Source organism: Capra hircus, chromosome 29 (genome assembly GCF_001704415.2).
Source record: "Capra hircus breed San Clemente chromosome 29, ASM170441v1, whole genome shotgun sequence".
NCBI lineage: Eukaryota > Metazoa > Chordata > Mammalia > Artiodactyla > Bovidae > Capra > Capra hircus.
In genome coordinates, this window is record NC_030836.1 from 40,170,411 (window position 1) to 40,291,221 (window position 120,811).

At 47.0% G+C, this 120,811-nt stretch overlaps 7 protein-coding genes and 1 pseudogene across 19 annotated transcripts; 5 read left to right on the forward strand and 3 right to left on the reverse strand.

Moving 5' to 3' along the window:
• DDB1 (damage specific DNA binding protein 1) lies at positions 2,108 to 28,620 on the reverse strand. The gene is made up of 27 exons (XM_005699742.3): positions 28,324 to 28,620; positions 26,973 to 27,121; positions 25,801 to 25,917; positions 25,235 to 25,456; positions 23,053 to 23,167; positions 22,045 to 22,142; positions 21,190 to 21,348; positions 20,505 to 20,588; positions 19,819 to 19,935; positions 19,116 to 19,218; positions 16,442 to 16,517; positions 16,245 to 16,353; positions 13,448 to 13,626; positions 13,188 to 13,351; positions 12,975 to 13,082; positions 12,611 to 12,818; positions 11,740 to 11,835; positions 11,523 to 11,634; positions 10,447 to 10,570; positions 9,976 to 10,140; positions 9,173 to 9,267; positions 5,934 to 6,104; positions 5,524 to 5,633; positions 5,098 to 5,267; positions 4,817 to 4,919; positions 3,509 to 3,632; positions 2,108 to 2,915 (listed from the first exon to the last, which is right to left on the reverse strand). The coding sequence occupies exons 1-27, from the start codon at positions 28,382 to 28,384 to the stop codon at positions 2,832 to 2,834; spliced, it is 3,423 nt and encodes a 1,140-aa protein (XP_005699799.2). The 5' UTR covers positions 28,385 to 28,620; the 3' UTR covers positions 2,108 to 2,831.
• On the forward strand, positions 28,638 to 40,253 carry TKFC (triokinase and FMN cyclase). Of its 2 annotated transcripts, none has more exons than XM_013975908.2 (18): positions 28,638 to 28,953; positions 30,109 to 30,224; positions 32,132 to 32,321; positions 33,277 to 33,387; positions 33,462 to 33,643; positions 34,805 to 34,883; positions 35,164 to 35,253; positions 35,867 to 35,901; positions 35,978 to 36,062; positions 36,149 to 36,238; positions 36,881 to 36,997; positions 37,315 to 37,434; positions 37,596 to 37,733; positions 38,672 to 38,778; positions 38,882 to 38,985; positions 39,102 to 39,135; positions 39,242 to 39,331; positions 39,698 to 40,253. In XM_013975908.2, exons 2-18 carry the CDS (start codon positions 30,222 to 30,224, stop codon positions 39,857 to 39,859), a joined length of 1,737 nt encoding a protein of 578 aa, XP_013831362.2. In that variant the 5' UTR covers positions 28,638 to 28,953; positions 30,109 to 30,221; the 3' UTR covers positions 39,860 to 40,253. The 2 variants fall into 2 exon arrangements, with proteins under 2 accessions (XP_013831362.2, XP_017898582.1); XM_018043093.1 differs by having other exon boundaries at positions 28,638 to 28,741.
• Positions 41,689 to 51,165, reverse strand: LOC102175005 (cytochrome b ascorbate-dependent protein 3). Of its 7 annotated transcripts, XM_018043339.1 has the most exons (8): positions 50,372 to 50,516; positions 49,517 to 49,647; positions 48,502 to 48,607; positions 47,294 to 47,492; positions 45,353 to 45,561; positions 44,582 to 44,736; positions 43,711 to 43,867; positions 41,689 to 42,650 (listed from the first exon to the last, which is right to left on the reverse strand). In XM_018043339.1, the coding sequence occupies exons 4-8, from the start codon at positions 47,475 to 47,477 to the stop codon at positions 42,558 to 42,560; spliced, it is 798 nt and encodes a 265-aa protein (XP_017898828.1). In that variant the 5' UTR covers positions 47,478 to 47,492; positions 48,502 to 48,607; positions 49,517 to 49,647; positions 50,372 to 50,516; the 3' UTR covers positions 41,689 to 42,557. The 7 variants fall into 7 exon arrangements, with proteins under 7 accessions (XP_017898828.1, XP_017898832.1, XP_017898830.1 ...); XM_018043343.1 differs by lacking the exons at positions 49,517 to 49,647; positions 50,372 to 50,516 and adding an exon at positions 51,077 to 51,165; XM_018043341.1 differs by lacking the exons at positions 49,517 to 49,647; positions 50,372 to 50,516 and adding an exon at positions 50,998 to 51,109.
• Positions 51,496 to 57,497, forward strand: TMEM138 (transmembrane protein 138). Of its 4 annotated transcripts, XM_005699749.2 has the most exons (5): positions 51,496 to 51,577; positions 53,321 to 53,574; positions 54,807 to 54,978; positions 56,543 to 56,618; positions 56,891 to 57,497. In XM_005699749.2, exons 2-5 carry the CDS (start codon positions 53,447 to 53,449, stop codon positions 57,001 to 57,003), a joined length of 489 nt encoding a protein of 162 aa, XP_005699806.1. In that variant the 5' UTR covers positions 51,496 to 51,577; positions 53,321 to 53,446; the 3' UTR covers positions 57,004 to 57,497. The 4 variants fall into 4 exon arrangements, with proteins under 4 accessions (XP_005699806.1, XP_005699801.1, XP_005699805.1 ...); XM_005699744.3 differs by having other exon boundaries at positions 56,543 to 57,497; XM_005699748.3 differs by lacking the exon at positions 51,496 to 51,577 and adding an exon at positions 51,582 to 51,614 and having other exon boundaries at positions 56,543 to 57,497.
• LOC102170031 lies at positions 69,214 to 69,558 on the forward strand (annotated as a pseudogene).
• On the forward strand, positions 71,712 to 76,057 carry TMEM216 (transmembrane protein 216). 2 transcript variants are annotated; one of them, XM_005699756.3, is made up of 5 exons: positions 71,712 to 71,782; positions 72,376 to 72,477; positions 73,037 to 73,129; positions 74,983 to 75,184; positions 75,472 to 76,055. In XM_005699756.3, exons 1-5 carry the CDS (start codon positions 71,746 to 71,748, stop codon positions 75,485 to 75,487), a joined length of 450 nt encoding a protein of 149 aa, XP_005699813.1. In that variant the 5' UTR covers positions 71,712 to 71,745; the 3' UTR covers positions 75,488 to 76,055. The 2 variants fall into 2 exon arrangements, with proteins under 2 accessions (XP_005699813.1, XP_005699814.1); XM_005699757.3 differs by having other exon boundaries at positions 71,724 to 71,796; positions 75,472 to 76,057.
• On the reverse strand, positions 79,108 to 102,394 carry CPSF7 (cleavage and polyadenylation specific factor 7). Of its 2 annotated transcripts, none has more exons than XM_018043152.1 (10): positions 102,312 to 102,394; positions 101,580 to 101,688; positions 94,652 to 94,870; positions 93,724 to 93,827; positions 93,206 to 93,351; positions 89,730 to 90,144; positions 89,109 to 89,227; positions 86,574 to 86,742; positions 85,763 to 85,930; positions 79,108 to 81,153 (listed from the first exon to the last, which is right to left on the reverse strand). In XM_018043152.1, the coding sequence occupies exons 2-9, from the start codon at positions 101,631 to 101,633 to the stop codon at positions 85,768 to 85,770; spliced, it is 1,389 nt and encodes a 462-aa protein (XP_017898641.1). In that variant the 5' UTR covers positions 101,634 to 101,688; positions 102,312 to 102,394; the 3' UTR covers positions 79,108 to 81,153; positions 85,763 to 85,767. The 2 variants fall into 2 exon arrangements, with proteins under 2 accessions (XP_017898641.1, XP_017898640.1); XM_018043151.1 differs by having other exon boundaries at positions 93,179 to 93,351.
• SDHAF2 (succinate dehydrogenase complex assembly factor 2) lies at positions 102,437 to 111,935 on the forward strand. The gene is made up of 4 exons (XM_005699761.3): positions 102,437 to 102,577; positions 107,563 to 107,786; positions 107,865 to 107,974; positions 111,190 to 111,935. Exons 1-4 carry the CDS (start codon positions 102,542 to 102,544, stop codon positions 111,318 to 111,320), a joined length of 501 nt encoding a protein of 166 aa, XP_005699818.1. The 5' UTR covers positions 102,437 to 102,541; the 3' UTR covers positions 111,321 to 111,935.

Consider the following 120,811-nt stretch of genomic DNA (forward strand, 5'->3'; position numbering starts at 1 on the left):
ACATTTGCACAGAACAGTTTTTTCTTTACACACCTGTCACCCTTCATGCCATCTTCTCCCATGCTCCAGCACACCTCAGCTACCTCCTTTCTGAACTTGACTACTTAATGGAGTTCCAGCCCCTCCGTCTCACCCTGTAAGTCTGGCAGACTTGGGTCAGTGGGCAGCCGCAATGACCGAGATATAACTTTGTGTAGAAAGAAAATCCTTACCTACCCTCGACAGGAGAAGCCCAGGATATTTAAATCTGTAAATTCCTACCGGTGAATTTTGAAAGAAACGACTTTCTAAATAGCCCCTGACATTTCTTTCATTTCCTGTTTCTGTGACCTTATGGCATTCACCTTGCTCGTCATACCAAGTTCACCTCTTCAGTTTGGTTTTCACTATTTTCTGTTTGTTTTGTGTTTTGGTTTGTGTGACCTCGAGGCTTCTCAAACTTTGGACCCGGAGAGCTGCTCACTTAAAATCATTCATCCTCAAGGACGAGTTTGGGCCCATATGGTTCCTCAATATTTCCTCCCCGGTTCTGTGGCTTGTGGCTGCTCAGTAACAAAAGGGACCCTCCACCGAGGGTGGAGGATTCAAGTTGTTGTTGGCTGTAGAAAGGAGGCCTCTGGCTTGTGACCCTTCCAAATGGTCATGTGATGAGTCAGTGTTTCTATTATTCTCCCAAAGGTCCGTTCGTGCAGAGGCCGGGAGTGAGGCGAGCTCATCAGCGCCTACATGGAGAGGAGCCATTCCAGCTGGCTGCAGCAAAGCTCCAAAGGCAACCTTTCACCCCGGGAGAGGTGATTAATGGTTTTAAGAGGGGATGTGGGAGTGTGGCAGCAGGATGTCAGTTTCTAAAGGATTGCTGGAATTCAATCCAGAGTGAATATACCCAAGATTGTAGGAAACAAAAAGCTGCATGCACTCTGGTTTCCAAAGTGAAGACTGAAGCCACCGGTAGTAACCTTCTCCTGAACATGGCAGGTCTCTGCAGCTGCAGGTCAAACCACTGAGAAGCACCAGAATAATAACCCTGCCACATTCTGTTTTTCTCCCATCTAGGATTAAATTTTTTAAATAATCACAATCTGGAGGCCTTTGCTTGCCTCCCTCATTAAAGCTGGTCTCTGGCATGGGAGCAGGCCTTTTCAATTCAAACCATGACTTGAAGAATTCAAATCACAGTGTTGAGTTTCAAGTTCAAACTGTGGTTTTTGAGAGATGATTATTTTTTCCCTTAAGACCCTTATCCTCCACCCTCAGAAACCCCAGGAGAGTAAGGGGAAAAGAACAGTAATGAAACTCAAGGAATGCCTCCAGGGAAGGAAACTTAATCCCAAAGACCCCCAAAGCAGAGATGCTTCCTTGCTCTTTTCCTTTTAAGCTAGAATCTCCCCCAAACCACAGTTTGAACTTGAAACCACAATTTTCCTGACACTGTATCAAAGGCTGGTCTTAAAGGAGCCAGCCAATATGCCTGGGATCAACCTCGCTCCACTGCTGGGACAGAGCAGCCTTTATTCCCACTGGATCACTGGTGGAAACGTGGGCCCGGACACTCTGACCCACTGAGCTGAAAGAAGACCGGCTCTGTTTGCTGAACAGAAGGGTGAACCCCAAATGTGCCCTACTCCTGTATTTTCAAACCTAAGGCACCAAAGGTTTACTCAATGAAACCAGAGGAAATAAAATCTGAATCCAAAGGGCATGTGGCAACAGGAAGCTGGGAGGAGTGTGAGGAGCAGTGCCTGGGGGGCTAGCTGGCTGAATGCTGCACAGACAGCTGGCTGTAAAATGACGTCAGGAGAGGCAGCCCAAGCAGCATTACTAACAGAGGCCACTGGGAATAGAAGGATGACTGGAGTCAAAGGCAACCCAAGACAGCTGAATTTCAGAAACCTGACTCCCTTCATCCCTGGGATCCCACCAACAGCGATCATATGACAAAGGAGAGGTACAGAGGACACTTCTCTACCTGAAAGGAATGTTCCAGCAGCCAGGACAAGGGGCCACTGCAATGGCTGTGAAGGACAGAATGGCGCTTGCAGTACCCTGAGCACAGAGCGTCTGGGATGCTGGAGAGCCAAGCAGGAAAAGAAGAGCAGAAACAAATGAATCTTTCTTCTTAGACTCTACTTTATTTGGTAAAACTCAGAAACTAACCACCAATTCACGGCCCCCCACCTCCTTTCCTCTGAAGAAGGCAGTTCCCCAGAGACAAAAAGGCTGTGGCTTGGAAATCATCCACCATCTGCAGGTCTTACCCTCAGGCAGCCCATGGCCTGGTGGTCAGCCCTCCAGACCCAAAGCCCTCAGAGGCAACAGAAGAAAGCGAAGGAAGCTCTCACCTCAAAGACAACGAACCCCTCCCACCCCACCTCCCCCCTACCCACAACCCTCCCCAACCCCAAACCTAAATAAAAAGATAGTGAGGACAATGCATGAGTGTGGGAGACACACACACACACACACACACACACACACACACACACACACATACACACACACACACAGAGCTTCCTTTCAGCCAAAGAGCTGCAAAACTGCTCCCTGGAAGGAGGAAAATTGGCTGCACCAATCCAGGCTTGGTGGCCCAAGGTGATGGCTGGAATCATATGAGACTGGTAAAAATCCAGGGAGAAAATATTTCACCATCAGCCCTTGCCCAGGTCTCCAGTGAACTGGTTTTCATTCTACGAAATCCCCATTTCCACTCAGGTAGGCTGTGGCTTCTGGGGCTTAGGGACAGGCTTCCCATGGCCGAGAGACAGTGGCAGGGAGGAGGAGAGCAGGAGGGCAAAGCCTTCAGAGAGGGTCTGGGAAGGGATCCCTGCCCTTGGCTAATGGATCCGAGTTAACTCCTCCACCACCTTGATCAGGTCATCCGCAGTGGCCTCTCGCTTCATCCCGCTGCCATCGTCATACTGCAACGAGGAAAGGGGAGGAGGGGAGGCCGTGAGGGCTGAGAGCGGGCTCTCCCTCCCTGGGGAAGGGGACGCCCACAACGGTACCCTGCGCCACACTGCCGTGGCAGGAGCGAGGACTCATCACCAGAAGCCCGTGCTTCTCCTTGGGGGTCCAGGTGAGCATGGTCTGCTGACAGCAAAGCTGCCCAGAGGCTGCCACTCAGTATATACATCTACCTCCATCCGGCTGTTTGCCAGAGGCACCACCTCCAGTGGGCAATACCCCAAACTCCAGCACCATGGAAACTCCTCTTCTCTGCAGGATCCTGTCCCTGCCCCTTTCCTAAGGATGTGCCAGGGATCCCAGACATGCCCGAAGGTGCCCGCATTGCTAAAGTTACAGTGCTTGGTGCCTGGTGGGGGAACCCACGAGCCTCAGCCTTATCTCCTTGCCCTTGAACACTACCTTTCCATGTGGGTAGAAGAAAACTTTAAAAAGAGCTCTTGGCACGTGGGAACCAAGGGAGGGGAGGCCTCCTGGTGTGCCTGGCCCTGCAACGGACTTGAGTCACTGGCCCCAGGGCTGCACCCTGCACAGTGGCACAGCTCACCTGTAGGTTTGCCACAACTTCCTGCATCTTGGGCCGGCTGATATCCAGGAAACTCTCAATCAAGTCACCATCGATGAAGCCAGTGGCTGGTTCTGTCTTTCGTTCAGTATGAAAGGATCTCCAAGTAGACAGGTGAGTTAAGGAATGTGCTGATCACTGGGAAATAATAAATACCCTCTCCGAAGTCATCCCTACCTCTGTGCACAAGACCACAGTCTGAAGCAATTATCAGGAGAACAGAAAACAACAGGTTCAACTAAATATCACAGCTGTTTGGACAGTTTTGCAATTTCAAAGACCTATAAACTGTTACCTAATCCAATGATCCTCTCAACTGGAATAATTGTCAAAATAACATTTTAAAAATTACAGGGATTTCCCCTGCAGCCCAGTGGTTAAGAGTCTGGGCTTTCAATGCCGAGGGCATGAGTTTGTTTAATCCCTGGTCAGGGAACTAAGATGCTGCGAGCCACACAGCAAAACCAAAAACAATTAAAAAATTAAAATTTTAAAAACAGAATACACATGATTCTTAGTTCAGAGCATGGACATGTAGAGATGTTTTTTTTTTTAACAAGTGCTCCACACGAACTGGATGCTTGCCTAAGGAAGAACCACTCTTTAAGCCTGGCCTTCACAGATTAATAAACTGAGGCTCAGTGAAACAAGAGATGTGCCTAAAGTCCTGCGGGTTAGCAAAACACCAACAAGTCAGCCTACCTCCTCCCTCCTTGGCGAGAGCTGGTTCATCCTGCCTTACAACAGACTTCTCAGCAGAATCCCCTCCAGAGCCCGAGGGCTCCTTGTCCCTCTCCCATAATAAACAAACTTCCAATAGTACTTGGATCCTCATTGTCCAGGGGGCTGACCCTTGGGCTTCTGGAATTTACAGCTTCTTTGCTTTTCCCCTCCTTTTCCATTTAACCTCTCTAGCGAGGGTCCTCAAACACCGCTGCCCCAAACAAGATCTCTGAAAGGATGTTCGAAGTTGTGATCTAAACTTAGGTCTGACATGCAATGCCAGAAGGTCAGAAGCAGACACAGTGCATGAACATCAACATACATTTTCAAGATGAACCAATAAAACTGGGAGATAAGTGCATGGGGGTTCATTATACTCATACGATTCTCTCCAATATCGTGTGCTTGAAATTTTCCATGAGAAGTTTTTACGTAGCCTGTTCCCCACTGGAATCTAGTCAAGACATTTTCTAGAGGGACAAAATTCCAGAGGCTGCTCATGGTAATCTGCACTCTGCCTGGGCCAGGCCATGTTTTTGAGTAAGGGGGCACCTCTGGGAAGGATATAAGGAGTGCTCAATCTTGCCCACACTTTTGATGACTTTATTGAGTCGATTCTGCATGTCCAACAAGAGGTTGTACCAGCTCTCTGACAATGAAGTCACCAGGCCTAAGGAAGCAAAGGGAATTGAAAGCTACATGGCGCTCCAGAGCCCACAGCGAGCACTGCCTGCCAAGGGGAGCCCAGGGAGGACAGATGAGCCGGCCACGGACTCTCGAAACCCTGCTCTCCCCTGGCCCTGGGAAGGAGGGCTGCATGGGAGCACCCCCCTCGGGGCCACCCTTACCAATCATGCCATTGACCGTGCCGAAGAGCACCGAGCCCTGCGTGGGCGTGGAAGTCTCGCCCAGGTTCTGCATAACCAGAGAGCCGTGGCAAAAGACGTTGACGAACTCGCCCAAGTGGAAGAGCCCAACCTCCTGGAGGTGTTGCCGCTCCTCGTCCGTGGTGGCAGCGCTGCAAGGGGTGCAAGACACTCACAACCCAGGCCTCCTGTCCCCCCAGACGGGGCCCCAAGGACCGCGTGCAGTGATGGACAGACTCCCTGGTGGGCCCACCCAGTCCACAGAGGAGCCGGCCTGAAGAGGCTCATCCATCTCTGCAGCCTGATTCTCTCACAGATACCGTCTACCCCTGTGAAGAGGCGCATGCGAGCCTGTGAGGGCCCTGTGTCCTCACCTACCACAGGCCACTCCCACAGCTGGCCACTCACCTATCCTTCTGACACACAAACAAGTTAAAGGCATTTTCAGCCCCCAGGAAATTGTCATCATCCAAGATTTCCACAGCACTCATCCAGTTGGGGTTAAAGTCTCGAGCAATCTTAAAAAAGACAAAATACAAGAGGGGAAATACAATCAGCAGTTTGCATGCAAGCCAGTGCTGGGACTTGGCCAAGTGCCTGCCCTGCCTGTGTTTAACAACCACTCCTCTAGAGAGAGTCTCCCCTTTGCCTGGCCAACACCTCCTGAAACAGGGCCTACTCAGAGTTCAAGTTGGGGGGTCTCTAAAAAGACTGAACAGATGCACAATTTGTGCTCCAGGGATGAGGTTTCCGCCCACACTGGGCTTCATCACCCCTGACCGCCAGCTTAAGCAAGCCGACTGCCCACACCCCCCTACCTCTTCAAAGTTGCCCTCCATGGGCTTGTAGGCCAGCAGAAGCACCGAGCGCATCAGGTCGCCCACCAGGATGAAGTCGCCCTTGGTCTTCAGGTAGAGCGCCATGATGTTGTTGTAGTGGTTGCACTCGGTGCGCAGCTCCTTCTCCGTCGTCCACTCATAAAGCCGCACCTGGGGGGGCGGGGTGTGAGGGTGGGCAGCGCGTTTCTCTCAGCCCCAGGGGCCTTCCATCTGCTGCACCACTTACCCAAGTGCAGTGTGGGGTGTGAAATGGTTTGCTGCGGAACTTGCATGAACGTTTGTAATTATCATATATTCATGAAAGATGAAAACAGAGTGAGCACATGAAACAATACTACAAAGTCTTCCTTTATATTAAAAAAAAGTCAGGATAAGGAAAAATACTAAGTAAATAGTAATGCAAGTAACACTATAGAAATGACAAGAGATGGTTTTGTGACTTAAGTCTGGTAACTGTCTACAGAAATATCTCTAGAAAGAGAAGATCCATTTCCAATTTCCTGATCAGAAAGAAGATCACCTTCCACCAAACTGCCCTTTCTGAACCCTTCTCAAAACACATACATCCCTGGCACCTTTTGATGTACATCCAATGAGCAAAGAAAACAGAACAGAAAAGTCCAACAGAAACTTACTCTAAAGAACTGGAGTCTCTGGCCACCCCTCTACCCAAAGGGGAAAAAATACCCCTTTTCTCTTCACTGCAGTGTTTCTTCAGTTATAACCACATCTCCAAAAGAAACAAGATGCTTTACGATCAACAGACAGATGAACAGATACTCAGCACGGCCCAGTCCCAGCAGATCCTTCAGGGTCTAGGCAGCCCCACCCAAACCTCTGCACATACAGACACTCCTGGGAAGAATATATTAAGCCATGATTTCTCAAGATGTGTCCAAAGAACCCTAGCTCCACAGGTGTGCACTCCAAGGCTCACTCGTAATAATCACAATGGCTACCACACCTCCTGTTCTGGGTCAAGTGAGCCCAGAACACCACAGATTAGGATAAGCCCAGTTGGACTGGGCTTCCAGACTTCCAAGAGTGGGGTGAAGCAGCGGCAAATGCAAGTAAACATTCTGAGTCTCATGAGCCCTTCCAGCAAATTATGAAACCTAATTGTGGGAACCCCTAACTTAGGAGCAAGTCAGACAGAAGTGTGAGGTACACTACTTGGGCTGGGATTTGCATAAAGACAGTCTTGTGGGACCGAGCCCTTGAACCTATGACAGCTGACTCCAACTCTGGGCAGCTAAAGTCAGAATTCAAGTAAATTACAGGACCCCTAGTTGGAAAACTGATTGTCGTAGGGATAAAAACTCCTCACACATGGTGTCAGAAGTGTTGTGAGCAAAGATACAGTTTTCCCTTACTCTCCAAACCTGCCCCACTCACAATCTTCCTCCATCAGTACAGAGCAACACCATCTCTGTTACTCAGGCCAAAACTCTTGACCCTTTATTCCCTTCTCACGACTCATCTTCAAGCCCTCAATACTAACATCTGTGGAATCTGACTACCCTTCAGCTCCTCAGTCAGCACATGCTCCCAGCACCATCCACTGCTCTCTGGGTCATCACCAGAGCCTCTGAGCTGACCTCACTGCTCCTACTCCTGGTCTTCTACCACCCTCTCCGAGATGTGCAGTGAGCTTTTCAAAATGTAACTGCAGGGACTTCGCTGGTGGTCCAGTGGTTAAGAACCCACTTTCCATATAGCAGAAACCAACACAATATTGTAAAGCAATTATCCTTCAATTAAAAATAAATAAATTTAAAAAGGAAAAGAATCCACCTTCCAATGCAGGGGACATGAGTTCGATCCCTGGTTGGGGAACTGAGATCCCACATGCCGTAGGGCAACGAAACCCCCCACACACAACTAGAAAGCCCGCGCCTACAACAAAAATCCTGTGTGCCACAACTAAGACTGGACACAGCCTAATAAGTAAACCAGCATCTTTTATATATATATATATAATACATACTTATATAAAAAAAATTACAGTCATGCCATGCATTTGCTCAAACCCTCTAGAGGTTCCCATCCCCTCGGAGTAAAACCCAAAGTCCTTACAAACCCAAAGCACACAGCCTATCTGGTTCCGCACGTGCTACCTCCCAGCTGCCTCTCCGACTTATCTCCCAGCACCCAGCACTGCCTTCCCACACTGGGTGCAGGCCGGCCATGGACTCCTGTCACTTGTCTTCTTCCAGATCAATTCATGGCTGGCTCCCTCCTTTCCCTTAGACATCTGCCCAAAAGCCACTGTGCAAACCCTCCTGAGCATATGACAAAACAGCGCCACCTCCCTGCTCGCGCTGGTACCCTGTCAGTTTCTTGTCCTGTTTTTATTTTTCACAAGGTACTTCTCATCATACATGCACGTATATATTCTATTTGCTCACAGGCCCCAGGAGGCTACCTCTTTGTCCAGTTCATCTACTGCTACATCCCAACTACCAAAACAGTGCTTAGTATACTTCAAGTGCTCAGTTAGTACTTCTTGAATGAACGTCAAGTTAAAGTATTTAAGGGGACGTCCCTGCTGGTCTAGTGGTTAAGGCTCTGTGCTTTCACTGCAGAGGGTGCAGGTTAGATACCTGGTCTAGGAATTAAGATCCCACGTGCCACAAAGCACAGCCAAAAAATAAATAAAGCTGCTCTTTCTTTGGGGAAAAAAAAAAGAAGTATTTAAGCAATGCTTTTCTACTCTTGATCTTCTCAGAATCTTTCATATGCTACAATGCACTGAGAAGCTTCTAAGCGGAAGACACAGGATACAGCAAGTCCCAAATTTGTTTGACCGTGTATAGTGTATAACTTTTGTGTTTTTTTGGCAAGGGAGGAGGTGAAGTCATGCCAGAAGAAAAGTGGAGAATTTCACAGGCCTAGTATTTCAGGGGTTTACTCAGGATGAATGCAGTTTGGCCCATTCTGTCCCACACAGATGAAATAGTCTCAGGCCATGACACATTCTGAGTGCAGGGACCACAGTTCTTACCCTCTTCTCAATTCCCACAGAACAATATGTACAGGGCTTCACAGAACCAAACCTGGTGTCTGGTCCATCCCCAGCTCCCCATATTCCCAGGGCCATCCTCCATGCTCGCTACTCTGCTACCCTTAAAATCAGGACACACACGCAGCTCAGAAAATGCACGGGACCCAAGCTCTGTGGACGGAGGCCTGAGGCTGAGGCCAGAGGGAGGGCTCACCGTGCTGTTGATGCTGGCTAACAGCTTCCCGTTAAACTCTACCATGGAGTACACGGCCCCCTTCACCTCCTTTTCAGCCACAGTCTGTAGTTTTCCTGGGGGAAAAAAGATACCCTTCAGTCTCCTTCATGAGCCCACACTTGAATCAGAAGAATCTTGTACTTCCCTTCCCCCCACCCCCGGCTCTAATTCCTGCCCCTCCAAACCCCTCATTTCAAAGCAGAGAATATAGAATCCATATATATTGGGGTTAACTACCTCTAGAAGTGTGGGCCCCCACATAACATGCAGCGATTCCAGACAGCGCTCAGGTTCTGCCTCCCACCTGGGACTCCAGATCTCCCCTCAAGATGGAGACCAGACTCTACCTCAGCCATCTAACCTGAGGTTTGGGGGCTGACAGCTAGTCTTCAGAGCCATCATGGGTAGGGAGATGAGAAGATGCAGAAACGAGTACCAAGTGCTGACGCTGGGAAGAGGGCCTAAGAGGCTGAGCAGCCGAGTGGAGTACACTCAGAGTCCTACCAGAAATCCTAACTCTCATTCTGGTCGCCCCTCCCTTTCTCTTCCTTTCAAAGAGTGAAAAAGGAAGAAAAAAAGGGCAGATTTTATTTGTGCCGCTGCTCACATACTCCAAAACTCATTCAGACCATCAAGAGCGTAAGAGAGAAACATCTTGAATCTTGTGTCACTGCAATTAACCCAAGTTCTTCTGCATAACTAAGGCTGAAACCTAAAACTGTCTGTCTGCTTCCTTTCCCAGTTTTTAAATTTCTCAAAAGCCAGAGACCATGTCCACTTACCATCTGAATACTGAAAGACCACAATACGACCCTGCTTGGGCTCTGCCTCTTCTGGGTACACCATGGCCGTGCCCACAATGAAGTACGTGTTGGGGTCTTTGCCCAACTTGCAGGAGACCAGGCTGAGGGCATACTCATTCTGCAGAAACTGGTGGGCATGAAGCACTAGAAGAAAAACAGTAGAGAGGTGACTGACTGACGACCCCACGCACGTGTGCTTCTGCACTCCTGTGAGATCCACAGCTCAGCTTGGAGCACAGTACAGAAGGCATCTGCCTCCTGCTAGTCCTATCTCCTCGCCAGCCTATTCTGACGTGAGGAGGCCCAGTACTCTGAACTCACAGCCAACTGAGGCCCCACCCTTTCTTCTCCTCCTAGGATAGTCTGCCAGTGTCTGGAACACAGCAGAGCCCAGAAGAGCCTAGCTTAGGGAGGACGTAGGTACACATGATAGAAAGAGCTCATTTGCACCTTCAAAGGTGTGCTGGTCAATGATAAGGAGGTTATGCACCTCCACCTCTTCTCCAAAGGAGGTCTCGTGAGGGGCTGTGCTGCTGGAGAACAGCTTGCTGGAGCTGACGCTGCTGGACAGGGCCTGGGAACAGAGAGAACACACATCACCCCTCTCAAAAGAACGGGTGCTGGGACAGCAGTGTGAGCATCAGACAGGATCAGAGAACAGAGGCAGAGTTTGAACAAGAAAAACTTGAGGCTGGCCGCCTGCACAGAGCCCAAGTGCAAAGGGCTTCAGAGAGGACACAGGGACTGAGGCTAAGGATCCAAACTCCATATGGAATTGACACAGCAGTCCAAAACACCGCCAGAATCTAAGGGCATTTAAGAGCACTAACACCGTGATGCTAAGTCAATCAAGAAAGCTAACAAGAAACCCAGGCAACCTAATAAAGTGACAGGCTTCCAACGGGAAGGGCAGGAAACCACTGCGAATAAAAATGAATACACAAAGACCTACTCTGGATTAAGGGAAGAAGTCAGACCACGGATGTCTGCAAGCAAGAAAGGCAAAGAATACATGGAATAAAACGACCAGCTAACATCTCCACCGGGTCTGTGATGTGAGGCTCTAGACGGTCCATTATCATTTTGCAGATGATAAAACTGAAGCTGCCCAAGGTGACACAGTGAGCCACAACCCTGCAGCCAGTTTTGTCAGACTCCAAGTCCCACGCTCTTACCTACGGCATGACGCTGCTACCCATACCCAACACAAAGTGCCCAAAATGATAATGAGAGGAGAGGAATTATTCATCAGGCAAGGGCACCAGGTAGGAACATCACTGAAGCCACACTTATTCAAAGCTCTTCTCAAGCCTCTACCGAGGCAGCCAAATCCAGCTCCCTGCCTACTTTTTTTAAGATTTTACTGGAGTCCAGCTACACCCACCTGTTGTCTACAGACACCTTTGTAAGGGCCGAGGCAAGTAGCTGTGACTGTGACCTGCAAAGTCTAAAGTATCTACTATCCGACCCTTTCCGAACAGTCCGCCACTGCTCTCACACCACTGTTCTTCATCCACTGCCCTCACCTGGGTGCTGGCGCTGGGCCTCAGAGCAGTTGTGCCCCCACTCGTGTCCTGGACTTCGATGCGGCTGGAAAGGACCCCGAAGCACTGGGACACCTCTTGATAGCAGATCTTCCTATAGAACAAGCATGGAACAACAGGGCCCCTCAGGAAAAGGCTGAAGCGCTGCACGCCCACCCCAGGGCCCCCTGCCCCGCAGCTCCCCTGCCCTGCCCCTCACCTGGGAGATTCATACAGGGGAACCGTCCGAATGTGCAACTTCTGGATCTCATCGATGGTGCCAATCGTGAGGGTGCTGTTGTTGGCCAGTGCCAGGCTGGAAAGAAGGTTCTGGGTTTAGACTGAGTACACCCAAGGAAGAAAAGGATTTTATGAGGCAACTCCATAAGAGGAAGAAAAACAAGGCAGAATTACACTAGTTTACTACAGGGCAGTGATTCTCAACTACAACGCTCTGTTAAAACACACCTGAAGATCAGCCCCACCTCTCAAGATTTTATTTAATTGGTCTGGTTGGGCCTAGGCTGAGATTTTTACAGCTATCTGTTTAACAGTAACGTGTAGCATTTGGATATAGAACAGTGACTCTCGAACTATCAAACCACGCTGGCATCAAAACGACCTGGGGGGCTTGTGAAGCTAAGACTGCTGGCCCTGCCCCTGGAGCTTGATTTGGTGGGTCCATGGGCGAGGCGTGAGAATGTACATTTCTAAAAGAGAGTTCCCATGTAGTGCCACGGCTGCAGTGAGAGAGCCACTTTGAGAATCCCTGCTCCAGGGGAACGCATAATGAATCTCTGCCACAGGGACTCTGAAACTTGGCCAGTCACTTGAATTGCCTAAGAGGTTTTCTAAAAATACAGATTCAGATCTGGGGCCCAACCCTAGATCTACCGAAGCAAACTCTAAGAAAGATTCAAAAACCATTCAGCACGTTTAAAAGGCTTACGAGGTATTTCTACTGCAGGTCTGCAAATCTCTGTTCTACACATCCCATCTCAGCCAGGCTTTGTCACTGGAGAAAGGCTGGAGGGGAAGGGTCATGATGCCTTCCGTCCTGGCTCTCACTGAAGAAAGAAAAAGAGGCTCACCTGTCAGGATAGCCATCTGAATTGAGGGGACACATGTAGTTCACTTCCTTGAGGTTGACATTGGAGAAGACCAATTTGTGGTTGCTGCTGTAGATGACAGTAGGGCGGTCGGAGCAAGCAAAGACGTTGGTGGTTGAAAGAGAACGGAAAGTTCTCAATACCGTGGGCTGGGTGCCCAGAGTCACCTTCTTACGGTCGCTCAACAGGCCTACAGAAAGAACAGCATCAGGAGAAAAACAGAAACAAAACAGGACAAACAGCCGGACTGTGAAGGTTCGAAAGCTGCACCCTGAAGCTAAGCACTCTGCCAACTCCAATACCCTGGATTCTCCAAAGCGCCCCTCACCTGACGCGCTAGTCTCACCTGTCTCGATGTTGAGCCCAAAGTAGAAGAGTGCTCCGTCTCCCAAGGCACAGAGGAGGTAGTGGCTGCTCTCAAAGGTGGTCATCAGGATGGAACGGGGAATGATCTCTGTGAGAAAGACGTACATTGAGCTCTTGTTCCAAATCCTGATTCTGATCCTAACTCAGGCCTTTAAAAGAAACACCCTCCTCCCCACCAAAAAAAGAAACACACCTCCACCCAGCATCTCTTTGTGCAGTAGCTCGAAAGAGGGCAGCTTCGCAATTCGGGCTGAGATGTCTGTCCAGAGGCCGATGGCACAAAGAGGGGACATTCCATTGCTGTCTCCTAGAGGGGTAATGTCCAAGCAGGCCACTTCGTGTTCCATCTCTGTGTGGCTAAACAGAAAAGAATATGGCAGAGAAAGGACTCCAGGGATCAAAGAAGTCCCAGAGAAGAGGGGAGGCAGAAAGAGCAGAGACAGAAACACACACCTGATCTGCCGGAGCTCCTGAGGATGGATCTGCAGGTAGTAGAGGGCCCTCCCCACAGCGACTACTACCTGGCTGCTGTTGCAGGAGGCCACGCTGATATTCTTGCCCTGAGGCTCCTTCCACTCACTGACGAGTGCTTTGGGCTCTTGAGAGACCAGCCTCACAGATGCTGAAGTGATCTAGAGAAAAAAGAGCCATGTCTCCAAGCCCCTGCAGGGATCTGCACAGAGGTGAGAAGGTGGTAAATGCTGCCCTCATGGAACCCTAAGAATAAGGTATGAAGTCCTCCTCTGCTATATAGATAGATTTTTCCAAGTTCCGCAATGACTGATTACATGAAGATGTCATTTTAAACTGAAGCCTTGAAGAAGACTGGCTTCAAGCAGCTTACAGCTCATATACCTACAGCCCGAAAAAGAGAAGGCATGTCCTGTTTCACTCTGATTAAGGCTTAGGTATCACAAATGGCACCCTATGGAAAGGTATCGATGGGGTAGGACCCTGTTTTTCTCAACCCCAAAATCAGATCTCTAAAATATCCAATTTCTGGGAATTCCCTGGTGGTCCAGTGGTTAGGAATCTGCATTTTCACTGCTGAGGGCACAGGTTCAATCCCTGGTCAAGGAACTAACATCCTGCAAGCTGTGTAGCACGGCCAAAAGAATTTAAAATATCCAAGTTCTTTACTAGGCATGAACCATTAAAATCACATAAAATTCTTCAGTAAATATCAATATATCTTATTTATCAAAACTGAGTTTCTACTTAAAGAAAGACCTTTAGAATTATAAACACTATGGGAGATGCAGAAAAATACCACAAGCTATTACTGATACTAATGAACTACAATGGGATTACATACTACTTCCTAGAGTTATTAGTCTTTCCATTTGGTAAAGAAGCCCATCATTAGTAATAAGTGAGCTGGCATAAAATAGGAAATCAGCTTTTGAAGGGTCTGGTCCAGCACAAATTACTAAACAGCGTAATTCTGCAGCAGCGTAATTTTGAAAATTAAAAAAAAAAAAAAGGAGGAATGTCCTTGAATAACAAGATATGTGAGCTGGGGCCAGAATTCAGGTCCCAGTTAGAAAACACTGACAAAGCACTGAGTCAGTATCTGGGCACTTCCCACACTTGTTCAACAAAGTGACAGACCTTCCCTCTGGTTTTTAACTAAACCCACCACTGCCTGTTAGCTAAAAGGAAGACCAAGAGAATAAAACGATGGAGACAGTTCAGTAATCCTTAGGCCCTCAAGTGCTACAGCCACGACAGGCAAATACTGCCTCTGCTCAGTGTGGAGAGCAGCTCCCGAGGTGAGGAGGGTGTGCAAAAACCAAGAGCGTCACGGTCACTCCCAACTTAAGCCTGCCAGGTCCTGAGAGGTGCACAGAAATCAGGCTCTCATGGCTAACAAGTACCAAGGGCTGTATGATCCTCATTATCACAGAAAAAGTTAAAATAAGTGTCTGAACAGAGTTAGAGCTCTAGCTATAAGTAGCACACTGGAAGTGCTATCAAGTCACATAGGGATGGTAGCATATGACTGATCTTTTTCTTCTTTGTGCTTCTCAGTATTTTCCAAATAAGTATATATTACTATTAAAATGAGTGGGAAAATGTGTCTCAGATGACAGGATATAATTAGTGCTAAAAAAATATCGCCCTGCCCCCCCCAGGTATATATATATTTATATATATACATATCTATACACAATGATCCCATCCATAATAGGAAATGTAAATAAATACAACATAAATGTAATATGTTATAAATGTAAATAAGTACAACATACAGCCATCCCTCAGTACCTGCAGGGGACTGGTTCCAGAATCTCCAGTCAATATCAAATGCATAGATGTTCAAGTCCCTCATATAAAATGGAATAGTATTTGCTTATAATCTACTCACATCCTTAAGTGCCCTTTAAATCATCTCCAGATTATCTGTAATACCTAATACAATGTAGTGTTAGTTGCTCAGTCGTGCCCGAGTCTTTGTGACCCCACAGACTGCAGCCCACCAGGCCCTTCTGTCCATGAGATTTTCCAGGCAAGGATACTGGAGTGGGTTGCCATTTCCTTCTCCAGGGGCTCTTCCCAACCCAGGGATCGAATCCAGGTCTCCTGCACTGCAGGCAGATTCTTTACTGACTGAGCTACAAGGGAAGCTACAATACAATATACAATGTAAATACTGTGTAAATAACTGTGAATACGATGTAAATGATATGTAAACAGTGGCTGGTGCAAAGCAAATTCAAGTTTTGCTTTTTGAACTTTCTGATGCTTTTTTCCCCCCAATTTTTTATTTTTTTGGCTGCACCGAGTGGCTTGCAGGATCTCAGTTCGCTGACCAGGAATTGAAGTCCAAGTATCGAGTCCTAGCCACTGGACCTCCAGGGAATTTCCACCCCAAATACTTCTCATCGTGGTTGGTTGAGTCCATGTATGCAAAACCCACAGATAAAAAGGGCCGACTGTACATACATTTGCAAAAGAAAATTAAAACTAAAAGGAGTAACTCCAAAGTTAAAAAAAAAAGTTACATTGCTGTCAGTAATGGGTGATTGCTGCTGCCACTGCCAAGTCACTTCAGTCATGACCCCATAGATGGCAGCCCACCAGGCTCCCCTGTCCTTGGGATTCTCTAGGTAATTTCAATTTTTTTCCTGGCCTTTTTATATTACTTTTAGAGCCATAAAAATTGACTTTTAAAATCCAATGGTGTTCTGTACTACACTCCAGGTCAAACTGATGCATAAATGGGGCCTGCTGTTTCCTCAGTTACTACCTGGATAAGTTGCTGATGAGCCACGTTGCCACAGAAGAAAGTCTGCTGATCGTCCACAAAACCCATCAGTTCGGTTTCTTCCACTTCCTCTCCGTTTAACATGAGAACTCTGCAGCAGAAGGGAAGGCTGGGGTTAGCCGGACCAGCTGCCCCACCTTGCAATCTTTACATGGATGCTTGGAGCTGACTCGTCTTACCTTGTCTGGCCCACAAAAGAGAGCACCAAAGTGTCATCAGTCTCCCGGTTGGGATCAGACCTCAGTGGCCACAGGCCTGGAACACAGATCAAAGATTAAGAGGCACAGCATGGACCAACACTCGGCTCCACATGGTCTAAGGAAGGAGCAGCCTAACCCCACAGGAAGAGCAAGAAACTCGGAGTCAGTCCTAAGATGAAATACCCACTCCGTTCCTCCCTGGCTTCAAGACACTGAAGAAATTTGGTATTTTTTAAACTGTTTGAGCTTAATATTTCAAAGCTTTTCATTTGGGGGCTAGGTTGGAAAGAGAGATATAGGGGTGAGACTATATTGATTTTGGATGGGATAATTCATTTCTACAACTCAAAGTCAAAATTTATTTTTTAAATATTTAATACGGAAGTCTCACTCCTATACTTCTACTAGCCCCCAAATAAGTAAACAATAATGATTTATCCCTCCAATTCTTTTCAGTAGATAAATGCTGTATTGCAAGTCAACACAGTAGCCTCTCACACAGTGTCTATACATTTTTTTTCATCTAATATATGTCTGAGTCCTTATCAGAACCAAACAGTTCCTTGTTTTTGATCTCTGCACAGTATTTAATTTTATGGATGTACTAGTTTACTAGCAAGTTCCCACTGATGGATGCTTTTTCAGTATTCTGCCATAATATACAATACCACAATGAATAATCTTGTATTTATGCCATCTTATACATATGAAAGTCTATGGGTCAGATGCCCAGAACTGGGCTTGAAGGGTAAATCAGCTGTAATTTCAATAGACACTGCCAATGAGCATGCCCATTCCTCACAGCCTCACCAACACAGACATTGTCACATTTGGATTTTGGCATCTGGTAAAGAAAAGTATCACTATTTTGTTTTGATTTGCACTTATTATAAGCTAGGCTTGGTATCTGTCCATTCATGTACTCTGTCAATTTGGGGACAGGAAGTTTGGTGGTCTTTCTAGAAATTTTTTATCAATTAGACAGATTAGGCCTTTGTGTATAAGATGAACTACAAACGTTTTCATCTAATTTACCATTTCTTTAACTTAGCTTATAGTGTTTTGTTTCTGCCAAGCAAGAGTATTTTATGTTTATGTTGTTGAATTTATCCGTCTCCTTTTGGCTTCTGTACTTTTGACTCAGAGTTTGAAAGACTTTCCCCACTGCAAAATTAGAAAGGAAATCACCAACTTTTTCTTCTAGCTTTTGCATGGCTTCATTTTTTCACATTAAGTCTTTGATCTATTTAGATTCTACACACTGTGCAGTGTGGACCCAAACTTATCTTTTCTCAAATGACTCTAGTTATCCCAATACTGTTCATTCAAAGGAATCATCTTTAGCTTACTAAGTTGAGATACCGCCCCTCCTACACTAAAGCCCCATATATAATTGTGTCTATTTCTGGACATTTGAGTTTGCTCATGGGACTCCTGCCTATTTGTGCACCAAAACCACACTTTTAATTTTTAAGGTTTAACAGTCCTTTTAATATCTGGTAGGACTAGACCCACCTCATTGTTCTTTTTTAAGTTTTTCCTACCTTTCCTTGTATCTTCTGCGTCACATTTGGACTTTGACTTGTCCAGGTCAAAGAAAAAAAAAAAACTGATATTTTTTAATTGAAATATATTTTAATATAAATATCAAAGAGAGAAAAAGCTTTATAATATTAATTTATAAGACCTTACCATGTCTTTTTCATTTGATCAATCTATCCTTTCAATCCTTTAAGAGTATTTCAAAGTTTTTCTTAAATAAGTTTTGCACAATTCTTGTTAAACTTATTCCGTGGTATTTTATCTTTTTATTACTATTGTAAATTGCCTCTTTCCCTCTACTACACCTTTTAACTGACTGTGTTTTTACATGAAAGCTATTGATTTCAGTACATTAATTTTATATCCCACCTTAATGAGTTCTTACTGTCTCTAGCTATTCAATTCTCTTGAGTTTTGCAGTTTTATGATCTCTTCCTAATTCATATATCTTTTTTTAATCTGTTCTCATCTTATTTTTTATATTCTAAATTATTTTTTTAAGTTGTGTTGTATATACTACTTTGAATTAATTTTTGCCTTATCAGCCAATCTGATCATCCACTTCTCATAATAGGTGATTTCAGCCTGTTTACATTTACTGATAGTAGATATCTATCAGTTACTCATACAGATGTTTGACATTGAGTTCTATCATATTATTTTAGGTTATGTCTACTGTTTGTATATTAAAAAACTCTTTCGCTATGTAGTCTGTCTTTGATCTTTTTGATCATTAGAGTTCTCCAGGAATTTAGAAAGATTTGTACTTCTGTTCTAGAAGTTACCTTTGATATGTACCTCGTTCTATGACATTCTCAGTCTCCTCTTTCTTTAGGGATTCTATCAGTTCCCTTATATAAACAACATTAAATTTTCCACTAAATTGCCCATTCCTCTACTCCATTATCCAATTTTGGTCAATATCTTTTTTTTTTAAGTTTACTTTGAAACCTTTAAATACATTTAACCTTCCACCGCTTATCTGGCATTAAAACTTTCTTTTTCTCTTCATCTGATTTGCATTCCTCTAGCTCCCAAGCGTCTTCATGACATGTAATGAGGCCAAAGTCACTCAAATAAGATCTGCATCCTATGTCCACCGAAAGGCTACCTTTGATGCCTGGCAAGTCAATGCTGGCATGCTCGTGGATTCCAATTCCGTTCCGGATGATTCGCAAGGAACCTTCCTTGAATGCCCCAGAGCAAGTGACCAGCTGCAAGCAGAGAAAAGGTTTCTAAATAACCCCCTCCAGAGATGGGGCAACTAGACTGATGCTCAGAAAGTAAACAAGGTGTACCTAAATCCAAGCACCCTCTGCTGGGGAGCTAGGTTTGAGGATGCAGAATTAGCAGAGGGTAACCTCCAAAGTGTCTCAAATTTATCAAGCAGATAGGGCGCCCTAGTCCAAGAAGCAAAAGGGTCCTACCACTGCTCCCAGCAAACTTGTTTCCTTCCTGGGATCCTAGTTTACTAGAAAGTACACAGGATCTGGGGGCAGACACACTTGCCCTTTAGTAGTTACATGACATTGGACAAGTTGTTTAATCCTTTACAGCCTTAAGTTTCCTCACTTCTGAAATAGCCAAGAATCCATATCTAAAAGGGTGCTGGGGTGATCAGAGATAATGTATGTAAAGTGCCTGGCAGACCAAGATAGGCACTCAATAAATGGCAGTAATTCTTGCATTTTTGGAATTAGTGAGCGAGGCTCTCAAAACTTATCTGCAGCGCACATTCCCCATTCAAGCTAAGCAGACCCAGGACACAGTTTGAGTGGCCATACCAACTATCCCTTTCCAGGATGACCCCTTACCTGTCCCTGCCCCTGCCTCTCCAGGTCCACAACACACATGTCCACAATGGGTCCTAAATTGGTAAAGGTTTCCATGGCCACTACGTAGGAGCCTTGTTCATTGCTGTCAACATTGAGCTAAAAAAGAAAGAACAACTTTAGTCTTAGAACACTCCAGATGCACCCTAGAGAGATAGTTATCATCCAAAAGAAACTCAGCCCTACTAGGTCTGCCTTTCCTGTGCCTTACTGGATGCTTCCAGAAGGGAAATGCTGACTAAGGGACATGGGTATCCTACGGGTGACCCAGTAACCAGCCAGGAATTTCTAATCTGGCATCCCATGGATGGATTTCAGAGGAATAGTTTGGAAATTAATGTAAAATGTTTGCATGCATTTTCTACAGAGAAGGCTCAAATTCTCATATTCTAGAGGGGATAAAGTATATTAGACTATGATCTATTTGAAGGCAGAAGCTGGGTCTGGTTCACCATTGTATCCACAAAACCTAACACACTGCTGAATGAACACTTAGGACAAAAAGCTCATCAAGGTAGGACGCTACATCAATCAAGCAAAATGGTGTATAATAGGGATATGGATGAACTGAAGAAACTCTGAGTGGCACCAAACACAGGGGGAAAACTTGATGAAAAAGCAGTGAAGACTACAAAATAGAAGCCAGAAAGAAGAAAATGTCTTCTCACCTTCACAAGCTGGGAATCACCAAGGCGAGAACCGACAAACACAACACCATTGTCAAGGTACGTCAAGCACTCGGCAATAGAGGTCTAAAAAAAATCAGTAGCATGAAAGACACCAGAAAGTACTTCACAAGGGATCCAGACACCATCCTATGCCATCTCTCAGACCTGTGCCTAGAGAAACAACAACTGCAGCCATGGTCCCCAAAATAAGTCTCCATTGCAAATCCCCAGGTAACACTCAATGAACGTTTCTAAATCCCTGAAGTGTGTGACTCTTCCTTTATTGCATCCCTATAGTCAGAAACATATGTAATTTGTCTTGCAGGTGCCTGATCTAAATGACCATTTTAATCCCAACAGCTCCAAATAGCTAGAGACCTCTAAAATTCACTGAGTTGCTCTTAACAGTGCGATTTTGGAATGTCCTCCCATAAATGAGTATCAGCCCTAGATTAACCTTTAATTCTATAGTGTATCTTTCTGTTTCTCTTTTTAATCCTTGAGCTAGCAGCCCACTGCTTGTGAGATTCTCTAGAATCTACTCATTCCAAAACTAACTCCCACAGCAGGACTGAGCATTTGTCATTCGGTGTCAACTCATGTAATTCCCAGCTGCAGTTTGGGACCACACATCTGGGGTCACCAGGCACCTAGCAGAACGTAAAAGAGTCGGGACAAGGCCCACCTCCCCAAGGAGTTCCACACGGAGATCCTTGAGGGTGACGGTGCCATCCATCTGTTCCTCCTTCTCCAAAAGCAGCATGAAGAGCCGTCCTTCCATGTCCCCCAGCAGATAGCGAGAGCCATTGGGGTCCACTCGATTGTGACACACAATTGTGCTTTGCTGCCAAGAGGGAAGACACAGTCATTAGATATAAAGCATCTTCCACACCAGACAATAAACTCTAGCAGACCATTCCATTTACCAAATCCAGTCACTTCATGAGCAAGGAATCCACTCAAGTCACACAGGTGACCAAAAACAGGGACGTTTGATTTTTGAGGACAATGTTCTAAGGAGCTCAATATACTTAACTGTTTACTCACATATTATTCTACTGGAAAACAAATATATAGAAGAGGAAACAGCTGTAAGTATTCCCTGGACTACGCTACCACAGATTTTGTTATTTAGCCTCAAAAGATAAAAAAGCATGTAAGGCTTCATTTTTATGATTCAATATTTTAAGGTGAATATTTTTACGACTAATGTTTTAAGTCTATATGTATTTTTCACTTTATTATTTTACATGCTTTGTGCTCTGAAGACTTTAACATTCAGTAAAATTACCCGAATTTCTCCTTTCTTCAGATTACACCAGTGAATAGAAAGGATAATCTGAACTTTATTCTCTCTCCCTTAGTTAGCAAGTAAGCTCTTTGTTAGCAAAACCAAGCCAATCTCTCTGTACTCCCAGTGACCGACACAGTCTCATATACACAGCGAATAACGTGACAGTTATGAATCCCCTTCTGACCAATGAGGGGGGAAGGAGGGAGAGACAAACAGAAGGAAAAAAAGGAAAGGAATGCTGCTCACCTTAATGATGGGAGGGGCAATTGCCAGGTATTTGTCACCATTGTGATACGTGATGGACTCCTGTCCAATGATGATGGCACCTCCGAAGGGCTCAGGGACTGCAGGAGAGAGGGCAGCATTAGAATGCTGAGCACCCAGAACCTGCCAAACCCTGAGGCAACTTAGGCACTGAGCCAGTTATCTCTGAGGCGAACTGGAAGATAATCATTATTTTAGACATCAAAGTCCAGGGAACACGATAACCTTTTCCTGAGATTCCTGTCTTAGAAATTGTAAGCTGCCCACTCTGTACTCCTGATAAATATTTTTACTGCCACTCTTTTGAAGTTCACATGGCCTGAAGGGTGGGGAGTCTTCCCAGTGTTCTTCCATATGCATTCTGCCCCTTTCTCTTCTAAACGTCTGATCCAAAAGTTTTTACTTTTCCCCTTGTTCCTTAGCTGAACTTGCCCCATTATCAGGGTTACCATACAGAAGAACCAATTTGCACTTAAGACTTTTAAAATTTCTCTACTGGGTAAAACACACAACAATGTTGAGGAAGGATATAGGATAAACAGCAAAGAGACCTGGACTTCAGCCCAGGCTTTGCCAGTGAGGTGCAGGCACACGCAAGTCCCTCGGCCCTGTTTCCTCATCTGGGAAATAAAGGAGCCAGATAAGATAAGCATTATTGCCTCTTCTGGATTTTAAAAATGTTTGCCAACAATAAAATGAGACTATTTTCCATGTGCCACTTGGCAAATCAATCTCATTGTTTTAGTTAAACCCACCGCTGCAAAGAAAGGAAAACTATACTCTGAGGGGAAAGAGTGAAAAACAAGACAATCTTGAAGATGGAAATGCAAAAAGCAAAGAGAAGCACATTTACAGAGAGGAGACATAAGGGAGGGGTGAACAATGCGTGTGCTCAACAGCACTGGAGCACGGAAACAAAGGGGCAGAGAAGGTGGGGAAGGAACAACAGAGAACTGGGGCAGGGCCTATTTCCTACGTCCCCCAACAAACCTGCAATCACCATGGAAGCTTCAGCTTCTACGTTTTCCTGTTTCCAAGGGCCCTTATTGAACTCCTTCTCTCGGAGAGACACCTCATAGGTTTTTACATGCCGCCCCTGAGGGTCCTAGGTGGGGAAAGGTAGAATCATTAGTCCCTAGGAAGGGTGAACCCTGGGCTGGACAAGGGTCCTGAAAGGGACAGCACTGGACGCTCCTGTCACACCGGCCTCCCCATCCTTATCCATGAGCATGCTGACAGCCACCAGCTGGGCTTGGGACAGTCTGGGGAGACTGCGACTGAGGCCAACTGTTTCTAACAACGAAACCAACAAAGAGATTTAAAATGTAGAAAAATGAACATGTCACACTGTACTAACCACTACAGAAACATAATGTGCATATATGTACATGTGTGTGTATTTGTGTGTGTGTATCTCCTCTATTCCTTACCTTCAAGGAACTTACAAAATAGCTAAAGAGGAAAAACAAACACATTGAGAAGTGAAATGCATTTACAAATTTTAAAACTTTGTTTGACACACTCTCAGACGCAGACTGACAGGGCAGCAGCAGAAAACAGAGCAAGCAGCCCCTCTAACGTTGATCACAGCTTCCGACCCTGCGTCACCAACACCACCGTCCCCTCCTTTTTCTGAGCCGTGACTCACTTCAGACCTGGAACCATCGAAGTCACCTTTCAGAGACTAAAGGAGTTGGCCTGGGGCCAGGGGAGAGCGGCCGCATCAAAGGCCGGCGCAGGCTCTGGGAAGTTATGGGAGGAATCCGACAGTATGTTTCAAGGCAGGGACCACGTCTCAATCACAGTTATAGCTCCTGACGCACTGTGCATGACTACCTTTCACATGGTATTTTCCTTTTTCTGTTATCTTTTTATTTTGGCTATGCCGCGGGGCTTGAAGGATCTCAGTTCCCAGACCAGGGACTGAACCCAGGCCACGACAGTCAAAGTGCTAAATCCTAACCACTGGACCACCAGGGAACTCCCTCACGCGGTAGTTTTCAAACTAACTTTTGAGCACAAAACAGGAGGAAAAAAATAATTTATAGCTGATGAGGATTTTCCCAGCAATGATTAGGAGTAAGACTCAACGTCACCATATGTTCAAGATGGGGTTTGGATTTGGGTCTCCATTTCCCACGTATGGAAATGAAGCTCATTCACAACTGGCAGCCCTGAACCTGCCCAGAGTCAGTCCTGAATAACCAACATCAATGTCTTAATGACTGGATATTTACAAAACTGAAGAAGGGAGAGAAATCCTAAGTTTTTATTTCAGCTCTGATATTTAATGTATTATAAACAAGATTAGACAAAATCTCCAAAGCTGGTTTCAACCTATTCAAATGAACTATATACCAACCAGGATCAAAGCTGTAGCGCTCAGGTGACATTAAGAAATATAAAAAAATACATCAGTATTTCCAATACTTAACACAGCTTTCAAAGTGTTTACATGCCCACACACAGTTCTTAAGACTGGGACTAAGCTTCCTTCCAACATTTATTCAAGCACATGCTACTGAAATAACCTCATGCTGTATGGCCCTTTGTTAAAAGGCTGAGATTTTACCAAGATACAAGCATGTTAGTCTGGTGTTCCGCCACCCTGCCCCCACCCCCACCCCCACCCCCTCAAGAGATCTGGCCCAGAGAACAGCTGCCCAGGATCAGCTCTACAAAAGTTTTAGGCACAGACTAAAATAGAAGTCAAGAGCCAGCAGTCACCAGAAAGTTGTATGCTGATCAAAGTGTACTTCTTCTTGGAAGACACATAAAGCATCCCCAAGACATTTTCTCACTGCGTGTAAAGGCAATTTCCAGATCATTTCTCTACAGCTAAATTTTAATAATCCCCTAGCATGCCAGTAAGTGACAAAGTATAAACTGGGTCACCCTACACAATCTCCGAGGCGCACAACCAGAGTGTAATCTCAGGATTAAAGCCTGCTACAAGCCCCTGACTGTTTCCTGCCTCCACAATAAGTACTACTGTTCTCAAGGTGCAACCAAAACCTAACACATACTAATTGCATCATTCAAAACATTTCAGGACAAATACATTAAACACTTCTGCCCATTCTACCATGAAATCCAGACATTCTGATGAACAAAAATGAACCCGCCACTGTGCCAAACCACACTGCTGCTCCCTCTCCTCCTGCTCCAGTACCTGGTAGACAAAGCAGATGGTAGGTGCTTGGCAACCATATAAGAACTTGACGTCGATAACATGCAACTCCTCCAGGCGGATGTTAAAGGCCTTGAGCTCTTTATTGTCCCGGTCTAGTGGAATAACCTTGAACAGGCCATCATAGAGTCGCAGGCCAATCATTCGGCACTCGGGGTCAATGATGCCAATAATGCCCGTCTCTGAGGGGCGGCCAATTCGGTCCTGAGAAATAAAACTGGGGTTAGGGAAGAACCTCAACACCTAGGGTAACGGAGAACACTCGGTACCACCTTCCCAGGACAACTTTAGCAGGATTGGTAGCAAAACGAGTGCCATCTTTTTGACATGCCAAGCAGCCCAAATGTCAGTGTGGGCTTTTTTGCAATACACTGAATCTCAATGAAGTATTATTACCTACCTTATCCCTTGGATTCTGAGTAATAAAAGTGTTTTCTCCTTGTTTCTCTAACCACACAGAGAGAGCTGCCCCAGCACTTCAATTTCCTTCACCAAATCATGACAACCCTACCTGGAAAACTCTCATCAGCCTGCAGCAGCCACCTCACCTGCACATTGCCATGAGCTCGAGTTATGATGTCAATGCTCTCGCCACTCTGCTTATACTCCAAGATGCAGGCATTGTACTTAGCTGTCAGGATAAACAGTAGGTCCTTGCTCTCCCCCTGGAAACCAACATCATACTATCAAAATAGATTTCTTTTGAAAACAGGAATACCTATCTAGACTTTCATCATTCCCTAAGCATATGAAATTCTTCAAGAGTTTTCTTTTCTCCCTGAAAAAACTCCACGGTAAGCATGTATGTTAATAAACAACATGAGTTACACACACCCTAAGGGTGTGTACAAAAGGTCAAAACTGAAGCTGGTAAACATTTAGTCCACTTTCAAGATTCTGTATCTCTGCTCTACAAACAATGTATTCATCTAGTTCCATGTCAGCTAATCTCAGTTATTCCATTCAAATTCTGAAAGATGACTGTAACGCCTCCTCTAATCCCTCCCAAGTACTTGGAAAAAAGAAAAAAACTGTGAACAAGGGACACTCAAATGCATCTACCAAGTCTTTCTTACTTATTAATACAGACCCCACAAAGTGAGTTTTTGTTCAAAGGGTTAGAATTTAAATTTTGAACCCACTGCTTTCTTATCAGATTCAATAAACACATAATGAAGCAACATGGTGGCTATTTTGAAGAAAGCAGCTGGGTTATAACAACGATAACAATTCGATAGTAACTGGCGACAGTGAATGCTCATTATGTGCTAGGTGCTATTCATCTTCACAATAACCCAGAAGACTGGATACTGTTATCCCCATCTTGCAGATGCAGAAATAAGGCTCTGACAGGTTAGGTGACACCCAAAGTTAGATTTAATAAGGAATAAAGTGTACTGCCCTAACTCCAGAGCCTACTCCCTGAATCACTATGATGGCCCACAGGATGGTGACCCACATTTCAAACTGCTTTCATATCCTCTCCTAAAGAAGTCAACTTGATAAAATAAATTTTTTCCCCAGTGAATTTCTCCTTCTATCTCTTGCAACTTATTAAATAAGAATATAAACTGAAATCTGCCATTCAAAAAGAGAAAAGTTTCTTTCCTAGGCCTTATTGCACCCATCCTAAAGGAGCAATGATATAAAACAACATAAACTCAACTACAACCAATAGTTCTCCCCTTGTTGCTGGGCCCAACCAACCCAGAGCACTTACCTTGGGCCTGAAAAGCTCCATGACAGCAATCTTCCCATACATGCCCACCTCTTTGACGGGCCGAAGCCCCTCAGCAGTGACCACATAGATCTCTAATCTCGTATTTTTGGCAATCAACAGGTTCAAGTCTTCCGCTGAAGTAAAGTGTCCTGCAAGAACAGATCCTCTAATTTTTGAAGCCAAAGCACTAAGTAATCCTATCACTTCTACCTAAAACCTCCTGAATTCTCATTTACTTCACATATTTCTCTGGCTCCCTCCATTCTCTCCCTTGTCGACAAATCCTCAAAGAGTCTCACTCCATACGTTCAAGAAAGCTACTTTCTTCATCAGACTAAAAAAAACTAGCCTGGGCCTAAGAGCAGCATGTCCTTCAACTGACAATGACTGTGAAAACCCTTCAGATGGCTCTGTGCCCTCGAATTTCACTTTTCCCATTGCAGTGGCCGACTCATCCTCTAATTAACAAGAGATGCTGGAGAAAGTGTTCCTCTCTTGTCAGTTCCTTAGTTGGATTTTCGCAAAACCTTTACCAAACAGACCAGATCAAACAAAGAGAATTCTCGGAGCTTCACCTTAAAATATTGCTTTGTTTGTCCCGCCTGCCCTCCCAGCAATCTACCAAAACCCCCTCCACACTCCTTCACCGCCTCCAACTCTCCAAACAGTAGTTTTCTTTTGGAATCATGACTAGAATTTATATAAAAATACAAGCTTGAGAGCTTCCTATTGTCGAAAATTTGGTTCGAGATGATTATTCCGGGGTTCTGGACATCTGTGTCCTTAACAATTCTTGCACAAACAAACAAGGCAAGCCCAGCACTGGGCTGGGCCATTCTAAACCCTCTTCCCCAGAAGCTTCTTCTTGTAAACAACAGCCTCAGGCAAAGCGGACTCCTCTCTTTCGCCTAAGTGCGGACACTCTTCACATCCCTGCACCTCCCAGGCTCTCCCACTTGAAAATTCGTGCCCCCAAATCGCCATCACCGCCGCCCTTTCGCGAGGCCAATCTCGCGGCTCAAGCAACACCGCACAATCAACTCATACCCCACTCTCTGTCCCACTGGGCCCGTCCCTGTCCTCGAGGCCAAGTGACCTCCGAGAACGAAAGTGAACCCTCAAAAGCAGCTTTGACTCCCCTAAAGGCGCTTACTCCCCTAAAAGGAGTGTGTTTAGACAGCTTCTTTGAAGTCGGGGACTGTGGGAGGTCCTTCCGCAGCCAGCGCCTTTCATTCCCCGGGCCCGGTCCTGGCTGCGGGCTTGGTGGCCACCCGGGGGCCGCGGGCTTCCCTAGGCCTCGGTTGCCCCCAGCTCCCTCCCTCGCAGGGGTCTCCTGCCCTGGCAGCCTCACCGGTCACGCAGCCGTTCACGGCGGTGGGCTTCTGTGCCGTTACCACGTAGTTGTACGACATGTCGAGGCCTGGGGCAGCCCACTGGGACTCAAGCGCAACGATAGAGGGATAGACACGAGCGAAAAGACTGGGATCCCCCACCCGCGCGGCGAACTCCACTGCCGCTGTCTCCGCCCCAGAGACACGTTGCAGGCCAGAGCGACCGGGGCGCGGGGCATCACGGGACGGCCTCACCTGGCCTCTTGGAGGACTCAAGGCGCCAGAGGCGGCCAACCAAGGGAGGCCCCGCCCCCTGAGGCCCCGCCCATTCTCTACCGCCGGAGCTTGGAGTACCCGGATGAGGGCGCCCCGTCGCGAGTCTTTCGGTACCGGTGGCGGTTACTGGAAAGGCTGACCGGACGAGAGCGGGTCGCAGAGGTTCGCCGACTCCTCCTTCTTCCCCGGAGCTGACCCGCAGACCTCATCCGTAGTCCGCTCCTCTCGCCCTTCCCCAGACCCGGTCCACATCCCCTTCTTAGCTCCAGAAGCCCTCGGGGCTGTTCCCTATTTTGGAACCAGAAGATACTGCAGAGGCCCAGAGAGGGGAGGAAGGTGACATCAATTTGTGCACCTCCCAGACTAGAACCGAGGTTCGTACCTCCCTCTCCCTAGCCTTCCCAGTATCTCTAAACCCAGCCCTGCCTGATCCTAGAATGACCAGTCACTCCATCTCACCTGGCGGGCGTCTGGGGGAGGCACTTAGACTGTCCCTTCTCTCCTTTGAACTTGTTTGTGTTTGAAACTTTGTGTTTCAAGGTCCCAGCAGACCACTTCTCCAGCAGAGTTAGTGCCCCCATGGTCTGTGCAAACTCAGACCTCAAACACGAAACCAGAATTTCCCCGGTGAGAACCTTAGTGACCCAGGAAAGCAGTCAGTTGGCCCTGCAGCTTGCAAGCCACTCCACATCAGACAGGCTCTGCAAGGAGTAGGAGGAGAACCACGTGGCTTGGAGCACCTGCCAGAAGGCTGTAGAGGAAGCTGCCCCCATTTTACAAATGAGGAAGCTAAGGCTCAGGCAAATTGGTTTACCCAGAATCCCCTAGGAAATCAGAGGCAGAGCTAGGTGCTGAGGCTGGTGGGGATTCTTTCCATTGCAGAAAGGTGCCTTGAGCTCAAGACACCTCTGAACCTGGCTGAACCAAAAGGAGCTAAAAGGTCTTTGTGATTTACATATGTGATTTCCTACACCCATGACTTTCAGCCTTGACTTTGGAGGCACTGAATTTATCAGTGGAAAGAACACAAGATTTGTAGAGAAGCTAAACATAGGTTTGAATCCTGGCTGTTGTTGGAATGGCCTTGGACACATCACAGAGCTTGCTGGGTCGGTTTCCCAGGAGGAAGATAGAGCCACAGACTCAGCCATCTCCTTCCTGGTGAGGTGCCAACAGTGACAAGAGCAAGTCTGTGAAGATCTTTAGGAACATATTCACTGCCTGTGTGCCCGTGTAATAGATGAAGTTACTCTGTGGGTAACCTTGCCCCTTGGTGATAAGGTGGGCACCACTCCTGAGCATAAGGCAGACGTGTGTCCAGCATGGATCTATCAGCGTTCTGGCAGCCAGGTGCAGAATGTGAACCTTGGTCAGCCCCAAACTCTTCTCCATCCCCAGCTCACATTCTAGAGTTTGGACTTAGATCAAAGTCTGGGGAAGCTCCCTAGTTACCAGGGTGCTGGAAGCATGACTGTGCCAGTAGGCTGCAAGTGTCTTCAGCAGTTCATGTTGTAACCCACCTCTTGCAGATTCTGCTTGCCATCTTCACTGTGCTCAGACCTGATTGCACCCACGGGATTGCCCATCTGCCAGAAGCTCAGTGAGACCGTGTGAGGCAAACTTCCTTTAGAGCCTCCCCATCATGGTGAGTCCCACGAGGGCCAGGGCAGAGGAAGGGCACTGTGGGCTTGGGGCAGTAGGTGTGTCAGCCCTGGGCATGTTGCAGTTCCTCACTCCCTGACCAAGAGATGTTGCTGCCTCCTGAGCTTAACAGAGAGAGTTATCCTCTGTCTCAAGGCCTGACTTCCCTTCATTTCCCAGCTAGGCCCAGCCCCGTCTGTGGCTGCAGCCTCTGAGTCCCTCCAAGGCCCACATGGCCCTGGTCTGGGTCGTGCGTTTAGAACATTAACAGCTACCTACTCTGTAATAGACACTACCAGACACAGGAGTCCAAAAGAAGGACCTGTTGTGTCTTCCTGAGCCTTGGGCATGTGTGGGCTTGTGGGATCTACAGTGCAGGAGGCTCAATATGCCCCTCGGCATGCCCCAGCCTCATTCTAGGACTGATCTGAAGCAAAACAGCCCTGGGCAGTTGTTGTGAAATCTCTTAGTCGTGTCCAACTCTTTGTGACCCCACAAACTGCAACACACCAGGCTTCCCTGCCCTTCACTGTGTCACGGATTGTGCTCAAACTCATGCCTGGGCAGACCTGGGTTCAAGTTTCAGCCTACTACTAACCAGCTGTGTGACATTTTACCGAAACATGACCTCCCTGAGCCTTTTTCCTCATCTGCAGATTAGTCGACGGGGTGTTGACCAGACCAGGATCCAGGGGTCCCACATTTGCCTGTGGGAGGCAACTTTCCTTTCTTCTTCCATCCCCTCAGGCCACTGGGAGCCACAGATGGCACTGGCCCCTGACCTCTCCACTGGCTCTGGTTTGGGAATGGTTGCAAATCCCAGGCAGGGCGGACTGTCAGGGATGGCAAGGGGATCCATTCTCAGAGGGTGGTGGCGTTGGAGGTTGGGCTTGGGATTCAGACCCACTCTCAACTTCATTGCACATATTCTAGTTCCTGGCAGGCTCTGGGAGCCGCAAGCCTGTGCCTTCACTCGGGCAGAACGTCTGCCACTCTCAGCCTCCCTCAGCCCCTGGGGAAAGCAGCATGATAAAGCCAAAACGGAACTAGCTTTGGAGCCAGGCTGACCTGGACACTTGCTGGCTTTGTGACCTTGGGCAAAGTCATATAATTCTGCCTGTTTCCTCACTGGGCTAATTTTACTCCTTAGGGTTGTTGGAAGGTTGAATGAGATGTGCTTGAAAACGCTTAGAATCAGATCTAGAATGAGGTCTGGCTCACTGCCCTGGCCCACCCCCGACCCAGAAAAGGCCAGAGTTTGCGTGAAAGAACCAAGTTCTGCCGGACTTGGAGAAGGCTCAGCTGCAGGCTGCCCTCAGGCCACCAGGGGGCGCTGGGAGCCCGGCCCTCTCTGATCCTAATTGGGCACCAGTTTCACTGTTTGGGACAAAGGCATGAGCCACATGGAGCTCTTTCAGCCAGCTCCAGCTTTTCAGAGCTGGCAGTAGAAGGGACTAGCTCCCTTTTATTCAGTTTTTACTGTATAGGGGGCATACCCTGTAGTTCATTAAATCCCTGTTTTGCTGAGGAAGCAGATGGGTGTGGGACCTGTCTGGCCCCCACCCCGGGACAGGAGCCCCAACCTGGGGCTTCTCCTCCTTTGACAAAAGGCTGTTGAGCCCCAGTTATTTTTGTGTACTGAGGACTCCAGTCCCCCCATTTTCTCTGTATCAAAGCCGTTCTTCAGGATAAATTTAAGCCACAGGTTAGGCACTGAAGAAAAAGTCACAAATTACGAAGTCATAGAAACATCCGCCACATAAAATGATGCCTAATTCAAGGAACCACTGTTCCCTGGAGTTCCTGGGCAGGTATGGGCTAGGGGTGTTAGTCACAGCAGTGTGGCTGGGCAGGACAGGGGGTTGTCCCTGCCAGCTACACCCAGAACCTCCTCCTGCTTCTCTCCCACAGACCTCCAAGAAGCTAGTGAACTCAGTGGCAGGCTGTGCCGACGACGCTCTTGCCGGCCTGGTGGCCTGCAACCCCAGCCTACAGCTCCTGCAGGGCCACCGTGTGGCTCTCCGTTCTGATCTGGACAGTCTCAAGGGCCGCGTGGCCCTACTGTCGGGTGGGGGCTCCGGCCATGAGCCTGCCCATGCTGGTGAGCACCCTGAGCAGAGGTAGGGGGTGGGCACTGGGCAGAGTGGACGGGGGCTGCTGGGAGATCTTTGGTGCCATTCGGAGGTTCAGGATGGAGCCTGGCTGAGAGTTGGAAGCCTGGTGTTGGCTCTGGCTCCCCGCTCCCTTGAGCTGTGATCTGGAGCCGGGCCTGGCCTCGCTGTGCCTCAGTCTCTACGTCTGGAAAAGCACAAGGTTGGGCCAAATGATCTCTCAGGCCTGTCCAGCTCTGAGTGTCAGTGATTTCACAAATCCTCCCTGCCTGCCAGGCCCAGCTGACCTGCCGTCTCCTCCTCCACGAAGCCTTCCTGACTCTTCCAGCCTAGAGCAGTATCCCTCTTCTGAATTCCCAGCCTGAATTTTCACATTCAAAGTGGACTGTCCTGGATTGTTTCCTGTTTAGTGCCAGGCATGTGGACTTTCCCTGAGAGCTCAGGGATGGGGGTGGGGGATGAGGAGGAATAGGGACCAGGCTTTTGTATCCTCTGTATCTTTCCTGCCTCTCTGGCGAATTCATCCATCCATTCAGCAAACATTCCTGAGCACCTGTGCTTGGCACTGTCTGGCCACCAGGGGCGCAAAAGTGACCCAGACAAACGAGGTACCTGCCCTCACGGAGCTTCTGTTCTCCTCTGGGGAGACAGAAACCAGGTAAACACACAAATGAAAGAGATCATTTCAGAGCTTGTAAGTGAGGTAGGGAGGGCAGGAGAGCAGGATAAAGGAGCAGTGAATAGCTAGGGATGGAGTGAGTGACTGTTCAGTTGGGAGGTTGGGGAAGACCTCTCCAAGGAGATGAAAGATCTGTGGAGTGTGACCCAGGTGCCCTTCTGCAGCAGGCACACAGTAGGGCTCACCAGGGCATGAAGCCCTGAGCCCCAGGGACTGCAGGCACAGGTCCCCACCCAGCATCCTCTCCGCACCTCTCTCCATCACAGGTTTCATAGGGAAGGGGATGCTGACGGGGGTCATTGCAGGAGCTGTGTTCACCTCCCCGGCAGTGGGCAGCATCCTGGCGGCTATCAGGGCCGTGGCCCAGGCGGGCACAGGTAAGCCTGGCCTGCAGGAGGGGCTGCTGTGGGGAGGGCAGGCTCTGATGGGGCCCTGCTGGCTGTTCCCGCAGTGGGGACCCTCCTCATCGTGAAGAACTACACCGGGGACCGGCTCAACTTTGGCCTGGCCCGGGAGCAGGCCCGGGCGGAGGGCATCCCTGTGGAGATGGTGGTCGTCGGGGACGACAGTGCCTTCACCGTCCTGAAGAAGGCAGGCCGGCGTGGGCTCTGTGGCACAGTGCTCATACACAAGGTGAGGGTCCCCTCCTGGGACCCTAGCCCTTGGTTTCCAGGCTGCACCCAGCGCCAGACCTTTCCAGCCATCTGTCCTGCCCCCCAGGAAGCCACTGCTTCCCCCATGCTCCCTGATCCAGGAAGGCACCCCCATCCCCATAACTAGCCCTGCCCTTCCTGTCTTAGCCTTGCTTTGGTCTTGCCTGCTTGCACCCAGGTGGCTGCCGCTGCCTTCTCACTTGGCTCCTCTGCCTGCTTCCTTCCCGCCCCTGCCCCAATCTCTTCCCCGTACCACCCCAGAGGTGTCTTTTAACAGTGTGTCTCTGACCAGGCTGTTCAGCTACAGAAAGCATACCCAGGGTTCCTAGGGTCAGCACAGGCTTTCCGGTCAGGTGCCCACCACGCTCTTGCCCCTCCTACCTGGCTTTCAAGCTCCTCTCCCATTGTTCCTATGGTCTCCTCATCCTCCATGAACACCGGTGCCCTGTACTACTGGGCTGTGGCTCACCTTTGGGGCTTTGCTGATGCTGAATCTTTGGCCTTGAAAATCCTTCCACTGTCCAACCCCCCTTTAGCCTGGCTAACTCCTGCTATTCTGTAGAGGCCCCCACCTGCTGTCTATCCTTCTGGGAGGCTTGCCCTCTCACCACGCCAAGCAGGCTAGGACCCCGTGCCTTCAGCATTCCCATAACCACTACCGTGAACTCCATCATCAGATTCGTCACCTCACATGAAACATTCGGTCTGTGCTATCTGTTTCTCCAACCCCTCCCCAGACCGAGTTCCTCCAAGGTAGGGACTATGATTTAGACACCTTTTCCCCTTCTCAGCACATACTAGGTGCTTGGCAAGAAGTGGGTGGGTGGCCAAAGTGAGCCACAATACATATGCCATGGAGAAAGGACTCTAGACCAAGAGTTGGGAAACTGGCCACCAACTGGCTGTGTGACATTGGACAAGCCACCTCCCCTCTCTGGGTCCATTTCTCCATTTGTAAAGTTCCTCTGGGTCTGGGATTCTTAAGAGTCCTGGCAGTTGCCCTAAATACGGCGGGCCAGGTTGATGCGGCAAGACGAAGAGGTTCCCTGTTTCCAGCTAGAAGCTCAGCCCCAGCCTGTCTTCTGCCTGCAAGTGGTACAGTGACCCTTTCCCTACTGGGGGCCTGTCTCTGTGGGCACAGGTGGCGGGTGCTCTGGCCGAGGCAGGTGTGGGACTGGAGGAGATCACAGATCGGGTGAGCGTGGTCGCCAAGGCCATGGGTGAGTGCCAGCTCAGGGCTCGGGAAGGGCAGGGGAGGTCGAGGCCCACCTTGGACCAGGAGCAGGTTCCCCGAAGCAGCACAGGAGGCCTCCCAGGGGCTGTGGGAGGGTTTCCTGGGAACGGCAGCTTTGGGTGCCTGAGCAGGGCTTCTCTTCCATCACTGAGATGAAGAGACCAGCAGCCTGTATCAGTGAAGAGACTTCCGAGCTTGCTGTTGCCCAGCTGACGCCTGACGCGAGGAGCAGAGCAGTCATCCCCTTCATAGCTCATTTCTCATAGGAACCCTGGGAGTGAGCTTGTCCTCCTGCAGCGTCCCTGGTTCCAAACCCACTTTTGAGCTCGCAGCTGATGAGGTGGAGCTGGGCCTGGGTAAGCTTGTGACCCCTTGGGCTCCCTGGGTTTTTCCAGCATTTTCTACCCTGGGAGCCATCTACTGGGTCCTGTGTGCTCACATGGAGCCGTCGCCTAGGGGCTCTGAGGTTTTTTAATTGGGCCCATGAGGCCGCTCTGGCCCAACCTGCCTGATTTCTACCAGCCATTGCCCTCCGCACCCAGGGCTTCGTGTCCCGTGCACCTCCTTGCCCGTGCTCCCACCATTCTCTGGTACCCACGACCCTGCCAAGATGCAGCCCTTCTTTCAAGGGCAGTTCTGGGGCCACCCCAGCTACAGAACTTTCCCTCTTCCTCCCCTGTGCTTCCAGAGTTACGGGCAGAGGCCTCATGTGGACTCTGACTGCCTCTAGTTAGGCTACTTCACTAGTTGGAAGTTAAGTAAAGCTCTGGCTCTCTCCACCACCAAGCCGTAGCTCCCAGAGAGCAGAGACTGTGTATGTTTCACTATTCTATCTATGTCCCCCAACCCCACACTCCCCAGATACACATGCCTAGCCTAGTGTGGACCACTTAGGAAATGCTGGAGCAGAACAAGCTGAGCGAATCCCCAGGCTCCAAGCGGGCCAGCAGTGCTTGTGTCTGTCCACAGGGATCCATGGGGAAGCTGGCGTGCGCCGGATAAAGGTAGGTGGCCTCCCCAGCGCAGGCTAGCCCGAGACCAGGGCCCCCAACACAGCTCACTCCCGGCTCCCCGTGACAGATGGCGCCTGCCGACGAGATCGTGGCGCTCATGCTGGACCACATGACGAGCTCCTCCAACGCATCCCACGTGCCTGTGCAGCCCGGTGAGGGACTGTCACACTGTCTGCTTACCTTGCCTCCCCCCTGGAAATGGGGCCCAGAGTCACCTGGGTGTCGTGTCCACCCACAGGCTCCTCAGTAGTGCTGATGGTCAACAACCTGGGTGGCCTGTCATTTCTGGAACTGGGCATCATAGCTGACGCCGCCGTCCGCTCTCTGGGTGAGCCCCACACTGGAATCGGACCTCCTGACCCCCAAGCTTCCTCCTGCCCGCCCTTTGAAGCTGGATGTAAGAAAGGCACCTGAGATGGAGCCTTGCAGTGATGGTGCGGAGCACAGGCTGTGCAATCAGAAGAGCCCGACTTAGATGGCCATCTGCCACCTACTTGCCAGGAGTCTTGAGCCTGTTGCCTGGTCTGTAAAAAGAGGGTGGTAAGAGTAGCTGCCTTAAAGGGTTGTCATGAGGATTGTTGTTGTTTAGTCGCTCAGTTTGTCCGACATTTTTGCAACCCCATGGCCTCCTCTGTCCATGGGGTTTCCGAGGCAAGAATACTGGAGTGGGTAGCCATATGAGATTTAACACACTTAGCAAGGACATGGGACCTGGTAAGAAGAACCCAGTAACTGAGACCTGTCGTTACTCATCTGCCCGCATAGAAGGGACGCCTCCAGGGTATATGGTCATTCAGGGTATCTTTAAAGGAAGCCTTGAGGAAATCTGACCGGCTCCCTGCTGACCTCAGGGCCCCAGCTCCCAAAGTCCTTGTTTTTCTCTTACTCTGTTTCCTTCTCTGATGCTCTGGGGGAAACTGCCCAGAAGCACTTCCCTTCTTCCTCACACTCTCATGCTCTGGTACTGCAGAGGGCCGCGGGGTGAAGATCGCCCGTGCCCTAGTGGGCACCTTCATGTCAGCTCTGGAGATGCCTGGCATTTCTCTCACCCTCCTGCTGGTGGATGAGCCCCTCCTGAAACTGATAGGTGAGACCTGAAAGCTGGGGTCAGTCAAACCAGGGCTCCCTGGAGCTGGAAGGAGCCAACTCCATCAGGGCTGACAGTTAGGACCCTGTGGAGAGGCCCTTTCTGGCTTCCCGAGCCTTCCCCAACTCATACTTGACTGTGGAGGAGTTGGAATTAGGCTCCTCCCCCAGGGGCCCTAATTTCCCATGTACACAGTCAGCACTCATTACCCACTTACTGAGGTGGAGGGAACCAGGCCACCAGGTGGGGAGTCCAAGCCCTACTTGATCCCGGGCCAGCTGACCCGTCTCTAAGAAGAGTCATCCTGCTGTTCCCAGATGCTGAAACCACTGCCTCGGCCTGGCCCAACATGGCCAAGGTCTGGGTGACTGGGCGGAAGCGGAGCCGGGCCGCCCCCACGGAGCCCCTGGCAGCCCCTGACTCCACTGCTGCAGCAGGTAGGGGCCAAGCTCTTGGGGAGGTGGCCCAGGCATTCGGCCTGAGGCCTAACGGCTGCAGTGTGTGCAGAGGGGCGTGCAGGAGCCCTGGCGCCCGCACCTGCACCCTGGTCACATTCAGCTGTGAGAAGAGCCTGTCTCCTGCTGTCCTCCCTTTGCAGGTGCAGCCTCGAAGCAGACGGTACTTGTGCTGGAGCGGGTGTGCACTACCCTCCTGGGCCTGGAGGAGCATCTGAACGCCCTGGACCGCGCTGCCGGTGATGGGGACTGTGGCTCCACCCACAGCCGTGCAGCCAGAGGTTGGTGCCAGGACCCCCCTGGGGCAGGAGACGGGTGGTACAGCACACTCATGTGGAGATGGCGGCATTTCATGAGTCAGAATGATTTCAAAAGCATTTGGAGTACTCACATGGGGCTGGCAACTGTTATTTTGCCAAAAGAGGTCGTCACAAACTTAGCATGCTTTTCACCTGTTTTCATAAAGAGATACTTCTAGCACTGCAAATGTAGGAAGGTTGTTATCACAGAATAAAATCTTCACAGTAAATAATAACTTTGAAAGTCACTCAGTCATGTCTGACTCTTTGCGACCCTATGGACTATATAGTCCATGGAATTCTCCAGTCCAGAATACTGCAGTGGGTAGGCTTTCCCTTTTCCAGAGATTGAACTGAGGTCTCCAACACTGCAGGTGGATTCTTTACCAGCTGAGCCAACCACAAGGGAAGCCCGAATAATAACTTTAGATTATGCTAAAGGGAAACTCATGCCCTTTTTCTCAGCTTACCCAGATGAGGCCAAAGTTCTGAATTATCCAGCGATTATCTTGTTCAATCAAGAAAAATATACTTAGTGCTCACCATGGGTCAGGTGCTGCCCTCAACTCTATGGATACAATAGCTGGAAAAACATTAAAATCACTGCTCTTGTGGCTTATGTTCTGGTAGGAAAGAAAGACCATTAACAAGGTAAACCAGTAAAAGACAAAAAAGAGGGAAGCGAGGAAGCATCATCGCCTGCTCAGTGACCACCAAGGTCGCCATCGGTGACCTGTCCCTGCCCCTCTCCAGATGCAGCAGGACAGAGAGGGGCCCGGGGAGTCTCTTCATGTTGCTTCCCTCAGCCTCTCCTAGCGCCCATTCCTCCCGCCTGGCAGTGAGGCCTGGGTACTTGGTTGGGGTCCAGGCAGACAGGAGGGAAGGTCTCTGAATTCCTTGCCCTCTCTATCTGCCTACAGCTATTCAGGGGTGGCTAAAGGAAGGCCCACCCCCAGCCAGCCCTGCCCAGCTACTCTCCAAATTGTCCTTCCTGCTACTGGAGAAGATGGGAGGCTCCTCAGGGGCGGTGAGTGCCAACAGCCCCCAGGGGTGGAAGGCTGACACAGAGTGGTTCTGTGTTGGCCAAGGCGCCAGGCCAACACCGTGCTCAGCATCCTGGTCCTCCCCAGCTCTACGGCCTGTTCCTGACTGCAGCGGCCCAGCCACTCAAGGCCAAGACTGACCTCCCAGCCTGGTCTGCTGCCATGGATGCTGGCCTGGCGGCCATGCAGAAGTGAGCCAGGGCCCAGGGCCCCAGACCGGGAGTGGGCTGGGCGTGGTGGTTGATGTCACGCACCCCCAGAGTGGTGATAGCCTGTGGTGAGCCTCACTAGTTCTCTCCCCTGCCAGGTACGGAAAGGCTGCCCCAGGTGACAGGACTATGGTGTGTATCTGGCCCAGGCCTTCCCCCTTTTGAGCGTAGAAGCCCTGAATGCCAGTCATAGTGGCAGGGCCTATCCTCAGCCCCTCTCTTCCCTCCCCCTGTCCAGCTGGATTCTCTTTGGGCAGCAGGACAGGAGCTCCAAGCCTGGAGGAGCCCAGGGGCCAATCTGCTCCAGATTCTGACCAAGGCTGTCAAGGTGAGTGAGACTGGGCCCAGCCACCCAGGGAGACAGACTCAACCACCAGGCTCCCATCTCCGTGCGACCTTGAACAAGTTCATATCCTTTCTGTACTTCGCTTTCCTCCTCTGACAATAGAGAATACCTATCTCAGAGGGTGGCTGGGGACTAGAGAGATACATAGGGTCCCAGCAATAGGTCTGGGACATAGCAGGCCCTCAGCAAATGGTGTCCCCTTGTCCCTGCTAGTGGTGGGTGGGCAGTGACCTCTCCACCCTGGTGACTGTGCAGAGGGTCCTGGCAAAGCTGGGACCCCAGGGTCCATGGCAGGAAGGAAGCCTGATGGCTCCTCTTTGAACCTGCTCCCACACCCCCACCCCTCAGAGTGCAGAAGCTGCAGCCGAGGCCACCAAGAACATGGAAGCTGGAGCTGGAAGAGCCAGTTACATCAGCTCCGCGCGCCTGGATCAGCCAGACCCCGGGGCGGTGGCAGCCGCGGCCATTCTGCGTGCCATCTTGGAGGTCTTGCAGAGTCAGGGTGTGTGAAGGCCTCCATGGGCCTCAGGGCCTCTCTCACTGCTTTCCCCAGGAGCCACTGTCACTTCTGCCTTCTGCCGTCCTCCCCTCCCTCTGGCTCTCAAGACCTGTCTTCTGCATTCAACAGGATCTCCTCAGCCAGCCTACAGATCTTCCACTGCAGAAACTGCAGGCCCAGAGTGGGTGTCAATGCATTCTCCCTCTTCGGGGAGGGGGCAGTCCTAGGGTCACCGGGCTCTGCCTCCAGTCAGTTCTGAGCTTTAATAAGGCTTTTTCCTGGGTGGCAACACAGCCTTTAACTGGTGATGCTAATTTGGTTTTGAGACTCCTCGTGAAAGGTCTTCTGCACACGAACTGAGCCAGTATGGAAAAGCCAGCCAATAAACCACGCTGAAGCAGAAAAGCTGTGCTTCCTCTGAAGGACCTTCATCCAAGCGTGTGAACAAGTGGGCCCACTGATGCCCTGAGGCTCAGAGCTCAGCCCCCATCTCCTCCCACCTGAGGCCCGAAGGCAGGTTCTGTGCAGGTGGGCCAACTCCACTGGGACCCGCAGTCTGTCCTTCCAGTGCACACACCACCCCGGACAGGTGTGCTTTACTCAGCTCTAGACTAATAGAACTCACAGATTCTTCAGAAATCAAATGGGCAGGTGTGTCACCAAAAGGAAAACAAATCACCATACTCTTTTAATGATCAGCAGAATAGAAACCATGGTTAGGTTGGCCCCACGTCTCCAAAGCCATCACAGACAGCCCCATGGGGCAGCAGGAGGGCGTGTGGGGTCAGCATGGTGCCTGGTGGAGACACACAGTGCACCCCTGACCCCTGCTTGGCACGGGGGCACAGTTAAAGCCATTGGTGTGACTTACTTTAGACACTGACATGACCTTGAATCCTGGTCCTGTTTCAAACTAGCTACACATAAACTCAGGCCTAGTTAGCCTCTTAGAATCTAAAACCAAGACTGGTGCCCACCTCATAGGCACGTGTGCTGAGTCACTTCGTGTCCAACCTCTTGCAACCCCACGGACTATAGCCCACCAGGCTCCTCTGTCCATGGGATTTTCCAGTCAGCAGTACTGGAGTGGGTTGCCATGCTCTCCTCCAGGAGTATCTCCCCAACCCAGGGATCGAACCTGCGTCTCCTGAACTGCAGGCGGATTCTTTCCGCTGAACCACCAGGAAGCCCCATAGGCACACACAGGATTCAAAGGAACCAGTGAAGATAAAGGGCCGGAGACCATCCAGATGCTCACTCACTGGGGGTTGCTAGCATCCCATGTCTGCATCCAGCTCCTTCCAAGTCCTCTGCTCCACCACTAGGTGGTCTCAGCTCGTCACACTGGGACCACTTATTTTGCCCAAACTTGACTGCAGGCTTCAACACCTTCGCTTCCCCTTCTCTGCCCAGGGTCCCCCACCCATCAGACAGACCACAGGTCGCCGGTCATAGGCACAGTGATCGGTGGGCACAGGTACACACGCCCAGCAGCTGGGAAGGAAACTCTGGCCTCAGACACCTGGCCTGTGGATCCCAACTCTGCCACTGCCTGGCTGGGTGACCTCAGGCAAATCACTTAAGCCTCTTTGAGTCTTGTGTTCCAGAATATGAAAGAGGAAACAGCTCCTTCCTGGTAAGATAACCAAATCCTCAAAGGCCATTTACTTTTAAGGACAAGTTCCAGGATCCCAGAATCACGTGCAACTGCAGGAAGAGAGTCATGTGGACCTTTGGTGCCTTTGGGTTTGTCCCTCCCCAAGTCTGAGGGTCAGAACTAGCCCATGGCTTCTGCAAATGGCCCAAGCTCACGTCACAGTGTCATTTCAGCACAGAAGCCTTTGATTCTTAAAAACACATTTAATGAAAGTCAAGCCTCTTAAGTCAAATGCCTACCCACGTGGAGAAAAGGGGGAACTGGTCTTGTGACCAGAGTGCCTGGCGGGCATCCCAGTGCCTTTGGAGGGTCTCAGGCGCTTGGGAAGTTCAGTCACAGCCCTCTTGCCAGCATCTGGCCACGTGGGGTGGGGCAGACAGTCAGCCTTGTTGCCTCCTGCCAGAAGTCAGGACACCAGGTGTCCTGCCGCTTGTCACCTAAGCACAGCAGCATGGAGCCTGGGACCTGGCAGGGCCTGTGTGCAGAGGGCAGTGCCAAAACTTAGGAGCAAGCCCTGCCACCCCAGTCTCTCACTGGGAGAAAAGCAACACCTCACACTTGCGTCACACCAGAGACTTGTCTGCTAGGCAAGCAGCCACGGGGGAGGGGTGGGGGGGCAACTGAGGCACCTGGAGGCTCAGCAAGGGCTGCCCCGGGGGTGGCCATGGCTCCCAGGGCTCTGCTGGGTACAGCGCACCGCCGCGTCAGCTGGGTTCAGTGCACTGCAACGTTGGCACGTTTGATGGTGAGCAGCAGAATGAAGATGGCTGGGCAAGGGCCCTGGTGAGCACAAGGTTGATCCCACCTGGGGACAGGCAGGCGAGCTTGGACCCAGTAAGGGAAAGGGAAGAGGTCTGCTACTCTGAGGGACAGCTGGACAGGCTCTTCTCAGAAGAGCAGGTTACGCAGGGCTGTGCAGCAGTGACGGGCATGTCAGTCACAGGGAAGAGCCAGGATCCAGGCCCCAGTTGCAGCAGCAGCAGCTAGCAGGGCACGTAGAACACGTAGACACAGAAGGCAGCGACAGGAAACGAGTAGCAAGCAGCCGGCCCTCAGCTTCTCTTCTGCAGAAGCGGCTCTGCCAGTCCCCGCGCTTCTTCCAGCATCACCTCTGGCGTTCCCACCCAGCCTCGTGTCCTGGTGGGCTGGATCGGAGGTTACAAGAACAGATGCAGCCTGGCCGGGGCGGCAGCCTAAACTTCGGGGGAAAGCCAACGGAAGCCCTGGCTCCCCCACTCTTCACAATGTGGATGGCACTCGATTCCCAGCTTATCTGAGTCCTCAGGATTCCCTACCACATCCTTAGGGGTATGAGGGGAAGCGAACTTGACTTCATACAAGCAGCAACAGCATGAGCAGCCAGGGCAAGAAGGCCAGGGGTAAACGGATGACCTGAGAAGTCAATGCCAAGAAGGGGCAGAGAAGCCAAAGCCCTTAAGGAAAGCACATGGGCAGGCTGTGGGGGAGCAGGCCCACCCAGAGGCAAGGGGAGCCTGGGGCCCGCAACCAGCGAGAGCAGAGCTTCAGGGAGGAGTTTAGACTGCACACCGACTGCTCCTGGGAGCCCCTTCCTGCTTCACTCCCCGCCACGCAACAGAGCCTGGAAAGACAAGCAGGTGTCAAAATGGCCCGTGGCCTATAGGAGTCCCACCAGGCCTGAGCTGCTCAGACAGACCCCAACCTGCAGGGTGAGCCCCAAGTCCACCCACCATGCTGTTCAAGGAAGCCCCAGAGTCCCTCAACCGACACACCCCATTCCTCAGGTGCCTACATGGCCGAAAACAGGCAAAAAATGCCCCAAGCCCCCAACCGGTCACCACACCCCTACGAGGAAAGCTTCCATCCCACTAGATGAGCTCTGAAGCTGGAGAAGCAGAAATCAGCACACCTCCTCCTCACACTACAGCCCTTCCTTGGGGAAGGTAAGGCCACACTTGCCCGTGAGACCACAGCCATCTGGGGAGGGGAGGAACCCCCTGCTCCCCCAGCAGACAGGCCTCTAGGAGCAGCTGCACTTGCCACGACAGGAAGTGCTGGGTACACTCTGGTGCTCCCCGCCAGCCAGCAGAACCCCGCCTTCAAGCGACTTGGTTTCCCACCATGTTACTGGGTTGGTCTTCCTGGCAAAGCCCAAGCCTTTACTGGGTGACCCCTCCCTAGACCCGGCCCTACCCCAACCTGAAACAGGAGACCAAGACCCCATACCTCTCTCTCGGCCTGCATCCCTGGCTCTGGGCGTTTCCAAGATGAAGCCAGTAGGATATAGAGCACCAGCAGCCCGAAGACCACCACCAGCATCCCAGCGCAGTTGGCAAAGACAGCCTCACTGGGCAAGTTGGAGTATGACTTGGTGCCATTTTTCCTGAGGATGACAAAACCATGCAGGCCCTTGAGGAACTTTTCTACCTGTTTTTGCCCAATGCAGGACCCAATGCCACTAACAGAGGATGAGAAAGACTTCCCAGGGCCCGCTGCGACCTGGAATAAACATACTTTCTAAGTCTCTGCCGTGACTAGTGTCTGCAGAATGCTATCTACCCTTGAGGAAGCTGAAGCTCCCAGACATGACATGAACTCGTCCTGAGTTACACAACTAGGAAATGGCACAGCCAAGATCTATACCCAGGTCTGACCTCAAATCTTATCTGCTCCTCACTGCACCCCCACTGCCTCCCCAAATGGAGAACAGTAGTGGTTAGGTATACGAACTCTAGTCCTCTAACTCAGAGCTCTGCCACTTACTGGCACATTGCTAAACCTCTCTGTGCCTCTGTTCCCTAATTTATACGTGGCAGTGACATTACCAACGCTGTAGGGCACTTGGAGGATTAAATTTGAGACGTTTAGAATAGTTTCTGCCACAGAGTAGGTTCTGAATCACTTTGATACTGGGTATTTGGTGACCAGTTTACCAATCTCAGCCTAAGGAAAGATGAGTCCATTACCTTTCAGATCAGGAACGAGCTCAACCCCAAAGGCTTCCCTCCCTCAGACGGGTCCTATGACCCATCTTTTGAAGACCCTGTTCCTGCCCCTCACCTTACAGTTGGGGGTCCCACGCACCCCCCACACTCACAGACTGAAGAAAAGCTTCTCGTTAATGCCAGAAACAACAGACGCAATGGCGAGAGAGAGAATGGAGGCTCCAAAGAAGACGTGGATGGGTTTCAGGAGGCTGCGCAGCCACATGGATGCCCAGGGCAGCAGGAAGACCGAGAAGCCCAGGAACCACTGTGGACACAGGAAATACCTGACTGTACTGCGTGTCACCAAAGGCACACCGGGTCACACCACCCATTAGCACCCCTGCTCATCAATGAACTCTGGCCCACCTCTCGCAGCTCAACCCTCCTGCCAGGCACTGCAGCCTCCTCCCTGTGGTCTGACACAAACAGGAATGTCACCTACATGAAAAGCCTGGCTACAACCCCACCCTCCCGCAAACCCAGCCCTCCTTGTTTGTCTTTGCTTCCTTCCTATCCTGGCTCACAAAACTCCAACTCGTACATGGCTACAATCAGGATGTGGATACTAGTGCTCGAATTGCTTTCGGTTCACAGAAAAGGGGAGTGGAAAAGGTGACTTAGAGTCAGCCTGGTGCATCCTGGGATTGAGTTAGCTCAGAGCGCTCCAGGACCACAGTGGGTGGTGTGAGGGGTGAGAGCGAAACAGGGTGAATGGGAGAACTACCAGCCTCCCAGAGCCCCTCCCACGGCCGATGCTACAGCATGCGCCCTGGCACACCGTCTCCAGGCACTGAGCAGAAGACGACTTGGTGCTGATGCCAGGGAAGCCCCAGCCGGAGTGGGCAGCCAGTGGGAACCCAAGGAGGATGGAGAGTACCCACCTGGCAGGCGAAGAGGAAGACGGTGGTGATGCCCAGCCAGCTGTGCAGGGAGTAGAGATGGGGGATCTTTGTGTGGTTGTGAAATTCAAAGACCGCGTGCAGCCCCAGCACAGTCAGGAGGAAGGCCAGCAGGTGCATGGCTGCATGGCCGGATTTCCAGGGCAGCCTGGGCCCTACCCATGACTGGGGCAGGCGGTAGACCAGCGATGCTGTCGGAGAGAGCAGTCTCAGGGCTCGGCCTCTTCCCCTCGTGCTCACCCAAGCATCAGGGGAATCAGCCTGCAGTGATCCCAAACAGCTTCCCAACAGGGAGGAGGAAGTGCTAGGACACCAGTATCAACTCTCCAGCATCTTCCATCCTGCCATCACTTCTAGTGCAGCCATCAGCCATGAAGGGGGAGAAGGGACCATGATAAAGGGGGGGAGCGGGGGCAGGGATAAACCAGGAGTTTGGGATTAGCAGATACAAACTACTACATATAAAATAGATAAATAGTAAGATCCTAGTGTGTAACACAGGGAACTATATTCACTGTCTTGTAATAAACTATCATGGAAAAGAATGTGTGTGTGTGTATAATATATATATACACTGTATATAAAACCGAATCAGTGTATATTGAAAACTAACCCAACATTGTAAATCACCTATACTTCAATTTTTCCGACTTCCCAGGTGGCTTAGCGGTAAAGAATCCTCCCACCAATGCAGGAGACGTGGTCTGATCCCTGGGTCAGGATGATCCCATGGAGAAGGAAATGGCAACCCGCTCCAGTATTCTTGCCTGGGAAATCTCATGGACAGAAGAGAAGGGCAGGCTACAGTCCATAAGTTAGTGGCTCAACAACAATACTTCAATTTAGGAAATTCCCTGGTGGTCTGGACAGGGAAGCCTGGCATGCTGCAGTCCCTGGGGTCACAAAGAGTTGGACACGACTGAGCGACTGAACTGAATTGGTGGTATATGCCACGTGTATGCATTTTTATATACAGGTTGAAAGCAGTGTCACATTCATTATTTCATCTAACTGGAAGAACTCTCACAACTGAAGTGAGCTGTCAAGGACGCAAGTTTTAAGGTTAGATAACCAAGGTCCAAATCCCAGCTCCACCTCTCAGCTATCTGGCATCTTCTTTCTAAATCTCAGTTTCCTCATCTGTAAAATGGAGACAATGGAGCCCACCTCACGGTTTGCTCACACACATCATGAAATGATGACCACAGTAAGTTTAGTGAACCCCCATCTTCTCATACAGATTCAGAATTAAATAGAAAAAAATTTTCTCTTGTGATGACAACTCTGTGGATTTACTATCTGAACAACTTTCATATTTAACACACAGCAGTATTAAAAACCATATTGATCATGTTGTACATTATATCCCTAATATTTATTTATCTTAAAACTGGAAGTCTGTGCCTTTTGACAACCTTTGTTCAATTCCCCCTCCGCTCCACCCCTCACCTCTGCTGCTGCTGCTACTAAGTCGCTTCAGCTGTGTCCGACTCTGTGCGACTCCATAAACGGCTGCCCACCAGGCTCCCCCGTCCCTGGGATTCTCCAAGCAAGAACACTGGAGTGAGTTGCCATTTCCTTCTCCAGTGCATGAAAATGAAAAGTGAAAGTGAAGTTGCTCAGTCGTGTCCAACTCTTCGAGACCCCATGGACCGCAGCCTACCAGCCTCCTCCTACCAGGCTCCTCCATCCATGGGATTTTCCAGGCCAGAGTACTGGAGTGGGGTGCCATCGCCTTCTCTGGACCCCTCACTCCACAAATCTGATCTTTTTTACTCTTACTATGAGCTTGTTTGTTTTTGAAGTATAATTGACCTACACAGCACTATGTTACTTCCTGTTACATTACACAGTGATTTGATACTTCTGTACATTTCGAAACGATGTGGCCACACCACGTGTCCGCTGCCGACCCGTACTCACCGGCACTGTAGAGCACCACCATGCTTGTCACCATGAGCACCGGGTGCCAGTTGAACATGAGGATGCTGCCATCCCAGGCGAAGCCACCATGCCAGTACCGCATCCAGTAGATGGTGGAGAGGATGCATATCGAGCCCAGGGAGCACAGTGCCAGGACAGACAGGTAAAACCATCCCACAGCCATTCTGACCAGGCAGCCCTAGAGGAAGGGGGAATCACATACCCCTGCTGGCTCGGCGGCACCCCACACGCCAGCTAGAGGAGGTAACATTGACCTTGCTCTTGGCCGGAAGGGTGGTTCCCCTGCCATCCGCCTGGGCACTGTCCCATGAAGCCTTGACGGCAGGCTGGACCCCATCTCTGGTTATGAACAATGAGTGAGAGTGAGGCGCCGCCCCACCATCTGGCGGTGTACAGTGCAGCCAGCTCAGCCCCAGGGCTGGCCCTGGAGAGAGGCCTCCTCTGCGGTGGCTGGATGCTAAGTCCAGAGCCCTAGGATGGGTCCTCCCCTCACAGGACCAGAGATAAAGAATTATACTTCCACTCCTCACAAAAAGAAAGGGCAGAAATCAAAATCCAGGCTAGATAACCCCAAGCCTTCCGTTCTAACATAAGGAGGCAAAATTCACAGTCTCCACACTATTAATCAGGCCACCTGGGAGAAAAGTGTTATAGGATCCCACTTCCACAGCACAGTTCTTCCCCAGACAGTGACCTCTACCCATGGGAAGATAAGATAGGGTCTTTGCTCCAGTCCCCATACTCCACATCTTAAAAGCCTGCAGCTGGCCCCAGACCTGCAACTTCTGCTTTCTCTTCTCTAGGGAAAGTCCAGAGGAGAAAAGAGGAAGCAAGAACTCATGATCTAGAAAGCAAAGAGTTTATTTTGAGGTTTCCACGTATACCTGATAACTCAGAAACCAACTCTGGTTCCAGGCATGGTGAATGCCTAGCCCCCTAAGCAGCTGCTCTTAAAAGCCAGGCAAGTGGGCATGAGAGTTGGCAGGCAGTCTGCAAAGCCACAGGATGCCCCTGCTTTCAGCATGAAAACAGCTCTCAAGGCAGGCACACCGTCCCCAATGAGTCAGGCCAAGTAGGTGACACATGGCTTCTGGAACTTGAGGTTCCTCAACTGGAACCAGCTAACACGAGAAGAGGCCCCTAAAATCGCCAAGAACTCCCAAGGAAATAAAACATTTGACCCTCACCTTTATACCCAGTGACAAGCTGACAGAGTAGTGGCCTGGACTCCAATTCTTAGGCTCTGAGGCTCCTTGAGCAAATCACTTAACATCTGAAGGACTGTCTTCTCATCTGAAAGAAAACCATGGCAACAGGATGTAACTTACTGAAAGGCAGCTATGAACAGACATCACACCAGAACCTTGAGACACATGATTGATCCCATGTTCTCGTCTTGACAATCCTGTGAGGGATTATTTCCATTCCAAAACCCCATGTTTTTCACTTGATCACAGGTTGCCAGAGGATCAAGTGAGAAAATATGTAAGGACATTGTAAATTATTAAAATTTTCTTAGGAGTATTACAGCATTTCATCCTAACTACCAACGAAACCCTGAAGCCTATGGCCCCTAGGGCTGCCCAAGCCTCTCGGTGGTCCCGATTCCATGTCGTTCCAGCTCTCTCGATGCCAAGTGTCCACCTAATCAGAAACAGGTGTGGAGCTCTCACAAAGGGATCCAAGGTGGCAGAAGTCTCTGAGAAAGCAAGATTTGAGTGCTGGGGGGAAAAAAATTATAAGCTTTCAGGAGGTTAGAGGGAGAAAATCATTCCACTTGCTTCCCGGAAGCTTTTGGACTCAGCTGCTGAACTCAGCAATTTGCTACCCAGCCTGAGGTGTCCCCTTCGTTCCTGTAAGAGCAGTGGAAGTTTCAGGTCACCAGATGTTCAATCACCTCCTCTCCAGGGAAGTGTCAGCACAAAGGGGCTCCCCATCAGCAGGCTCCATCCACTGGCTAGTATCTACTTTTAAATTTGTTTCCCTTTGTAAGAGGAAAAAAGAAAATGTCCAAAAGGGACCATACCCACCCCCCCAGAAGAGATTCTGGATTACTGCTCTGGGACAGACTTGGAATAGACAGTGGGGACACTTTCCTGACAGACCGGCTGCAATGTTTTACTGCTCAGAGTACACAGGCGAGCCCTCCCTCTGCTTGAAATGGAGAGCAAAAGGAGAGAAAAAGAACGCAGTGAAAATTACCATCCAAATGCTAAGAATATCCTCTCATTTATTCCAAGAGAGTAGTGTGTGCTAAGATTTCAGGATGTGTGCAGGCTCCTAGTCTGCCCACACTTGTAGAGCCACATTCGAAGACAAAAGTCCACAAAGTCCTGTAAAGTGTGAGAATAGTAAATATCTTAGACTTTGCAGGCCATATGGTTTGTCATAACTGTGCTATCAACTCTTGATATACTGCAAAAGTAGTCATAAACAATACTTTCACAAATGTATGGGCTGTGTTCAAAAAACTATGGACACTGAAATTTCAGTTTTTGTATCATTTCGTCACAAAATATCCTTTTCTTTTCAATCACTGAAAATGTAAAACCCATTCAGGCCAGCCAGATTTGGCCTGTGGGTCATGTTTGTTGACCCTGATCTAAGGAGTTGTACTCTCCCAACCTAATACACTCTCAATCCCTAAACAAAAAGGATTCTCCCAAGCTGCACTAAAACAGATCAAGCCCTGGGGCAGAAATGGGTATATCCTACTCAGCCCTAGTCTTAGGGAAACCCACGATTCCAAACTTTTTCACAAGCACTTAGAAGTGCAAAAAGATCAAGGCATAGGAAGGCTGTTGGCTCCTCCCACTTTTCAGATGAATGGTGGGGGGCTTTAGGAATCTTGAGACCCAGCGTTAGAGCTCAAATCCTAAACTTTTATCTTACAGATTAAAAATACTGGGGCCCAAACTATGAAAGTGACTCGGCCAAGGTGAGTGGCAGAGCTGGTAAAAAGACTCCAAGTTGACTCCCCCTCAGCTCCAAGGACGCCTCACTTCCAAACGGAGCTTCCTTAAAGTCAGGGACTCAGGAGTGAGAGGCCTTAAATACCAGGCAGGAGATAGATAAGCAAGGTCCTCCTGAGCGCCAGAGGGATTACAGGAACGCCCTTCGCACGGTGCTCTGTTCTGACCGAAGTGTCCAGAGACTGATCCTTGACTCGCCAGCCGCCGGGACCACCTTGGTCCCAGCTAACCTTGGCATCACCGACTCAACGGAGTCTGAGTAAACTCCGGGAGCTGGTGATGGACAGGGAGGCTTGGCGTGCTGCGGTTCATGGGGTCGCAGAGTCGGACACGACTGAGCGACTGAACTCAACTGAACCTTGTGTGAAACGGTAGGCTCCGCCTGCTGACTGCGACTTCCGAAAAGTTTTCGTGCTTTACAACCACCACCTGTGGAAGGAAGGGCATGGAGAATGGTGTCCATTTCCTAGGAGAGAAAACTTAGAGAGAGGGGTCGTGACGGCGCGAAACGAGATAGTAGCGAAGCTAGCACTCGAACCCAGATCCCTGAACTCCCAGCCCGGGCTGTTTCTCACCCCCGAACCACAGTGAGACGCAAGGGGACTGGGGTCTCCGAGACCCGTCTCTTGCCAACCCGCGCCAGAGCCGCTGTTCCCTTGGCTCCTGAAAGATGCACAGAGACTCTCAGCAGCACTCTCGACCACCACGCACCGCTTCACTAGAGCTGAAAAGCTCGGGGGTGTATTGTCCTCTTATAGGCGCGCATACTTCCGGTCGCGCGCGTGGCCACCTGGGAAATGAAGTCCCGGATCTCGGGGTCCCCAGCTCTCGGGCTCCAAGGCGCTGACCCCCAACTCCAGTTCTTCGGCGGGCGTTTCTTCCCTAACCCCGAGGTACCGGGGACCAGGAACGCCGTCACGGGTCGGCCCTGTCCTCACCCTCAGCCCCACGATTCCGTTGAAGCGGAAATATTCGGGCCAAGGCGAAGCCTCTGGCCAGGGGCTGGCCTTCCGCAAGGCGGCGCGCGGGGTGAACAGGAGGCCTTGGCCGGATCTAGGAGCCCTGGAACAGGCCGCGGCGACGCTGGGAAGGCCTGGAGAGACGCGAGCCCAGAAAAGCGGGGGCCCAAACATGGCGGCCGAGTCGGCCATAGAGCGGGGTGAGAAAGCCTAGGACAAGCGTGTAGCACGGCGCAGGCTGAGCCCGCGTCCGCCATCTACTTCCGGAATTTAAAGCCGGTTTCCGGAAGCCAAAGTGGTATCCCCATGACAACCGACGTTGGACCTCTGAGGTGAGTCCTTGTTGAGGAGTGTGTGAAGAGGCCAGAGGTCGGAATTTCGTTGTTAATTGCTTTGGTTTTGGTTTTTCGCTAAGGCAGTCCCATTTAAAAGTGGGTTGGGACGGGTGGGAAAAATTGCTCTGCTCTACCGAGGGAACGCGGCAGATAGCGGTGAGAAGACCGAATTGCTTCATTACCTTGAGAAATCACCGCTACGCTAACCCGAGGTGATGGTCATCCTTCCCTTAGAGATGGCGGTGAGCGGTTCTGTTTAACGGAGCCTCACAACAGCCTTCTGTGGCGGCCTGTGAAGTAGCGGTTAAGAGCATGGGCTTTCGTATCACACCTAGTTGTGAATCCTGGAGGAACGGCTTGAACTCTGACACTGTCCTTGCCTGTAGAATGCGGATAATTCTTTCCCATCTTGCAGAGTAGTTTCGAGGACTAAAGGAATTTATCTTGGTTGACAAGTTTATCATGGTGCGGGTACATAGGTGATACTATCAATGTTATTTGATGAATAGGGAAACTCGGCTCAGAGAAAACCACAGTGTACATCCTCAGTGGGACTTCATTAGGTGAGGTGGACGAGGTTCTGCGACTTCTCAGAGGCTCTGTGTAAAGTGGGGCTATAAGCATAACAACAGCTAGTTCTTAAAATGGATATAGGATTAAATAAGGAAGTAAATATGCAGAGTTTGTAAAGTAACATTTTACAGATGTTGATTTAATCATTCTGTAACACTTCAAAACATTTTGAAATTTGCTTATGGATTTGATCCAGCTGGAGAGGGTCATAGGACAACCCCAGAGCAGCTTCTTTGTCTTGGAATAAATGAAAATAAAGGCCCAGCCCCTCTTACCTGGTGCCATCGTGTCGCTACCATAATCTTTAACGTTAGAAGAGCACTAATTCCTCTCAGCTTTTTCTTCCTGCACCATTAACCACTTCTCTGCCAATGTTTTTCCTGCCTGTGTGCATGCTTAGTTGTGTCTGACTCTTTGTGACCCCATGATCTGCAGCCACGAGGCTTTTCTGTCCACTGAATTTTCCAGGCAAGAATACTGGAGTGGGTTGCCATTTCCTCCTCCAGGGGATCTTCCCAACCCAGGGATCAAACCCATGTCTCCTGCATTGGCAGGTGGATTCTTTACCACTGAACCACCTGGGAAGCCCTTTCCTGCCTAGTTGCATGTAAACCTGTCAGTTTTGTAAGAGGCAGCTTTGAGCAGTAGTTCAGTGCTCAGACTCCAGACCCAGACTGCCTAGATCTGAATGCTAGCCCTTCCAATTACTAGCGATATGACGGTGGACAAATTGTTTTACCTCCCTGAGCTTCAATTGTCCCCTCTATAAAATGGAGAGAGTAATAGTGTGTCTTCCACCTCAAGGGTAATGGAGAGATTTAAATAATGTTCTGCTTAGAACTATAAGTGATATACAAAGATTTGCTTCTGCAATTAGAATTATTATCACTATATGACCAGACAGTCACTTTGTGTATTTTCCCTAGATTCCTTTGGACTCAAAACTGGTTAGAAAGAGCTCTACATTTAGAGGGTTCCGGGCATGGAGACAGGTTTGAGGGTGAGGGTCCCTGGAAGGAATGACTAGTTGGCATTTTTTGTTGTTGGTTTTGTCATCGATGTATCACAAGCACCTAGAATGGTGCCTGGCACATAGTAGGTCCTAAGTAAATATTTATCATACTGTTGAATTTCTAACCTCTCTTTTCTTTTTTTTGGCTTCAACAGACCCTTGTCTTAGAGCAAGGGAAGCAGCTGCCATTCTGAAGAACTCAGTGCCTGGGGGAGGACCAGTAGTTGTTTTCTGAGGAACTGTGGAATGTGCCCTTGGGGACACAAGAGAGCAGAAGGAAGATGCTTCAGACCAGTAACTATAGCCTGGTGCTCTCCCTGCAGTTCCTGCTGCTGTCCTATGACCTCTTTGTCAATTCCTTCTCTGAGCTTCTCCGAGCAGCTCCAGTCATACAGCTGGTGCTCTTCATGTGAGTGGGACTGCGCAGCTCAACCCAGTCATTTCAGAAAAGCATGATTTAGCATTTTAAAGTTATTAATAGAGAAATATCAGGGAAAATAAAATTGCAGTTTGTCTTGGGTACTCCATGGTCCATAGACATGTCACAGGATACACTGTTTTGATACTTCTGCTTTGATATACTTCTAACAAGGGTTTGGGACACGGGAAGCAGTGCACATAGAAAAAGAGGGTCAGATTGTTGACACTGTCATTATCTGCATCTGTGAGTAGAAAGTGTCTTACAGTGCCATGAAACAGGGTTGCAAAATGTCAGATAAAGGGGTTATCAGGACTTCCTGGCGGTCCAGGGGTTAGGACTTGGCGCCTTCACTGCCCTGGCCCTGAGTAAAAATAATCTTTTTTGGCGGGGGGGCTGTTCTGGGTTTTCGTTGCAGCACAGGCTCTCTAGTTGCCCTGTGGCATGTGGGATCTTAGTTCCCTGACCAGGATTAAACCTGCATCCCCTGCATTGGAAGGCAGATTCATAACCACTGAACCACCAGGAAGTTTCCAGAATAATCATATTGATAACATATATGCACCCCAGAGGGTGAAGGCTATTGTCATTTTTCGTCCACAGTGATTTTTAGTCTCCATGAGTCAAGTTCTAAACAGAAAACCACAATTTTAGACCCTGTCTTCACTCAGCAAATGTTCATCAGCCTACCAGACAGTGCTATAGTTGTAGTGGTGGACCTGACAGGTTCTGTTTGATGGAATTTCCATTCTAGTGGAGAGAGACAAATATTTTAATAACTTCAAATAGTAATAAATGTTATACAGTAGATATAAAGTATGTGGAATGGGGAGAAGAAAGTAGCGGCGTGAAAGAAAAGTTTCTGAAGAGGGGACATTTGAACCAACACTTGAATGGCACTAGGCACCAGGTTATTTGACAGGGCTGGCATTTTATGGATACAAGGAGGAAACTAGCTGCTTCTCACAGGTGTCTCAGAGGCTTGTTGAGTTGGGAGTGTCAGCAGGAAAGCCTTGTCCATAGACTGCCACTCAACTGATGGGACCAACAGGTAGCAGGTAGTTTTAATTTCATGTCATTTGGGGTCTAAAACCCACACTACCTCTGCGGAGCGGGGTTCAGAGGCAAGGAAAGACCTCATGGTGTCCCTTAGGATTCAGGGCTGACTCGTGGATGCTCCGCAGGCCTCCATTTGGCTGTCCTTTTGTTTTCCATGTTTGCAGCATCCAGGATATCGCAGTCCTCTTCAACATCATCATCATTTTCCTCATGTTCTTCAACACCTTCGTCTTCCAGGCTGGCCTGGTCAACCTCCTCTTCCATAAGTTCAAAGGGACCATCATCCTGACAGCTGTGTACTTCGCCCTGAGCATCTCTCTTCATGTCTGGGTCATGGTAAGAGGGAGGCTCTGAGTCCTTAAAAGACTTGGAATGTCTTATCTGTGGGAACCCAGCAGCTCTGGATGTTTATCTCACAGATTCCTTTATAAGAAACAGGTGAAATGAATGTGGTCCAGCCTGGAGCTCAACACATGAGAATTTCATAAGGTACTTTTTCTCAACCTTATGTGTTGAAGAACACCCTTATCCAGGAGTTGAGGGGCACTTGTGGAACGTTTGATTCTTTTTGCCCCAGAAGACCTGCAGGTTAAAACAGGAAATTGAATCTGTTCCATCATTAGCTGTTTGGGCAGGTGCGTGTTGATACAAGGTATTCTTAGGCATCAGTGTCCCATGGGAAAGAGCCAGGCGGGAGTGCCACGAGCCCTCTGCTGTGTCCCCATCACTTACATTAGGAGAACGAGCCTCCGAGATGCCTCCCTCTGGTTCTAACATAGGCCTCGAAGCAGATCCAGTTTTCGTGGTTTCAGATTTCTTTTTTTCTTTTTTTTTTTTTTTTGCTGTACCTAGTGACTTAATGGGAGAAGGCAATGGCAACCCACTCCAGCACTCTTGCCTGGAAAATCCCACAGTGGAGGAGCCTGGTAGGCAGCCATCTATGGGGTCGCAAAGAGTCGGACACGACTGAGCAACTTCACTTTCACTTTTCACTTTCATGCATTGGAGAAGGAAATGGCAACCCACTCCAGTGTTCTTGCCTGGAGAATCCCAGGGGCGGGGGAGCCTGGTGGGCAGCCATCTATGGGGTCGCAGAGTTGGACACGACTGAAGCGACATAACAGCAACAGCAACAGTGACTTATGGGCTCTTAGTTCCCCGACCAGTGATCAAACCCATTCTCCCTGCATTGGACGTGCGGAGTCCTAACCACTGGGCCACCAGGGAATTCCTTCAGGTTTCTTCTCCACAAATTCTCTGTGGGTATCTCATGTGTTTCTTGGTACTTATTTAATGGAACACGTTAAAACCTCAGGGTTCTCTAGGCATTTCTTTACTAAAGGCACCTTCTCAGACTAAACCTCCCATTAGCTTGCCCCTGTGATTCCACAGAGAGAACAAGAACTCACAGGGGAGAAGCAGCGCAGTGCCAAAGTCTCAAGGTGCTTTCCAGAGAGGATTGTCTCTGCTCAGGTTCCTAGAGCCAAAATAGTCCTGGCTTTGTACTGTGAAGCTGCTAATCTGATTAAACCCTGAGAGCACCAAGCCTTTATCTGACAGGAACCAAGCCTCAGATTTCCAAGGCAAGACAGTGACCATGCTGAACTCCTGAGATAATGTGTATCATTTCTCATTGGCTAAGGCAATGGGATGAAAGGAAATAAATGGCTTAGTTCAAACTTACTCCCTCAGGGTTAAAAGAATTACTTCCTCTGCAGCAAAACACAAGGGGACTTGCTGAAGCTTGTTTGAGAAACACTCCTTTGGCTTGTGGAGAGAAAGAAGGGGGTGAGATTAGCCTGATACTAAATCAAGCAGCATGTCTGCAGCTCACCAGGCTGGAGATGTCAGGGCCTCATCTGGCCATTCACTTTTCTCTGTCTACTCTTGTCTCCTTCAGAACTTACGCTGGAAAAACTCCAACCGCTTTGTCTGGACAGATGGACTTCAAACATTGTTTGTATTCCAGAGGCTAGGTAAGAACCACAGCAACCTCAGGCCTCACTTTGGCCCCGCCTGTGGCTGTGGCAGCGAGGGCCTTGATCCTGACTTCCTAGCCCATCACAACTGGCGTGAGATGAGTGGAACAGCCATGCCAAGACCAAGAGAGACCACTGCCCTCTGCCCTTTCTGGGAGTCACTGGGAAATCATGAGACAGGGCCCCTCAGCCTCGTCTGGTCATGTTCTTCCCCTGAAACAAACACTCGGGTGCATCCCTGACTCTTCTTTCCTGTTTATTCTCCACAGCGGCAGTGTTGTACTGTTACTTTTACAAACGGACAGCTGTGAGGCTAGGCGACCCTCGCTTCTACCAGGACTCTTTATGGCTGCGCAAGAAGTTCATGCAAGTTCAAAGGTGACCGTTTTCTGTCACATCGATGAACGCCTTTCCTTCTTGACAGAAGTCACACTGGGGGCTCTGCAGAGGGGGCAGTCGGCCGTGTGTGCTAGGAAGTAGCTTGACATTCTGAGGACAGGCCCCAGCCAGTCAGTGTGCAGCAGGTGAAGAGGCGGAGCCTCCCTCGAGCACATTAAAGTGTCCCCAGTGCAGACTCCTGAACATCATCCCTTCCCAGCCTCCTGCTGCAGCCCTGCCCCCTTTCCTTCCCGCTCTCTGCCCCACTTCTTCACCAAGGGCTCCGTGGCTTTTTCCCAAGGGAACGTTCCACTGACCCTAGTACAGGAGGAGCTCCCAGCCCCGGCTCTGTTTGCACTGCACACTGATGATTGAAGGATGCAAAGAGTGACTTTTCTGGGCTCCTGACTGAGCACACCTCAGACATTTAGATTTTATACCCAAGGTACTTTTTTTTTACATTGTATAAATAGGAAATAAATTCTTTTCCATAAATGATGGAGTCTCTGCCTTGCTCAGTCCCTCTGTGGTTAAGAGGAATGCCAAGTCCTAGCCTAGCCTAGCCTTAGCGTCTGCTTGGTCCAGTGGGCAAATTGAGCCACAGAGCAGATATGGGTATTCCTTGAATCCCATTGTGAGTACAAGATATTTTTGCAGAAAAGATGTGATCTGATGCCCCACCCCCATCTCTGGAGTCTCAGACTGCCATGTTTTATTCAGTCTTTCCCCCTGTCAGAGCCCAGAACTGTCCTCAGGAGAGTGAAATGTTGCCTAGCCTCTTTGGGCAAAAGAAATTTTAAACATTGTTGTGCCCATAGTATCAGTTTTCTATTGCTGGAATAGTTGCGTGTAACAGCCCCACCACTACACTTGGGTGGCATGGCTCTTGAGTGTTGGGGCTCAGCTCATCTGACTGGGTTTGGGTGGTTTCTGCTGGGCTCACACACGTGTTTGTGGTCAGCTGTGGGTCAGCCATCCAGCTGTCATTATCTTGAGATCATTGACTTCTGGCTAACCTAGGCTGACCTCTGCTAGAATGACTCTGCTTCACATGACTTATTGTCCAGCAGGCTTGCCTGGGTCGGTTGACTAGACAGTGGCAGAGAAGCAGGAAATCAAGCTATAGGGGGCAACCCCAGTTTAAGCCTCTACTGTGTCTCTTCAATTCCCATTGGTCAAAGCAAATCATGTGACTGAGCCCAGTGTCGGAATGGGAAAGCGCTAGGAGGTTTCTTGGCAAAAGACATGGGTGCGGTCAGTCCGCCCCACCAGAAAGCTGCCCCATGAAACTCATTATTCAGAAGTACTTTGGCCCGGGAGTTGGCAAACTTTTCCTGTTAAAGGTCAGATAGTAAATATTTTAGATCTTGAGGGCCATGTGGCCTCTGTTGCAATTACTCAACTTTGACATCAAAGCACAAAAGCAGCCAGAGATGAAACTCAGATGAATGACCCATGTCAGAAATATTTAGATTTTGTTTCAACCACATGAAAATGTAAATCTAATCTTAACTTGAGGGTCATACAAAACGGGCTAGATGTGCTCTCAGGCCATGGTATGCTGACCCCTAGTTTAGAAGCCTACAATGAAGTCCTCGGGAAAGAGAGGCTGTAGTTAATCAGCTGTGCTGTCAAGATTTATCAGATATTTTAAAAGAATGTTACAGAGTTCTAAGAAAATACCTAAGATATCATCCCCTATAATTGGGAGACGTGATCGAAAAAGTCCTAACAAAACCACCATCTGTGTACTGTACCTTCGTCTGTACAAAAAATGAAAATAGCACAATTTTGAATCTTTTCATAAAAGCTCTTACAAGAATATTACCCCCTTTGCTCATCACAGTCCCTGATAGATAGGAGATTTTTTGTGTCCCCAAATGAATCAGGGCTGGATTGTTCTCTGCAATCTCTGCAGCTAGTAAGTACAATCAAATGTTTGTTGTCCTCACTCCCAATATAAATGGCACTTTGTAGTCCCAGGAGTCTCTTGGGTGTGTGTATGTGTGTATGTGTGTGTGTGTGTGTTCCTTCCTTTCTTCCTCCCTTCCTTCCCAACTCCCTCCCTCCCTCCCTCCCTCTCTCTTCCTTTGTTTCTTTCATCTTGATAGTTAATGCATTCATGTGATACAAAATTGAAGTTATATTTGTGCAATTAGTCTTCCCACTTCTGTATCTCAGTCACTGAGTTCCTTCTCCCTCCCCTCCTTGACAATCTACATTTACTTGCATAATTTCTTACAGTGTAATATTTCAGAAACATTTTTACAAAAGAAAAAAAAATGACTACATCCTACCCCAGAAATAATATCATATCTTTGATGCTATGTATTTATATTTTATATACAGTTGTGATTATGGGGACTATGCCATAAGATAGTTTGGTTTTTCTTTTTCACTTAGCAGTAGGAATATATTTTTAAGATGTGATGTAAATTGATTGCTTGGAGCAGTTAGTTTTCAAAGATCAAAGGAAGAAAATAAACACTTTTAAAAGTGCTGACTTTTAATAGGATGGAGTTGCTTCTAGCTGACCAGTGCTCTATTAGAGAACTAGAAAGACCAGACAAAATATGAAAGTTATCTAAAAAGATCTTAGAGAATTGCTGAAGGAAAGATGATGAAAGGGCCTAAAATTCTGAAGTAGAATCAGGGACGTGAGCTGACAGTTTGCAGCAGACTTGCCCCTGGGAGCATTTGCTGACTCTGGGTTTGAGCAAGAGGCTGAGAATCCAAGCATTGCCCAGGCAGAGGGGACCAGAGAAGCCAGTGGAGCTTAGTGCTCTCATAACACTGGAAGAACAAAACCGGGGACTGAAAGAGCCTTAAAGACGTAACACATTTCTTCTCTAAGATACTTACCAAACACTGAAGCCGTATAGGGCCAGAAGCTATAAAAAGCTAAACCTCAAACTTCTGAAAAGCAGAATCAAATTTTTGGCAGGCTAATGGTGCTGATGATTAGAATTCAGGACCCACGATGGGGCAGGGATGGTGAACACATAGGTCTTTCAGTTCAAAGCTCAGGAGGGCTCCTTATGGGAACAAGGTGAAACAGGCAGACTGAGGCTTATCAAAATCCCAGCGCAACCTCAAACCATGTGGTCTTTGAATGGATTAAGGTGATCAGCCCCCATTCTCCTGGTGTAACACAGAAAAGACTGGAAGAAAAAACATCTAGAGGTGCTATAATTTTTTGTATATACAATTTCTAAATCCAATAAGAATTACTAGCAAGTCAAGAGATAAGACCATATTATTTAAAACCAGAGCAAAAGTAGAAAATAGAAACAGGTGAGCCAAATATTGTTGAGAAGATTGAAAAGGAGTTTAAACTGATATGTTCAAGAAATAGAGGAAAATATGGAAGAAATGGATTAAATATTTAGACTATACCTAAAGATGTCTAACAATGACTGAGTACTATGCTTGAGAATGACCCCTCCAACAAATAACTGTAAAACCTGAACATGATATGAAAAACAGCTACTTAAAGACTACTAGAGAATGAAGGGAGACAGTTTGATGGGGAGTTCACACTCAGGAGGAAATTGTGCAGAGAAAGTTTCCTATTTTTGCTGCTTGTAACTTGGCAGCTGACAAAGCAGTAGGTATGTTATGCTGGTGGACAATCACAGTACTGAGCCGGGGCAACTGAAGCCACTGGAGGAAAAGATGGAGCCTCAGAAGGTAAGAGGTAGCAATCACCAAGTTCTGTCTGCCCACATCTCTGCCCCAGCTCTGGACGACAAATGTGTTGTTCAGATTCAAGCAACTCAGCTAAAGACAGAAAATCTAAGCTGAGATTGGAGCTATGGCCCCATAGTGTGATCTGCACTGTGTATCCACCCAAAATGGACTTCCCAGATGACTCAGTGGTAAAGAATCTGCCTGCCAATGCAGGAGACCCAGGTTCAATCCCTGGGTCAGGAAGATCCCTTGGAGAAGGAAATGGCAACCCACTCTAGTATTCTTGCCTGGGAAATCCCACAGATAGAAGAGCCTGGAGGGCTACAGGCCATGGGGTCAAAAAAGAGCCAGAAAGGACTTAAGAACTAAACAACAACAACAACAATTAACCCACGCTAACTGCCTGATAAAAGAACCATCACTGTTTGGAGACAGATAATACAAACCAGAGCCTCCACAATTTAACGTTCAAAACTGACACCAATACTGAGGTGACCCAGATACTGGAGTTAACAGACAAGGATAATAAAGCAGCAGTGAAATTATGTTCTCAGTGAATAAAAAGATAGGCAACCTCAGCAAAGAAACAAATGACTTTTGAAAAATAGAAACTCTGGAAATAAAAATTACAACAACTGAAACATTTTTAATCAAATGAATAGATTTAACAGCAAAAAAGATTACAGAACTGGTCAATGAAATAGAAGGTAAACTGATAGAAACTCACCATGCTGCAGAACAGAGACAAAAAGAGGTTTTTTAAAAGTCTCCCAGGCCAGTTAGATAATGTCAAACAGCCTGACAAATGTATGATTAGAATCTTAGAAGGAAAAGAGAAGGAAGAAAGCAGAAAAAAAAAATAGCCAAAATTTTCCCAAATTTGATAAAATGTACAGATTTTAGATACTCCACAAAGCCACCTTAATTAACACAGAAAGGCCACATCTAGGAACATCATAGTCAAAAGCTAAAGATGAAGAGTAAATCTTGAAAGCAGCAAGAGAAAAACAAACCACATACAGAAGAACAACAATTAGCAACTGGCTACTCACCAGAAATCAGAGGCCAGCAGAGAGTGTAACACCATCTCTAAAGTGCTGCAAGAAAAAGAGGTCAACTCAGAAATCTAAATTTACCAAAAATACACTTCAGATATAAAACTGAGAGAATTTGTTGCCAGCAATCCGGCACTATAAAGAAATGCTAAAGGAGTTATTTGGCTTGAAGGGGAATGATAACAGATGGAAATTCAGATCCTCTGAAAGGGATGGAGTACATCAGAAATAGTATCTGAGTAAATATAAAGACTATTTTAAAATGTTTTTCTCATTATTTATAATACATATGAATAAAAAATGCAGTGTTTTCCATGTACGCAGAGTAATGACCAGTGCAAGTCACATGCTGAACCATAAAACAATAATCAGTACATTTATAAGGAGAAAGAGCATGTTTTTTTGACAATGATGGAATTGAGTTAGAAATCAGTAACAATTAGATAACTAGGTGGTCCAATCTAAGTCCAGTCAGAAGACGGAAACCACCTAGTAATTTAAACATGGCAGGTTTAATATAATCCTTAAATTATAAGAGACAGTGGAAAGAAAGTGGAGTCGCTCAGTCATGTCCAGCTCTTTGTGACCCCATGGACTGTAGCCTGCCAGGCTCCTCCGTCCGTGGGATTTTCCGAGGAATAGTACTGGAGTGGGCTGCCATTTCCTTCTCCAGGGATCTTCCCAACCCAGGGATCCAACCTGGGTCTTCCGTGTTGTAGGCAAATGCTTTACCATCTGAGCCACGTGGGAGACCCGGGTTGCCATTTCCTCCTCTAGAGGATCTTCCCGATCCAGGGATCGAACCTGCATCTCCTGTGTCTCCTGCGCTGGCGGGCAGATTTTTTTTACCACTGACCCACCTGGAAAGCCCTATAAAAATGTAAAGAGATTTCTAAAAGGGTACCTGAGGGCTGAGGACAAACTTTGTAGGGTCCCCCACCCCAAAATCTGGGGTTTAGACCTCACGGCAGCCCACTGGGTGGTAAACGAGTTCACTGGTTGGCCAAGGCAGAGCTGTTTCACAGTTGCCAGGCAAGAAACAACCCTCTAGGGTACACATGAGCCAAGGCTCTTGGGCAGGTGCACACAGAACGCCCCAGGTGCACAAGGCCTGCAGTGCATGATGTCCATGCCGGGCATGGAGGGCCACAGGAATCAACCCTCTGGGCAGAAGAGCCAAGGTCCATGAGCAGACATGTGGAGTTGGGCCCTGCTGTGGATACACACTGTCTGTGCCTGAGGGCTTGGGGGAAAAGTGATCCAGGGCAGAGACAAACAAGGCTGAGGGGGCAAGTGCACAGAGTTAGGGAACTGCCATGTGTGCCAAGGCCTGGAGCATGTGGTATCGTCGACAGGAGGGCCACAGCAAAGTGGTCACCAGGCATGGACCAGGTTCGTGAGGTTGCTGAGGGAATGCCCGCTCTTGGTATGTGGTTGGAGAGGACCATCTGATATCCTAGCTGTCCTCACACACGTGCACCCGCTGAGACCACAGTGCAGGAGCAGGAAAAGCAAACCAGAGCTTATGGGAGCTAGGAAGACAAGCCCTTTCCTTCCTTCAATATCCCTCCAGCACCCTCTACAGACAGGGCTTACCATTGTGCTCACTGAAAGGGAGAAATGCCGAGTCCAGTCTGGAACCACAGGACAGGTTCTGAAGGTGAATGCAGAGCTCATGTCCATCTTTTCAGCTACTCAGCTTTCATGCACCATTGTACACTTATTTGAACTTCCATGTTGCATTCCTACTGACAACATATCTATTCTTAAAAGCGACATTCTTGGGACATCCCTCGTAGTACACTGAACCCAATGCAAGAGGCCTGGGTTTGATTTCTGGTCAGGGAACTAGGGTGAGGATTAGGGTTACCACACAAATAAGATTTTGCAGCCTCATCTAACCTGCGTGTCACAACCAAGACCCGATGCAGTCAAATAGATAAAAGTATTTTTTTTAAGTGATGTTCTCACTCTTCCCCTAAAATGAGAAGACATACAGTCCCAACAGTCACTGTATCCATAGCTAACTATATTAATTACTCCACAAATTTGTCACGGTCTCACTAAATATTCTGTTACATAAAGATTAAATTATGAAGTTGACCTCCAACAAATAGTCAATAGATAGGTAAAGAGAAAATGGTCAGTATATACAAATAAACACATGCATGCATGTCAAGTCGCTGCAGTCGTGTGCGATTCTTTTTGACCCTATGGACTGTAGCCTACCAGGCTTCTCTGTCCATGGGATTCTCCAGGCAAGAATACCTGAGTGGGTTGCCATGCCCTCCTCCAGGAATCTTCCCAACCCAGGGATTGAACCTGTGTCTCCTGCAGCTCCTGCACTGCAGGTGGATTCTTTGCCACTGAGCCACCAGGGAAGCCCCCAAAACACAGGCATGCAAGGAGCAAAGAAACACAAAAAACTACCAGAGCTCTTGTTTTTGTAATTGGTCATTTTTATAACTGGTCACAAAGTTGTAGTTGATAACCATGGCTTCCTTCTTCAGTTCCTATGTTGATAATTCCCTTTCCATCAGCTCGAGCTTCTGCTGCTGCTCTGGGTTCTTTACCTGTTGTTGTTCAGTCACTAAGTTGTGTCCGACTCTTTTGTGACCCATGGATCATAGCCCACCAGGCTCCTCTGTCCATGGGATTTCTCAGGCAAGAATACTGGAGTGGGTTGTCATTCCCTTCTCCAGGAGATCTTCCTGGACCAGGGGTTGAACCCATGTCTCCTGCATTGCAGGTAGATTCTCTACCACTGAGCCACCAGGGAAGCCTTCTTTACTGTTCAGTTCAGTTCAGGCGCTCAGTCATGTCCGACTCTGCGACCCTATGAATCACAGCACGCCAGGCCTCCCTGTCCATCACCAACTCCCGGAGTTCACCCAGATTCATGTCCATCGAGTCGGTGATGCCATCCAGCCATCTCATCCTCTGTCATCCCCTTCTCCTCCTGCCCCCAATCCCTCCCAGCATCGGGGTCTTTTCCAATGAGTCAACTCTTCACATGAGGTGGCCAAAGTATTGGAGTTTCAGCTTCAGTATCAGTCAGCTTCAGCATCAGTCCTTCCAATGAACACCCAGGACTGATCTCCTTTAGGATGGACTGGTTGGATCTCCTTGCAGTCCAAGGGACTCTCAAGAGCCTTCTCCAACACCACAGTTCAAAAGCATCTATTCTTTGGCACTCAGCTTTCTTCACAGTCCAAATCTCACATCCATACATGACCACTAGAAAAACCATAGCCTTGACTAGATGGACCTTTGTTGGCAAAGTAATGTCTCTGCTTTTCAATATGCTATCTAGGTTGGTCATAACTTTCCTTCCAAGGAGTAAGCGTCTTTTAATTTCATGGCTGCAGTCACCATCTGCAGTGATTTTGGAGCCCCCAAAAATAAAGTCTGACACTGTTTCCACTGTTTCCCCGTCTATTTCCTGTGAAGTGATGGGACCTGATGCCATGATCTTCGTTTTCTGAATGTTGAGCTTTAAGCCAACTTTTTCACTCTCCTCTTTTTCACTTTCATCAAGAGGCTTTTTAGTTCCTCTTCACTTTCTGCCATAAGGGTGGTGTCATCTGCATATCTGAGGTTATTGATATTCCTCCTGGCAATCTTGATTCCAGCTTGTGCTTCTTCCAGTCCAGCATTTCTCATGATGTACTCTGCATAGAAGTTAAATAATCAGGGTGACAATATACAGCCTTGACGTACTCCTTTTCCAATTTGGAACCAATCTGTTGTTCTGTGTCCAGTTCTAACTGTTGCTTCCTGACCTGCATACAGATTTCTCAAGAGGAAGGTCAGGTGGTCTGGTATTCCCATCTCTTCCAGAATTTTCCACAGTTTCTTGTGATCCACACAGTCAAAGGCTTTGGCATAGTCAATAAAGCAGAAATAGATGTTTTTCTGGAACTCTTTACTGTTAGAGTAACCCAAATCCTCATTCCTAAAGGATCTGAGTTCTACTTTGGGGGGGGCGTGGATGTATTAATAGGTGCCCCAGAGCATCCTCTGGGTTCCAGACATAGTCTTTCTTGTCTCCCTTGTGTAGCTGCAACCCAATTTTGCCTTGAGACTCAGGATCAATCATTCTAGCCAGTAGCCCCCCCCTTCTTTTTGTTCTTTGATTTAGTGGCATAAGGAGCCCAGATTGACCAGGGGGCAATATCATTTTCCAGTTCAGTAATACATTGTTCTGTCTCCTTGTGGAACACGACTCACTTGAGAACTAAGATCTCCAAATCAGCAGGCTCAAATTTTTCAGTGTAAAAGGCAAAAATCTCTGGGGGTGGTTTATTAGGTGTAATAGTGGGAGAAGTCATTCCCACTCCTACCCATTGAATTCTGGACCCATGTGTGCTGGCTAGGGGAACAACAGTACCGTATAATGGACTCCTGTTCAAAGACATACTCCATTCTGTGAATTAGAACCCCCATCCTTTCAGTATATTGTCTCCCTACTGATACTATAACTGAGTCTACCGTGAACCATTCTACTTTTCAATTACACCACCTTCTTCCAGGCAATGAAGTATGTGTGGTTAAGACCAGTTATTTCCAGAGGCATAAGCCCATTGCCACACTTCCTTTGCTGTGAAATGAGTTTCTCGATCAGATGCAATGTTGTGTAGGATGCCATGAGGGGCACATCATGTCTCTGTTGGGAGGACCCGAGGAACCTTCACTTTTATGAAATGAGCCAAGGCTGGTGAGTGGGTGTGCAGAAGAATTGAGGCACTCCTGCAGGGGCAGTCTGGAGGGTGTGGGGTCCACACGGGAAAAGCCCTAGGAAACAACCCTCTGGGGTGCAGGAAGTCAAGGCTGGTGGGCAGGAGGACACAGGGGATCAGGATGCTGCTGCAGGTGTGAGGCAGAGGCAAGGTGAAAATCACCAGGCCTGGGCCGGGGCTAAGAGGCCAGTGAGCTCCCAAGCCCCTGCAGGCACACAGCTGGGGCAGAGCACCGCTGGATGTCCTCGTGCATATGCACCTCTGACTGTGCAGCAGGAGCAAGAAAAACCAAAACATCGCAGGCTGGAACCAGGAAGCAAAGCCCCTTTCTTCCTGCAGTGTCCATCCAGTGCCCTCTACTGACGGAGCCTAAGATGGTGCTCACTGAAAGGGAGACATGCTTTCAGTCTAGTCCATGACTGCAGAACAGGTACTGAAGTGTTTATCTGAAGCTGAGGACCAACATGTTGATAACTGCCACACTGGGAAACCACTAAATATTTACAAGTTAAACATTATACTTGTAAATCATCATGGATCAGAGAAGAAACCGGGCTTCCCTGGTGGCTTGTATGGTAGAGAATCTGCCTGCAATGCCGGAGACCTGGGTACGATCCCTGGGTTGGGAAGATCCCCTGGAGGAGATCATGGCAATCCACTTCAGTATTCTGGCCTGGAGAATCTCCATGAACAGAGGAGCCTGGCGGGCTACAGCCCATGGGGTTACAAAGGGTTGGACATATATAAATACATATAGCACAGCACAAAGAAAAAACCATAAGAGAAATTAAGAGTACTTTAAACTACATCATAATGAAAACACAACATTTAAAATCCATGGGAACTTCCTTAGTGGTTCAGTGGTTAAGAATCCACGTTGCAATGCAGGTTTGATCCCCAGTTGGGGAGCTAAGATCCTACATGCCGCAGAACAACTAAGCCTGCTTGCCACAACTAGAGAGTCCATGTGCCACAATGAAAGATTCCCCATAATGCAACAGAGATCCCATGTGCCACAACAAAGACTTGACATAGCCAAGTAAATAAATATTTTTTAAGAATGTATCTGATACAGCTTCTGTCAGAAAAGAAGATCTAAAACCAACTGTCTAATTTTTCACCTTAAATCAGAAAAACAGCAAATTAAGCCCAAATTAGGAAGAAAGAAGTCTAAATTAAACATAAGACCAGGAAAAAAAAAAAAAGAACATGGGTAAACAGTAGGTTAAAAAACATATGAAACTAAAGGTTAATTCTTTGAAAAGTTAGTTGATTAATCTTCAGCTAGATTGTGGAGCTTATCCCAGGAATGAAAGGTTGGTTTGATATTTAAAACTCAATGGGTGAAACTCACCAAGTCAGCAGAATAAAGAGGGAAAAGCATTTCTTCATTAATTAGTTGTATCTGTGACAAAATTCATAACATTCATTCGTGATAAAAAAATATCTACAAACTAAGAACAGTTAGTTGTTGTTGTTTAGTCGCTAAGTCATGTCCGACTCTTTTGTCACTCCATGGACTGTAGCCCACCAGGCTCCTCTGTCCATGGGATTTCCCAGGCAAGAATACTGTATTGGGTTGCCATTTCCTTCCCCAGGGGGTCTTCCTGACCCAAGGGTCAAACTCAAGTCTCTTGCATCTCCTGCACTGGCAGGCGGATTCTTTACCACTGAGCCACTAAGGAAGCCCTAAGAATCGCTAGCATGTATCAAAATTCCAGACTTCCAGAAGGAAGCAGGTGTGCAGCATAAACCACATAGTTTGCACAAACAACTGAGGCAGTGAGACATTCTGGATTGATGGAAACCTTTCTGAAATACAAGTTCACAGACACCAGCCAAAGGCCAACCTTGCAAGTAGGACTTCGTAAGGATAGCAATCTCAGGCCTGCTATGTCAGCTCTTTCTGCATAATATCACAACCAAACTGGTTTCTTTCCAGAAAGGCAAGGTTGGTTATACCTTTAAAAATCATGTAATTCATAACATTAGCAGAATAAAGGGAGGAAAACATATTGCCTCAACAGATCCAGAGACAGCATTCAGTAAAATGTATCACAAACATTTCAGCAAATTACAAAAAGAACTTTCTTAAACTGATAGAGTATCTACAGAAAAATTTACCATTAGCATATTAATTGTGAAATATAATACTTTCCCCTGATGTTTGGTAAGAATATCCATTATCACCACTTCTATTTAACATTATACTGGAGGTCTTAGCCAGTACAATAAGGTAACTTGAAAAACTAAAAGTACAGGGATTGAAAAGGAAGAAGTAGAACTATCTTTATTTTCTGACGATATGATACTATGTACATTAAAATCCAAAAGAATCTTTGTATTCTTTTGCTCAAGGAGATGTCTGTCTAGGTGCAAGTACTCCATCAAAAGGTTCCAAGCCCAAACCACACTGAAACATTACTTCCCACCTACTTGGATAGTGATGATAATAATTTTAAAAACTGAAAATAAAAGGTGTTGATAAGGATGCAGAGAAATCAGGATCCTTGTACGGTGCTGGTGGAATGTAAAATGCTTACGGACACTGTGGAAAACAGTTTGATGGCTCCTTGAAAAGTTAAACATGGCACTACGCACTGTTTCAAAATGCTGCTAAGGCCCTAGGGCCAGTGACTGACACCCCCTCACCTGCAGGCTCAGCAGAAAGCAACTCCCGGAGTGGCCACTAAGACTTACCAGCAGACTTCATGACACTTCACGGCCAAAATGACACCATTTTCCACCTCGGCCCAGTGTTCAACATCTGACAGTTGCTTGCAGGATCTCTCCAGAACAAACGAATCAGGTATGACCAAATCCACCACTTGTGAAGATTTTGTAAGCAGCAGGTGCACAAGGTGAAATGTTCACTGGTAAAGAGGTCATGTATTATCTAGGCCAGTATACATTGGTGAGTTATGATCAGCTGGAGCAGCAATATGGTATACTGTGGTGGAGATCTTTTGGGAGAACTCCTGGGCCATTGGACTTTCTCTGTGAAAGATCAAGCCCTCTCTCTATGATGTGCTAAGGAAGAATCTTGTCACATTAGCTACTGCTGCTACAGCATGAGTAATTTGCCCAAGATGAGATGCCGCTAATAAGAGAGCAGATTATCTGTGACTGTCCAGTCCTTGCTCTTTCTTTTGTGCCACACACTGACTTTCCTTAACCCCTACTTGTAACAGAATTTGCCCCAATTAATTTTTAACACATTTTAAAAAATCTGAACATTAAATCTTTAAAACATTTTTTTTAAGTCAAACATGGAATGACCATAAAATTCAGTAATTCCCTCCTAGATGTATATTTAAAGGAACTGAAAACAGATACTTCCACAGATACTTCTATGCCAATGTTCACTGCAGCATTTTTCTAGCCCAAAGGTGAAAACTCATGTCTACCTGTCAACAGATGGATAAACAAAATGCAGCATGCATGCACGCACGTGCACACACACACACACACACAAACAGGAATATCATCCAGCCATAAAAAGGAATGAAGTTCTGATATAAGCTATAACATGAATGAACCTTAAAAACATGCTGAATGGAATTATGCCAGACACAAAAGAAAAAGTATTGTATGATTCCACTTACTTAAAATATATAGACTACGCAAATTCATAGAAATAAAAAGTAGATCAAAGATTAGCACTCTAGTACTCTTGCCTGGAAAATCCCATGGACGGAGGAGCCTGGTGGGCTGCAGTCCATGGGGTCGCAAAGAGTCGGACACAACTGAGCAACTTCACTTTCACTTTTCACTTTCATGCATTGGAGAAGGAAATGGCAACCCACTCCAGTGTTCTTGCCTGGAGAATCCCAAGAACAGGGGGAGCCTGGTGGGCTGCCGTCTATGGGGTCGCACAGAGTCCAACACAACTGAAGGGACTTAGCAGCAGCAGCAGCAGCAGCAGCAGCAGCAGCAGCAGCAGAGGGACGGGGAGAAAAGAGTTACTGTTTAATGGTTACAGAGTTTCTCATTGCCATGATGAAAAAAGCTTTGAAAATGGTGGTGATGGTTACCCAACATTGTGAATATAATTAATGCCACTGAATTGTACACTTGAGTCACTCTACTCAAATTACCTGGTTTGAGTGTGCCATGTTTTCTGTCCTATCCTGACAGTGGCTGACAGTCAAGTCAGCCTCAGTCCAATCAAAACTCTTCTTTCTGCTTCCCTGTGGGCGGTAACACATGCTAACTGCTCCAAACCATAATCAGGTTTCAAAGCCCAGTTCACCAGTCATCTCTTGAAAACTTCTCTCAGTTCCCACCTAGAGTACTTTGTCTTCCTAACTCCCATGCAAGTCAGGGGTCATGTGGTGATCATGTTTCATCTTCCCAGTGTTCTTTATGCTCCTTTAGAGGATCCTCTGCCTGCCTGCTCAGTCACTCTGTGAAGTCTCTTTGCAATCCCACGGTTGTCTAGCCCACCAGGCTCCTCTGTCCATGAGATTTCCCAGGCAAGAATACTGGAGTGGGTTGCCAAAGGAGCCTCTAGTTCTGATTAATTCTGGTGTCTTCTAAGTACCTGTTTGATAAATCGGACGCACTAAATCCCCTATTACCCTCCCAGAAAAGACTGCTTGCTAGACAAAAGACCCCAAACGCCAAACCGCATTTGCAGAGCACTTTTGTGCATTATCAGACCGTTGTTTGGGATTCCCTCGTGGCTCAGGTGGTAAAGAGCCTGCCCTCAATGCCGGAGACCTGAGTTCGATCCCTGTGTCCTGAAGATCCCCTGGAGAAGGAAATGGCAATCCACTCCAGTATTCTTGCCTGGAAAATCCCATGGACTGAGGAGCTTGGCGGCTATATGCAGTCGATAGGATCACAAAGAGTCGGACACGACTGAGCGACTACACTTTCACTGTTCTTTTTTCGTGTATTGTCAGACCGTTAGTAAAGAGAATCGTGGCGCTACAGCCTATTTGGCAATCCTGTGGTCACATTACCACTACTGGCTACTTCTGCCGATTCATTGTAAACTTTGGGTGGGGAAGCCCAACAGCTGCTCCCAGCCCTAGGGGCCTACGGACTCCAGCTCGGGGGGTGGCCCCTGTGCTGTTGAAGATCGCCAGACAGAACCCCAGTGAAGGCCATTTGCACGCACGGGCGGACGCAACAAGACGGCCTTCGCACCAGGCAACCATAGAGTGTGATGGCCGGGCAGAGAGGCCAGAGTCTCGGGCCGCTCTGTCCCCCGCTTCCGGCAACGCCTCGTTGCTCCAGAAGTAGAGGTAGCCGCGTATGCAGTTTCCATGGGGACTGGAGATGGCGCCGCGAGGTGAGATTACGGAGGTGTGTGAGTCGCTGGTCCTGATCGCTTCTATATTCCATTCCTTTCTCTCCCATTGCTCGACTTTTATAAACCCTCTATTCTCGGGTGTTATGGACATCACTTCTCGCTTGTCCAAAGCAGGGTCTAGCAGCCTCACCCTCCCTGAGTTCCTGAAGGTCTCGAGGTGCGGGTCTTAGATTCCCTCAAATTCTTGGCCAGGTCTGTTCTAGGCCAGCTCAGTTACAAATTTGCAGTGTGACTTCAAACAAGCCAGTGCTGGCCTCTGCACCCCATTTTCCCTTCCCAAATAGTGAAGAGGTTAGATCTTAAAGGGGCTTTGACTTTCGCGCCCGAAGCCCGGAGTCAAGTTTAGGGGACACTCTACACACAGAGAGAAACCCTACACACGCAGACACCCTACACACACACACTCTCTCTCTCTTTTTCTCTCTCCTCATCAGCAATCAGAAGTGCCCCAAGTGGCCCTTTCCATTAGCTGCGACTTCATGTTTCCTTCAAGTTAGACACAAAACCATTGAAATAACTGAGGTTGAGCTGCCCTCCAGCCCATCTCTTTTTCTCTGTGCTCACATTTTCAGGTAAACGATTGTCCTCCACCCCGCTGGAAATTCTGTTCTTTCTGAATGGGTGGTATTATGCTACCTATTTCCTGCTGGAACTCTTCATATTTCTGTATAAAGGTAAGGCCTGGGGATTGACTACCCTTGCCCACATCCTTTCCCCACTTCAGCGCAGAGCCAACTCCCACCAAAAACCTTCCTATTTTTCATTCTTTTCTGCCCTCTAGGGAACCTCTTCACTGTAAGGTAGAAGTCTCTTCATCAGCTGACTTCTTGAGAATGATTTAGTAGGAAGCTCCTGGGCAAGAGTTTGTTGAGTTTGGGAAATGTGGGATTCTTCATTCCAACTCTCCCCCATCACCTCTTGCTGAACTCCACTTTCAGCCTGTTGATGAGCCTCGGAAGCTATTCAGTGGTCTGTGTACCCGTGTACAGCTGATAATGGTGGAGGGTGGAGTCCTCATAGACTGTCCAAGTTATGAGTAAAACCCGATAACAACATGCCTGCCTCTAAAAGAGATGCAGCCACAACAAGGAGTTAACACATCCTGCATCAGGTTAACAGATGCTGCCCACACCTCACTAAGTAGCTCGTGGACAGCTGATGAGACTCGCGCGTGTGGGGCTCTCCTGCGCACTGCTCTGTGTTGTTTTCAGACTCTGACTTCTGTGTTGGCAGGTCTCCTGCTCCCATACCCAACAGCCAATCTAGTCCTGGATGTGGCGATGCTCTTCCTGTATCTCGGAATTGAAATAATCCGACTATTTTTTGGTGAGTGTTTGTCCAAAGAATATTTCCATTCTTTCTGAGATGAGCTGGTATCCGTAACCTGATCAACAAGGAAAAGTACATAACCTCGGCTCACCAATCAAGAGATTGGATCTGGTGGTATATCCCATTACCCCCTCTCTGAAGTTTCAAGCTGCTTCATATTTTGGGTCAAGATGTATCTGTTGCCCTGCAGGGCCAGAAGTGGGCAGTGGCATGATATTAGACAATTTCTTCCCAGTTGTCTAACTGTTACAAGAGTGCCTTGTTCCTCTCACTGGTTTGCTTGGGAGAATAGATTCAGCTGTAACTCCATGTCCGGGGCAGGAGATGCCTGCACAGGTCAGCACTAAGATCCCCTTCATTTTTCTGAACAAGGATTTCTCTAGGACAAGTTTTGTATTCCTGGAAATACAGAGCAAGCCCTTATTAGTTAGAATATGTCATCCCTGAAAATGTTCTTTAAACACACCGAAGAAAAAAAACATACTTTCAGTACATATCACAGTGGATAAAGAAAGCTCACATAAAATGCTAAGAAAAAAGCTAGTTTTAAAGATGAGCAAGGGAGGGAATTCCCTGGCTTTCCAGTGGTTAAGATTTCAAGCTTCCAACTCAGGGGGTAGGGGTTCGATCTGTGGTTGGGGAACTAAGATTCTGCATGCTGCACAGCAAAAAAAAAAAATTAGCAAGCGACCCTAATGTGCAGTTCACATAAGAATAATTACAAAGGACCAGTAACCATGATAAAATGCTCAAACTCACGAACAAAAAGCAAACTGGAAAAACACGGTAACATATTCACCCATTGGATTAAAAAGATTTCCAAATGCCCCGTATTCAAATAACTGCAAGAAACAGTATGTATGGTCTCACACTCATGTGAGTATTTATATTCCCACACCCCTAGGAATATAAATTAGTATAACCTTTTTTGCTAATGGTTTTACCAGGTAAAAGTTACATTCTTAGACATTAACAATTTCCCTTCTAAAACTGGCTGAAAAAAACACACTTCTACAGATACACAAGTATATCTGTATGAGGATGTATTGCCATGTATTTTTTGACATCAAAACCTTAGAAACAACCTAACACCTATCAATACAGGATTAGTTAAATTATGATATTGGTTCAATGAATTGTTCATAGCCATTAAAAAAGGTAGTTAGGTATGGAAAGAGTTATGATAGAGTAAAAGGTAGTTAATGTGGAAAGACGTCTAACTATGTTAAATGGTTAAATAAGTTGCCAAACGGTATGCAGAGTATGATTCTACTTTTTTAATAATGAAAATAATAACACGTGACTATACACATAAAAAATGTCTGAAACAGTATGCCTCATTCTGTAATAATGGCTTTCTCTAGAGGATGAATCATGAGGTCTTTTAATTTCTGTATTTTCTAAAATGATTTTCTATATTTTTTTCTTTGTTTGGCCATTCCATGGGGCACCTGGGTTCTTAGTTCCCTAACCAGTGATTGGACCCATGCTCCCTGCAGTGGAAGCACAGAGTCAACCACTGGACTGCCAGGGAAGTCCATATTTTCTATATTAATTGACAAAGTGTTCAATGATTATATATTATTTTTATAATTAAAAAGATCTTTCCTCAAATAAAGATCCCATTGTTTCTTCACTGGGAGCAGGACCTTTCTGAAAATGACTCTAATCTCACAGCTGCTCCAAAGCCTCTTGTTTTTAACACAGTGGGACCCTGTTAATAAAGTTGCACATCCCCATTCAGGACCATTTGCCTCTGCTTGCCAGTCCATCCCATCCCACCCCCCTTTTCCTCTCAGGCCAAGGAAAGCAGGCCACTTGGAGGTGACTCCATGGGCTGTGTCTAACAGGTACAAAGGGAAACCTCTGCCAGCGAAAGATGCCACTTGGTATTAGCGTGGCCTTGACCTTCCCGTCCACCATGATGGCCTCCTATTACCTGCTGCTGCAGACCTACGTGCTCCGCCTGGAAGCCATCATGAACGGCATCTTGCTCTTCTTCTGCGGCTCAGAGCTCCTGCTCGAGGTGCTCACCCTGACCGCTTTCTCCAGGTACTGCTATTGGGGGCCATTTCCCGTCACCTGAGGGTTGGGTTCCCATCCCAGGGAGGGATTCATTGTTCTTCTAAAGCTTGAAGGGTCTGGACTCTAGATGATGTTTAAGGGTGAGAAAGGTGTTTTTCCCACTGAGGGTAGAGAGGTGTCTTTCCCGAAGTTACACACTTAGGGAAGATATTCTTGCTTTCTGGGGCCAAGAGGCTTGGATTATAGAACAGTTCAGGCCAGCTGCTCTTGTTCACTGGCCTTTTAACATTTTCTTTCTTTCTTTCTGCCATCAGTATGGACAGGATGTGAAGTACAAAAACTTCAGCCAGCAGCCTTCACAGGCTGAGACTGTACATATCTCTGGTACTTCAGCCACACCAGTGAGAAATGGCAGGCCAAGTTGTCCTGAGAAAGGTCGCAGCTTTTCCTCGGCACAGACACCTGGGGAACAAACCCAGCATAAGACCGCTGGGCACCATCTTCTCAACCAGGACCATCAGCCAGGAGACTCTTCTACACTCCAGTATAGGGAGGGGCAAGGCTGGTGCCTTCCTGGCCTTTCTCGGAACCAGCTCCCTTCTGACCTCAGGTTTTCCTCTTTGATCTTCATGGCCAGAGTATCTTGTGTGGACCTTGCAGGCTCCCTGGGCTTCCAGAAGCACCTGAGCCACACGCTCGCCATGTGTGCTGTGCCCTACATGTCCTGCAGGAGCACAGGGCACCTCAGGAGGGTGTGCTTCCAGAGTGATGCAAAAGCCGCTCATCCCATTTCTCAGAAACTGAGCTCCAGAAATTTTTAAGTAGCTCATAGTGCTATTTTTCTACTCTCATCATGAAACAAACATTATTTTATAATAAATAAGTATTTTCTATTGTGGGGGGTTGTAGCCTTTTCCTTGTGGCACCTGTCCCTAGAATTTCATCCACTTCAAGAGAAAGTAGACTATCCCCAAGGTTTGCCCTTGGCTGTGCTTAGTGACCCTGTGCAGACACAGAGGCAGCAATGAAAGTGTCCTGCTGAATTTCTTCCCCTGCAGCTCTAGTCTCAATTAATCCCTAAAGGCCCTGCCAGCTGCTGTGTCTTCTTCAGACTTGTCATCCTGACCACTCACATTCTTCACCTCTGCCCCAAAGCCAGCATATTTTAAAATTTTATTTATTTTTGGTTGTGCTGGGTCTTCCTTTCTGCACTCGGGCTTTCTCTAGTTTCGGTGAGCGAGGGCTGCTCTTCGTTACGTTGCACGGGCGTCTCGCTGCAGTGGCTTCTCTTGTTGCGGAGCACAGGCTCTAGACACACAGGCTTCAAAAACATTCTAAACTTACCAATGTTTTTTGGTCGTTTGTTTTAAAATTTCAAGTAAACATAAAAGGAACATATACTTTTATTTTTTAAGCTGGAGAAATGTTGCCCTAAATGAGTGTATCTTCTCTTCTCCAAGTAACCATCTTTAAAACTTTCTCATCTTACATGATAGTGGCCATTTTTTTAGCTCCAAGAAGCCATAAGAGAAGCCACTTTAGGAAACCTTGAGCCATATGGCCCCTTTGCTATCAGGTGAATCCTAGACTATCTGCTCTTACTCAGAGTAAAAAGTAACTGGACTTTAAGAATGTCATGCTGGTTTTTAACTGCTTATTTCCTGTGATCAGGCTCATTCTCAATCTACAAAGGTCTCCACTGTCCAAGCTTTCTCTTGTTTCCTTACCCTCTGTGTCCTTGCCTAAGAGCTGCCTTTGGGGTCTATCCAAAGACTGTATTTAGATAGGTCTAATTCAGCATGAAATAGTAACAAAAACTCCAATAGGAACGTCCCTGACATTTCAATAGTATATCCCATGAATACAATTTTCTGCTGTTTCTCACACTGCCTTTTTGCCGCCTAGCCCTGCTTTGAAGAAATCACTGTTATCAAACTGGAGAACTCATTGTCCTTGACCTCCCTATTTCATTTAGAGTTTCATTGGTTATGGTTAAAGAATCTGCCTGCAAAGCAGGAGGCCTGAGTTCAATTCCTGGGTCAGGAAGACCCCCCACCCCCCACCCCCAGAGAAGGAAATGGCAACCCAATCCAGTATTCTTGCCTAGAGAACTCTATGGACAGAGGATCTTGGCAGGCTACAGTCCATGGGGTTGCCAAGAGTAGGATACAACTTAGCAACTAAACCATCACCACCCTCACAGCAATGCAGAAAAATGAATGAGAGGTTCAGTTCTAAGGGGCAGCTTATAACTCACAGGGGCTTTAAAAAGCAATTCAATCTCACCCCCGACTTGGCAGGTTTAGAGATGAGGAAGTAACATAGCCAAGCATCAGCTGGTTACTAACTTGTTAGAAACTTTTGTCTTACTTGTCTCAGTCTGGATCAACTCCAGTCCTCAATGGGTCCCACATGAGGATGGGGATGAATGATTGAAAATGGGCACAGGATTAAAATAGGAAGTCATCACATTTTCTCCTTGGGTACCTTGAAGCATTGGGTTTCCCATGCATGGCTCCATAAATGCGCCTCCTTTTTAGTTTATTTTTGGCCATGCCACACTGCACGCAAGCTCTTGGTTCCAACCACAGACCAAACCTGCTCCCCCTGCAGTGGAAGCTAGGAGCCTTAACCACTCCACCAGGGAAGTCCCATAAATGTTCTATTCCTCTTGCTGCTTGTCAGAGCCAGCTGTGTGGATACAGCCAGTCATCAGAGAACATCATACAATAGAAACTGAGGCAGTGGAGGATGGCATCAGCACCAGTCTTTCAGGGTTTAACGTGTCAGGCTGTACTCACTGTAGTGTCAAGGGAAGCCACCATACACCACACACACCTGAAGAACTAACCTTCTGGGACAATGGGAAAGGACGAAGGAGCAGGCACTGGCCACCAGAGCTGACAGAGGTTGCTCAGATAGATATTCACACTCATGCCTAGAACTGCCAGGTGACTGCATGGCAGAGGTGATCCAAGTCTTCGCCTTTCCATACTCCAATGGTAGCCCCTAGGAGAAACTGCAGAATGTATCTGCTTCTCCGGTCTAACAGTCCTCACACTCTAGTCCCCACACAGAGAAGCCATCTGCAACATGAAAGGCAGAATTCTCGAGTTGATGCGGCACAGGAAGGCACTTTGGCAGGCGTGGCACACATCTGAGACGCAGGTGACCGTGGAACTCAACTTGAGAACAATGATTCAAGTTCTGAGAGGCACCACGATAATTTTTTTTTTCCTGTAAGTTTGGTAACATCGTAGACCCTCTGGAGATTTCCCTTCTACTGCAGGTTACTTGTTTTTATACTGCTTTTGCCTTTACTGGTCACCTGGTCATTCGTTCGTCTTTTTATTGTGTTCTCTTCTTGTTCACTGGGCTTTTTAAAGTCAGCTTTCTGGAATCCCAAGGATCGCCCCTCAACACTCTTTCTAACCTGTACTTCCTTATATTAGATAGCAATTCAGTCTACATAAAACGTTCCCATTTGCTTTGCTGATGCTTAAAACATCCCAGTGTGGAAGGCAGGACAGCCATCATTTTCATCCTGCAGATGAGAGCCTGACATGCTGCCTGTCCATGGTCATAGATTTAGCCAGTGGAGGAAGCGCTAGCCAGCCCATCTGCTAATTCCTGGCAGAGGATTCTCCCCTTTATGAACCTGATGACAGCATAATTCAACTGCACAAGGCAGGACATTGATTCTGGGAATGTATCTTAGGGATCTGGAAGGATAAAGGATGACCTAGAATTAGGCTGTTTAGATGGCCAAGGACAAAAAGCTAAACCTCAAGGGGCACCTCCAGAGCATGACATGAGGTCTCCTAGCTGTACCACACACACTGCACCCCCAACGTCCAGTTCCAGCTGAGAACTCTGGGATTCACTCCCCTCCCTCTACATCAGCCCACACCCATGTCCCAGACACCTCAACAAATCTATGCAATGCAGAATCCGTGAAACAGCGCACACCCCATTTATTATTTAAAAAATATTTTGTTACAAAAGGAAAAAAAATACAATGCAGTATAAAAGATTGACAGTGTCATCAAGTTTATTACACAATTTTCAACCTATCAGAAAGACAAACAAATCACCAACAACAGGGGGACGGGGCCATGGCCTTTTTGAGGGTTGGGTTTCTTTCCTTTTGCTATCAGGAAATAAAACTAAAAATTGTGTCATTGAGTAAAAACAAAACAAAATATAGGGAGAAAAAAAATTCTCCGGGTAAACGGCTTTTCTGGTATTCTATATATATTTTCTTCGCCGTAAACTGTCACCTTACTTGGTTTTCTCTACATTAAAAAGACACCCGGAGCTGCTCTTAAGGATAAGCACATCACTTAACACTTGGCTGGCTGGGCGGGGTGCCATATTCTGAAGTGGAGGCGGGGATGGGGTTGGGGGACAGGGGATAAAAAGCTACAACCGGTAGCCTCTGTCCCAAGGGAATGTGCCTCTCCAACCCTGGGGGGACTCCCTTAGTGACTGATTGAGGGCTGTGTCAGAAACGTGCAGGGAACAGAGGAAGGGTTCGGTCCAACTCAGTCTCTCCGCTCTGAGCCAGAAGGGTCTCCAGTGACCCTACATCTCACATGCCACGTCTCCTGTTAGATGTCACATGCCCTTACAGATGCAAGTAGAAGTTGCATCCGTCGCCCCATGGGTATTGCAGGACCCTGTTGCTGCTGCTTCTGTCAGCAGCAACCACATCACAATTTGGATGTTATGGGAAAAGCAATTCCATTTGCCTGTGTAGAAAATGGCCCCCAGAGTGGTGGTCCTTAGAATTCTGAGCTGAGCTCATTCAAGTCAGGCTCCACTTCTTCCTTGCTCCTTATCAGAGGCAGCAAGTACCTCCAGGCAGAGCGAGGGGAGCTATTAAGTCAAAAGGTGAAAAAATACCAAATTTTTGTGACTTTACTTACTAGTGCCAGGTTATCCCACAATAAGTAAAAGTATGTACCTGGAGGATGCAAGCCCATGCTCACATCGAACCTGAAAAAAGAAAAGCCTATGGAAGTAGGCCATATCCTGCCCAACTTGCCTCCTTCCCCATTCCTAGTACTTCACGAGGGTTCTTCACTGCTGAGGTCCGACATCCCCAACTCCCAATGGCAGTACCTTCCTCTAAAACAAGGAAGCCGCCTTCTTGGGGGAAGGGCTCCACATGTGAAATGGAAAAGCCCCAGGGAAAGGGAACATCTAGTGGATGGAGCTGGTTATTGCAACAGGCAACCAAGCAAGAAGCAGTAGAGGGTGGTTAATGGCTCCGCCAGATCCCCCAGCAGACAGCAACCTCATGGCCCTTCTCTGCTTAGGAGGGGCAGGTCCACTGAGGAGGCTGGGCAGCAGGGAGTTAGAAGGGTTTGAGCCCTCCGGGAGGTTAGGGAAACAAACCGTCAATATGTAAGAGGGAAAAGCAAGAACAGGAGCTTTCCAGCAAGTAGTTTCTGTTCCCATGGTCCCTCCTCAAAGGGCGGGGAAGGTAAAGGAGTTAAACAAAGTGGTATGTTAGCAAGGGGTTTGGACCCTCTTGGCCCCATCAAACCTAGTGCTGAGGGCAGGACCCTGGGCATATTTGGCACACCCAGTCACTCTCTTAGATCCCACAGGGAGGATCCCTTTTCTTTGGGAAGGATTCTTCCCATCAACCTCACCAGTGAACTGCTCCTGGAGAATCAGAAACTCAATGCGTTTCCTTGGACAAAGCACCATTCTCTATGGAGACCAGGGACCTGGACATGGTCTCTTCCTGTCTTCCACCCTCCCAACCACATGGAGTCTTTAGGTTCTTTACCCTGGCAGAAAGGAGTGGGACTGGGAGGGCTGCCAGGCAATCTTCAATCCTGTAGGGTAGAGGGTATTCCCTGGGTGTCTGGAGGGGTTAGGGGCTTGGAGGAAGGGGAAGGGGTGGAGCGGCCTCCGTCCTTTAGTCCTGATCAAGGTGAGGAGATGCAAGTCCATTAAAAAAACATTAGCTTCCAACCAGACTCCTGTAATGAGAACATCGGAAGGGAAGAAAGAAAGCACAAGTTAGAGGCTACCTTCTGATTAACAAGGGCTTATAATAAATTATAGTGGCATTTTCTTAAGTTAAAACGTATGAAGTAGGGGATGCAGACAGAATGCACACGGGGAAAGTAAAAAACAGAATTGTCTGGGAATGTCTGGCACTGTGAGTAGTGAGGGCATGGCTGGAAGAGAATAGAGGAAAAAAGAGTACATCTTACTTTAGGGTTAGAGGGAAGAACACTGACAACGAAATGAGGAATCAAAGCAGTCTGACTGGAAAGGGGACTCTGGCAGGAAAAGTATGGAAACTGCTACGTTTCAAGAAAAGTTGCTGTAAGGGAGCATGGTGAGTTTAAACACTATTTCAGAAAATCTATTCTGAGCGAGTCATAGCTTACCTTAAGGGAAAGGGGAAAAATCTGGAAATGGGAGGTACAGTGGTAAGAAAACAAGCGTGTACATAACCAAATCCATTAACCCCCAAATACCTAAAAGGCCCTAGCGGGGAGCATGCACTTACACAGGAAAAACTAAACTTTTCTCCTTTTAAAGAAGCATACACATAGATATACACATACAGCCAGAGATGTTCTAAGTTGAACTAAAACTCAAGAGATTTTAAGTCTTCCCTCAGATGACAGCTGTCGGGGAGGGACCAAGAAGCACTCTAACACCAATCAGGAGTGATCTGGCCAGAACAGAAAGCCTCTAGAGCAGGGAAATCAAAGAAAACAATCAGTAGTCACCATCCAAGAAAACTAAAGGCACAGTTAAGAGCTGCTCAGCAGTACAGCACTGCTGCACCCCTTGCACATCCTGACCAATCTTTAGGTCCCCAGTACACAGCCCTTGTTCCAATGCTGTAACACCAACCTGCAGGGGTGGCCTGGCAGTCTTACCATGTAAGACAGAACTGATGGTGAAAAGGAAAAGGGGGAATGAAATTTGGGCTGAAGATTTAAACTAGTGCCCAAGCTGGCAACATGGCCTATACATAAAGGCTCAACCTTAGTGCGTGCACTTACGTAACATGGAGGAGCTAGCCAAAGAAAAAATATACTTGTAAGCTACCTGATCCTTCTACACTCTGAATGGCACTATTTCAGCCTGGGGTCCTCAGACTCTGTCATGGCCTCTGGCTTCTCTAAACATCTATGTATGCAGGCATCTTCCTCAATTTCTATACGAGAAATGAAAGCCCTGAGTGTCTTCTCAATTTCTTATCATATGGATTTCCGAATCTTTGTTATTAGACCAAAACTGAACAGAATGCTCAGTTTTCACTGGATCAGGAGGATAGCAATGAAGTGAGAATAAATATACATCAAGCAGGATAATGTCTTAAAACAACTACAAAAAGTCAGCGCCACAGACTAAGAATATTCTCACACTCCAAAGCATACACACATATACCACAAAAGAGATGCGATGTGGGAACTGCTCCTACAAAACAAGACTCAGAGGACAGCTAGTGCACCAGAAGTAAACTACAGTTGACCCTTGAAAAATACATGTTTGAACTGCACTGGTCCACATATATGGAGAATTTTTTCAATAAATTCATACTACAGTACTATACAGTGTGAGGTTGGTTGAAATCTGTGGATGAGAAACCACAGAAATGGGAGGGCTGATTGTAAAATTATACTTGAATTTTCAACTACACAGAGGTTGGTTCCCCTAAACCCTACACTGCTCAAGGGTCAACTGAATAGCACCCACTTCTTAGAGGTTATGGCTCCATTTTGGTGGTAAAGTTTGAATAGATTGAAGCCAAAGGGGGTCAATCAGACTTTAAGCCTCAGAGGTTGAGGCCATCCTGAGGAAGGGTAGACAAAAAAAAGGCTGCTGATTTTTGTTGCCTCTAGATGGAACATACCCTTTGCTCTCAGGAACACCTGTCCATATAGTATAAATACTATTTTTTTTAATAACTAAAAGGTTTTGTACACAGAGCTTGGAAGTTCTTAATATAAATGAGACTAATTATCCAGATGGAATAACCAACATATCTAAAGGATGACCAGGAAAACTGGGGAACTAGAAAACCTATCTCAAGAGTTAATTTTCCTCATCTGTCATAGGCCTGCACCAGCCAAATGACTGTTTTCTGGGAACTGCTGGGTTACAGGATTTTTCAGATATCCAAATTGAACCATCCCATAATGGAAGAAAACTCCCATTTTACAGGTGGATAAAATGAAGCAAGACAACAGCTTTTAAAGTTTCAGGTTCAGATGTTCAACCCCCAACAGTGGATCTCACAATTTCTCTTTCAAAGGCTGTCAGACGAGCAAAGCCACCAAGAACAGTGATGTGCAGTTACACATTCCAACTATGAAGCTGAGTGTGGCCCCATGCTTCGCACACACCAAGTAACACCTCCCTGGTCACTCTCATCCTAGCTAGCTGCAAAGGACACACGCAGTGGGCTGCAGGGATTGGGGAGGGTGGTGACTGACACTGAACCTCCAAGCAACACTGGCAACTGTGCTAGCTCCAGCAAGACTGAGGTGCTGCTGCTGCGACAGGAGGGAAGAGCTCAATCAAAGGACCGCTCAACCTACCCTCCTGCCCACCTCGAGACAGAATTAGGCCAAAGCTGTCTGTGGGCTCCACCTCTCCTGAAGCCTGCTTTTCTTGAAGATATATGGGCACTTCTCAAAACTCAACCTAGTGAGAAATCTAGCAAGAAGTATCTAGAACCCACAGCCTAACTGCTGATTTTCTGAGGGGTATCTTAGATTTCCATTAATATCAAGTACTCCAAGACTTTGGAATAAACGAGAACAGAGAAGGGAGGCAGGTAAAAAATGTTGGTTAACTTCATTTCCTCATATATCTGCTCTCTACAGAAAAGACAAAAAGAATTCCCAACTACAACTCTGCTTAAGTTTTTTTTTTTTTTTTTTTAAAAAAACAAAACATTTATTTATTTGGTTGTGTTGGGTCTCAGTAGCAGCATGCAATTGAGGGATCCAGGTCCCTGACCAGGGATGAAACCTGGGACCCCTGCCTTGGGAGCAGAGTCCCAGCCACCGGACGACCAGAGAAATCCCTCCACTTAAGTTAATGGCAGACAATGTCCAACCACAAACTAGAGGGCAACAGCTGAACAGAACAAGACTCCTTTCTCAGTAGTCTGGTAGGTTATCATTAGGCAATAGTTTGTAGTCTAGCCACTGCTTGTGAACGACAGGCACTCACAGAAGAGGAAGGGCTTCTTTCCCCTTCTTCATCCAGTCCCCCATGAATCCACCCCAAAAACACACAATAGAACTACTCCAACTCTTCATCCTCCTCAATTACCGTGACTTCAGACCAACCAAATTGGTTAAAACCAAGAACATTTTCCTAATCTACTTGATGTGAAACCACAAAATTGACAAGAGACCCCAGAGTATCATCTGGTTCATGCAACAGCCTTCAGGAACCACAAACAGACCATCCCCACCAGAGTCTAGACTACTTTTAAAGATCTCCAAAGAAACAGAGGCAACAACTGCTCCTGCTTGCTTATGTACCAGAAACAAACTTTGTTGGAAGTTTGGTTTCAGTTGGGATTGCCAAGCTGGTGGGATGTAACCTGGAGCCTGTCTGAGAATGAAAATAATGAGCTAAGGTTCCTCAATCCAGCCAAGCCTACCTCAACTTTTCAGTTACTTGAGTTAACATATTTAGTTCCCTGCCCCCAACCCTCCTGGCTTTTGCTTTGATTAAAAAAAAAAAAAAATGCTGTCAATGAGTTTTTCCAAAACATATCCTGCCATTGAAGTATCCTCCACATGGTCTCTAAAGCTTTAAAGATACTTTTTTTTTCAGACCTGCTTTCTCCTTTCTAACTAAAGTATCCTGATTTTCAAAATCTTTTAAATAAGATATTAATTCTAAAAAATTATTAATGTTGCACCTTGAAAACTTACAAGTAGGCAATGGTCTTACTTTTCTCTGTCTTGGCCAATTTCCCTGATTTTTTCATTTGAAAGTTTGGTGGGGTTAAAATAACAACAGTGAGGGACTTCCCTAGTGACTAGTCCAGTGGTTAACACTGCACTGCCAATGCAGGGTGCACAGGTTCAAACTCTGGTCAGGGAACTAAGGTCCCACACCTGGCATGGCAAAAAATAAAATATAACAGTAACAGTAGCAAAAGCTATCATTTATTGAGAACTTACTATGTGACAGATACTATGACAGCTAAATGCTCTATGTGGAATTAGCTCACTGAATACTCAGCAATCCAATGAGACAGTTGTTTTTATTATTTTCACTCACAAATGAAGAACAGAAAGTAATATGGCTGGAGGAGATGGGATGTGTAACCTGCAGACACTATGTTCTTAGCCATTATACCATGTCAAGTGAAAGCAGTCAAAAAACAAACAAAAATAGCTTAATCTCAGGTCCATTTCAAGGTGAGACATCTCACAAACAAGCAGAAAATCTGCCCTCCTGAGTTTCTGCTTACGTAAATCGGAAGTCCTCCCATCCCCTTTACCTGCTTTAAAAGGAGGGAGAGAAACCTTTACTATCAATACTTTCTCTTTCTTAAGAAACCATCAGCACGCCAGCGGTGGGGCCCTGTCCCACCTCTCTCAGTGGTGCCGGTCCCGCTCTCTGTCCCGGTGTCGCTCATGCTCTCGGCTCCTTTCTTGGAAGTAGTCATCGTGCCGATCTTCATTATGAAGCAGGTCCCGGTGCCTCCTGCTGCTTTCCCGGGACCGGCTTGGTGACCTCTCTCGGGACCGATGTCTTTTCCTATTAGAAAGACTGGTTTCAGACTCACTCAGAAGACCTACCCCATTCTTTCCAAGAACCTGGTGTTTTAGTGTCTCCTACTATTTGTTAAACCACTCTTCTGTTACTCTATCATGGGCCCACTGTCTGAGGATGTTAGCTCTTTAAGGACTAGTCTTTTAAAGAAAAGTAAGAACAAATTTGTTGAGACTTATTAATGTATCAGGCACAGTGCTAAGAGCTTCACATGCTTTATTTTACTTAATCTTTACAATAGCTCTGTAAGATAAGTACTATCACTGTCCTCTTTCTAAAAATGAGAAAAATAAGGCCTCAAAAGTTGAGTAACTTTCACACTCAAGGTCACACAGATAGTTATGAGCAGAATTCAAATGCAAGAATGTATGGCTCCAAAGCCCACATTCTTAACTACATTGGTCTTTCTTCCTAAATAAGCCCACTGCCTCACCCAACACAGATTTCAGACATTACAGCATTTATTAATGTAAACATTTGATCAATTTCTCCCCCTTAAAGGCATGAGGGCTAGGTCTGCTCTTTTAGCCAGGTCCTTGCCAGATACCCGTGTTCCTTTCCTTCCCCTGCTAACCCCTGGGAAAATGCTGCTCAGGGCTAGCCGCCACTGGAGCAATTATCAACTCACCTGGATGAGCTCCCGCTGGCACCCACACTGTAAGACTTGGCTTCAATGCCATGAAGACAGTCCTTAAGAGAGGAGATGAGGACACGGCAACGCTCATCATTGGCGACCCGGGACTGTTTGATAACAGCAATGGCTGTGAGCAGTGTCTCAATCGCGTCACTGTAATCCCCTGACAGGAGGTGGATGGAAAAGACCAACAATAAGCAGAGGCAGGAAACTGATGAAAAGGAGAACTCAGGAGGACACAAACCAAGAGTAACTAGCTGTCCCACAGAACCACAGTATAGTGGATGAGGCAGAAGCAGCAAGTATAAAACTGTATTGAAATGATATTCCAATGGTCTGGAATCAGACAGATGCTCTCGGATACTGCTCGTGGATGTATAAACTGGCCTGTCACTGTCTGCAGGCTATTTGACAACACCCATTATAATAAACAACGTGCACACTTTCTGACCTAGCAATTCCCAAAATTTTCAACTTCTGCTCACAAGTATATAATTTAAGAAATGTTTGTTTTAGCATCATTTGTTGTATTAAAGAATCAGAAACAACTTAAAAGTTCCTTCAATAGGGTCTGACTATATAAATTAAGAAACATTGGTTCTACAGAATATTACATAGTTGTTAAAAAGCATAACGTCATCTGGATATAAACAAAGCAATCCATGTAAAGTACTTAAGCACAGTGCCAGACACACAGTAAGGGCTCAATAAATGTTATGTATTAGCTGATATACTAGATGATCAGAATATTGTTAAAAAGCTGTAAAACAGTATTCCATATCAAAATTATATATATATGATGGTATATGCAAAAAACAAAATCTGAAGGACAGAAACTTCAGATGCATGGTAGTCTTACTGACAGTTCTTGTACAGAAGTCTTCCATTTATTAACACTGCATAGTTCTGTCTGAATTGATTATAATCTATAACCCAACATGTATATGCACAGAAGTAACATATAGTTAAAACATGTTATATTGTGTGCATACACACAGAAACACACATTTTAAATTATGCTGCCATGAAGAACTAGCTCCTTCATCATCTGAGCAATACTCAGACTCACTGATAGTGGTCGGGGTGGGTACGTGCACACTTCCTAACTAAAGCTTTCCTGCACTGCAAGAGCCTTAAGGACAAGATAATGCAAGGAAAGCATGAAACCAGGCAGGGGCCCAGTGACAGGACCAGCAGCTTCCTCGTGCAGGGTAGTAAAGAACAAAACAGACTGTGGAGGAGCTGCAATTCTGTGGAGGCCAAGGAATGCTGGGATTCTGGCTCGCCCAGGGGAGGGAATTTTTGCCTGTTTTGTAGGCAGTCAATAAATATCTGTGGAATCGCCAGTCCAGGTTCGATGCATGATACTGGATGCTCGGGGCTGGGGCACTGGGACGACCCAGAGGGATGGTATGGGGAGGGAGGAGGGAAGGGGGTTCAGGATGGGGAACACGTGTATACCTGCGGTGGACTCTTGCTGATGTATGGCAAAACCAATACAATATTATAAAGTAATTAACCTCCAATTAAAATAAATAAATTTATATTTAAAATAAATAAATAAATAAATATCTATGGTTTGAATGACTGAAATGACAACAAAACAAAACGAAGGGAGGAGACAGAGGTTCAGTTACTGATCATCTCAATGTGAAGGAATTGGTGGAGAACAATGACTGTTTTTCTTTACACTGTGTATCTGATTTGCTACAATGAGCATACATAACTTTTTAACCTAAAGAGATTTACTCGGATGTCAATGAAGATTTCCAGTGGAAAACAGAGAGAATATATACATGCTTTCTGTCTTTACTCTGCATTCAGATTTCATAGTAAACATAAGAAATTACGGAAAATGGACGAAAACAGTTATTTCTTAGATATGACAATCTGTATCTACATTCATGTGGGAAACTCACAGGAAGAAAATGAATATGATTAGTGTTATAATGTGAAACGTGGATCAGAACCAGGAAACTCTCTATATTCTCTTCTCTTAGGAACCAAAGATTCTGTTTCCTCAGCTCTCAAAAGCATGGCTTCTGGTTCTGCCCACTTAATACTGACAACAGGGCAAAAGTTAGCTGTAAGGGTGTATCATGCCTTAAGATGACACCCAGTAGATTTGTCTCTTTCTAGGTCAGGCTACATGGAAGCCGTCAGCTCTGCCTTGATCCTCAAATATAATCAGATTCCGTATCAATCATCATCATCAGTTCTAAAACCTCAAGGTATACACAGACACTAGACCCAGTGATCAACCACTGAGATCAAGATTTCCAGGAGGCAGGAAACACCACAATGAGATAGTATTAGTTATTTATATTCTACACATTAAGTTGGTTTTCATGGGGCAGGTCTAGATACAGGCTAAATAAACAGTCTCAGTGAAGCTCCCCAAAAGCCCAAAACCAGGTTATTATTGATTTTCAAAATGCACCAGTGCTCCAATTTTATCTTGCATTTCTTACCAATGGAAATGACAAAACTGAAAGTAAGCAGAAGGCAGCAAAGCTAAGGATGAGTTACCTGCACTGGCTCCAGATACAGCTTTGGAAATGGCACTGCTGGAAATTGCTCTGTTCCGCTTCATGATGTCTTCAAACTCTGCTTCACTCACTGTAGAGGGCGGAGGGCCCGAATCTCGGCTGCACACAGAAATACAGAGACAACATCACTCCTGACTGCCCACACCGAGTGTTATCTTACCACCCTCTAGAGTACTATGTTACACTCTCCTGTATGCTGTCTTAAACGATTCTAAGCCTGTCCACATGTTTTATATGTTCATGTTCTCTTCAAAGACAGGATTTATGTGCTACACTTTTATAATTTTGGCATGACCACATAGTGCTAGACACTCATAGCACTCATAACAGTGACTCAGAGGGCTCAACTCAATCAACCACCTGAAAAAGGGATACAAAGGACACAGTTTGGGTGAGAGGTTAAGAAGCAAACAAAATACCAAATAAAAACGCATAAACTATTTCCCAGGACTCAATACTATGACAACAGAATTTCCACAAGGGAAAAAGACAATGATAGTTCAGTGCTCACTTACGTTCTTGGGGAGAAGAAAATAAAGTTAACACACTGTCTACCCTGCTATGCCTGGCTCAGATTTAAAAGGAACAAGATAGTCCTTACCTGCCATGGTGGTTATAGGGTGCTGAGGCCTTCATGTAAGTATCTGGTGGAGGCCCCACTGTGGCATTTGGTGGGGGGAAGAAGGCTGGATTGAGGTGAAGGGCAGGTGGGATGGCCCCAGGGGGGGGTACAGCCAGATGAGGAGGTAATCGAGGAGGAGGGGGCATGAGATGCTGGTAGTGGATGCCAGGAGGAGGAGGAGGGACCCCAAAGCTTGAGGAGAGAGGTGGTGGGGGTGGAATAGGGGGTGGGGGCAGACCCATCAGGGGAAGGGCTGAAGGAGGGCGATTAAAGTAGGGCAGCACACTGGGGGGCTTATCCACACGGGCAGATGAGGGCACAAGGTTCTCAGAGGGTGTGGCCCGTCCATCAGCAGAATCACTAGAATCTCGGGAGTGGGCCCGTGGAGGTATTCCTACGAAGAGAAAAGAATTACTGTTACTGCCCAAGTCTTAAACATAACCATGGGATGAGTTCATCCGTCAGCAAGAGTCATCTGACACCACACTAAGGAAGGTGACAGGTGGCTGAGGAAGAAAGTAAAATCATCTACTGCCTCAGAAAGGTTAGAGGCAGCCTAGTTCAGACATAAACGCAGGAAGCAGTACCACCCTAAATTCTGTGTGCTAAAGAATTCTCTTTATCTAGAACTCTCAGTGCTTCACATTTAAATTATCCTTAAATTTGTTTTCTATTTTTAAATGCAGAAGGTTCCTAATAACCCACAAGAAAAATGACAATGTGGAAATATGTTCATTACTGTTTAGCTGAATTCAAGCAGATTAAAAATCTCATTTTCTCTGGTAGGAGTTCAGGGACTCTTTCCTTGGGCTTGTAGTAGTTAACCTTTTCTATCCTGCTATATATTTGAAATTTTCTCTTTGCCTTGTCACTTTGGCCAGTAAATTTGGAGGAAAGGAGGGACAGGCAGGGCATAGACAACACTTCTTCCAAGTACCGAAACTGGTAACTGGGATAAGGAAGAGACACGGAACAAAAAATGGAAGATTAGAAGTTAAATGAAAGAAAGTGGGAGATAAGCCAAGAAAGTGAAAGTGAAGTCGCTCAGTCATGTCCGACTCTTTGCGACCCCATGAACTGTAGTCTACCAGGCTCCTCACTCCATGGGATTTTCCAGGCAAGAATACTGGAGTGGGTTGCCACTTCCTGCTCTAGGGGATCTTCCCGACCTAGGGATCAAACCCAGGTCTCCCGCACTGTAGGCAGATGCTTTACCTTCTGAGCTACCAGGGATCATATAAGATCAGCCCATAGAATGAGCAGATGGCACACAGCTGACATCAGGGACTCCTTGCAAAAGCTTGGTACAAAATATGTCTGAAATCCGGGAAATTCCTACTATATTTCAATAGTCCAAACCCTCTACCCCAGAGGGTAGCCTTCTAGGAACATGATCATGGTTCAGTGGTATGTCATTGTGCAAAATGGACCCAAAACATGTCTGCATACTGCTGGAAACATGGCTCTGATACGTCGAGTCACTTGGGTTAAACTTGTTCCCTTTTTCCAATTTAACAGTCTACTCTAAGCCTGCTTGATGTGAAATCCAACAGAAGAATGTGATCACATGGACTTGGGAGTCTTGGATGTAAAAAGATGCCATTAGGAGACAAGTGTGAAGAGGCGAAAAGATGAGTGCTCCTTCAACAAAAACTTGTTAGTAAACCCTAGCTCCTGATGAAAGCATTAAGTGGAATCAATCCCTTTGGCAACCACCCTGGTCTCTCTAATGCAGTGTATCACCAGGGCCTCCCACAGCATCCTCGGGCTTTTCATGTCTCACACACATGGCAACTTGCTTCTTCCCTGAGTTCTCTCAAACCGAAGAAAGAACACTACAAGTGTAACCCCCTGAAAGTTAGCTCCCTTCCCAGCTACCGTTCCCACATCAGCAAGGGTGTTTTTTGGTAGCTATGGCTACAAGTCCCAAGAGTAGCAACCATTTTTAAGCAGACTATGTCAACCAGCTGTACTGAGTGAATTAACAGGGTCCAACTATATCAACATGACAGAGCAGAAAAACAATTCAATCCAGCAAAGAAAGGTAAAACCCAGGAGTAAACAGCCCAGTGGTGTTAGGACAATTAGGTGTTCAACATAAATGTAAAATTATACATCTTACGAAAGTCAGAAGAGGGCTGAATCAAACAAAGACTCTGAAATAGAATGGACTCTGAAAATTCATGTTATCAAGGAAGAAAAGTTGTGTCTTCTAACACAGAGCAATAAGAGTTCACAACACTTCCATCTAGGCTCTCAATCTAGTTATAAGAACATAGTTACTCCTATGCAAGAGTTAAGTGACCATATTTCCACCTTCAATCAACCTATCCAAGGTCCCAGTAGACTACTCAATCAACACAAGGCACTATTTTGAGAAAAGGACTTAAGCAGTTACAGAAAGTAGGTAACAAAACTTTGCCATCACCCTCATTGTAGTAAAAGGCAAGTAATGGCAGTTGGCTGTTTCAGGCAGGGCCTTGCCAGGTAGCTGCACCTTGTGAGGTCATGACAATCCAAAGCTGGTTCCCAGGTTTCACAGGTTCAGACACTGATTTTAACAGTGGCCCAGGGGTGACTGGACCCTAGGAGATTGATTCACACTATTCAAATTCAAAAGAGACTGATTCTTAAACCAGAATGCCAATTTTTTAATTTACAATGAGAAATACAACTGCCAAGCAGACTGGAATACTCGTGTCACCTGGTCAGTGCATTCTCTTCCCAGCAGGAGACCCTAGTTGGGAAACCAAATTAGTATCAGAAGATGGCTTGGTGAGAACGGGGTCAGACCAAAGGGAGTAACGTGAGCTTAAGGCATACCATCATCAGGCTAATGTGGCACGATGCAACATCCTCTACTAATGGGAAACACTTGCCAAGCGAACTAAAATAGCAGGTAATCAGAGGGTACCCAAGCGCCCTGGTCAATGCTGGAGAAACACTGTTAAATTTTTGCTCTCCACCATTTCTTTTGTCGATTCATTAAAGAGTACCTTCCAATGTATAACAAGATTACAGCCATTTTTATGTACTATATTTGTATTTTACTGTGGTTGCTTAGTATTTGATAGACATGTCTTACAAGTAAGTCAGTCCATTTGCTATATACTGATTTTTTAAATAGAAAACACATAATTCAGAGGTGACAGGAACTTTATACACTGTGTCCAGTTCAAATGGGGAAGTAGGCCCTAAACAGTAAAGTGACTTGCCCAAGGTCACATAATGAGTTAGCAGCAGAAATGTATAATCTGAACTACCTGACTCCTGGCACATAAGTCTCATTTTTAGCTCACCTACTGCCATGCTGCCACCCATAATCATCACCACCCTCCCTCAAACTCCTCCACAATGCAGACCAAGCCTACAGCACAGAAAACAAACCCACAAAATACACCCCCTTCATACAGATGGTCTCCACGTACCCCCTCTTGGGACTCGGACGCACTCACGTTTCCGAGCCTGTGCCTCAAACTGTGACAGGTTCTGCCGGGTGGCCGGCCTCACATCCACTTTTTCTCCATTAAGAACTTTTCCTGGCAGAAGTTCCAACAATTTGTGGACAGAGTTTTCAGAGGCTACCACCACCTCAGCATACCTTGAGGAAGAAAAATTAAAAACGTGTGAGATCTACCAGACAATCAAGAGAGAAACACAGAAATTCTCTTCCGCTTTTGGTAAAGCAAAGGATACCCTGCTTATATTATATATACAAAACTATCAACAACAAAAAGTGTCAGCCTAAAATGTTCCTATTTATTTCAAATTAGAAACCAGCTTTCTTTGCCCTTCAATGGATGGATGTTCTCCTACCTCGCAGTGAGGTCCCCATTCTAAGGTGGTTTGTCAAAACCAAGGCAGTAAACTGGGCCAGGGTGGGAGGGATTAAATTACAGGGCCAAAATAACAGTACAGATCTGTTATCCCAATGGTTACAAACTAAAAGGGGCTTCTTAAATCCAGACCTCACCCTTTGGACTGGCCATTTGCTCGATTCTCTGCAAATTTCAACTCCACCACATCATAGACTCCTATAGAGCGAATAACCTGGATCAGCTGCTGGTCTGTGGTCCACTGGGGCCGGCAAGATGGAAAAGGAAGAAATGTCAAGAACTATACCCCCTCCCCCAGAATGTCCCAAACCCTTCCCCCAAACCTAGGAGTCTAGCCATAACCATGACCCCCCAAAGGAAACCCAGAAGGCCATCAGGATGTCAACGAGAGCAGGTTTTAATATTGTCCTCACCCAGACAGAACTGCAAACCACCCACCTCTGCCCCAATCCCCGTATCTGAGACTAAGAAAATTAAAACCTATTTTAACTCTGACTGCCATGTGGATCATCAGTTCAAACACTGATTACTAGCAGCTTTTAGTTGGAGATCTGACAGGCAGAGTTGATCACTGTCAACTTCCCCCTCAGTATATACAATTCTTAACTTGGAAAAAACCACCTCCCATCACCAGCCCCAAAACATGTCACACAGTAACTTTTGCAGAACAACAATCACCACCTACCCCGAGTGTACTACAGCTATCAAGGTCTTTGCTCCCTCTCACCCATCATTATCACAGGACCATCTAATGACCACCAAGAGTTCAAGGTGTTCACTCTGAAATCTCATCCCACAGATGACCCTGGTAGACATAAAGCCCCAGGGTCAGGGGCGGTAACAAGATGGCAGAAAAAGCAACTACCCACTTAATCATTGCTTTCTTCGGCACCAGTACGTCCTCAGGATAGTTCTCTTTCAGAGATCAATCCAACCTGATCCCAGGAAAAAGAAATCCAACCCCATCAGAGCACAAAACAGTGCAACAGTGGTTTCTGAAAATGCCATCACCTCCCAGTGCTCTCCCTCCAGCCCACCCAAGCCTTTTTGGTTACCCATGCTCACCCAGGAGAAACTGCCCACATAGACAGCAGCTCGCCTATTGCGCAGGCCACTGTAGGTGTACAGAATTGCAGGGGTCTTGTTATTGGGCTTGGGAGATGGCTCCTGGCGAACAGGAGGAGGTGGCTCAGTGCTGCTGCTTCTGTCATCTGAAGGCTGTGAAGTGGCTGTCAACACGTCATCATACAGGTCAATCTGATCTGTGTTGTTGAACTCTGGGTCCTAAGAGACGGGGCGTTGGAAAAGGTGGGTTTGAAAACCTTTCATTTTGTTCATTCTGTTTTACTCTAATTTACTTACAATCCACAGTCAAATACTTTGTAAAACATATAAAAACTTCCTGTCGTACTCAAAAAACTTCCCCATGTAAAACAATTTTAAAAATTAGGTTTATGTAGGTGTTTCTCTTAAGACCCTATCAGTCTGTAGTGTTTCTAGCTATAATCAACTGTGAGGCTCAAAATGTACATGACAATTAAACAAGCACACTAAGAATGCACAGGGCTCCCCTGGTGGCTCGGTCAGTAAAGAATCCACCTGCAACACGTGGGAGAGCTGGGCCCAATCCCTGGGTCGGGAAGATCCCCTGGGGGAGGGCACGGCAACCCACTCCAGTATTCTTGCCTAGAGAATCCCCAAGGACAGGAGAGCCTGTTGGACTGCAGTCCATGGGGCTGCAAAGAGTCAGACATGACTGAGAGACTAAGCACAGCACAGCAAGAATGCACAGAAAGACATCTGCTATTGCTATCAAGTAAGCCAGCTTCCCAAGACCACATTTATACCGATGAAATTTTCAACATCTTACACTATTTCCAAAATCAAGAGTTACACAAAACTTACTATTCTACTTAATAATGCTCTAAAGCTCACAGTATATAATACCATCTTTCTAATAAAATAAAAAGGAGGTGAATAATTGGGGTTTTTCCTTTATACGTTCTAGTGCATGATGTGCAGATTCAACATATTACCATGACATTTATATAAGAAACATCTCTGAACAATACCAGAGATATCTAATGATATACAAAAGCAGTCAAAGTTCTCTAAAACATAAAGCTCAGCAAACAGAACAAGCACCCATATCATAAGCTGTATTATACTAACCATTTAGAATATGAACATGCATTCTGGAAGATAGGTGAGATACACTTTTTGTCTGTGTTATATATTACTGTTATAGACTGAATGTGACCCCCCCCCCCACCAACCCTGCAACACACCTCCTTGAAGGGTTTCCCAGGTGGCACAGGGGTAAAGAATCTACCTGCCAACGCAGAAGACCACAGACAGGTTCAATCCCTGGGCCAGGAAGATCCCCTGGAGAATGGCATGGCAACCCACTCCAGTATTCTTGCCTAGAGAGTCCCATGAACAGAGGAGTCCACAGGGTCACAAAGAGTCAGAAACGACTGAGCACACCCACCCACACCGAAACACTGTTCCCCAATGTGATGGTATTAGGAGGTGGGGCCTTAGAGAGGTAATTAAAATGAGATGGGGTCTTGAGGGTGGAGCCTATGAAATGTATTAGTGCCCCTGTAAGAATTAGAGCTTGTTTGCTCTGCTCTCCACCATGTGAGGATACAAGCTGGCAGAGGCTGCAACTGGAAGAGGCTGCTCACCAGAACACAAACCTGATCTCAGTCTTTTAGCCTCTGGAACTGAGAAATAAATTTGTTGTTTATAAGTCACCACATTTTTAGTATTATAGCAGACCAAGCTAACACATATCAAAACTCCTAAAATCATAAAAAATAGTAATAAGGGAACTTAATGTTTCAGAGTTTTCAGTGTTATTACCTTAGAGAGGATCTTTTTATTTTAAGGACAAGTTGTCCTATTTTATTTTAAGACAAGTTGTTCTTTTTTCACCCCCAGGTAACAGTCTAAAACATCCAAACAGTGCTAAAGATGAAACTGCCAAAAAACAGATACAAGGAGACACTGGAGTGTTTTAGGGACACTATAGCTCATTCATGTCATTGCTGTCTTTTAAAAATGGGAATAAAGAAAGATCTATACAAAGGAAATAAAAAAAGAACCTGATTTGGCAACTTGCTTAATTCCTTGAAGGTGAATCATTTCCCCTAATGCACCTCAGGTGCGGAAGCTCCAGTAACTTTCTCCCTTCAAACCCATCACGAGAATTCCTGATTCTGGAGTGCAACTAGAGGAGTCACTACAAAATACATTCTTAGACCTACATACCATCAGAAACTTTAGGGAAACAATCTTATAGTTTCTCAGTTTATCTGAAGTAAAAGGGAAGAACATGCATAGCAAGATAATGTAAATAACTTCAAATGTTACAAATACTCTAAGAAGCCCAAAGGAGAAGAGTCTGAACCTTGTAAAAAATCTCAGAAAGAGAAAAGAGCATGAAAAAGAATCAGGGAGGTAAATAAGCACAAGAAGACTATCTTAGGTAGTCAAATCTGTAAATAAGGACCTTGCATAAAAAAGGATGAGTATGATGGGGAGCTGCTAACACTGGAGAGTACAGGGTGGATAATAAATTTAAAAGGTGAAGAAAGTCACAGCTAGTAACTCAATATTTTGTGTGTAAAATATTTGACAGTCTAAGTCTCAAACAATCCTAACTCTAGACAAATCATTTATTTATTCATGCACTACACATGATTTGCTCTTATGGTTCAAGGTGTAGAAAAGACCTAAAAACCACCTGATCCTCTTCAGTGCTCTAATCCTAAAACAACACTACTTCAAACCAGGGTAACTTTTTTTTTTTAATTAATTAATCAAGGATTATGAAATGGAACTTAAACAAGGAAACTCACGATCTTGTATGGTCAGTGGAACCAAACTGGCATTCTTTCCATGAAGCATCTGTGATTCAGAGATGCATGTTGAAACGTTTTAATACAAAGACTATTGCTGATAACTGAGTCGTGAACATGCAAACATGGCAGCTCAGAGATCAAAGGTATCACCAGGAAATCTCCCATACCGTAAGCCTCAGTGAACAATCTACTCTTTCAGGGTTCCTTAGAGAATATGAATCTCTATCCCAGAAGACTCTGGTGTATGGATTATTTTACCACTTTAAGAAATACAAAAGGATTCAAGGAATGTAAAAGTGTCACAAGATTCAAATGGTCTCTCTGGGCTATGGAACCTCAGTTAAAAGAATTCTGTAGGAACTGTTCTGATGCATAAGGCAGACCTATTGAGGATTCCGTTGAAGAAATAATGTATCAAGTTGTATTTGCATCTAAATCTCCTAGCAACATCAAGGGGCTAAGACAGGAAAATAGGTAAGGACCTGAGGTTTTTCTGATTACCAAATGAGCTGATGATTTATGCAGTTAAAGCAAAATCTAATTTTACAAATTAAGTGAAAAATACAGTATTTTACAGGCATTGATGTTAAGGATTTCATTTCAAGGAGATTAGAGAAGATGTATTTAATTCTAAATTAATACCAGGGAGAAGTTTGCATTTTATAGCACAGGAATAGCTGTGATTGTCTCAGGAAGCTTCCTGGTTTACAAAAGAGAACTTGCATGATGTTTGAATTTAAATAAGAACTTCCCCACCTGAATGCTCAATGTTCCTACTTGCCAGCCCTTTCCTGATATCTTAAAAGCGTCAGTCACTCAGTCGTGTCCGACTCTTCTGTGACACCATGAACTCCAGCTGGCCAGGCTCCTCTGTGCATGGAATTCTCCAGGCAAGAATACTAGAGTGGGTTTCCATTCCCTTCTCCAGGGGATCTTCTGACCCAGGGATCGAACCCAGGCCTCCTGCATTGCAGGCAGATTCTTTACTGTTTGAGCCACCAGGGAAGACACAGTAATAAAGCTTTTTCTCAAAGCAACCTATGTGAGTTAATTTTCTTATAACTGTAACCAAAGCTCAATGCTTTTTGGCTTTGTGATTACTATTTCCACAATTCTCACCTTACTCTCCTTCCCTATCATGGTCCGTTGCTGTTGACCACCAGGAATAGAACCTCTTGACCACACAAATCCATGTTTCCCCTTTTATCTCACTAGTTCTAACACGATGCCTAGCAAACAGAAGTAGCTCAGTAACTATTTGCTGAGGAAACTGAGCATACTGTGCAAAGCACCCGTCTCAGCACGAGAAACAGAAAAGAGATGAAACACTCAGCAGGGATGGCAGCTTTCAGTCACTTTCCAAGTTGTTCTCCTCAGCCTAAGAGAGACCCTATGAACTCCGAGGTTCCCTCTGTAACACAAGTGAAGTAGCTCTGCAAAAGACGCTTTTGTAGCACATACTGTAACATATCTGGAGTCAGCGCCACAGGGTTCCATCTAGGAACAGTGCTTTGCTCCCTGGGGAGCAAAGTACACATGACAAGGTTCTTGTGCAGGGGTAAGTTGGGGTGAATTAGTAACATTCCTATAACATTCTAAAACACAATCTGTACTGTTGGCCTTCAATCTAAGCTTACTTCTACAATCCCAGTCAAACAGCTTTTACCACTTCTCCAAAGCTTCCAAATTCTACTAAAACCAGCTTTGCTAAAAATTAACTCATTTGTGAGGGGAAAAAGCACCCTTTCCTGACGTTCCCCATGACATAAGACATTTAAAATCTATACTATCTTCAACTTAACCAAGTACCAAATTGTCATTTCGGTACAAATATCTACTTGATTTCACACACACAAAGTCCTGTTTAACTGAGGAGACCAGAGACCAAATTGTTGAGACTAACAACTCAGTGGATGAGACCTGTCTTGTCTATGACCGACAAGCAATACTGCTTAAGAAATTATGAAATCTCACTTCTCAGACCACATGCGGCTAGATCTGTGGTCAAGGACCCTGTTCTATCCATTTCCCAGAGTGAATCAGCAGCAGCACTGTCGTCAACCCACACATAATGAAATTAAGGGGAAACGAGGTTTTTAAAATCAGTAATAGAAAAGAATTAAAGGAGACTTTTTTTCTTGCTATCTTATATTTAAAAGAATAACATAAAAAGTACTAAGAGTCTTGATTCAAAGTAATATGAAAAATTCAGGAAAGCAAATGGTAACTAAATATACTAAGTCTTTCTTTTTATCCATAAATAATTGACTTATTTGAAATTTAAAGAAAGATTTTCATGTATTTAAGTTAATCAGCAGCCACATGTAGACGACTGCAGTTTGCCTGAGAAGACATGGGAAAATGATCAACTTTTGCCAAGTGAAAGAAATGGCACATAATGGCATATATAAACCTCGTCTGCTGCTTCACATCAAAGTCAGGGTCCATACTGTATAGCACATAGAACTCTGCTCAATGTTTTATGGCAGCCTGAATATGAGTGAAGTTTGGCAGAGAACAGATACATGTGTGGCTGAGTCGCTTCTCTATCACAACATTGTTAATAGGCTATACCACAGAACAAAATAAAAAGTTTAAAAAAAAAAAAAAAAATCAGGGTCCAGAGCACTTTCCTTCTCTGCTGCTGCTGCTAAGTCACTGCAGTCGTGTCTGACTCTGTGCAACCCCATAGGCGGCAGCCAGCCAGGCTCCCCCATCCCTGGGATTCTCCAGGCAAGAACACTGGAGTGGTGGCCATTTCCTTCTCCCATGCATGAAAGTGAAAAGTGAAAGTGAAGTTGCTCAGTCGTGTCAGACTCTTAGTGACCCCATGGACTGCAGCCTACCAGGCTCCTCCATCCATGGGATTTTCCAGGCAAGAGTACTGGAGTGGGTTGTCATTGCCTTCTCCGCTTTCCTTCTCTAGCCTGGTTTTGTTTTTTAAATCCTCTTTATAGGTCCTAACATATAGCCATTGAAAGATGAAAATGGGAAAAACCAGGTTACTCAAGTAGAATAGTGCTGAAAATAATCCAGGCAGGATATTAAGTTTTAAATACAGACTTTTGAACATTCTTGAGATCTTTTCTGAATTGACCTGTATATGAGATGATTGTTTCAAGGGAGATCACTGTATAATTTTCTTGACATATCATAAAGAGATCAACAAACTGAACTCAGAGTACGTGAGTGGGTCTCTATCTGCTTCTGAACTTGTTTGTCCAATACCTTTTCCTCCTCCCACCAATTACATCATCCATAAAGGTTATTACTAAAAAACTAACATTAAAAAGCCTATGGACTTCTTAAGACTAGAGTCAAGCTACTTCTGAAACAAGGAAGGCTGAAAACAACTGGAAAACAACTGACCTTAAATATTAAAGTTATCTTTCATACTTGCACTGCCTTTTGAAGCGAAGAGGTACTACATTTCTCCAGCTGCGATTTGAGAGACTCTCAAAGGAACACATATCAACATTGTCTTCGTGAATGCTACAGAACACCTAATTTTGATTTTTAAATGTGGCTAGTCGGAGAAGGCGATGGCACCCCACTCCAGCACTCTTGCTGGAAAATCCCATGGATGGAGGAGCCTGGTAGGCTGCAGTACATGGGGTCCCTACGAGTCTGACACGACTGAGCGACTTCACTTTCACTTTTCACTTTCATGCATTGGAGAAAGAAATGGCAGCCCACTCCAGTGTTCTTGCCTGGAGAATCCCAGGGACCGGGGAGCCTGGTGGGCTGCTGTCTATGGGGCCGCACAGAGTTGGACAAGACTGAAGCGACTTAAGTGTAGCAGTCTTCCAGGAGACTGACGTTCAACTTTGGCTTACTGGAGAATCAAGTTCCACAGGTTGATAAACCACTCTATTAAACCTAATTTTTATTTGCTCTTAAATCAAAGCTTTTAAAATTAAGCCTGGAGGCTTCAGTTGACATAAAGCGGAATAGGCGTTAAGTCTTGAAAGTCTGCGCTAGAGGGAAGATTTTAGATCTGACAGACGTGTGTTCAGGCCGAGCAAATCTTCTACCACTGACAGAGCTTGGGACCCCTGCAAGTTTGCTGCAAGAGATTCCTCGGCCGGTACAGGAAAATCCCACTGCTCCCGAGGACTCCTCACCTGATTGAATTCCTCGTCAGCGTATATATCAATCAAGTCAACTCCTTCTGACATGGCTTCGGAAGGAAGATCTCGCGCCCGGAGAACGGACAAAGCAAGAAAGATGCCACTGCGGTATCCAGAAAGAAGCAAAGAGTTACAAAGCATAAGGGTCCTGGGCTGGAAGGAGGGCACTGGTTGCCAACCTCCCGTCTCCAGAGACGCAGCATCCCGGCAGTCCGAGCTCGGCCCCACCCGCTCCGCCCCGCCCCCGGCCTCGCGCCGCCCCTCGCTCTCCCAGGCCACCGGGGCTCGCGGGGCTCGCTGCCCATCACCCTCGGGCCCGACCGGAGCTGCGCCGCAGCTGCCCGTGGCGCGACGAGAAAGTCCAGGCCTCTGCTCCTACGGGCCCTCGGATGGCGCTGCGAAGAACGACCGCGGCGAAGCCCGCAGGCCCAGCCCGCCGCACCTGCCGAGGCCCCAAGCAGTCCGGGGTAGAAGTCCCTGCGGCTCCCGGAGCTCCAGCCACCTCCGCTCCCCACCCAGGCCTTAGTCCTCGCCCCCGGCTAGGCCCGCCCCGCTCCCTCCCCACAGACCCGGCCCGACGCCCTCGGCCCCCTCCCTCAAAGGCCCGCGCCTCCCGCCGCCCACCAACTCCGGTTGTCCCAAACTCAACCGACCCCCTCCCCGCCTCAGCGCCGTCCCCAAACCCTCTTCCGGCCCAGCCGGCCCCCGGCCGCGCGCCCCCGTTACCGGGAATATGGCGGCGGCGGCGGAGAGTCTGGACTAGGCCCGAAGCGCGCGAACCGCTCTCGGCCCCAGGTCCCGCCCCCCCCGCCGCCGGCGTCACACGCACAGCCACTTCCGCCATACGCGAGGACGCATCTTCCTGCTCAAGTCTTCGGCGCCGCTGTCGGAGGCCCTGGTGTTCGAAAGTATCCGGAAGTGGCTGGGCTGTAGGCTTTTGATGCGGGTCGGGAAAAATGGCGGTGGTCGCTGTGTTCCCGGTTCTTGCGCGGGTGAGGAGAATGGGGGGTTCTAGACTCCTGGGCAGGCCAGAGTGGGAACTGTGCCTCGTCTTCCTCTGAAGTTGTGGAGACCGAGAGAAGCATCTACCTGTCTTATACAGCCCAGGCAAGGACAGACCCAAGGAGAGGTTGATCTTGCAACGTAGGAGATTCAGGTTACATCCACCCTGGCCTGAGCCCGCTGTGTGCTTGTCTCGTAATATCGTTGAACCATCAGTCTTCGTGAGAGACTCAATTCCGATTTCACCTATTTGCAGGTGGAACTGGCCGGACACCTTCTGGGCGCCTTTCTTCTCTGTTTTTAAGCCTCTCTGCTCTTTTTAAGTCTTCTCTAGTGTCTTGATTTCACATGGTTTCATAAGACCTTTTTTCGTTTTGAATATAGGCTGTTAACACTGTAAGATTTTCTCTTAATACTGCTCTTTGCCAATTTCATGATTTTGTGATGTGTTTTTGTCTCCAGATATTTTATGATTCCCTTTTTATTTCTCCTTTGACCCAGTTCAAGAGTGAGGGTGTTGTTCAGTTTTCTCTTATTTGTGAATTTTCCAGTTTTCCTTCTCTTGATTTCTAGTTTTATTCTGTCGTGGTCAGAAAAGATGCCTTGTATGATTTCGATCTTTTTTGTTAAAACTCGTAACCTAACATGCTCTCTGTCCTGGAGAATGTTCTTAGAGTGCTTGAAAATAATGTGTATTCTGCCGCTGTTGGGTGGCATGTTCTGTGTGTGTATTTTTGGCCCATTTGCTTACATTGTTGTTCCTGTCCTCTACTTCCTTATTGATCTTCTGTCTAGGTGTTCTATCCAGATTGAAAGTGGCTTTTGAAATCCGCAACTATTGTGTTGCAGTTTCTCCGTTCAGATCTGTCAATAGTTGCTTCATATATTTTGGTGTTCAGCTGTTGGTTGTATGTATAATTGTTGTACCCTTTTGGTGAGTTGACTCTTTCATCATTTCACGGCCTTTTAAAATCTCTTGATAGTTTTGACTTAAAGTTTGTTTTGTCTAACGAAAGTAGGGCCATCTGTGCTCTCTTTTGGTTTCTATTTGCAGTGGAATGTGTTTCACACTTTCACTTTCAGCCTACATCTAAAATGAGTTTCTTGTAAGGCATATAGTTGGATTTTGTGGGTTTTTAAAAATCCCTTCAGTCTCTGTGTGTCTTTTGATTGGGGAGTTTAATCGGTTTACATTTAAAATATTACTGATAGAGAGGACTTAGAGTTGCCATTCTGTTCATTGTTTTCTGTTTTGTAGCTTTGTGTCCTTTTCCTCTCGCTGTCATCTTTTGTGTTTTATTGATATTTTTCTATAGACATGCTTTGATTCCTTCCTCATTTTCTATTGTGTGTAAATGTTTCCTTTGTGGTTACCATAGGGCTTGCATTAAGCATTTTATAATGTATTTTAAGCTGATAATAGCTCAGTCTCATCCAAACTTCTCTTTTACACCTCCCACCTTATGTTACTGATACTACAATGACATATTTTATTTTGTATCCACTAGTATATTTTATCGGAGAAGGCAATGGCACCCCACTCCAGTACTCTCGCCCGTGGACAGAGGAGCCTGGTAGGCTGCAGTCCATGGGGTCTCAAAGAGTCGGACACGACTGAGCAACTTCACTTTCACTTTTCACTTCTATGCATTGGAGAAGGGAATGGCAACCCACTCCAGTGTTCTTGCCTGGAGAATCCCAGGGACGAGGGAGCCTGGTGGGCTGCCGTCTATGGGGTTGCACAGAGTCGGACAGGACTGAAGTGACTTAGCAGCAGCAGTATATTTTATAGCTTTTTAAAATGTCTTTGTCTTTTAAGTCAGAATTAAACGTGATTTACCTACCATCATTGCAGTGTTATAGTAGCCTGTGTTTGTCTAGGTTTTTGATATGAAGCTTTATGCTTTCATATACTTTTGTGTTATTATCTACTGTCCTTTGGCTCCTTTTTGTTCGTTCAGTCGCTCAGTGTCCATCGCTTTGCAACCACATGGACTGCATCAAGCCAGGCTTCCCTGTCCATCACCAGCTCCCGGAGCTTGCTCAAACTCATGTCCATTGACTGGGTGATGCCATCCAACCATCTTATTCTCTGTTGCCCTTTTCTCCTGCTGCCTTCAAACTTTCCCAGCATCAGGGTCTTTTCTAATAAGTCAGTTCTTCACATCAGGTGAGCTTCAGCTTCAGCATCAGTCCTTCCATGAATATTCAGGATTGATTTCCTTTAGGATTGACTGATTGGATCTCCTTGCTGTCCAAGGGACTCTCAAGAGTTTTCTCCAATACCGCAGTTCAAAAGCATCAATTCTTTGGCACTCAGCTTTCTTTATGGTCCAACTCTCACGTCCATACATGACTACTGGAAAAACCATAGCTTTGATTATACAGACCTTTGTTGGCAAAGTAATGTCTCTGCTTTTTAATATGCTGTCTAGGTTTGTCATAGCTTTTCTTCCAGGAAGCAAGTGTCTTAATTTCATGGCTGCACTCACCATCTGCAGTGATTGTGGATCCCAAAAAGAAGTCTGTCACTGTTTCCATTGTTTCCCCATCTGTTTGCCATGAAGTGATGGGACTGGATGCCATGATCTTAGTTTTTTGAATGTTGAACTTTAAACCAGCTTTTTCACGCTCCTTTTTCACTTCATCAGGAGGCTGTTTAGTTCCTCTTCACTTTCTGCTATAAGGCTAGTGTCATCTGCTGCTTCAATTTGGATGTCCATTTCTTTCCCCCAGTTTGGGAAGTTTTGAGCCATTTTTCCTTCAGGTAATCTTCCTGCCCCTCTTTCTTTTCTCCTTCTGGGACTCCCATAGTATTTATATTGATCAGTTGGTGATGTCTCCCAAGATTATCTCACTCATTTGTTTTCATTTTCTTCCTGTGAATGAGTAGTCTCAAGTAAACTGAGTTCACTGATTTTTTTTTTTCTGGTTGATCAAGTATGCTGTTTAACTTCTGTGGTGAATTTTTCAAAATTGTTATTCTTCAGTTCCAATTTAAAAACTTTTTTTTTTCCTGTCAGTATTCTCATTTTGGTTATGCGTTGTTTTCCTCAGCTCACTGAACATCTTGGTGACAACTTTTTTTGAGTTATTTGTCAGGTAATCCATATACGTCTGTTTTCAGGATTGGTTGCTGGAAGTTTATTTTGTGTCTTTGGGTAGGCCTTGTTTTGCTGTTTCTCATGCACCTTGGAACTTTGTGCTTAGATCCATGCATTTGAAAAAAATAACCACCTCCCAGTCTTTTCTTTGTACAAGAAAAGATCTTTTCCATCAGTCCTGTCAGAGAATCTGGGGGCCTCTCAAACTTTTTGTATGGAAATGTCTTTAGACTTGTGCATGTAAATTCCCCACCAGCAGGATTTGCTGGCTTCTTTTTTCAAGTGCTCATAATCTCTGGCTCCCTCTTGTGTCTGTTTATGGTACTGCAGGTTCTCTGTAGCTGCTGCAACTTCCCCAGCTCTTCTCAGCCCTTTCCAGATTTCTAGAGTATCCCAGGTCCCATGAGTGCTGCAGGTTGGCCAAGACAGAAATTAGTCCCTTGTACATCTCCTTGGAAAGCAGGAGTTTGGGATGCATGCTCCTTTTTCTTTCTGTTGGCCTCTGTCTGCTGTACCGTGGGTCCTCAGAGCAGCAGCAAGCCACCCAGCTTTTTTGTGTGTTCAGAGACCCCCCCAGATACCTAGAGTATACCGGATCCTGTTAGTGCTCTGAGACAGGCAAAAAAGAAAACTTTCTTTCTGGCAGCTACCCAGAAAGCTGGAACATTGGACACACATGCCAGCTCTTCCTCCCCAGGGAAAAGCCAAAAATTGGGGGTTTTCTTCTGCTAGTTTTGTGCTGAGCCACTGGTAGGGATGATGGCAGGTAAGCGTGTGCTAGTCCAAACCCTCACCTAGTTCTCAGCAGCCCCCAGCCTGGCGCCTTTTCTGTCACACTTCGATTCAGACAAGACGGAAGCCAGTCACCCAGGCCGCCCCGTGAAGGGCCACGTGTTGGACGTCTGTTTCAGTCTCTTCTTTCCCTCCCCAGGGAGAAGCCAGTGGCTGAGAATTTTCTCCAGTTGCACTGGGCTGAGCCAGGGGCAGGGACTATGGTGAATGAGGCCTGAGAATTTTTTAGCTGTGATGCAGCTTTTTTTGTGCTCACCTAGGGTTCAGGAGCCTCTTAGCTGGTTTCTGGATTTACCATGAAGGAAACTGGTCCATGTGTTGGGAGTTGCTGTCTCTGCAGGAGAAGGAAAGTGTGGGGCTTCCTATTAACACCATCTTGCTGACGTCACCACCTTCTCATTGAATCTTGATAGTTTTGGCCCTTCTCTATATTGGGAAACTTTGAGGAGTTAGGGGCCTTGCCATCACTGTATGCTCAGATTTTAACACAGGCAGGTGACTAGAATGCAAACCATATTGTGAGAATTTTAAGGGAAGAAGAAAATATTTCCATTGGAGACTTTCAGGAAAGGCACTGGTTAAGAACGTGTTTGCAGTCAGAGTTGGGTTCCAAACCTCAGGAATTATTCTTAATATTTGGGTGATCTTAGTGAGTCATTTAACCTCTGAGTCTCAGCTTCCTAAGCTGTAAAGTGGGGACAGTATCAGCATAAGTTTTTTTTTTAATTGAGGTGTAGTTGATTTACAATATTTTATAAGTTTCAGATGTGTAACATAGTAGTTCACAATTTTTAAAGATTAAACTCCACCTATGCTTATTATAAAGTCGACGTAACTTCTTAAGGTCTAAAGGAGATGAGATGCATTTTGCACCTGGTTTATATGTTGAGTGAATGACAAGGATGGTCATCCTTGTTAAAAAGGTGCTTATGGGAGGCAGTTCCTTGGTAGTCCAGTGGTTAAGACTTGGGCTTTCACTGCGACAGACCTGGGTTCAATCTGTGGTTGGGGAGCTTAAGATCCTGCCCACCTTGGCCAAAAAGAGAAGAAAAAAAAAAGATGTGGCTTTTTTGTTTCAGATGCTTGCTCTGTCAAGGCGCCACCTAGTGTCTCCTTCACTCAGCATGACATCATGCAGACGCTGCTACAGAGGTGACAGCCCGAACGATTCACAGAAGGATATGATTGAAATCCCTTTGCCTCCGTGGCAGGAGCGAACTGATGAATCCATAGAAACCAAACGAGCCCGGCTGCTCTATGAGAGCAGAAAGAGGGGAATGCTGGAAAACTGCATCCTGCTTAGGTAGGGGAAGAGGAGAATGGGGGTTGCTTCTCTCTGGCTAGAGACAGCCTTTTCAACTTCTTTCTCTTTCTTGGCTAGCCTCTTCGCTAAGGAACATCTGCAGCACATGACGGAGAAACAGCTGAACCTCTACGATCGCCTGATTAATGAACCCAGTAACGACTGGGATATTTACTACTGGGCTACAGGTACTAGGCATGATAAGCAGCATAAGGTGAAAAACAGGATGATGTGGGCTGATTTGAGTCTGGAAAGGTATCATGGGCAATTTGTTTTTCTTTTGTAGACACTCAACCCAACCTCTCTCGAGATTTTTCCAAAATGTGCAAAATTTGTCTTACGAGTTAAGGTCCTTTGTTTGCAAACAATAGAAACTGATTCCGTCTAACTTAAGCAAAAAGAGAACTTAGTGAAATTGTGTGGGAAACTCCTAGCATCAAAGGGAAAGTTGAAGAAAAACCAGGGCAGGAATGAAGTGGAACGAGAGAGTTCTGGCTGCCTAGCATAAAGTCCTTGGGAGTCTCTCTCTTGACGCCAGCTTTGTGAGGAATGAATTCTCACTGTGTATAGTTAGGGTTAGCTTTGGCTGTGAGTAATAGAACCCCAAAACAACAATGGCTTAAGGAAGACAGAACTGTGTTTTTCTTTCTCATAACAGAAGTTCAAAGTTAGGCCCTCCAGAACGCACAGAGGGGTTTCAGAGTCATTAAGGCCAGATTCCTCTTGTCTTGTTCCTTCACCCTCCCCCGTGTTGGCTACCTCATGACCTCAGGATGGCTGCCGAAGCTCTATCTGTCGTGTCTATATTTCAGCCAGGGAAAAAGAGTAAGAGAACACGCTCCATTTTTTAACGGACCCTTCTCAAGAAATTATACACCATAATTCCACTTAGTTTCCACAGGGCTGGTACACAGGGGAGTGGGAAATATTCAGGGCCAACCTGGAAGTCTTTTAATGTATCTTTGGCTTTATATTGAAGTTGAGCTTCTTATAGATAGCTTATATTGTCATTCTTTTTAATCTGATCTTACAGTACGTTTTTTCATTGGTGTGTTTTGGCCATTTGCATGTAACTACCAGTGTGATTGAATTAAAACTTACCATCTTTTTTTGTTGTTGTTTTCTATTCCTACCGTCTGTTTTTTGTTCTCTTCCCCTCTACTTCTGTGGGTTTTGAGTTTTTAAGATTTCGTTTTATCTCCACCATTGGCTTCTTACATCTCTTTATAATTTTTTCAGTGATTGCCCTAGGGTTTACAGTGTATATGCGTACGTATGTGCTCAGTCGTGTCTGACTCTTTAGACCCCGTGGACTGTAACCCACCAGATTCCTCTGTGCATGAGATTTCCCAGGCAAGAATACTGGAGTGGGTTGCCACTTTCTTCTCCAGGCATCTTTCCGACCCGGGTATTGAGCCCATGTCTTCTGCACTGGCAGGTGGCTTCTTTACCACTGAGCCACCAGGGAAGCACGTCTTACCATGTGCACTTTCCTGTATTTCTGTGCCTCAAAAGGGCTGTCCGTGGTGTTGCCCTCCCCCAGACTGTGCGTGTTAATTTGGGGACAGGAGATCGGGAGGGTGTTCTCTGTTGTCCTGGTCCAGTTTCCGGCCCTGTGACCATGAGTCATGGTGGAGGGTCTTTTTTCAGTGATCCTGCTGGTCCCACAGGGGTAGAGGATTTTTTTCTTTTATTCTTCCACTAGCCCAAGCGGGTCCTCACATGGGCCCTATAGGAGACAGGACTCACTAACCTACTCCCAGACCCTTGAAGCTTTTGTTCTGTAGAAAACAAGGACTAGGCTGGGGTTTATGCTTTTGGTAGGGGGGCGGTGGGGGCAGTGTTTTTCTGCTCCCCTACTCCTGGCCTCCATTGCTGAGGGAGGCTTTCCGCAGCCTCCTGCTCTGGACCCTGTCTTCATCGTGAGCATACTCAGTGAGGGGTTGTTGAGAAGAACCTGCCCATTGGGGCAGATCCCCCTTGTGTCTGTGGCTCCCGGAGATTTCACACTCATGCTCACCTATGCTTGGCTGCAGTAGCTGATGAACAATCCTCTAAATTCTTTGCCTGTTTGTATGGTGCCCAGTGCCCCTTCCTCCTGTGCCCTGTCTCAAGTGAGCGTGTGTGTGCATGTCCATTTTCTCCTTTGAGGGGCCTTTCTTTCCTTGTTTTATTTTCTTTGGGTGCCTGTGACCTCAGCTTTCCGATGACTTCAAAAAAGTTATGATGTTTCTAGTTTATCTGACTTTTTCTTGTTGGGATGAATGGGGTGTTCTGTCCAGTTTTCAGCATTCTAGGGGGAAACTGAAATCGCCTCAATCTTACTCTGATTGTCACACAAAACAACAGACGCCAGGCCCACCAGATGCCAGCTGTGTGCCAAATGAGGGAAAATCAGACTTTGTTTTGAGGAATGCCCTCTCCTGACGTTGTATTTAGTGTTGCTAGGAGGGTAATTCCAAAGCTTAGTACCCAAGCTTTCCCAATGGGAGGCTTTGCTTAAGTGAGAGACTCGGGGGTGGAAAGAAAGATCAGAGGTGTGCAGCATCCACCAGACTCCTGCTGCCCTGAGGCTGGCATCCTCTCCTCTCTGCTCTTGGTGCCTTTGTTGCCTCCATCCAAATCTGGTTCTACAGGTTCCTGTCGGTTTTATGGGCCTCTGTTATAGCCTTCCAGTGAATTCTTTTATGTTTTAAGTTTACTGGAGTTATCAGTTGCTATCACTTAACATCCAAGGACTTTTGCCTCAGGAGATTAACATACTAGAAGGAAAAACACAGTATTCCAAAAACAACTGAAGAGCTGAATGCAAAGCAAAACGGAACAGCCAAGGCTGGACAGGCCAGGGGTCAGCTGTGCTTGTCCAAATAATAAATGCTGGGCCAGATAATAAATGCTGTCGTCTTGCGGCCATATGGTCTCTGTGGCAACTGCTCAGCCCTGCCATCGTAGCACAAAGGCAGCCACGGACAATATGTAAACAAGTGAGAGCAGCTGTTCCAGTAACGCTCTTTACAAATACCGGCTGCCGTGGGTTGCCAGCCTGTGGTGCAGGCTGCGTGTATATCCAGAGAAAGAATGCAGCTGCTCTGTGTACCCACTGTGGTTTTAGGCCAAGCCAGAGTTTCAAGTTTTAAAGTCCTTATACTCTCGGGATTTTCCTCGTGGGCCAGTGGGGGATTTTCCTCGTGGGCCAGTGACTAAGTCTCCGTGCTCCCCATGCAGGGGGCATGGATTTGATCTCTGGTCAGGGAACTGGATCCCACCTGCCAAAACAGATCGAAGATCCTGTGTGCTGCAGCCAAGACCGCGTGTGTTCAAATAAATAAATATTAAAAAAAAAAGATCTTTATACATCTGACAGTTGACTGACCAACGTAATTCTTTTTGCTCATCCTTACAGAAGCAAAACCAGCCCCAGAAATATTTGAAAACGAAGTCATGGTCCTGTTGAGAGACTTTGCTAAGAACAAAAACAAAGAGCAGCGACTGCGGGCCCCGGATCTTGAATACCTCTTTGAAAAGCCACACTGAGCTACGTGCCGCCATCTGCCTGGCCTCGGGGGCTCTACGGATGCTCATTGCCTGCGATGGGTACTGGCCTTGATGTCCTGCTTCTCCTTAGATGCTCAGCCCACCCAGATCTCTGGTCTAGCCTGCAGTGATGGACCCACCTCTCTCCAAGGACATGTATATGTTCAGTGCACCTCATGCTAAGACCCTTTGGCTCCAATCTAAGCCTCAGAAGCAGTTTATCCATGTCACTGTCGCTCAGGCCTGACTCTCTCTCTGGTTCCATAGGAGGAAGCATTGTGCCAGCTCACTGCTTCAGCCAGAAGTGTGCTCAATGTGAAGAGGCAGCCAGCTGCCTGTGCTGTGTGGAAGGCTCCCCGGGTGAGCCAGGGCTTTGTCCCTGTGAAATTCCCCCTTCCAGCCTGGGTTGGTTCTTTCTGCCAGGGGAAACTGGTCCAAGCCCCCTGAGTGGAACCCGTCAAAGGCCCAGCAGGCAGAATGAGGGCAGTGGGCAGGAACGGTGTGGGCATGCTGCTTAAGAGTCAGCATCCTCAGCAGATTTTCTCTAGAATGCTCATTTTATAAACTGAACGATAATTGTGTATATTAAAGAATATTTTAAAAAGGAAAATCACAGCTCCTCAACCCTCACCCAGTTATTTTAATTTTGTGTGTTCTCATGCAGGCATATATGTTTATAGAGTTTTACAAGGTCACAATCTCCAAGTTTCAATTACAGCAAATGTTTTCTATATTTCAGTCTCCACAATTGCTTGGAGAAGGTAATGGCACCCCACTCCAGTACTCTTGCCTGGAAAATCCCATGGATGGAGGAGCCTGGTAGGCTGCAGTCCATGGGGTCGCTAATCGTCAGACACAACTGAGCAACTTCACTTTCACTTTTCACTCTCATGCATTGGAGAAGGAAATGGCAACCCACTCCAGTGTTCTTGCCTGGAGAATCCCAGGGATGGGGGAGCCTGGTGGGCTGCTGTCTATGGGGTCGCACAGAGTTGGACACGACTGAAGTGACTTAGCACTAGCAGTAGCCACAATTGCTTTAGTTGACAAACTGATGATGTGTAAGAAATAATGTTAGGATGAATTAGCAGAATGTGTTTAGCTCCAGAGCGAAAAGACTTCTGGTTGCTAGGAGTGTGGTTTTGTCTCGCTGGAGGAATTTTGCCCTCGGAGCTATCATCCAGACAGAACAGATGTCACCCAGATTGGGCCAGGACACAGGTGTGAATCGGAGGAAACAGGCCAGACTTGCTAGGCAGGCGGTTGGTGTACAACAGAGATACACACAGGCAGGAAGTACCTGTTTGCAGCATCATGGAGTTGGGGTTCCCACGGAACCTCTGTGTGGTCCTGCCTGCCCTTCAGGGTCCTTGGCTGATGAGGGGCGAGGAGAGAACCAGCCTTTCATCACTTACGATCTCAGCAGAGCTTCCCAGCTCTCTTGTAGACAAGCGCTGTTGTGCCTGTTTTGCAGATGAGAAAGTGGGCTCTGAGAGAGTGGTCTGTCCCAGATGGAGTTGCTATTTAGCCAGAAAGCCAAAATCTTGCTTAGTTCAGTCTGTCTCCAAAGCTCATGAACTTTCTGCCAGAACATGCTGCCTTAACTGGTGGAAACTGCAGAAATCTTCGCTTTAAAAAGTTATAGTGAAGAGATTTGACAGTTCTAAGCCATGACCTGTGTGTCATGTGGGGGACGGGAAGCTGCCAGGTGCTTCCCAAAATAAGCACTCGGTCATCCAAGGTAGCTCTTGGAAGAAGCAGGGCCGGCAGTAGGTACAAGTCAGATCCTGGCTCCATTGCTTACTTGCTGGGTAAGTGAATGGGGCTGAACCTCAGTTTTCTTTGTCTATAAAACGGGGTTGATGACTTTCCCTGTCTTAACTCTTTCTGAAGATCAGAAATGAAGAGAGAAAGCTCGTGTCTCAAGACTTTCATCGTCCTCGTCACACAGTACGCTGTTGGTAGATGTTAGGTCTCAGCATTTGATCGTGGCTTCAGTCTGAGAAGTTGTATCTTAACGCAAAAGGCCTGGCATGCCAGCAAGGTCACCAGAGCTTTGTGCAGGGCCAAGTCCTCTGCCGGTAGGAAAGCCAGGCCTGTTAGAGGACCACGGGGTGTCTTAACCAGCCAGCAAAGACTGGAGAGAAAACAGACCCTGGTTTCTTTGAAGGAAAAGAGGCCTTTGAAGGAAAAATCTGTAGCATGATCATCTAAGCAAGGAATGGGGGTGAGAAATGGAGGGCAGAAGCCGATTTTGATGGCTCAGGGAGCTTACTGCCGACTCTGGCCATTCTCTCAGGCCTTGTTTGATGTACCATGAGGAGAATGTTAATGTAGGGACTTAATGTAGAGAGATGTCTGGACTGTGAGAAGTACATATGACAGTTGGGCAGTGACCCATCTATTCTGGACTCCTAGACAGCAAATCTCAGCAGCCAAGTATGCAATTTGGGCTTTTTTCCCCCCCTGGAGGTTTGATCTCTTCTCGCCTGATTTTTGTCTTATTTAATATAAGGGGTTCAGCTGCCACTTTCACCTGGGGATGGCATGCTTCTAAAGAAGTTGTTTTCTTCCCAGGCTGCTGGTCTCTGTCATCTCTGAAAGTGAAGGATCTTAACTTCAGCTGCTCAGTGTCAGACCCAGGGGTGCTATGTGAACGGTTTTTCCCTTTATTAGGCATTAAGTGAAACTAGGCCGACCACAGGACATTTTTTAAAAATTAATAAACATAGAGCAAGGGCCAGCAGCCCCCCAAGGATCCGTGAGGAACCAGAATCTGGACTCATTCCTCTCCGTCTGACACCTCACTGCTCGCTGACCTCATTCAGAGCGTGGGCACACAGGCATCTGGCCCTGCCCCGCCCCTCCTGAAGAGGTCTCGCGAGACCTGCCCGCCCCTCCTGAAGTGGTCTCGCGAGACCTGTCACACAGGCTCCCACATCAGACGTCAAAGGGGGGCAATAAAAGCTGTCTTCTTCCCAGCATTTATTTTAAGTCTCCAAAATCCATAAGCCAAATGCCCTTTGCCCAACTCTGGACCTTAGATGGGGCATATCTGTTGGGGTCACTACAAAGCCACCTCTGACCAGCACAGGCTGTCGTCTGGAGGTCACGTGCCCCGTCTTAGCTCCAGCAAGGGTGGAAACTGGCACAAACCTCACTCATTTTCAAATAGCCCTAGGCAAAGATTCCACTGTGCAAGTCGAGAGTTTATCTTTCCGTCCATCTGCTAGACAATGAGGGAGGCTCCATGATGGGGGAGCTCACACAGCCATACACAGCAAGCGGGGCTGGGAGACTTTTCTGGTAGCTTGTTATTAGTACAGCCGGTCGTATCTGAGGGTGGAAGACTTGCCATCCTGCAGCTGTCAAGAGTGCTCATGAGGTCCCAGTTAAGCCACCTTGTTTGTTTTCCCAGTGAACCCTCTGGAAGTGAGGACCGGCATTAGGATCTCCTCCCACCCCCATCAGGCGACATAGCATCGGTGGGACAGTGACCCGAGGCAAGGAGTGCTCCTCTGCCTTTAAAAAACAAATACCTGGGAAAAAAAACATCTGTCAGGCACCAGACATTTCAGGGTGGACGGTGGAAATGCTGAAGCTATCAAAGATAAATAACATCAGGCATCCAAAGAGGAGATCTGTAAGGAGATCTACCTCCTTGTAGCCTGAGGTAAAGTCTCCGTCGGGGTCCCAGGTCTCGCCCGAATCCAGATATCCCTGCCAAGGATGAGACTACTATCTTTAAAAGGACAACATAAACGCACTTTCCATAACTACACATCACAGCATGTAGCAATAAAGAGCAAATCACGACGTTAAGATGAACATAGTTTCCCAGTGGGTTTCAGTTAGTTTCTGTGTTGTGGAATGTTCACATTTGGTGACACCCTGGGGCACGGGTTGGAGAAATAGAGCAGAGCAGTTTAGGGAGATGGACCTAAGGTAGAATCCTGGCTCTCCGATTGGTCAGCTGGGTGACCTTGGACATGCTGTTTAACCTTTTCCACTCTGTGTCTCATCTGTAAAAGGAAAGGTCAAAGAGCCACCTTATGTGTTGCCGCAAAGACAAAGTCACGCGTGGGAAGTGCTCGGCACGGTGCCTGGCACCCGAGTGACATCGTCACAGCCAGTGGTGTTGGCTGATGGTGTGCCCAGCACTCCTCAGAGCTTTCCTCGGATGACGTCACTCAGGCCTCACAACAGGGATCTGAGGCGGGCACAGCTCTCATTTCCTTTGTCCAGGTGAGGAAAGTGAGGCCTGGTGAGATTAAGCCGCTTGCCCCAAATCACAGCCCATAAGTGGGGCAGCTGGATTTGGAAGCTGGACAGTGGGCCTCCAGTGCCTGTGCTCCAAAGCCATCCGCTACCTCCTTTATAAAGTAAGCAGGGCATTGAAAAGCACTTGCACAACTGGGCTTGCCTGAGCTTCTTGCACCGCTACTGCCACCACCTGGAAGCCTTCCCAGGTGAGCTTTCCAGAGCATGAGAGACGTGTGTCCAAGTCATACTTGTCCCCTCAACCAAAGTCAGCTGATAGGCAAGTGGCCCCAACCCTAACACAGCCAAGCCCAGTCCAGATTGCAAACCCAGAGACCCTTAAGGTAAATAAATGCTTATTACTTTTAAGCCACCAAGTTTTGGGGCGATTTGTGATACAGCATTATTATAACTGTTGGTAACTGACACAGATGGTAATTGGGCTTCCCATGTAGATGTGCTTACAGAGAAGAAAAATCACTGACTGGCCAGGGTGAGTGAGTATCCTGTCTCCTGGGCGGGCGACCGTCTCACTTTAGCACTTTTTAAAAGGTGGCTGCTTAGTATATCAGACTCATAAGCATAGTGTCCGTCTCATACTAACACATGTAACTCCTCCACCATCTCAACAGGCAGCACGCCCTGAGTGCTCGCACACTGGGCTAACACAGTACCTGCATGGCCTCATGCAGTTCCTGTAACAGCCCTGTGAAGCAGGCTGTCCTGTTGGCTTCATTTTGCCAGTGCAGATACAGGCCCAGAGGGATGGAGTTACTCGCCTGTGGTGACATTGGCTCAGCACTTGAGCAGAAGCAACCAAAGAAACTGAGGTAGGACCCTTGAAAACTAGGAGTTCTATGTTCTGCATTAGCAAAACGTGGGTAAAGCTACTGCCTGCTCTGACTGGGGAGGAAGCCCAGGTGTTTACCAGGCTGACAGCCCACAAGGAAGAGGCTGGAAGGCAGAAAACCAGTCACCCCGTTGGCTACTATTGGCTGCAATTGGTGAGGATTTATAAGGAAGAGATGAGCTCAGCACAGAATTACCTCGTGTCTGAAATTCACCAGGTATGAAAGGAAATAGAACCCAGAAATCTTGGGCCTTCCAGGGTTAAAAATCTATAAATAGACAAAGATAAGATGTAGGCAAAGCTTTGGGCAACAAAGCCCCAGTAAAACTTTCCCTTGGATGAAGTGTCTCAGGAAGGATCAGATTAAAGGTGTGCCTCTTACTTGTTTATGTTGCTCACTCAGCCGTGTCCGACTCTTTGCGACCCCAAGGACTGTGGCCTGCCAGGCTCCCTTGTCCATGGGATTCTCCAGGCAAGAATACTGGAGTGGGTTGCCAGGGGTCAGAGCCTGGGTCTCCCACAATGGAAGCAGATTTCTTTACCATCTGAACCACCAGGGAAGCCTCCTACTTAATTGTTCCAAATAGCTTAAGTATGTTGAGGAGAAAGAGAGAAGCATGGAGGGGAACCAGCAAAACAAGTTAGGCTCAAGAAGGTCTAAGAAAAGATGGGATGAGTGTGGCTACTGGCACATGAAACCTTTTCCTTGCCTTCTTTTCAGAAGTCAGCTTCTCTCAAGAGATGACTACACTCATCTCCACTTCCTTGTCTCCCATCCTTTCCTTGTCTTCACCTCTCTAGCTTCCCCACCTCATTTCAGAGATGATGAAAGCATCTCTCACCAAGGTCACGAGGACCTCCAAGTTGCTAAATCCAATGATCATTATTCAAAGCTTTACTGTCCCCTCTGACCAATGATAGAAACCTCCCTTGCTTTTATGATTCAACATTTCCTTGAGTTTCCTTCTGCCTTTCGAGTCACACCTCTACCTATTTGGAGACACATCGGCGCCTCCCCCTCCCCTGCAGTCATTAAATTTGAAGTCCCCCCTGATGCCCTAAGAGTCGTCCTTTTTTTTTCTCTTGGTACTCCCTCTTGTGATCTCACCCACACCAGGGTATCCATTACCACCTTGCTGCTGTTACCATTGAGCCACCAGGGAAACTCCCCATTACTGTAGGAATGTGGACAATTCTCAAATCCGTGTTTCAAACCGTACTTTCCTTTGAGCTCCAGCCTGCACATCTAACTGCCAGCTTTGCTCCTCCAGTGTATCTCAAAGGTCCTGCAAACTCGGCATGTCCAAAAGGGAACAAGGCTATTCCCCCTATCTCACCCACCCCTTCAAAACCTCCCTAGTCTTCCTCTGTAGTCTCTCAGTGAAGGGCATCAGCCTGTATCCAGTTATTCAAGCTAAGAACTGTGCTGAACCCCTCCTTCTCCATCCATTACATCCCAAGGCTGGTGGACTTACCTCCATAAGAGCTCTTGCAACCATCCACTTTCTTTCTGTCTCCAGCATCATCCCCATGGTCAAAGCCATTTGCATCCTTTAGCTGGACAACAGCTATGGCCATCTGAACCCCCTTCACATCTGTTCTCTACCTGCAGCCCTGAAATCAGTGTCTTGCAATGCACTGTACCAGCCATGGCTTCCCCCTCCTGAAAACCCTTCAATTGCTCTTAAATAAAAATGAAACTCCTGGGACTTTCCTGGTGGCCCAGTGGTAAAGAATCCACCTGCCAGTGCAGGAGATGTGAGCTTGATCCCTAATCTAGGAGGATCCCACATGCCTTGGAGCAACCTCGCTGGTACACTGCAACTATTAAGCTGGAGCCCTAAAGCCCGGGAGCTGCAGCTACTGAAGCCCATGCACCCGAGAGCCCGTGCTCCAAAACAGGAGAAGCCATTGCGGGGGGAAGCCTGCACACCACACCTCGAGAGCAGCCCCGGCCCTCTGCAATTAGAGAAAAGCCCGTGCCGCAACGAAGACCCAGCACAGCCACAAATGATAAAACTGGGGGGAAAAGGCCCACATGAAAAAAAAATTAATAAATAGATAAAATACAAGGTATTCAAACCTTCTAGGAAAAAAAAAATTGGAGGGACTTCCCTGGTGGTCCAGTCTTTGGGAATCTGCCTGCCAATGCAGGGGACATGGGTTCAGTCCCTGGTCTGGGAAGATGCCATGTCCCACAGGGCAACTAAGCCCATGCACCACAACTACGGAGCCCATAGGCTGCAGCTACTGAAGCCCAGCTACCCTAGAGCCCGTGACCTGCAAACAAGAGAAGGCGCTGCAATGCGAAGCGCGTGCCCTGCGACTAGAGAGGAGCCCCCACTTGCCGTAACTAGAGAAAGCCCACACACAGCAAAGATCTACTGCAGCCAAAACTAAATTTAAAAAATTTTTAAGAAAATATTTAACACGACCTGTAAGGGTCCTGTATGGGATGCCCACGTCTTAAACCTCATCTTGGCCCAGCTGCCAGTTTCTTTGCTCTGCCCTTCCAAGGCTTCTTCAGCCTCTCATCCTCTCCATGACCATTCCCACCACAGGGCCTTTGCAAATGTGGTTCCTTCTGCCCAGGATTCTCTTTCCTCCCTTTCCCCCTTCACTCCTATCCTCTTTCAGATCTCTGCTCAGGTGCATTTCCTCAGAGTAGCCCTCTCTGACCTATCCATTTTAAATCCATCATTCTTTGATTAATGACTGTCTCCCCACTGGAGAAAGGTTCGTATAGTTAAAGCTATGATTTTCCTAGTGGTCTTGTACAGATGTGAGAGTTGGACCATAAAGAAGGCTGAGTGCTTTCTTACTCCTCGCTCAGTGTGGTGGATGTTCTTAGAATCTCTGCCTACTGCTCATCCCCACCAAGCATGTATGCTGCCGGCCTTGGTGGTATCCTTCAGACTGGTTTCCAGGTAGCAGTGTTCTCCACGTTTCCCAGATGCAGGCAGTGGAGTGGCACTTACTGTGGTCTCCCAAGCCAGGCTTTCCCTGGGTCATCTCACAACAAGCCTCCCTTCAGAGGAGATTGCGTCATCCCACTTCTACCTGAGGAAACAAACTCAGAGAGGCTTGCCCACAGCCACAGAGCTGGGAAGCAGCAAAACAGGATTTAAGTTGGGGTCTCCCCAGAACTTGGGTATCTCCCAGCACCCCTTTGTCCCAGACTTACCTTGTTCACTCATTGTCATCATGAGCTCTGCCATCTATGCCGATGTACCATCTATACCAATATCTACGTACTTATCTCTCTTGAGTTCCTTTTTATTTAAACAAATTAATTTTAAAAGGAAATGACATCATCACCATAAGTAGAAAAAAATCACATCAATAGTGTCACTTGCCAAAATAAAAAAAATGAGATGTTACTGAATTTTTCTAACAATTATTTTTTAAAAAATTTCAAACATACAGCAATATCCAAAGCGTTTTAGAGCACGTCCCTGGTCCAGTGGCGAAAATTATGCTTCTACTTTAGGGGGCATGGGTTCAATCCGTAGTCAGGGAACTAGATCCCCCGTGCCACAACTAAAAAGATCTTGCATGCCACAACTAAGACCTGGCACAGCCAAATAAATATTTTTTAAAATCCATCCAGTTTTTGATGCATTTCAAAGAAAATTATAGACATCAGAACATTTCCCTTAAATACTTCAGAATGCATATTATTAACTAGACTTTGATACTTTATATTTAAATTTTTTCTTTTGCTGTAAAATGTACATACAATGAAATGCACAAATCTTAATTGTATGTTTGCTGAGTTTTGACAAATGCTTACACCAACCTCCCATCAAGAAATTACCATCACCCCAGAAATTTCCTGCATGCTCCATCCCAGTCAGTCCCCACAACACACCTCCCCACAGCCCAGGCAACACTATCTCTGATTTTTTCCTCTGCCATAGATTAGTTCTATCTGCTGTCGAACTTCATATAGATGGAATCACACATCTTTTGCATGTGCCTGCTTTCATTCAGCCGGAGAAGGCAATGGCACCCCACTCCAGTGTTCTTGCCTGGAGAATGCCAGGGACGGCGGAGCCTGGTGGGCTGCCGTCTATGGGGTCACACAGAGTCGGACAGGACTGAAGCGACTTAGCAGCAGCAGCAGCAGCAGCTTTCATTCAGCACAGTGTTTTTGTGGTTCATCCGTGTCATCACATATATCAGTATTTGTCCCTGTTTATTATTGACCATTTGTATTCCATCATCTGACTCAACCACAGTCTGCTCGTGGGTCAGGAAGACCCTTGGAATAGGAAATGGCAACTTACTGCAGTATTCTTGCCTGGAGAGTCCCATGGACAGAGGAGCCTGGCGGGCCACAGTCCGCGGGGTTGCAGAGTCGGTCGTGACTAAGCACGCA

What these genes read in the sequence shown, in the direction of transcription:
- DDB1 (XM_005699742.3), bottom strand. Translation starts at nt 28,384, where the DNA reads ATGTCGTACAACTACGTGGTAACGGCACAGAAGCCCACCGCCGTGAAC. An exon ending in GTGTGGAACTCCTTGGGGAG is followed by an intron (nt 20,589 to 21,189) that starts GTGGGCCTTGTC and finishes GATTTTTTTTAG; the next exon opens with ACCTCTATTGCCGAGTGCTT. An exon ending in CACGGTCAATGGCATGATTG is followed by an intron (nt 4,920 to 5,097) that starts GTAAGGGTGGCC and finishes TTGCTTCCTTAG; the next exon opens with GCCTGGTGACTTCATTGTCA.
- TKFC (XM_013975908.2), top strand. An exon ending in GCCCCTCCTGAAACTGATAG is followed by an intron (nt 36,998 to 37,314) that starts GTGAGACCTGAA and finishes TGCTGTTCCCAG; the next exon opens with ATGCTGAAACCACTGCCTCG. An exon ending in TGACTCCACTGCTGCAGCAG is followed by an intron (nt 37,435 to 37,595) that starts GTAGGGGCCAAG and finishes CTCCCTTTGCAG; the next exon opens with GTGCAGCCTCGAAGCAGACG.
- LOC102175005 (XM_018043343.1), bottom strand. Translation starts at nt 47,477, where the DNA reads ATGGCTGTGGGATGGTTTTACCTGTCTGTCCTGGCACTGTGCTCCCTG. An exon ending in TCTTCCTCTTCGCCTGCCAG is followed by an intron (nt 44,737 to 45,352) that starts GTGGGTACTCTC and finishes CTGTGTCCACAG; the next exon opens with TGGTTCCTGGGCTTCTCGGT. An exon ending in GGATGCAGGCCGAGAGAGAG is followed by an intron (nt 42,651 to 43,710) that starts GTATGGGGTCTT and finishes CCTCCGATCCAG; the next exon opens with CCCACCAGGACACGAGGCTG.
- TMEM138 (XM_005699744.3), top strand. Translation starts at nt 53,447, where the DNA reads ATGCTTCAGACCAGTAACTATAGCCTGGTGCTCTCCCTGCAGTTCCTG. An exon ending in ATACAGCTGGTGCTCTTCAT is followed by an intron (nt 53,575 to 54,806) that starts GTGAGTGGGACT and finishes CCATGTTTGCAG; the next exon opens with CATCCAGGATATCGCAGTCC. An exon ending in CTCTTCATGTCTGGGTCATG is followed by an intron (nt 54,979 to 56,542) that starts GTAAGAGGGAGG and finishes TGTCTCCTTCAG; the next exon opens with AACTTACGCTGGAAAAACTC.
- TMEM216 (XM_005699756.3), top strand. Translation starts at nt 71,746, where the DNA reads ATGCAGTTTCCATGGGGACTGGAGATGGCGCCGCGAG. An exon ending in CTTCATATTTCTGTATAAAG is followed by an intron (nt 72,478 to 73,036) that starts GTAAGGCCTGGG and finishes CTGTGTTGGCAG; the next exon opens with GTCTCCTGCTCCCATACCCA. An exon ending in AATAATCCGACTATTTTTTG is followed by an intron (nt 73,130 to 74,982) that starts GTGAGTGTTTGT and finishes TGTGTCTAACAG; the next exon opens with GTACAAAGGGAAACCTCTGC.
- CPSF7 (XM_018043151.1), bottom strand. Translation starts at nt 101,633, where the DNA reads ATGTCAGAAGGAGTTGACTTGATTGATATATACGCTGACGAGGAATTC. An exon ending in ATGTGGGCAGTTTCTCCTGG is followed by an intron (nt 93,828 to 94,651) that starts GTGAGCATGGGT and finishes TGCCGGCCCCAG; the next exon opens with TGGACCACAGACCAGCAGCT. An exon ending in TGTATCTGGAGCCAGTGCAG is followed by an intron (nt 86,743 to 89,108) that starts GTAACTCATCCT and finishes ACCTCCTGTCAG; the next exon opens with GGGATTACAGTGACGCGATT.
- SDHAF2 (XM_005699761.3), top strand. Translation starts at nt 102,542, where the DNA reads ATGGCGGTGGTCGCTGTGTTCCCGGTTCTTGCGCGG. An exon ending in TGTTCCCGGTTCTTGCGCGG is followed by an intron (nt 102,578 to 107,562) that starts GTGAGGAGAATG and finishes TTTTTGTTTCAG; the next exon opens with ATGCTTGCTCTGTCAAGGCG. An exon ending in TATTTACTACTGGGCTACAG is followed by an intron (nt 107,975 to 111,189) that starts GTACTAGGCATG and finishes TCATCCTTACAG; the next exon opens with AAGCAAAACCAGCCCCAGAA.